Source organism: Rhipicephalus microplus, chromosome 10 (assembly GCF_043290135.1).
Source record: "Rhipicephalus microplus isolate Deutch F79 chromosome 10, USDA_Rmic, whole genome shotgun sequence".
NCBI classification, from domain to species: Eukaryota; Metazoa; Arthropoda; class Arachnida; order Ixodida; family Ixodidae; genus Rhipicephalus; species Rhipicephalus microplus.
The window spans coordinates 2,684,513-2,828,691 of NC_134709.1; the positions used below are offsets into that span (position 1 = coordinate 2,684,513).

The 144,179-nt window shown below is 45.6% G+C and overlaps 3 protein-coding genes across 11 annotated transcripts in view; 1 reads left to right on the forward strand and 2 right to left on the reverse strand.

Moving 5' to 3' along the window:
- The first annotated feature begins 1,263 nt into the window (after nt 1-1,263).
- LOC119180859 (small integral membrane protein 15) lies at nt 1,264-18,232 on the forward strand. The gene is made up of 2 exons (XM_037431997.2): nt 1,264-1,419; nt 17,762-18,232. Exons 1-2 carry the CDS (start codon nt 1,368-1,370, stop codon nt 17,989-17,991), a joined length of 282 nt encoding a protein of 93 aa, XP_037287894.1. The 5' UTR covers nt 1,264-1,367; the 3' UTR covers nt 17,992-18,232.
- A 5,169-nt stretch (nt 18,233-23,401) lies between these two features.
- On the reverse strand, nt 23,402-87,665 carry LOC119181354 (NADH dehydrogenase [ubiquinone] 1 alpha subcomplex assembly factor 2). 5 transcript variants are annotated; one of them, XM_037432575.2, is made up of 7 exons: nt 87,357-87,665; nt 87,198-87,287; nt 86,925-86,965; nt 83,974-84,048; nt 83,215-83,254; nt 49,178-49,281; nt 23,402-25,739 (listed from the first exon to the last, which is right to left on the reverse strand). In XM_037432575.2, the coding sequence occupies exons 1-6, from the start codon at nt 87,487-87,489 to the stop codon at nt 49,205-49,207; spliced, it is 456 nt and encodes a 151-aa protein (XP_037288472.2). In that variant the 5' UTR covers nt 87,490-87,665; the 3' UTR covers nt 23,402-25,739; nt 49,178-49,204. The 5 variants fall into 5 exon arrangements, with proteins under 5 accessions (XP_037288472.2, XP_075730981.1, XP_037288471.2 ...); XM_075874866.1 differs by lacking the exon at nt 23,402-25,739 and adding an exon at nt 26,004-27,350; XM_037432574.2 differs by lacking the exon at nt 23,402-25,739 and adding an exon at nt 27,566-33,789.
- Nucleotides 87,666-100,349: 12,684 nt separating this feature from the next.
- Art4 (arginine methyltransferase 4) overlaps nt 100,350-144,179 on the reverse strand; it is a 151,920-nt gene continuing 108,090 nt past the window's right edge. The window contains exons 8-14 of one of the 5 annotated variants that reach the window (XM_075874869.1): nt 136,702-136,783; nt 133,364-133,539; nt 132,454-132,764; nt 124,723-124,782; nt 116,382-116,534; nt 113,232-113,344; nt 100,350-100,788 (exon numbers count right to left, since the gene is read on the reverse strand). In XM_075874869.1, the coding sequence (XP_075730984.1) occupies nt 100,669-100,788; nt 113,232-113,344; nt 116,382-116,534; nt 124,723-124,782; nt 132,454-132,764; nt 133,364-133,539; nt 136,702-136,783 (1,015 nt within the window). In that variant the 3' untranslated portion in view covers nt 100,350-100,668. Of the gene's footprint in view, nt 100,795-113,231; nt 113,345-116,381; nt 116,535-124,718; nt 124,783-132,453; nt 132,765-133,363; nt 133,540-136,701; nt 136,784-144,179 lie in introns of all 5 variants that reach the window. The other 4 variants (XM_075874868.1, XM_075874871.1, XM_075874870.1 and 1 more) reach the window with 4 other exon arrangements.

The following is a 144,179-nucleotide window of genomic DNA, read 5'->3' on the forward strand; positions in this document are numbered from 1 at the left end:
TAAAATTTGAGAAGGAGATTGAGAGAAATGGGGGAGGAGCGTTGGGCTAGGAAGGTTTTCAGCTACTTGTACATGAAGAATGTCGACACAAAATGGAGAAAGGGAACCAGGAATTGACTGGTAAATATTTAGAAAACAGCAGGTGGCCAAGCCAAAAAGAAATATCGGTTAAGCAGAAAGTGAAGGAAACGGAGACTGACATGTGGAGAATTGGCATGATTAAGAAGTCCGCACTAGAGATCTATCGAACTTTTAAGCAGGAAATTGCCAAAGAAAGGATCTATGATAATACTCGGGGTAGTTCTCTACCGTTTGAGGCCAGGACGGGAGTATTGCGAACCAAGACATATCGGGCCAAATACGAAGGGGTAGAGACAGTATGCAGTGCGTGTGGAGAGGAAGAAGAAACTGCCGAATACTTAATAATGTTCTGTAAAGGGCTTCACCCTATAGTTCAGGATGATGGCGCAGAGTTTTTCAAAGCACTGGGGTTTAGGGACCGGGAGGGCAAAATAGACTATAAGCGGGTAGACTTAACTAGAAGGAGGTTATCTGATTGGTGGCTAAAGTCAAGGCACGATTGAAAATTAAACTCTTTCCTGCAAATTACACGTCCAATTTTATTATTTATAGGGAAAAAAGATAAATTTAGTTGTTAGTTCACTAAGTATTACGGCTAGGTGGCGTTAGCCGCAACCCGATCTGAAGGGTACTACCACATACATTCATCTATCTATCTATCATCACGGCGGCGGGCGGTATTAGCCAACGCCTCCTCTAGGAAGATGCCTGCCGCATGAGGAAAAAAAAAAAAAAAACAGCTGCCACACCCTCTCTTTCTTTCATTTTGAAAATGTTCTCGGTCGCTAGCGTCACCTTTGGCGGACGGTGCAACAATGCAACACTTAGCATAGCCTCCGAAACAGTGACGTACAGTTGCAGGTCTCGAACAACTCTCGACTGACGTGTCCCTAGGGGCCGCAGATGAAAACGCTTAGCTGGTACCGCCCGTCGCAGAAATAGTGTCAGTCGCGAGCGCCACCGCGCGGAGCTTGTTTAAAACTGGAGGCAGGCCAACTTTGCTGGGAGTGCGAGCCATTCCTCAGGCATCTTTCTAGAGGAGGCGTTGTACCAGCTAAGCGTTTTTCATCTGCGGCCCGTAGGCCCGCGTCAGTCGAGAGTTGTTCAAGACCTGCAGCTGTGCACCACTGTTTCGGAGGGGATGCAAATTGTTGCGTTGTTGCACCGTCCGCCGCAAGTGACGCTAGCGACCGAGAACATTCTAAAATGAAGCAGAGAAAGGGTGTGGCAGCTGTTTTTCTTCTCATGCGGCAGGCATCTTTCTAGAGGAGGCGTTCGTCAGAACCATGTTAGCAACACTGGCCAAACACGGCAGGTTGTCGTCAAATGGTATTGTAGGTAGGTGTTCCGTGGTGTAGGTGTTTTCGTCGCCGACGCTTCTTTTTGAGGTACGATTATGCTGCTTTTCCTTTACGAACGTCATATTTTAAGCGTTCTAAATAAAGTTATTCTGCGCGTCTCGTTCACAGAAGCCACGGGCGTCACTGTAATGTGGCAAGCGCGACCTAGGGTACGGTTCCGCCTCTCGGTTTCTTCTGTCACAGGACGTTTGGCGAAATCGTGTCAATTTATGAACCCGAGGTTTATCGCAAATTGAAATTTTCCGGAGTGTGTTATCAGAACTTAGGTGCGTGTGGATGATCGCGTGCACCGTAAGGTGTGTCTGTTTGAGGGGGGGGGGGGTGAATGTGTCTAAAAATAGAGCGCAAACACGCGCCACATTCACACACCCCGGAACCAGGCTGCAAAAATAAGGCGCCTTCTTTTAACCACCACCACCACACGTACGCTTAAGTGTGCCGTGTGTTTGCACTTTAATAATAATTACTTTTTTTCCCCAACAGATCTACCAACATGCCCATCAAATAAGTTCTTTTGCGGGAGGTGAATAGGTCAAAAGTATTTTCAGAAGCCAGGGCTCTCTGCCTAGCACGCTCTGTGAACGGTTTTACGTGCGACAAAAGCAGTGTTCACTAAAGGACAGCGTATTTAGCATTAGCGAAAGGGCCTGCGTATAATGAAAAAATCGCATGAACACTGATGTGGCTTGTGCGAAGTCAACTGCCTCTTTAGTCGAGGCTATTGACAAGAAAGCTAACCGATCACTTCGTAGACATGCATTCAAACGAACCATGTCAAAAAGACCCTCCTAATATCTGCAGCCTGAACAACATTGTGAGGTTGTGCACGAGAAATTAGTTGCAGCGCAAACTTGACAGAAGGAAAAAGAAAGACAACACACGTCGTGCTACTAGAGTTCGCGTTGCAGCCATTTCCTCACGACTTACTGACAATTCCACTAGGCAACTCTTGTTATGCTCCAAAAAAAACTTGATTGATCAGCCACTACAAAAAAGTTTCCAAAGCTGAAGTGACCATTTCATAGTTTTTGTTTTTCTACACTTACAGCAAAATTTAAAAATGCTTATGCAACCAGCTTTTTCCGGCACTGGTTATTGGGAAATTGCATTGAAATCCTGCTGTGTGTCTTTTAATGTAACTGGTTGTACAGAGATGTTTTTTTAAATTAAATTAGTATTGCATGCACATGTCTACCAGGAAATGTCGATGGTTAAACTAAGTGTAAACATAGGGGCTAGGTTTTTTTTTTTTTGGGGGGGGGGGGGAGGCACAATACTGATGGGAACAAACAAAGCATGATGCCAAGAAAAGTATATGGGATGTTATAAATAGTAACTGTAATGATTGCTACTAATGACATCTCCTACACTTTCCTTGGCATCATTGTGGGTTGTCATTAAAGCCAGCAAGGCTTGCACCAAAGCCACTTCTCAATTGAGTAGATACATATCCAATTACAACTTGCCTTTGTAACACATCGTAGTGAGGTGTAATTGATTAATTTTTTGCACTTAGAGTCTACAGACACAATCACACTTGTCAGGAGCGCCCAACCGGCCGCTTCAGCTGCCGTTTTCTGCAGAAATATGCCGACCGACACCTAAATGATGCCTAACATAGTCATAATTTCTAATAACAATGATACCGAGGAAAGTACAGGGAATGTCATTAGTGGTAACTGTAATGTAGATGTGAAGAACGTAAAGTGGACGAAAAGATGACTTGCTGCTAGCAGGTACCGAATCTCCGACCTTCAAATAATGCGTCTAATGCTCTACCAACTGACCTTTAGCGGCAACCTGCCCCTGTCCACCTTATGTGCATTTGAACCTGGTAGTGCAAGACAGCACTACCAGTATTCATTATGACAAGGTCACAGCTTCGATACCTGCCACTAGTGAGTTTTTTTGTCCACTTTCTTCACATTTACATTGGCACTAATGACATCTGCTATACTTTTCTTATCATCTTTGTCTGTTAATATTGTGTTGAACAAAAAGAAAGGTCCTTGCAGTCTTTCTTTCTAACATTCGAAGTCTTTGTGCTATATGAAGGGATATTTGTAGCTAACGTGTGGTAGCAGCTGCGGACAACAAAAGTGTCCAAAGCTAGACGCTCCACTTTTCTAGACAAGTGCGATTCCATCTGTACAACCAATGCGTGATTGTGCACAAGTGTTTTTGCATCCTACTCCATTAGAATGCTGGCAGAAATGAACATCTCGCAATGCAGCACTACTGAGCAAGTGCTGCTCTCTCATCACATAAGCCTGTCCTCGGCCGTGGCTAGGGCTCCATGTTTTCGGAGTTTATTTTTCATGAAATTCGGAGGGTGGTTTTGGGAGAAAGAAACATGCAAACACTGCATTTTAGATGTCTGGAAGGTTTGAACACGGACACACAAATACTTGAATGCAACACACATATGTTTGTTCATATTTCAACTTCAAAGCTTGTAAAAGAGACAAGCATACTTTACAAGGCTGCTGCCACTGACAGAGGCATGCTTCTTTCGACATATGATTCTCAGCTTTGAAAATACCCTTTTAAAATCAGAGTTTATCGGATAAATTTTAGTTGCCAAAACTTTTACCAGCGGGTGTTTATTGGATTTATCCAAAAACATGGATCCATAGCCATGGCATATTGTGCTACATAGAATAATGATAAGTTAGTAGCTTTCCATGATACAGCGCAATTTATACCAGGGGTCGGCAAGTTTTTGGGGCAGCAGGCCGAGTTGCACGAAGCCAAAGGATAGGGGTCACGTGAAAAATCTCGGATCGGGGTGGGGTCTTCGTAGGCAAAGACAAATTCAGCGAACTCAATAGAGTTATGTTCGAAACTAGAAAAAAAATCTCGTTTTTTGCAGCCTTGTAACGTGCATGTCACTAGGCTGCAATTTTTAAACACAGTTCAAAGGTTATAAAGGGTAAAAAATTTCATTGTGAAGTGTTGGTAAAGCACGACTCTAGGTTATTTAGTGATGCAAGAAAGATATACACACAACAAAGAGATATGTGTCAGTCAGTTGCACTACACAGTGCTTCCAGTGCAATTTTCGGTACGTTCTAAGCCAACTAAAAAAATATCAAGGTTTGTCAGCTTAAGACACAGAAAGTCACGGTGTTGCTTATTGGATCATTGTGTGTTAAGCATTATTTCGAGTTTTTTAAATGATAGAAACATATTAACTCACTCAGTCTGCCTGTGATTGATTAGTTCTACATGATGAATAGTACCTTGTGCTACAAGCACCATGTCCTCTAAATTCCGTGTAAGGAAGCACACCACGCTCTTTCACTGACTTTCAAAATACAGTTTCACATTTCACTCACTTGCTCTAGAACTTCATTTTAGAAGCATTTCACAATTATTGCATACCTGTCGAAACGTCCTGCGAGCTAAGGTGTGTTTGATCCTGGGCCGCAGTTTTTGATCGCTCCACCTGGTGGATTATCCACTTCGGCTGTCGCTTGGTGAGCAGCACGCTCCATTTTTGTTCTTTCTTCCACAACGTCATTTGGACGTAGAAGAGCTTTCACAACTCTGGACACATGAGAGGGACAGAATGTGTTTCCCCACAACAAATCCTGCCCTCATAGATCTGCTTTTGGATTCGCATCTCAAAGGCCATGCATAAGCTCTAATCACATTAGCCTTTTAATTATAGATTCAACACAGCTGCCTACCTGCCGGACGCACCTAAAAGGTCGATACACATTCCCTGCATTGTTATGAAACATCTAAACACGTTCACACATTAGTTCAGACTTGTCAAGTTCAACTCCCGCATTCAGAAACGCTCCTCAACACGAATTCCATCCTTCACTTGACTGAGTTGAGCACTGCACTGCTGCTCGACTGAAATTGACGCTGTGTTTCTTGAGAATTGCTGCAGAATATTGCCCATATGCAGTGACTTGTTCTGCCAAGAGACGGCGCTCCCATCGACTTTTTCAAGTCGAGGAGAGTCCTTGAGTGAAGGAGCATTTGTGAATACGGGGGTAAGTGTCCTGTTACTTTACATTTTGTCCACTTTATTTCCCTTCACGCTGGGAATGTGCTGGTGGGCTCGTATATCTTATGTGGTCAAGGAAGCCACAATGTCACGTCTCTCTATTTTTGTGAGTAATTCAACCTGCTCTGCCGAAGTCCACGAAGGAGATCCATCGAGAATCGCGTCCCCGATTTCTCTGATGGCTGCAAAATACGAGCACATATTTTTCATACAGGCACATGCTAAAATACCCAAAGTGGCATTAATCTGTGGTCACCTACTGTGCTCTGTCTTAATTAACCATGTCATGATTGCAACATAATCCTCTGCATTACCTCTAAATATTTATTAACTATAATCTACTTGATCTTAAATAAAACAATAACAAAAAATGTCAATATCTTAAGCACAAATGACACCTCAAGTGAAACGGCCTGCCAAATTATAATTCGAGAATTGACGCGACCTATGCTAAAAGCTAACGCAGGCATGCTGTTGGAGTAAACCTTGTTGTTCGGTTAGTTGGGGCATGTTACAAGAAAATTAAGCGACGCAAACCACTGGGGAAGAGCAGATGAAAGGAAAAAGTGCCAACTAACTTTATTCTTGCAAACCCCCCGCAATATATCCACCATGCCACACATGCGCAATAGCACATTACACTCATAATGAAATAATTGGAAGCGCAAACCAATGGGACACAAGAGAAGAGACAAACAAGCGTAGCAAGTGTCCGTTGGTTTGCGCTTCCAATTATTCCATTATGAATTTGTATCAACTAGCCCGCCTGTCAACCCTACAGCACATCACACTGCACAATCGGACACACTCAATGCACGTTTGCCCTTACAGAATGCTTGGACAACCAGGTCAGCCGGCTGGGTATCCTCGCTCAGTCGTGGCAGTGGCTGAATCCCTGCTAGGGAAAAAGAAGGACCAGTGGTTGTCCGGTATGCGCATAAGGCGGCACACAACGTTAAAAAGGTGGCAAATAGGTACACAGTACCCGTGGTGGTTTCTGCATCAGGGAAACAGTCAGACCTGTGTTTACAGATTTTAAGAGGACTCGTGCTAGCTCCCTGTAATAAGAGGCATGTGAGGCCCTACGTCACCTGTGCGATGACAGTGGTCTACCAAATCCCACTCTCCTGCGGAAGGGTTTATATAAGCCAGATCGGCCGATGTGTAAACAATAGAGCGAGGGAGCATGGTCTTTCAATCAAGAGTAATCATTTGGCACATTTGCTTGTGCAGTGCCTGTGGATGTGAGGCAAGATTTGTTGACATCACCATTCTTGGTAGATGCATTGAGGTGATTGAGCAAGAGATGTTAAAGCATACCTCATCAAGAAAAAAAAAAAAGATTTATGTATTAGGGATTCATCGGCGGCGCTGCGTTCTACTGAATTTAATTTTTTTGACAGGTTTCTGAACTAGCACGTGCATTGAGCGGCTTTGATTGTGTGATGTGACATATGGTGTGTTATTGCACATGTGTGGCGTGGTGGATATACTGCAGCGGTCTTGCAAGAATAAAGTTAGTTGCAAGTTGGCGCTCATTCCTTTCATGTGTTATCTTCTGGCAATTCGCGTCGTCTGATTTGGTTCATCCTGTTGGAGCAACACATCAAATTTCGTAATGAAAAAATTCAAATTCGTAAACAAGAATAGTGTGCTCAATCTAAGCACACAATTTACCCCAAGCTTCCGCCTTCACCTTTCACCTCTGTCTTTCTCCCCGACTGAGCGCTAGGTTCTGTGGAAAAAATAAAATATGTGCATAGGAATTCATCTTACTGTACAATATTGCACAAGACAGAAAAGCATTTCAGGATTATACAGGCGTAAAGCTTTCATTTACTGTCCACAAAGCTTGGACTTGGCCCTGATCACAACACTCATCATGAGTTTTGATCTAACTCATGAGAAGTGGACAAGATAGTTCTGCTTTCAAACACTGCTACACTAATTAAAGGTAGTAGTAATGCTGATTTCACTCTGACAATGATGGATTTCACACACTATGCAAAACAAGCTGAATTTTCAAAGTGCACACAAAATCACAGATAATTAAACCCTCTAATGAAATCTGATGTGAAATAACTAATCAACTTATATTTATAAATTATTCATAGAAAACTCCATAGTCATTATTATCACCACCGTAGGTCCTTCGATAGCAAAAAGAAAATGAAGGGTGAGGGTTCATCAACAAACTTCACATCAAATTTCTGCACAGGATTGTCCGCATGGAGTCCTAGATTTGCAAGTGCATTTTTTAGAGCTTTAGCCACATTGGCTACCAAACAAGATTTGATAAAACTTGGCTGGCCCTGCTCGGAGGACAATATTTTCGCCAATTAAGAACTACGTAGGCCTGGCCATCAATCTGCGACTCTTTGGTGTCTTTTAGAGTATGTGATGCAGAACATGCTGACAGGGTGTACATTGTATACTTCGTGGCAACTTTTCGTGACAGCACTGTGGAAGCTACAGAATGCATCCCCGCTACCACGCTATTTAGTAATACTTAAGCTTAATGACAATTTTCTCATTGGCCTTGCTAGTCTCAAACAGTTACAGGAAGTTGCAGGTTAAATAAAGTTATGGTTCATAGTCAAGCGCTTGACGAACAATCGTCTGTTGAGGAATTGTACTTGTGCAATAAACATACACTCTCCAAGGTAAAAATACAAACAAGCATTGACGTTTCAGGCCCTGTACGGGTCTCTTGATCACAACGAAGATTTTAACACCGGCATACAGCTTATTCATGGGTCAGGTGGCTTAGAGTGCGGGTTCCTTTGTCCTGCTCATCGTGCAGCTAGTCAACTGAATGTACTAAAAGGAGCCGCGCAGGTCTTTTCGTTGGGGTGATAGCTGCTGCATCCCAGTCAATACTAGTTTATTTGTGGTGTTCTGCCAAGGTGTTCAAAGTTCTGTGGCCCTTGGCAACGTAGTTTTTGTGTTGCTTCAAACATTGTTTGAAATTCCCGCTCTCGCCGACATACGAAATATCTCAATTCCAGCACGATATCATAGAGATAACTCCCGGTAAAGCCGTGCTCTCGAGATAATCTTTTGTGTGAACAAGCTGTTCTAATTTTCCAGTAGGCATGTCGACCATTTGAATACCACAGCCTTTGAAAATTCGTTTTAAAGGGCCAATCACTAGGTTTGACAATTTTGAGCTGACAAGCAAAATGCATAGATGAGGCATTCACGTTCACGTCTGCCAAAATTTGCAACGCTACACGCCGTGGAAATGGGTCAAATTTCAAGACAACCGCTGCTCCCCCTCTCTTTTGCGGGCGCACGCCCAGAGAATGAGGGCATGACGTGCGCGTATGAATGGCCCTACGTACACGGCAATGCAGTGACGTTGGTCCTCTACGTAGACAACTATGCTTTGATGTTGCCAACAGTGGCACGTGACATGGCGAAAATTATTTAACACAACACGCATAGTTTCTGTATTTGTTGCTTGAAGAGATTAATAAATCTCTAGATAAATAATGAGACGCAATAAGGAAATGTGAGCATAATTTTTTTTTCTCGTGAACTGCAACGAGATGCGGGGATAATGTGCCGGCGTTTCGCATGTGTTTGTGTCCCCGTGGTCAGCACATCAAGCAGACGACAGCCATGGAAACAGAAATAACACTCCTACTCGTTCGCGCACTCATTGTGCTAATCTATTCTACTGGATATAAGGCAGCGTTTCCAAACCATCCCACAAAAACAGGCAGTAGACCTCGAAACAACACTGTTCAACAAATTTTTTTTTGCACGGGGGTTGGGCACGGGGGTTGGGCTTGTTCGGGCAGGTCATGCGCGCGTGGCCTCTTGGTCAGGTGCCGGAGAGTGTAGGGCAGAGATTTGGCCTGCAAAGGTTACTCGGGGGAACGGCAAGGGTTCCGAGCTCGTCTCATCTCACCCTCGTTTCGCGCCGCTTCTAAAAAACAGTTTTCTCAGCTCGTAATGAACCGGCTTAAAAAATTTTTGTGGAAAAATGTTCTTTATAGGACACCCAACAACTTCCACAGTATAACTGAAATTTGGTATGGGTCCTTGTGAGTGGCTCTTTAAAGCCTGGCTGGTTCCTGCTGTGTACAGAATCGCACCGCACCTAGCCCTTTCTTTTTCATTCGCTGTTATTTATCTGCTTGTTTGCTTTTAAAATCATTTTACATTTACTCGACTAGCTGCAGAATAAACAGGACAAAAGTCAACCTACCCGAAATATACACCCGCACTGTGGGCCACCTGACGCATAAATAGCCGCATGCCCATGCTTACATCTTCACTTTGATCAAGGAACCCATACAGGGCCCGAAACGTAAATGCTATATTTTTATTTTGGCGAGTGTATGTTTATTGAAAAATTTATTGTTCACCTTTCCAAACTGCCTTCTTTTTTTTTTCCATTTCTTGGACAGCTCCACATCTTTCAGAATGCACATTTTCCTAGGTGTTCATGACGTAGTGAAACTTTTTTCGGCATGCCCGTTTTCCGTAGTAAACAGAGCATTCATGACATGGTGGGTCAATGTGCGGTCCCAAACACACTGTTAAATCTCCAAGAAAAATAAACTCTAATGTGACATCAAAATGTACACTGAATCATCCAAATTTTTTTCACAATCACATCTTTTGAGTACAAAATTTTCTAAAAGCATTAGAAATGCCATGGAGCAGAACTGAAATCAACCACAAGCAGCCCTGCTACTTGTGGAGCAACATGAATGTGCGGGAGCGCTGCCTCCACAGCCTTCGCACCTATTTCAAGATAAGTTGTCAAGTATAGCAGACAATGAATTTGCCCCCGTTTGTGTTCTGTTCACAAGCATGGATTACAGCATCAGTGTGCCATGTCAATAAGACACGAAACAATTTGTTTCAATGTGTGTGTTTGCGTGTGTGTGAATGCTACTACCGATATGCCAGTGTACTGCTGCCAGGTCAGCTGGGAATGGGAAGCCACATGGCAGAGATTGATAGTGACTTCAGGGTTGCGCGAATTTCTCCATCAAAGGGGGTAGAGGCTTATCTCACCCCCACCCGCCTATGTATGAGGCAAATTTCACCCCCCCCCCTCATTAGGTGACTAGAAGGGGGGGTGGGGGAACCCCCTTATAGGCCCGGGGCACGTTTGGACTAATGGTGCTTCCTTCAGTGGCAACGCGGAACTAATGGCATGGGTGCAGGTGCTTACTGCGGTGGCGCGAGGCTGGATGTTGATTTTGTTTCATGGTGCTGTCGATTCTTGTGTCGTGCAGTGCCGAATTCTACGTGAGTGTACAAGGACCGATTATTACATCATTTGCTAAAATATTAGAGATGACGAGGCATTGAAAAGAAAAGATTGGCCCCGTATCTGCATGTTTCTGCAAATGTCATCGAAGGACGATAGTCTTGCGTGTGGAGAGAGTGAACAAGACACTTATTTGATGTTCTGCGCAAGAAAATCACTGAGTGGTATTCTGGAGGCGCTGCGTTAAAGTGCCTCGAACGCGCAGCGGAGGCGAACGAATCCATCAAGTCACGTCACACGTGAGACATGAGCGCCATCTGGCAGTTTTCTTAGGAAACAAAGTGTATGGCTCCGAGACGGGTGTGCGCCCCCATCTCAGAGGTGATAAGGTGTAGAACACGAGGCGACGGGCAGGTGCCACCACCGTCTCGTCTTAGCAAAGCGTTGGAAACACTCCCCGTTCCATGCAAGCGTTGTATGGTCAGCGGAGCGTGATAAACGCTACGGTCATTAAAATTACTTATGTATGGCTTTTCTCGTAAAAGACACACATGCAGAACATATACACGTGTTGTTATGGTACCCCAGGCATGTGCAATAATTGCTTTTTAATTGACAATTGCACAAGCATGAACGCTCCACCTTGAGCAACATTGGTGGGCGCTGCGGATGGGGTCGGCCGTTTTAATTACCCGATGCCATTAAGAGTGGACAAACAGACAAATGTACAGACAGACGGACCAAAATTTTTGCATGCATCGAAGGTCCCCAAGAAAGACTATTGCCTTTAAAAATCACAGCATAGCCACGGAGTGAATGATGATGAGTGAGGCTAAGCGTCCGTCAGCCCATCCGTGCTTTCGTCCGTCTGTTCGTGCGTCCATCTAGTGAACACTCCAAGTACCGCCATCTAACATCCCCTGTGACACATACCCGCTCCGCGCATCCATCCATCTGTCCGTCCGTCTGCTAGTATGTCTGCCCGTCCGTCCGTGCGCCCATCTAGTGAACACTTCAAGTACCGCCATCTCGCATCCGCTGTAGCTTATACCCGCTCTAGAACGGGTATGTGCCACCTTGGCTACATAGGACAACGGAGGATGGACGGACCTATGCCTTAAGGAGCTTCGCCCCTAAAACAAAACAAAACGGGAGCGGGCAAGAAGTACAGCGAAGGTAAAAGTGCTATCGGCGAAGCATCGAGTGAAGAAAGATGAAGAGGGAATGGGAGATACGTGTACGTTCTCTTTTTTCAACATTAGGGGACTATGCTAACGTGTAGACACAATAACAAAGTATTCGGAACGATTAGGCTAATCTCATGCGTTGTGAATCAGTTTTATGCAAAGAAGTCAGCCAGTTTATGCTGCATATTTTTAGCTTTGAGGCAAGCATAACGAACTGGATCGACGTGTTTTTGTTGGTGCAGTAGTAGTGTGGACATAGTGTGCTTGCCAGCCATGCTGACTACATTCAGGTTTCAAAGGTGACTTATTGTCCAACATAATGTCAGGAAAATATGTCAGTTTTAGTGGAAGCGATCGTACGGTGCGATGCAATTCTCATTTCGCATGCGATGCTGCGAATAAGATACATAGCAGTGTTGCTCCGGGGTCGCTCAACGGCTGATAATAGCTTGCCGAGTTTGTTTATTGGACTTACAAAAGCAGAGCCAACACTTACTGCGACCAAAATTGGCATTAAGCCGACATGATGTCTGTATAACAGGATTAAGTGTACATAAGTAATGTTTACTACCTAGTCATCAAATCAGAAAGCCAGCACTGCATTCACTACTGACATTGGTTACACCGACATTTTCTTTCACATAAGGGTCTTGTCAAGCAGTTTCAAGACCTGGCTTGGCTCTGTTGTGGAGTACTTGATTGCTAGTAAGTATGTCTGGGTTCGGTTCCTTCTGTTATCTGTTTACTTACTGGTTTCTTCTGGTATCCGTGTAACCGTTTTAAAGCCACCACTGTCTGTTCTTGCCGCTTCTGGGCAGATATAGACTGTGAATATCTGTGGCTCATACACGCATCCCATGGCCCATGTAAGTGTCACACATGGCAGAAGGAAAAGGTTTCATGGCGGACACGCCAAGATTTCTTCGCCACTCATATCACAATCAGACAGTCATGTTCGTCATACACTCGTAACCACCAATGCCAAGAAGCCAATATTGGCACCAATTAGCCAAGAGGACCTATATTGACTTTGACGTATAGATCGATAGTTAGACATGTAGATAGAAATGCTCAGTGTCTTTGGTTCCCTAAGAAAAGCTTCGCATTAGAATAGAAATAAAAAGCTAATACATTATACGTAGTCGTTATGAGCGTCATTTTCGGGGTCCACTTGCAACACAATGTGCACTCGTCGCCTTTACGTTCCGTTATTTGACGCACGTGGCCGCTTAATGCAAGCGGCAACCCTTCTACAGGGCAGACACACAAAAACACGTATGCCATCTGGTTGAAAACCGCATCGCAATACAACTGGCATTGCCTGGGTGTCAGGACTCGCCTTTACTCCAAGAGCCCTGTGTGTGGAACAGCAAGTTCAGCAGTTAAAATGCAACAATGTTTATTTTAAAGTATTTCACGAGTCGGGCCTGTCTCATTTGCAGTCTCAAAAGGGAAGAAGTATTGAGCCCCTTCTGGTTGCTTCTGATCTGCTTTCTAACATAAACCAAAGCACAGCACCAAGCAAAGATGCTGAGTCGTTTGATGTTCTGACAGCACTCCTCTGTGTGAAGACGGGAAAGGCACACGTGTCACCCTTTCTGGATGACTTTTCGACCATTAAGCACTGCACAATCGCAAACGACTGCGTGGAAGTCTCCAAAAAGCCCGACAATGGGCCCCGTTATCTGAACACAAGTTCGGCAGTCGAATACGTCGTGCATTGTTCAAAAACGCTGTTGCTGCCCCTCCTCTTTGCCTTGGGCAACAAATGCAACGGCGTACAGCTTTCGATTGTTCAAAACAAAACAGCGCTGCTATTTGACAAATGCGATGCCAAAAGTAGCGCAGCCTTATTCACGCGTCGTCTGCTTCACGTGCCAGTGCCGTTTCTGCAGAGTGGCGCTTTTCAGGAGGAGTTTAGCAGGCGCCGTACAACAACCACCCGGTGCCTATGAAGTCAATGTAGGAGTGTAGGGGCACCCCCCTCGGCAAAGTCAATGTTGAGCTAGCACTGCACCATCCACTTGCTTGGGTGGAACAGGATACAGGAGTTTGGGAGCCGGCAAAATTGCTTTTTGTAGCAGGCTTGGAAGAGCCAGAACGGCCTCTTTGAGCAATTTCGGAGTAGTCAAAGCAGATGTAGCCCCAATTCGTAGCACTTGTGAAGCAACATGCTACAGACACTAAGTTAAATTGTGAGACAGCATTATTACTGCGTGACAGCAATTATATAGACACTCTTAACAAGTTTATGTCGTTGCTGGCATCGTCATAATCTATATAAAGTACAAGTTAAGAACATGCACCACTGCAGGGTATGTTCTACACGCAGATAAGGGTGCGCAAGCAGGCGCAGCTAAAGCTAGAGATCAAACGAACTGGCCCATCTACGTTGCTCGGTTGGCGCATGCAATAATATCACCCTTCAGCTTAGGGAGGCCTGCCATGGCAACGCAGAGAAGAGAATTGCCCATCTTGAATGAGCATGAAAAGATGTGAAGGGAGTGTCGCAAGTGCAGCAACTATAACCTTGCTTTGTGCGGTCGCGATGGTTGGCGTGAGTGCTAGCTTGGTAGCCATCAGTGGGTGGTTCGTATACACTTTTAAATACTGCACTTTCATCGCAAAATGAGCAGAAGATGTTGCTTTTCTTGAAGCAGCCATATTGTTTACACCTGCGTTTTGCAGTGTTATGCAAGATCAGATCCATAAGAGTTATTGGCCTTTTACTATCGCATTCATGGCTTCGTTGTGGTGAAACTGACCTTTTTTAGCCAAGTGCAGCTGCCCATTCTTTTCTAACCTAAACAAGCAAATGTCTTCTGCTCAGTAAATAAGCACGGCATAATGGAGCAAAGTGACGCATTCACAAGAATACACACATGCGCTCGATAAGCAATCCTATGCACCTGTCTTTAATTACTAGGCTGTGCCGCGTACTACCACCTTTTTTTTTTTTTTTTGAGCCCTGGTACTTTCACTTTTTTTTTTTCTGAACGCTACCTTTAAGTAATAAAATTAAGGTTTCACCGCAAGGGCAAAGCAATGAATGTGGCCGCAGTAAATTTAATGGTTATGGGAAGTAAGGCTGGCAGCTAACTCATTTAGATCCGATATCGGGTAAAAACGCTTGTGTAAGAGAATATGGTGGCGCCAGAAAGAGATGCTCTTTTCGCATAGTCTCTTCGTGTTCAGAGTGCAGCAAGTAGAAGGCTTTTCAAGTGATTGATGCTTATGCCTGTCGAGATAGCGCTCACACCAGCGAGTGCTTATGCCTGTTGGAATAGCACTCACACCAGCGAGCACACCCGTAGAGTCAAAGTTTACAGCTGCTCCTCGAGCGATTATTGCTTTCGTGAAACAAAAACTATCATCGTCTTGTTTCGATAAAACCGACGACACGGAGTTTCAGCCACATATTCAGGCACAGGGCTTGACATCTGTTGTATTTACGGCTAAATTCGGTTGCTGTGGCGCAGTACGTCACTGATGAACTAGTCTAACGCGACAGGGGTGGTTCGGCACAGGATGTGCAAGCAAACAAATTTGGCACACAATGGCGCTAGTGGAGCAGCTGTTCCACCTCTGTGTACAGATCTCTGTAGGGACAGTGGGGGGTTAAAGTGTGCCAAAATTGGAGTTGTGAGGAGTGCAATTAGAGTCGAGAATACAGAAGCTTGTCAGTCTGCTGCAGTATTAAATTGGAAACAATTATCGACTTTACAGCGCTATCTAAACAAGTGTTGGATTGGCGATTAGCATGGGGGTCCGAAGGAGCACACATCGTGAAAACATCTACTGCATTGTCTTCTAAGGTTAAAATCGGTGCCAAAAAGATGTCTTGTGGCAGCACTTTAAGTTCTCTGCAACAGAGAGAACGTTCTGCGATAATGTCATGCTGTGACTGATGAAAACATCAGTGACAGGTGTCAGTACATAGTCACCGTCAGGAACTGATGGTGTTGAAACAAGCTTGACATAGGTCAGCGTATAGGGAGCAAGGCGAGCATATCCGGCAATGCAGAGGTGACTCGGCCGCAGTGCAGGAAAGCATGTTATGGGCAAGTAGAGATAGAGCATGCGGGCCGATCATTCAATGAGGGACACGAAGCCGTCCCTCTTCACGGTTTAGGATTCCGTGAAGAGGGACGGTAAACAGAATAACTCTGTGACGATCCGCAATGCTTACATGAGCGGAGCACAGCCCAACAACAGATACTGTTCCAACGTCGGCAACGTGGATGAACTGAGTAGTCTCAGGTGTAAAAAATTTTTTTTTTTTGCGGTTGTGGCAAAAATCGCTTGCCATGACAAAGTTAAGCCCCAAGGTCAACAAGAGCAGTCATATGCACACCGTCTACTTGAACGACGATAAGGCTATGTTTCGTGTGTATGGCCAACAGAGGATTTTCAGTTAGTCCGAGTGATGCGGCGTCACCTCTGAGGGGCTACAACACTTAGTTTTTTGTCTGGTAATGTCGGGAAGGTAGTTGGCGGGACTGTGGAAAACGAGACTGGTCACATTGGGGTGATAAAAAGCGGGAGTAGCAGGGTTCAGTCACAAGTTTCTGGGTAAAATAGTCGTGGCTGGCCTTACGACTATAAGCGAGATAAGCATTGAAGGTACAAGAAAAGGTTTGTGCCGGAGGAGCCCAGCAACTTTCGCAATGGCGAGAAATGTACCCAGCACGGTGACAAGAGAAGTATATCGGTTTGTCATCGTGTTTTCGCCATGCAGACAGATTGTGGAACATTGATGAAGAGTTGAACAAAAATGGACGTGCAGTCGTGAATTGTGGCTGGAAGTCTGTACGGGGAGGCATTAAAATAAAGCCAATTTCCATGCTGGCAATTTTCTGCCATACGAGTGTTTAAATAGGAGCAAGGGGATTGAAGGAGGAGGGTCAGGGGAAGTTCGTGCCACTGTAGCTGGAGCGGCCACATTAAGTTCACGCCTAAGTTGCGTTAAGTTGTCACAGGTGTTTGGTGGACAACATAGGTTGAGGCATGAGGGCGTCACTGCAATATTTGTAAGGCACTGGAACTGATGGGAGATGCGCCAGCTTGTTCGCGCAGGTGGCATTCTTGAAGCATGAGGATGTCGCTGCGATATTTGGAAGGCACTCCAACTGATGGGAGATGCACTAGCCTGTTTAATTATTGAATATTAACAAGTGAAACGCATCGTCGGTGATACTCTTGAGAAGATGCACAACTTTTTCAGGCTCGGACATCTTTTTGTCAGCTTCACGACCAAATGGGTTCCGAAAAAGCTCAAGGATCTGTTCCTTCAAATTTTTCCAGCTTGTAATGTTATGCTCATGGGTGTCAAACCAGACACAAGGGGTTCAATTGAGGTAAAAGTGATGTTCACGAGCATGAGTGTGGAGTCCCACCTGTAACTGGTGCGACACATTCACAGAGGAGTAGTCATTGATCGACGTCTGAACCCTCACGACCCGAGAACACAACAGGGTGGGGTATATAGGCAGGGCAGGAGGCGTGACGACTGGAGAGTACGTTGTTGAGTCTCGAGTGAGAGCCCACTGTGAGCAAGCACCTGCTGCGGTGTTCCGTGGCGAGGACAGGGATCGCACCACTCCACCAATATGTTATGGGAAGGATACAGACTCGAAGGAGTAGACGCAGATATGTTTACAACTGGTTAAGCGAGCAGCGCCATTCTATCCTCTTTGTAGACCTTCTCTTCGTTCTCTTCATCTCGGTGCCACCGATACATAGCAATATTTTGCACAGCCACCCCCTCTAAGCAATAAATTTTTCACCCCCTTTATTAGGTGATGGTGCCCCCCCTTCTACTACTTCCCAGTCACCTAAGTCAATGCACCTTCTCCTCTGATTAAAATACTTGTTGCAGACACAACGATGGATGTCAAGGCCTGGGCCATCTCCATCGTTGAATGGGCTGCCAAGAGTCCCGGCGAGTTCATCTACTATGTGCTGCTCTGCTTGTCCCCGTTCTTCCTCATCAGCGCATTTTTGTCCTGGAAACTGGCCAAGCACATTGAGGCCGAGGAGAGGCGCAAGAAGCAGAAGTCCAAGAAGAAAGCCAACGTGGCTGAGACAAGGCGGACCAAGGTTGACTGACAGCCAACACAAGCGCTTGCAGTGATTAGAGCATACTGTGCTGAGCACAGAAAATTTTCAACTCACTGACTGCACAGGGATTTATGTGCTTTTACAACTTGTTTGTGAGGGGAGCATTCCATATGTGCACTGCTTTTTTTTTCATTGGAAGCTTTTTTTTTTCCAACTGTGGTTCTCATGGTTATGTAATATAACATGGTCGCAAAAGACAAAAATAAAACCAAGTACCATTTGCATCGAAGCTCACCTATATATAATTTTGCTAGTGTAGTAGTATGATTTTGCTATACCCATAATATAATTTTGCAAAGGAATGTGCCATGCACATTCCTTTGAATATTGGCTTCTGCAGCTTTTCTCAAAGAGCTGAAGCTTTCAGCAATCCAAGAGGCTTGCTTCTGTGTTGTCACGGCCTTTTTTTTTCTTCTGGCCCCGCCACGGTGGTCTAGTGGCTAAGGTACTCGGCTGCTGAGCCGCAGGTCGTGGGATCAAATCCCGGCTGTGGCGGCTGCATTTCCGATGGAGGCGGAAATGTTGTAGGCCCGTGTGCTCAGATTTGGGTGCACGTTAAAGAACCCCAGGTGGTCAAAATTTCCGGAGCCCTCCACTACGGCGTCTCTCATAATCAAATAGTGGTTTTGGGACGTTAAACCCCACAAATCAATCAATAATTTCTTTCTTCTGTTTCTTCTCGCTTTGTAAGCTGGCCTTCCTTTTCCTCCATCAGGCACTTGAACACAGGCTGATGAGGGCTTTATAATGTCTGAGTCTGCCAGCTTTCGCTTGGGCGCATTATTAGTATCTCGTGAATGGCCTTTTAGATCTTCTCTGTAGTTGTAGTTCTAGCTTGTGTGCTGCCATTTTGTCTCTCTATTTGTCCTGTGGTACACTCATCCAAGTTCTGTGGGACAAAATGGCCGTTGAAGACGTAATTGTTAGATTGCAGCGACATTCTTGGAGAGAGTACTCTATTCTGGGCCTTCCATTTTCATACATTGTCGTATTGAGTCTAGGTGCGTCTGTTGAGCCTTTAATGTATCTGGGATCTTATATTCTGCTCTGAGCCTAGCTAGAACAATCTTGTGCTCTAAACGTCAGCTTTCTCCATCTCTGCTTCCAAGTGATCCATGTCAACTGCATTCTCTACTTCCTTGTCGATTCTTTTGAGTTCCTCATACTGCTCAATCAAATTTAAGTGAATACGTCGTAACTCACAGATTGGTGGGCGATCCAACTGCTGAAGACGTTCGACGTTTGCGAAGACCTGAGCGACGGCCTTGCGTGTTCTACTCCGCCTTTGGTAGAGGGCCTTCATTATCGGGACCAGTGTCGAAAATGTGAGAAGTCACTGGCCGGCCGTGTCACGTGGCAAAGTCGGAGTCAACAGGTTTGCACAGGGAATATCTGCACAACGAAATAAAAACAGGTTTGCACAATGAAACAAGGTCTGCAAAATGAACATCCGTCACTTGTGGGGCAGTCGTTCTTCATGATCTTGTGCATATTGGGCCATCGTCGTGAAGGGCGAGTCAGTACTGAGCCGGAGAAGACGTGAGGGCTCTTGTCTCGCAAGCCTCCAGACGGTGCCTGCACTCACGGTGCTGCGCTGTCAAGATGTACGTTGTTGACCTATGGACTGCCTTCACTTGTGAACATCGGGCAGTCGTCTTGAAGGGCGAATCATTACTGAGCAGAATAAGATGTGAGGGCTCCCGCCTCGTGAGCCTCCAGACGGTGCCTGAACTCACGGGGCTGCACTGTCAAGATGCACGTCATTGACCTATAGACTTTCTTGACTTGTGAATATCGGGCCGTCATCGTGAAGGACGAGTTAGGACAGAGCCGAAGTAGACGTGAGGGCTTCCACCTCGCAAACCTCCAGACGATGCCTGTACTCAGGTCAGCCCATGGGTGCTCCTAGTGGTCTCAGTTGCAACCGTAGTCGTGCTCCCAGGTCTCAGCGATGGTAAGGCCTTGCACATCGCATCATCTTTACCCACGGCGGCTTCACAAAAGTCCTCGAGGCTGTGTCAATGCTGCTTCAACTCTGTGGAGATCAAGATGGCTTGGAAAGTTATACAGTTTGGACAGCTTCATTAAAATCTTTTAGCCACGGCCCAGAGCTGCATACACAGGCACCTCACCAGGCCACATATCAATTTTCAGTTACGTGCTGTGCTATCTAAGAGGTGTTTTACTGAGAATTTTCCAGAGCAGTTAAGTACTGAAGGCTGTCATCACAAGGCGTCGCTGCTAACACTCAGCCACTTCGTGTTGCATAGCATCCGTAACTAGTCCCATGTACTTCACAACACAGAAGCAGTGCATTTAAAGGGGCCATGAAAAGGTCATCCACCAAATCCCAGTTTTAAAGACCATAGTATTTCTTAGTATACTAGAACACAAAAATTTTGGTCTGACCCGACCAAAGTTTAGGCACGTGCAGCACCCAGCCATCTTGAACTGGGAGCTGCGTTCTAACTTATAAACACTGTCAATAAAAAAAAAGATACTATGCACATCTGAGGTGTGCTATCAACACGCAAGTATTAGGTGGTGTGTACCTTTACTAGAAAATACAGCGATAGGTAATTCTAAAGACACTAGTGTGCTGCGCTAAAAATGTGATGCTATGTAAGTTCTCTGCCAACAATATGGGGCTGTCACCTGGCAGTGCCCTAGTTTTTGCACAAACTCATGTTTCCCGACCATACTGTCACACGACGCCCATATCTCACGCAGCGTAAGGTCCCTGGGTGAAACAAGTTTCCAAGGTAGCTTCATTCATTATTATCGATGCCGTCCACCTCACTCTCTCGCTTACCCCTCCTTTTTTCTGCCATCCACGTCTGTAATTGATGCATTCCTTGCACGTGGTCTTGCAAATGGCTGGTTGTTTTATTTATTATTATGCAAAAGGCTCAAAACAAGTACACATTTGCATATGGGTCCAGCTGGATTCTCGCCATGACTAAAGACGAAATCGTAGCCAGCACATAAACTGAAGAGGAGGAGCGTTTCAGTTGGTGCCAGTTGGGCAAATGTTTCGCAGTGCTCTTCAATGCAACATCCCAGTTTTTTAGCAATGCTGGATTGCATTAAAACAACAGAAAATGGTTTCTCTCTCTTCAACTTACCTCATTTTATCCGAAATGAAGCACCCGTGAAGTGTAGCTATGAAACATTTCACGCGAACGCTTTCATGCAACTTCATCAACGCGAATCTGCAAAGCGAGTTTATTTGTCAGTTGTTGAGATGCCAGAAGCGCATCTAATGCGTGTCTAGTGCATGCCAGTTGTTGCAAATACTCGCACGTATGCACGTATACAGAGCAGCTGGAGGGTGTAATCAAGGCACCTTCAGGAACATTTCACGCTTGACCAGTTTGAGCCATTTTCTCTGGAATGTGGCATAAAGGAGTTGAAACGTGCTGCTTTGGGACACCTCACCATTAGAACTCTCATTTTTGAGAAAGTTTGGCGCACTGCGCCAGAATTATCTGGCATCACGATTGTCCAAATTGGCACATTTAAAAAAAGAAAAACCGTCATCGCAGTGCTGCTAGTCAAGGGTTTGTACCAGTCTGGCCGTAGTTTTTCCTTGCGTGTGCACAAGCCGGCTGTAATCACTAGTTACAATGTCGCACCCTGTGGTCACTGACAGGGTCCAACAAGAAGCGTATTCACTGTGCCACAGCTCAAACAAAACACACTCGGAGAAGTGGGCTAGTTATCACTGGACAAATTACGATGTACGACACGAGATGCCATGGCTAGTGGTGTAAAATATAGAACTGCACAATGTTGCCAATTGAGTAACGCACGCCCCGCTTGCTCTTGTGTTGTACCGGTTATGTTCATATAGGTGATTGTTTACTCTACAACTCATTTCCTTCCATTTTGTTTCATTAACATCTATTTACCATAGCAACTGAACCCAAGTATTCGCCTTTTTGGTAAAGTTTTGAACTTTCTAGGGGCACTCCATGAACATAAGCTAGGAGGAAAGGGGAGAATGTCGCTACCTTGGAAACTTGTTTCATCTAGAGACCTCAACGCAGCACCTCCTGCGTTTTATCAATGCAGATGCAGCCTGTTAAACATAAAGGAGTCGCTGTCTGAGGCAAGCAAAACATAAATGTCCACTTGGCCAATAAGACTATCAGTGAAGCAAGCAGATATGTGGCCACTTTTTTCTTCAGCTATATTTATAGAGTTGGAGGATTCGTTGTGCCTGTACATGTGTGAAAAATGGACTGTAGAAGTATTTCATTGCAAAATGAACCCTGGAAGTCACCGGCTATAAATCCCGACGACTGTCAATGACATCATGTAGAGCCGTTGTATGCCACCCAAGTTTCAGCTGCTGCAAAACAATCAATTTTCAATGCTGAACTGAAGAAAAAGCTCCACTGCAAGTGCAGCTGACCACAAAACAATATCTTTGGCTGCAATAGACATGCTTCTAGTGGCTAAGGTACTCGGCTGCTGACCCGCAGGTCGCGGGTTCAAATCCCGGCTGCGGCGGCTGCATTTCCGATGGAGGCGGAAATGTTGTAGGCCCGTGTGCTCAGATTTGGGTGCACGTTAAAGAACCCCAGGTGGTCAAAATTTCCGGAGCCCTCCACTACGGCGTCTCTCATAATCAGATGGTGGTTTTGGGACGTTAAACCCCACATATCAATCAATCAATGCAATAGACATGCTTCCAGAGAAAGAGACTTCTTACGTCACGGCTTGCCAATCTGCCACTAGCGTGTTTATAGAAATGCTTGTGATAGATTAACACGTTTACTGCAGCGAGGGTCACTGATGTGTCACAGCCTGTGCTCCTCCTATGAGCCCACGATGTTACGAGCATGCACCTGCTTGCTGATGCGATAAATTTATTAAACATGAACACAGAGGTATGATTCTTGTTGCAAGAGATTATAAATGATCAGAAAAAATTGTTCCTTGTTAGATGCCATGACCCACCGGTGGGTCACCAGAGGGTCACCGCGAGCCTGGAAGATATGCCGAGTGGCCCACCGGTAGGTCACTCCACACGTAAAACGAGACCTCAAGCATGCTTCTTACAGCGAACATGTTAAGTGCTCAATCAGTTCACTGAAATTCTACCAGCTTGTTCGTGAACTCCCAAGGATTAACCCACTTAACACAGATTATGGGTGAAATTTGGGCATCATGGCTTGTTTAATGGGAGCATTTGTGCTTACCACCTGCACTCTTGAGACGAAGCCTTCCATTTGATTGTCACAATAATCGTGCTGTGTTTACTAAGCAGATACAGTCAACAGCATACAATGTAACTAACGTGGTTGCTTGGGCGAGTTGGTACGACATAATTCACATAAAAAACAGCACCAATAACGAGGGACAAGAGAAAGAAGGAGACTGACAGCGGCACTGACTTACAACAAGATTTATTTGCTAGAACTGCACAATATCTACTTGGGCAGTATCTGACAAAAAAAAGAGAAAAAATACGAAACAAAGAAAACAGAATCCACCTAACAACCACGTAATCATTGCCACAACGCACCATGAACAACACGTGTGCTAACGTTCCAAAGAAAATCTATTTCTTTTTGCGATAGCGCAATCGAAGGCCTGCTGACACATGCACTGCCCAGCCTATCTCTGCAGCCTCATAAATTTCACGTATCATCTGGTCCCGATAACGCCTAATGACGGTACAAAGCTGAAAATCGGGGACACAACTGCAGTCTCGGCAATGAATGCCGAGGTGGCCCGAAACTGTAGAGGAGACGTTGTGAGCGTGCTATTTCAGCCGCTCATTTAAACACCTGCCTGTTTGGCCGATGTACCACTTGCCGCAGGACAGGGGTAGAGAGTACACCACCCCTTCAATGCATGGAACGTACTTCTTCCGATGCTTGATTTTGCAGCCTCGCTCAACCCTGGAATCAGGATTCACGGCCCTGCACAACCTAGCCAGTTTTTCTGGAGCAGAAAAAACCAGGTCTACATCGCACCTGCTGGCCACTTTTTTGAGGTTGTGGGTGACGCCGTGGATATAGGGAATAACGGCGAAGTTTCGTTTCTCCCGTACCTTATCCTTTGTACGGGTTTGAGCACTATTCTCTGGGCTTGTCCTGATTTCTCAGAGTAGACACTCGGAAACGGTGGTCAAAACGTACGTCGGGAAACCAGCTTCAGTAAGGCGTTTAGTTTGCTGATTAAAGCTGGACTGAATTGTGTGATGGCAGGACCCTCGCAGAGCGTTCGTGTAGCAAGTCTTAGCAATAGCGCGCTTCACCACTTTTGAATGTGCTGAACCAAAAGGGAGGACTGGCTTGTTAGAGCGTGGCTCATAGGCCCAACACACGTGGGAAGGACTCAATGTTAACATCAAATCTAGGAACCTGATGGCTCCTCTGTCCGGAACTTCATGTGTTATAACAAGCGGAGAAAGGCACTTACTGAAAATTTCTAAAATAGTAGTCAAAGGCGAACCGTCCGACGAGGTTCCAGCTTGAAACAACACGAGGAAGTCGTCAACATAGCGGAATACTCTCTTAACAGTTGTGGATTCCAAGCAATTATGAATGGCACAATCACGGCTGCCTAAAAATAAATCACTCAAAATGGGTGCAAGGCATGATCCTATGCACACCCCTTGACGTTGCAAGTAAATGTGATCATCCCACTCTGCAAATGTCGACCTCAGGTAATACTCTAGCAGTTCCATAAAACCTTCAACAGGTATACCTACTGCATTCTGATAATTCACTACGCCAAAACTGTCAATCCACCCGCGAATGGAAGCTAGAAGCTCACTGTGTGGCAATGAGTAGTACAGATCTTTAATATCTATTGAGCATGCCTGGTAGCCATAAACTTTGTTATCTTTCAGCACGGAAATCACATCATAGGAACTTTTAGCTAGGAATGGATCGTCTATGCTTAATAACATCAGTTTACCCTGAAGAAATTGTGCCAGTATGTTTTGCCACACGTTCACCTCTGACACTATAACACAAAGCACAGTTAACTTTGTACGTTTTCGCGTTAAAGAAAATTTCCATGCTAAGGTTTTTCTTGCCATCCATCTTTTTTACCAAACCATTAAGATTCAATCTTTTACAGAGACTTTTTGCATAGCTTTTAACCTTCGGAATTGACACATTAGCTTGGGGCTGAAAAACAAAGGCGTTTCACCAGCTTTTTTCTTATAAATTTCATTCGGAATAATAAAACATCCCTCCTTATCTGCTGCTACCAAGGACAATAACTTATCCTTCAGGAAGGATTTTACTTTCTTTACAGAAACCCTGGTCAAGCCTGCTCTATGGTTACGAAGAATGTCACAACCCTCAGAAACACAGCTCTCGGCACAGTCAGCAGGTACCTTCCTAGAAATGCTGCGGACCAGGCCCAGAAGTTCCGCCCTTGACCTTCTTGGTTCAAAAGCATACTTGGGGCCGCGGCTAAGCACACTGGGTATGTTCTCAGGCAAAGACACATTCGCCAGAGAATGCAGTCCCTCCTTGCTGGGGGAGGGCTTTTTTGGCAGCGAAGCTCGTAGTTCAGTCAGCATCTGCCGCCAACAAAATTCCACCGCCGCATTAGCTAGGTCACGGTGATCGAGCCACTTCTTGCCTCCATTGTAGTTCCTAGTCCCTTGGAGCGAGAGAAACAAACACTGCTTGTAGAAACGAGCTTGTCGGTGCCACTCAGAACTAAGGATCTTGAGGAGTCGAAGACCGTGTCCCTGCGAAGGCCTGAAACCGCCGAAGAGCAGCAGAATGTCGGGAGAGAGTTGTTTGTACCGGACAAGAAAAGAGAACTTTCGGGTATTGCACACAACATAGACGTACATGACGACGATGACACATGGCTGAACGATGAAACAATTAAAAGAGCCCGATGTACTAGAAATGAAAGTAGCTGACGTGGTTCCTTGGCCGAGTTGGTACGACATAATTCACATAAAGAACAGCGCCAATAACGAGGGACAAGAGAAAGAAGGAGACAGACAGCGGCACTGACTTACAACAAGATTTATTTGCTAGAACCGCACAATATATACTTGGGCAGTATCTGACAAAAAAAGAAAAAATACAAAACGAAGAAAACAGAATCCACCTAACAACCACGTAATCATCGCCACAACGCACCATGAACAACACGTGTGCTAACGTTCCGAAGAAAATCTCTTTCTTTTTGCGATAGTGCAATTGAAGTCCTGCTGACACATGCACTGCCCAGCCTTTCTATCTCTGCAGCCTCATAAATTTCACGTATCATCTGGTCCCGATGACGCCCAATGACGGTACAAAGCTGAAAATCGGGGACACAACCGCAGTCTCGGCAATGAATGCCGAGGTGGCCCGAAACTGTAGAGGAGACGTTGTGAGCGTGCTATTTCAGCCGCTCATTTAAACACCTGCCTGTTTGGCCGATGTACCACTTGCCGCAGGACAGGGGTAGAGAGTACACCACCCCTTCAATGCATGGAACGTACTTCTTCCGATGCTTGATTTTGCAGCCTCGCTCAACCCTGGAATCAGGATTCACGGCCCTGCACAACCTAGCCAGTTTTTCTGGAGCAGAAAAAACCAGGTCTACGTCGCACCTGCTGGCCACTTTTTTGAGGTTGTGGGTGACGCCGTGGATATAGGGAATAACGACGAAGTTTCGTTTCTCCCGTCCCTTATCCTTTGTACGGGTTGGAGCATTATTCTCTGGGCTCGTTCTGATTTCTCGGAGTAGACACTCAGAAACGGTGGTCAAAACATATATCGGGAAACCAGCTTCAGTAAGGCGTTTAGTTTGCTGATTAAAGCACTGCTTTTGTTAATCTAGCAGGCAATGGGCCTTTCAAGGGAAAAATTTACATATGTAGTACAGGACTGGGCAGTATGCATAGAACGTATACTTGCATATTGGATCGCAATGGTATTGAAGCACGAAAAAAATGTTCTGGCTAAGGCTTTTTTTTTCACAGACCAAGCTGTTCTTCTGTCTTAAAAAGAAAATTGTGATCAGGTTTCGTTAGGTTTGTCAAAAGAAAGCAGATGCTTGTTCAAATCTACAAAACCATTTCAGTATGTCCCGTTAAAAAAACATAAACAAAAGATATTGACAGTACGGAGATTATGAGAGGGACATCAGCCTGCTCATACCTAGTGTTCAGGCAAAGATAATGTCATGCTTCACAGTGAAAATAGCCCATTGAGATATTGTGGTTTGCCGTTCACTTAGTTTCTTAAAGGCCAACTTGCACAAGCATAAACATTTTCATGACTGTCAGTAACTTCCTTTATTAGTCACATTGGTGATAAAAACATTCAGGTCTCTTGCACGTCAGTTTCACAATCGCATTGGTGCCACTGTAAAGCGAGGTGAAAAAATTACGTCCTTCATACCAAGGGCATGAATTCTCCTTGTATTCATTTTCATCATTTTATTCATTTCATCTTGTATAAGTATTCACTATGCGTGATAGTTTTTTTGGTGATGCCCCCCCTTACCCATTGCCTCTAACAAGGCCTGTAAGGACTTTTTAAATACATGAATAAATAAATGAAGTCACAAGCCAAAGATGTGCTTCCTGAATATGTGAGGCACATAGTGTAGACTGTAACGCATTTGAAATTTAAAGGAACACTAATGAGGAACTGTGACTTGGTTTGTATTGATAATCTACACTCTAAGAACTCTAATTCTATATGTTTTACTATCATACGCTCATTATTGACAGACAAAATCAAGGTTTAAGTCTTATTTTAAATTTCACGCCAAAATCTCCGCGCGTGACTAAAAAAATTTCAAAATGCCTTTTTGCTATTTTCGTGGCATTTGCTTGAAGAAATCTTTTTAAACTTTGTATGTTAAGTGTAGGGCATCTACAGATTACAATGTACTTCATTTTTATCGATTAATGACACGGTGTTTGGTGCAGGAATCTCAAAGTGGCGTCGCCAACCAAATTTTTTTATCGCTCGTTTTCTCGCTTACTAAGTGTTGCGTCGCGGTAAGAGTCAGTGATGTTCCGTGCAGAGAATTCGCCCTTTTTAGGCGAATTCTCGCCTGTCATTTTGAGCTAAATGGAAAAAGAGAATCATGATATTGCAGGGACTTTCAGAATTGGTTAAATTCTTCTATGATGACCAATAATTAGCAGTCACAGTGCACCTTCAAATCAGTTCTGGCGCATGCACCCTTGAGATTTGTTTCTGATATTTACGTGGAGCGATGTCTTGTTCACTATTGGTGTTAGACTTGAAGCCCACAATGCGCAGTGTACTAACAGTATATGAATTAATAAAGACATGCTTTTGTTGTGCTGCTGCGGAGGGCCTAGTCATAATTTCAAAAGTCGCCAGTACATCAGAGACGTGTAATTATGGTATGTGTGTGCATATATGGGGGCGGAAATTAGTACTGTTGTGCAGGGAAATATGCTGGAAATTTTGTCTATGCTTGCCGGGAAAAATCCTCGAAATAGGGAATTTGCATATCTCTGAATGGGAATTCCTCGGCGTAGTATGGAACATCACTGGAAAGAGTGGCGTTTTTGGGATTGTGGAACTGTACCTTACTAATGTGCGAAAAATCATTTTGCCCTGCATTGTGCCTTTAAAGGGCCAGTAAACAACCCTGAGGTCCAAAAAATGTTATGAAGAAAACTATGTGCACTTTTGCTTTGTGAGCATGTTGCCGCAAAGATTTTGTGAATGCGTGCTATAATAAGGAAGTTACAGGGGTTAGAACATCCGTTCCAGCAGGTTTCGAATTCTCGCCCGGCCTCACTACCCTTCGCTGCCATGGGAAAGGTGAAAGGTGCAGCTTGTCGTTGTGACTGCACTTCGACAACGGATGATGGTGGGTAGTGAGGATGGCAGTTTGATGATTGCAGGTAGATCATTGCCGTATAAAGAGTCGAGGACTTCCCACTTAAAGTCGCTTAAAAACAGATGGTGAACAAAATGCTAGATCAAGGCAACTAAGCTTGCCTGAACTTGGTGAAAAGTACATTGGTGTGCCGGAGTTAAAAAAACAAATGTAATTCGATAAAATAAAATCTTCAATGAGATGCCCTCTTTGGCCCGTTTTGTCACTGCCCCATAAGGTGTATCATGGGTGTTATAATCTCCTACGACAACAAACGGTTCTGAAAGTGGGAGAGTCAGCTCCTCGAGTTCTTGTAGTGTCAATTGTTCGTTGAGCGAAATGTAAATGGTGCAAATGGTTATGGTTTCGTGCGCTATACAGTCGAACCCCGCTACAACGAACGCCGCTTCAACGAAACTCCTGCTACAACGAAAAATTCACGGTTCCCCTGGTTCATCTGGTTGCTAGGAGATGATATCGCATTGCGTTGGCCAGAGCGCAAAGACATCGTCAGCTGACCGAGCCGGAAAGCGATACATCTGATTGCATGGGCTAAAAAGCTGCGATGCCCTCGATAAAACGGGAAGGAACCAGGCATCAGCTTCCACAGGTGAGTGTATTGAATATCCTTTATGTTCGACGTACGGTATGATGGAAAGTATCCTTGCAGAACATAACGCGCGATACTGCATGCGCCAGCGTAGTGTTCCTGGGATTCATTTACGGCTCTTAGTAACTGTTCTTAAACGCAATAAAACACAGCGCAATTAACCATGACGCTGACGTCATGGCGCAGCTAGCGCTGGAGTTTCTTCGTTCGTTCGCTTTGTCCGCATCGTGATATCACTGTGGTTCAATTTATTCACAACTATTTGTCCATGTGTCAATAATGTCAGCGAATTCGCGTACATTTATAATTGCTGTCGTGCAGGTTGCCCAAAGATTCCCATCGAAGGAGGCTATGAATCGAGGCCATTGGACTCAGCCAACGCAACTGGGAACCAACGAAATGGTCTTTTATGTGCTCAAAACACTTCCCACCTGACCACTTCAATGGAACGGTGTCAGTGGCAGTTCCCTTTTGCGAGGATGCCGTTCCTACTGCCGTGAGAAACGGCAACGAGACGCGCGCTGCAGATTCAAATGCCCAACCTTTAATGGAGAGACATGCAAATCGACTGCATGGTTATATACACCGGTATATTGCCCAGGTGAATGTACAGGAAATGGAACAAAGTTTTATTGAGTGCAAGCATTGCTTTTGAGCATTTCAAATAAACTTCCAGTTACGTGCCTCAAGCCTATTGAGCTAAATGCAAGAAACTGTGCAACTCGAAAGAGTAATCGCCGTGGACTTTTTTTTTTTTTTTTTTTTTCAGGTGAACCGATAAGTTAAGGGTATGCGACATAATTTAAGAATGCCATCTGCATTGGCCTTCCTCCATAGAACCATGTTGCACCTTCAGATTATCCCTTGCATCTGTGCATCATAACAATCCCACCATAAAGTTTCTTGCAATCGCACCAAGGTGGCGGCACTTCAGTCAAGTTACAGTAGGGCGGGTGATCGTTCGGGTACGACCACTTTGAAGAGAACTTTGGCCCGTATAAACTACCTCGCACAAAACGCAATGGAATCTGAACATGTCAAGCAGCTTCGCAAATCGCCTTCTTGTGTCAAACATAATTGGGTTAGGCACGTCTTTTCTACTCTTGACGATACAGCCTTCAGTGAGAGCACCGGGCCAATGCATTCCAATTGTCACCGTCGCGCACGGAAACGGGTCACCACTGTCTCCTACATTAAGAGCTGCCGAAGGTGTCTTCAGTTCTCGGAAATGTATCCTTTCATCGTAGAGGAGCGCAGCAGCACTACAAGCGAAGGCAAACAGCAATGTTGCGGCGTGAAGCTTTCTCGGAGAAGCTGTCGCAGGCTTCGAAAACCCCTCGCGATGGCACGCTGAATACTGCGCACGCAACCGTGGCGACATACACTCACTGTAGGATTAACCTCTCAAACCTTATGTCATCCGCGAACACAGTGATCTCCTAATATTTCAGATTCACGGACAACAAGCCGGTCAAAGGTGTAATTTGCCGGCGACGGGGCCATGACGGGGCATCAGCGGCGTGCCCACATTGCCATAGCAACCATTGCGAAAAAGCACCTGACTTCCGCCACACTTTTTTTTTTCTGCCGCTTGGATAACGAGGGCCTCTCCTCAGTTTTTCTTCCTCCATGGCTGATGAAGATGATGAGTAGTGGCTTTGCCCTTTATAACGGGTGAACACATATATGTTGTGTTCAAGCCTAGGTATATAAAGAAAAGAACAAACAAAAAAAGATCGAAAGCACAAAGAAGAGTTCACTTTTGGCACCAATTTCACCACTGTTGGAGCCTTGTCTTTGTAGTGGAAACTGCTTTTGCATTCCTGTCCGTCAAGGCCAGCTAGTGTAGTGGCCTCTGGTGGGCACGGCGAGAGTTTTTGGCATTGTAGCACCAAGTGGTCAACTGTCTACTGTTCCGCTCCGCACTCTCTGCACAGGGTGGAGTGGATGTTTGGGTCGAAGTGGCTATGGTATGTGAGCGTGCAAAGTGCTTCCGCACGTGTTTCGAACAGTAGCCCACTTCCACCACTGTTGTCATACACAGATATCGAGGCAATGGCCTCTTTGTATGTACGATACAGCTGAAGTGTACTCTTCTGCTGCATCGAGATTTCCCATTGCGCAGTCTCCACTTTGCGTATACGTTTCCGTACTGCTGCGGAAAACTTGTGCTCCGTGGTCTCGATTGTTGAGAGGTCCAACATGTCGTATTTGCGTCGAAGAGAGTAGACTGTGTTCGACCACTGTGTCTCGAGTCCCACGAAGTACAGATCGCGGAACATACGACGGGCCCACTGCTAATCGTTCATGAAGTGTAGGCGTCCTTCATAAATGATCTTGCTCGTGGCTTCCTGCGCCTCGTACGCAGACCAACCCTTGTTCCCCTGGATGGCCTCCACGGCAACCCTTCCATGGCAGCCCAATGCCAAACAGCCCACCTCCCTTTGGCCTCGCTCCAGCCACTCACGAATTTTGCTAGACAGGCATATGATGGCGTTTGCAAAGGTCAGACATGGTACATGAATAAATATCCACAGACCTCGCACCAATACATATCTGTTGCAGCCCCAGAGGCTTCTCCGGCGCAGAATGCAGCTCGCACGCTGGGAAGTCAGCCGCAATCGATCCTCGTGCCCCGAGAATGGGTCTTCTCCCGTGCCTATGGTCACCCCCAGATACCGGTATTTTGTTGAAAAAAGCAACTTGTCTCCATTAGGAAGTTCTAATGGGAGGTTTGTGTCTACTTCTCCAGCAAATTGGACAACAGCCGACTACTGAGGGTTAAACCAAAGGCCTAGCTAGGTCTGCCAAATGAAGAGCTGATATTGTCACCAGCTGTTGTAGGTGATGTAGGTCTTCTGCAAGAAGAACAATATCATCTGCAAAAACCAGCCCCCGCAGTGTCCATACTTCGGGCGGCCCTTCCGACAGGAATTTCATCTGAAAACCGATATTTGACTGGATGAGGGCACTTTCTAAACCCGATGCATACAGCATGTAGTGCAGTGGCGAGAGTGGGCACCCCTGCTTGAGTCCTCTGCAGACCGTTACTGGCTCAGATGCCGTATCTACCAAGCGTGCCACCACCGAGCAAGCCGAATAAAGGCGACGCAGAAGGTCTATTCATTTTTGTGGCATGTCCAGCTGGGTCATGCGCTGCAGCATTAGGTGATGTGGAACAGTCGTATGCCTTCGAAACATTCAGGAAGCATGTGAGTAGATTGCGGGATTGTTTACGCGCAATCTCAATGCATTGGGTAAACACGAAAAAATTATCCTCCAGGCGTCTGTTTGGGCGGAAAAGCCATTTTGGAGTTCTGTGAAGTGTCCGCTATATTCAGCCCATCTACTGATCCGTGCCTTAACTACTTGTGCAAATAGCCTGTATAGCACAATGGTCACAGTTATGGGCCTGTAGCTGCTGAGGAAACTGCTGTCAGTGCCTTTTTTGGAAACTAGACATACGCGGCTTTGCAACCAGTCGTTGGTGATGGGGTTTCCTTCTATAATACCCGTGAGGATAGCAGCAAGATGTTCCCTCGCTATTTGTCCCAGGCACTTTACCAGACCTGCGGGTATATCATCCAGCCCATGTGTCGTCGGTGATGCTATTTTCGCTAGGGCATGCTCTAGCGCTACTCGCGCGACTTTCCATTCAGGGTCTGTCTCCTATGCATCCTCTGGGGTCGGTGGTATATGTACTTCGGTCTCTGCGGCTACCACCGGAGCCGGGGCTCCGGAAACAATCTGGATGTACTCAGTTGTCCGCTTTTTGACATTGGAGAAGTGTTCCCTAGTCACCTTGTCTCCGAGCGTTGGACGTGAGGGGCTTTTTCTGTCGAATTTCGCTACATACAGTGAAATCTCAGTATAACGAACTTCAGAGGGCCGCGGCAATTCGTTCGTTATTTTGAAAGGTTGTTATAGTGAAAACCCAAAAATTGACCATAAATACCTATTTTCCACTGACCAAAAGAACTTACCTTAAATAGTGGGTCCTTGAACTCATTTTTAACGAGAAAAAAACTAATGCACAGTGAACACCAGAAAATGCACGTTTACTTTGAAGAAGTCAGTTTTTTTTTTTTGATGAGTGCAGCACAAACTTTGTTTCGCGAAGAGCCCCAGCTCATCTACATTCCTGTGGTGCGACTCAGTTCTTTAGTCACAACAGCCTGCTTTTTGCCTTCCAGTTGCCGAAGAATATCCAATTTCTCGCTTAGCGAAAACTGATTCCGCTTCTTTGTCGCAAGCAGAGATGAACCCATTCGTAGTAGCACCACAGCTTAAACGCCGACTTGCTTTGCGGACGCGATAAGTAATCACTGAAAAGAGATGAACAAGATTGACAAACAAAACCTCCTAGTCCTAGACCACATAAAGAAGTGACAAAAAAAGAAAAACCCGAAGCGTTGCGGCTGTCAGTGCCTCTTCCGAAATAAAAAAGTGATAAAAAAAATTCCTCGCAGTTCGTTTTCTGCTCCCTCGCTGTCTCAGGTTTTCCGCGCCTATGCTTCCAGCTCCGCGACTCCCACTCTACCTCGCTGACATTGCCCTCCCGTGTTGCCCTCGCCTCTGCGCTTGTAAACCCGCAGTTCCCGCTTTCAATAAAAAAACAAGGTCGCCCTTTCGTTTGTTTTTTTTTTTTTTTACCCTCTGCACTGTCGTGCGTCTTTTCAGAAGCCGATAGTTATAGCGCGAGCACAGAACGATGACAAAAAGAAGAGAGGCACATGAGCACTCTTTGTCGTCATTCTGTTGTCGCGCTATAACTATCGTCATGTCATACCAACTAGCCCAAACTGCCACACTTCTGAAAAGCAAGGTGTCTGTTCGCTTTGTCGTCTGTTTGCGTACCTCTCCGGTGGTGGAGACGGATTTCAAAACATGAGTTTGTAGTACTGAGGCATTGTTAATATAACGCGGAACTAAATTCATGGTAGTTATTCCGAAAAGTTCGGTATTCTGAAGAATGTAGTAGCGAAATAGTTTTACATTGAAACTATTAGCAGTCGGTGCGGGTTTTTTTTTTAAAGTTCATTCATCTGAAAAGTTCGATAATGTAGGGTTCGTTATACAGATATTTCACTGCACCTCTAAATGTTCTGCATTCTACTACGACCTGGTGTTGTGAGCTCCTTGATTTTCTTGTAGTCGCTTTCCGCAATCTTGCGTTGCACTAGTTGTTGCATATGCCACTTCAACTTCAACCCCAGGTACTTGTGCCACGCCTGCTCACAATCTTCAGCTGGGAGGTTCCGAATGGCGCTCCGATGCTCTCGATTTGCTGCACGTCGGGCTTTCAACGCCTCTTTCACCTCGGTGTCTCACTACGGTTTACGCTGAACACCTTTGCGAGAGTTTACACGAGTATCATGTCTGCCCATCAAGTCTTTCAGTTCTTTGATGAACGCTTCATACGTGACTGGGCCATCTGAATTATTGAATACATCGCCCGCTTCAAATGCCTTAGCTATTGTGTCGTAGGCTTCTACTGGTAAGAACCACCTTGCTGAGCTGCGGTGTCGGCGCTGGGTTCTATGGTAGGGTGAAGCTGCGAAATTCAGCTTTATTCTCTTGTGGTTGCTCCCCACACTGTATTGGCCTGCCTCATCAACATGTACTCGGGTGATGTGCATCACTAGTCTACGTGACACAAGGGCATAGTCGATACATGACTGACTGACTGTTGCGCGCACACCACGTGTCCATATTCTCGCTGTTCAGCAAGCATGGGCGCCGCTATTGCTCGATAGCGATGGCAATGAGACTGCCCTAATTTTGTCACTGGCAAAAGCAGGACAGTTTCATTGCCATCGCTATGGAGCAATGGCGGCACCCATGCTTGCAGAACAGCGGTGGCATAGAGTTTCATGCAATAATATCTAGAAAGGAATATGGCATGGCGATCGTGTGCCCCCATGGGAATTATGGGAAGTACAGGCTTCAGATTGGATAGGGTTAGCTAGTGAAATGTCCACAGACCTTTTGCTACAGTTTCAGTTTCGTTTTTCGCGGAGCGCGGGTAGTGGGGTGCAATAAAACAGGCTAAGCAGTGCCTTTCTTGCTCGAAGAGGCTGACGACTACTAGATCTTCTGATTTGCTGCGACGTTGGAGCTTTGCGAGTCGCATTTGACAGTTGAAACGAAGCCTCGTCCACTCACCGCTGCGCCTAGATGTAGCGTCTCATGACAGTGCAGGGTATTGCCTGGCGTTCATGTTTTTCGCGAGCACGTCTTGCCTAAACTCGTTTTAAACCGACTGTAAAACGATGACGAAGCTAAGTAGACGCACTGTCATGCTTCGCTGACTCGACTTCACAACAAAACTAGAGGTGCATTGGGGGCAGACCACAAGGACAGGCGCACCTAGCGTCGCAGAAGACGAAACAATAAATGGTTCTCACTTAATACTGTACTGCTATTTGCATAAATAGATAATGCATACTTATGAGAGAAAAACAAGCACGTTTCTGTAGTGACGTGCCCGGGTAGCGCGGACGCCGCTAGCCGAGCCAAAAGTGGGCGTGAAGCCCGCGAAGAATGACCCGACAACGCGTAGTTCACAAACAGCAAAAAGCCCTGCTTAATGCCCACCGATGCCTTTTATACAGAGTGGGGGTGCCACCTCCCAGTTACTAGAAGCAACAGGTGGCGTCCTCTACATCGCTCCTTCCGGAGCTCTCAAACACAAGTGTTCCAAAGGTGCACCACCAAGAAACAGTCCCTGCAGCAGTCTCACAAATTAAGTCTCCGAGGTGGCACCACGCGTCGGCCGTATCGTGTGTAACGGTGACCTGGCGATCCTGCAGCCGGTGCAGGAGCTGGAGTGTCCGATGTGTTACCGGTTGCTGCCCGCTGTGGTCCGGGAGACGGCGCCGATGTCGGGGCCGCAGAGTTGGGGATTCCCGTCTCATCTGAGGGGGCCGACTGAGGATTGCTGCAGGGGACAGGCTGTCTGCGGTTTCTCACTAGTATGCCACTGGGCGTCTGGACGATGTACGAGCAGGGTCTCTGAGCCGGGCTTAGGACCGTCGCCCTTGCCCGCGTGTCATGCACCCAGACTTCCTCCCCATCGTCGAGAGCACGAAGGTCATGCGCTGCGTGTCGGTTATTGTAGTCTCTCTGTTGTCTTCGTCTCTGGGAGGCATCTCTGTCATTGAATTCTTTCACCTGGGACCAATCTGGAACAAGGCTTTGAGCCGTGGCTGGCACACGAGTTCGCAGAGAGCGTCCCTTGAGCAGTTGGGCCGGGCTGTAGCCAGACACACCGGGAGTGTTACGGTATGCTAGCAGAGCCAGAAACGGGTCTGTGGCCTTTAGAAACAACTCCTTGATCCTGCGAACCATGCGCTCTGCTTCGACGTTCGACTGCGGGTAGCGTGGACTGCTCGTGACATGCGTGAAACCGTATGTCTTCCCAAAGTCCTCAAAAGCTTTGCAGGAAAACTGTGGCCCATTGTCGCTGACAACAGTCACCGGGATGCCGTGTCGGGCAAATGTGCTCTTGATCGCAGAAATAACGGCTCCCGCAGAAGTGGACCGGAGTGTGAGGACCTCAGGGTACCGAGAACGGTAGTCGACAACCACCAGGAACTCTTGATTAGCAAAATGAAACAAGTCAATGGCCACCCTTTGCCACGGAGCTGATGGTGTCTCGGTCGCAATCATGGGCTCACAGCGTTGAACGCGTAGAGAAGCACATGCTGGGCAGTTCTCTACGGCTGCTTTAACCTGGCTGTTGAGACTGGGCCACCACACAAAGCCTCGGGCCACCGCCAAGCACCGATTGACGCCTTGGTGACCATCGTGCAGCAGGTTCACGATGTCTCTGCGTAGTGTTGCAGGCACAACTAGGCGTCCGCCCATGAACAGCATGTTCTCGCATACAGTGAAGTCTCCCCGGTGGTCCCAGTAATGCGTCATGTTGAGCAGCAGATGGTCTCGTCGAGGCCACCCTTTCATGCAGTATGCTTTCAGCATTGAGCACTCACCGTCTGAAGTTTGGTGAGACCTGAAGTCTTCAAGACGTACGGCCAGGGTTGCAGGAAGGGCTGCCACAACCAGAGACACAAAAATTTCTGTGCTGTCCTCTTCGGACGTGGAAGAGCCTTCGGGATCTCTAGAGAGGGTGTCTGCCGTGGCCAGGTACTTTCCTGGAACATACTTGACTGTGAACTGATATTGCATGAGCCTTATGCGAAATCTTTGGATGCGAGGGGGCATGAGGTCCAGATCGGCGGAACCAAGCAACCTGACGAGCGGCTGATGATAAGTTTCAACGACAAAGCTGAGTCCACGCAGGAATTCCTCAAACCTCTCGATAGCCCAAGAGACACCAAGCGCTTCTTTCTCAATCTGACTGTACCGCTGCTGAGCGGTAGTCGGTGCTCTTGACGCAAACGCGACAGCCCGTCGCTCTCCGGTCTGTTGCTCCTGCAAGAGAACCGCGCCTGGCCCGAACGAACTGGCATCTGCCGACACAAGGGTGGGTAGCTCTGGATTGTAGCTGGCCATACAAGCATTAGATGCCACCATTCCCTTCAATGTCTCGAAAGAGGTTGCTTGCGCATGGTCCGAGGTCCAGACCACGTTCTTCTTCAACAGGAGCCGTATCGGTGTAGTGACGGCAGACAGGTTCGGTAAAAATCTTCCAATGTGATTCAGCATGCCCAGGAAACGACGGACGCCATGCGTATCTGTCGGCGGCTTCATGTTCACAATAGGAGATACCTTGTCAGGGTCAGCCGAGATGCCACTGGCGCTCACCACTACACCAAGGAACTTGACGGAAGATACCCCGAAGGAGCATTTCGAGGCATTCAACATAATGCCCGCTTGTTCTAACTTGCAAAGGACTGCTTGGAATCTGCTGTCGTGCTCGAAACGGCTCCTGCCGAATACTAGAATGTCATCTACCATGTTCACACACCCTTCCAGGCCCTCTAGAATCCGAGACATTTGGCGCTGAAATACTTCGGGAGCGGACGTGATGCCGACGGGCAGGCGGCGGTAGCAGTAGCGTCCAAATGATGTTATGAAGGTAGTCAGCTCCTGACAGCTTTCCGATAGCCTTACTTGATGAAACCCCGATTTTGCATCAAGTTTCGAGAAGACCGCGGCATTGCCAAGACGGCCAAGTACCTGGTCCACTGTAGGCATAAGGTGTCTCTCCCGAAGAACTACTTGGTTCAACTTCGTGAGGTCAACACAAATTCGGTATTCGCCATCGGCTTTGGGTACCAGCACAATACCAGCACACCACGGGATTGGCACTGTGACTTGCCGGATGACCCTGTCCCTTTCCATGGCATCTAAGTCCTTCTTGACTACGCCTTCGAGGGGAATAGGGATGCGCCTAGGAACGCTGAGAGAAAATGGAATCGCTCCCGGCTTGATACGAATGTGGTATTCTTCAGGCATCTCGCCAAGGCCTGAGAACAGCGAAGCTGCGGCCTTGTCTGACGTTGGGGGCCTATTCGGAGCTTCCGCATCTTCCACGGTGTCAACAAACTGGACGACTCCCAGGTCCACTACCGCCGAGTACCCCAGCAGAGGAGAGTCAATGTCTGCTGCAACGTACAACGTTTTGCATACCGACCGGCCTCACCATGACAGGGTAGCAGGAAACGTCCCAAGCAACCTCAGGCGGCAGCGGCCCGGCCCCATCAACTGTTCATTACCGGGTTTGTCAAGGTCTACTGGGCACCCGGCGAAGCTCGGAGGTACGACCGAAACGTCCGCCCCCAGTATCCACTTTCAATTGAAGGGGGCGTTCGTGAAGAACAACGTGCCGGCGTTCTGTTTGCGAGGCATCCACGGCGCTGAGCTGGATTTGGCTTAAACGCCTAGTATTATTCGAGCGGCAAACCGCCGCGAAGTGTCCCTTCTTGCGACATTGGTTGCATGGGGCCCACCGTGCTAGGCACTCAGATCGCGGATGAGGGGCGTGGCCGCAAAAATCGCATGCCGACTTCGGGCCGGCGCGGTACTCGGGAGGTCGACAGACGTTACCTTTACTTCGGGCAGCTTCGCATGCTGGGGCGTCAGCCATTCGGTACTAGTTGTTCGCAACGGCGTCGACGTTCAGTGCGTCTGGTGCAAGGCCTGTCCCCTGACGCCGCAATTTCTCATTTTCAGCGTCTTCGTACTGACGCGCTTGGATGAGCGCCTCGTCCAGGGTAAGCTTTGGATTGTGGCAGAGCTGGTCGGTCAAGCGAGAGTCAAGCAAACCAACGATAAATCTGTCCCGAACCAGCCGGTCGTCGATTTCCCGAGAGGCGTAGTTGCACTTCTTCACGAGATTTCGGAGCGCCATGAAAAACGCGTCGACTGACTCGCCTACCGCTTGCGTGCGCTTGTGGAACCTGCTCGACTCGTATACCCCGTTGACGGGGTGTACAAAATATCCCGAAAGACTTGTTGTCACGCCGGAATACGAGCGATAGGCCTCGGCGTCTGACATGAGAGACGAATGCACATCGCGACCTTGGGGACTCATACAGTAGAGGAGCGTGCGTACCTTGGTTTCTTCGGGGGCGGAGGACAGTCCTGAGACGAAGGAGTAATCCTCGAATTGTTGAAGCAACGCCGTCCATTGGGCTGGGTTGTCAAAAGTGAACTGCGGCGGAGTTCGCAATGTGAAGCTGGCGGTCACGGCGGAGGCGGCGGCTGGGTTATCCTGCATGTTGCACGGTTGTTGCAGGATCCCACTTCTGACACCATGTAGTGACGTGCCCAGGTAGCGCGGACGCCGCTAGCCGAGCCAAAAGTGGGCGTGAAGCCCGCGAAGAATGACCCGACAACGCGTAGTTCACAAACAGCAAAAAGCCCTGCTTAATGCCCACCGATGCCTTTTATACAGAGTGGGGGCACCACCTCCCAGTTACTAGAAGCAACAGGTGGCGTCCTCTACAGTTTCTTTTTAAGTGTTGTAAAAAAATAATTAAAATAATTCATTAAATCTTCATGGCAAATCTGGAATGCAATGGCAGGGCGATGCACACCCTGATGATTAAATTTGTCTACGTTTCACTTCTACGAAAGGTTTGCGTACAAAAAGATGAAGCAAGTTTTAATTTAATATACCTTCATATCATTTTGTTTTACACTCGGAAAAAAAGCGTTGCGAGTCTCAAGAACGATATCCATCCGAAGCAGATCCAAAGACCGTACTTCCCATCATTCCCATGCAGGTACAAGCAACGTTTCTAGAACTAGGTAAGTTGCAAAAAATGAGCAATGTTGTGCGGCGCCGCCACTGCCAGCGACATCTGTGGCGCTGCAGTCACATCCGGACTCAATTACTGCATGGTCGCTCGTGTCACTCCCGTAACCTCCGCCAGCTGTGCAATCACTAGCCGTGGGAGTTCTTTTTGCGTGAATAGTTTTGTGCTTCAGCGTACCCTGTTCTGCTTTGTATGTGTTGCATGTTTTCATCATGTCCACATGTTGCACTCCTGTCTGTACAAGTGGCTACAGGAAATGAGACACCACGACATTTCTTTTGTGCCCCGCATGTACCTCAGAAGCGAGAGGCATGGAACCACACTACTCCTCGTGCGGATAAGAAAATGATCAGCACATCACGTGTGCGTGATACGCACTTTCATTAGGAGGACATCCTGAAAACATTCACTCATGTCATCAATAGTAATTACAATTGGTGACGTGAGGAAAGTGGGACCTCATTGAAAGATGCGTTCCACAGATATTCCCGAATTTGCCCGCTTACCTTTCCAAACCCGCGACAAAGAAGCGAAAGCTGCCCGATAGGAGTGGGGTACTTTCCAGAGTATCATCAGCGAAAAAGAATAGGCTATCTCCGAGCACTGAGCTCGAAGACGGTGAAATAAGTTCTGACATGCTGTCAACGAGTGGCCTCATAGTTTCTCTTCAAGACATAGAAAGCGTTTAGAACATTTAGAAACGCTTCTATGTCTTCAAGACATAGAAGCGTTTGAGCGCTTGCGGAAAGCTGTTGAGAATAGCAAGACAAGACAACTTGTGGCGTTTATAGTGCTCAAAAAAGCAAAAAGAGCGCTATTTGTGGAGAAATGCGTAGTCATCGCAGAAGACATGACAGTCACCATTAGCAGCTGTCCCCATCGCTTAACTAAGTCGCCCGGGAACGCAGATACCATCACCCGAGTGACCGAACTTCTGGAGGACATAGAAAAGCTGAGTGTGTGTTCATGTTGTCCCGATGTGTCAACAGGCAGCCTTGTGAGTAATGACTACGAAGTGCTTACCGATGCCCCAAAGTGCAGCCCCAGCTCGAAGCTTTGGCTTCAGCTGTGTTAACAGGTTTCATTATAGGAACTCAAGAAGAAGCAGAGGGAAGACATGGCTAAGAAAAGCGCTGCACGCGCAGCTTTTCGACGGTCTAAGTTACTAAGGAATGTGACTGACATGAAAAAAAAAAAGCTGATTACACAACCAGACAAAAGCCACGATATCGCGCCACATAGTTGTAACAAGGAAGGGTACGAGACACTGTAATTGGGTTTTTCGTGCCTAAAAATTAATTTTGAACGTACACCAACTAACAACTAATGGACAGACTCGTATGTCATGCTATCAAGCATCGTTTATCGTGGGAAGTTCAGAAGGCCATAATTATGCTGTATTTGCCTTACACCGCCATATTGCGCAGTATTAGGTTCCTGCGGCAGCACAACAAGAAATTCCGATAATATATTGTTGCAAAGCTCTTTCAGAACGGCCACCCCGGTGTCTTGCCACGACGGTTGCACGTTTTCGTCTGCTAGCAAAAGCTTGTCGCGCCGCCAGCGCCACCAAACCGGAAGCTGTCTCAGTGCCTTGTGACAGGTCGTCTGACGCGGGGAGTTTTGCAACGTATCTAGTTCTGGAAATGTTGGGCACAAGCGCCACTGACGGAGCCTGCGTAGACGCTAGGTTTAGATTCCACTCTAGGTATGCGTAGACACTAGGTTTAGATTCCACTCTAGGTATTTTTGTATGAAACTCTATGAGCGGTGGTTTCTGGTGGTGCCAACGATTATTTTAGACTTCGTCGACATATTTTAGGGTTCTGAAATGCATGAAAATGTTAAAGATTATGTTTACTGTATAGACGCAGACGATTCGAACCTGAAGCTCAGTTGCTTAGTTCATGATTTCCTTCGCGCAGCTGCTGGGTGCATTTGCGGAACAATGTCTGCTCAGATTCCTGTGCTTATCATTTTGTTTGCGCTTGGTCAGTGTGGTAACTATTCAGAGCGGCTATTCGTCGCATTATCAACAAAATCAGCTAGCCACGAGTGATGGATCATAAGAATGGCATAAAATAAGGTAAAAGTCTCCGCACCACAATACCCTGCTGCCATCTCGGTGTTTTGACGGTGGACAGCTGCTGGTGTTAACGAGTTTACGGAACTGTTCGGTTCATTTACGAAAGCGGTTGTAGTCATTGTTTTAGCGTGCTTTTCACCAGGGCCTCGCTATGCATGGGTGAGAATCGCGTCATGACACTGCTGGGATAGAATAAAAAGAAGCAGACACTTTTTCATTTTTGAGAATAAATGTTCCCTTGTTTTGCTACTTCCGATCGGCTATATTTTTTTAATTTTACTACAACGAAATTTTCGCTTCAACAAAATTTTTTTCCGCACCCATTTAGTTTCGTTGTAGCGGGGTTCGACTGTAATAGTGACCGCTACAGCCTCGAGGGAGGTGTTTAATGTGATTGCTCAGGCGGGGAAGCCACCTTTGATTAGGAGCGTAGGTAAATCACTGTACCGTGTTGATTTATAAAATCCATCCCTAGAATGAAATCTCTTGAACAATGCTGCCGGACCACAAAGCTCACCACTTAAGTCTGGCAATTGCAACTCCTCCCAATAGACGGCCACAGTGCTCCCAGTTTTCACGACCGGTATAACCTTTTAATACATGAGTGTGCTTTGCACCTAGGTACTTGTATTTCTTTCGCTATACAAAACATGGGAATGGGTCTGGAACGGCCGGTGAGGCGGCTTGATGGGCTGCATAAGTCCGGCTGTCCTAGTTGGTGGTGTCTTCTATCGCTGACAATCTCCACCGATTTCCACGTAGTGGGCGACGTCGCCTATGAGGCGAAACTAGTTGTTGAGGTCGTTTTGGAGGTTGAATTGAAATGGAACTTCGGTGCGACCTCTTTTAAGAGGTCAGTCAAGGAGTTGAGGGAACCCTTCCGCCATTAGATAGTTTGAAAGTTCAGCAACAGCACTGACCACACACCACGGAGCCCTACAGGCGGACGCGGCAAAGCTTCATGAAAAGTGTGCAAGACGCCACTATAACCTAATATGCTATACCAAGGTTGGATGACCACACACGGTTAACCCTCGCCACCAGGAAAATTACAAGCTAGGAGAGAGGTGAAGACAGGAAAGATGAAAAAGTGAGAGGGAAATACGAAGGTGTATGTAAAGAAAGACAGGAAAAGGCGACTGCTGGTTTCTTCTGGGTTGGTCAGCTCAGGGGTGTCGTCTATGTGAAGCTAGGGCCAAAGGGGTGTGTTGCCTCTGCCGGGGGGCCTTAAAGGTCCAATTACCCGGCGTCATCTCAACCCCCAGGATCCCCTTTCCCGGGACACGGCTCAGCCAGTCACGGCTAGGCGTGGGAGAGGTCAAAACCCCCCGTTAGCTCGGGTCCGTGGTGTCGCTACACACCACACTCCTGCTTGCACAGACACCTTTGCAGGGGACTACTTTGAGGGGGATTAGGTTTCCCACGTTCCAATTATGCCAGTTTTTGTTTTCTTCCACCAAACGTCAGATACTTTTCTAATAGACCACACACATGGTTTCGCCATCGACGTGCCCATGTCCACAGCGAGGTACCCTAGCATAGTGAAAGACCCCGCAACATCGCCAACTATTTTGCAGGAGCGCAGAGGACACCCAGAAGGTCTTCCCGTTCATCATCACTCAACTAGTACGTGTCGCCACACTGCCAGCAGTATACTGGCCCAACTCAGGGCCGGTTCCCTACTTCACATCCAGAAAACTAAGGGCAGCAACCAAAGGAGGTGTGGTTGCTGTACGACGAAATGCCGAAGATTCTCCAACGACGACGAAACCTGCAGAACACGCCACAAGCCAAACAGAACCCTAATGTCGAAACTACATGGTACGAGGAAGATCTGAGGATGCAGAAAGGAAACAACGGAACAAACCGATGTAGCCATAATCCGACACTCTGATCCAACCGCGACTCAAGATGACGAACTACCGACGTTTACGTGCTTATCAGCGGTCACAGCGTCGCTGCTCTGGTTTACACTAGAGCAGATTACTCCGTCATCAGTGGCCAGTTCCCGGCCAAGTTGAAGAAGTTAAGACAGCTTCAGAAGTATCTGAAACCCGGACAGCTGGAGGCCACCTAATAACACCAACTGGAATCTGTTAAACAAGAATAACGATTAATGGCCAGACTTAAGTGGTGAGCTTTGTGGTCCGGCAGCATTGTTCAAGAGATTTCATTCTAGGGATGGATTTTATAAATCAACACGGTACAGTGATTTACCTACGCTCCTAAACAATAATGCTTTCCATGGACAATGCCATCTCACCAAATAGGACACTTGGCCACCTTACCTTGAATGTAATAGAAGAACAGGTCACCATTCCGCCTCTCTCCAGCGTCATCATTTCCATCGGCACCAATGAACCCACAGACTTGGAAGGTGTGAGTGAAGGCAACTAGCAACTGCTTCTCAGGCATGAGATCTTCGTCGCAAGAGGCTGAGCCCAGCTGAGGGATGGCAAAGAGAGGTGATGCTGACAAACTTCAGTCACAAATATAACCACCTCAACATTAGTACAACGGTTGCCTAGACAGATGAATCCATAGACGCTAGCAATGCTTTCATCCTCTTCAATGCTGCCAAAGCTGCTTTAACGAATCGAGGTCTCCAACCAGATTTCAAAGTCAGACCGGGCCTTCTGAAGGGCGAGCAGACCATGCCTCTGCGATTGAAGGACTGTTTCTCGTCATCATAGAGAATTTGACAAATCCCAGTCGTGAAACCGCATCATAACAGAAAAAGTGTCCAACCAGTTCGACAAAGCCCGTACTGAATTTCGACAGTCGAACGCGAGGCCATGAAGGAACAAGTAGACGAAATGCTACGTGACGACATCTTTCAGCCGTCCAAGAGTCTGTGGGTGTCACCCATGGTATTAGTGCAGATGAAGAACGGAACCCTAGATTTTTGCGTCAATTACCGTCGCCTGAACAAAATCACTAAGAAGAACGTGTACCCTCTCCCACATACAGCTGGTGCCCTGAACAGCGACTCTACAGCACAAAGCACTTTTCATCAATGAACCTCAAAACCGGCTACTAGCAAATCAAAATGGACGAGAGAGACTAAAAAAAGACTGCCTTCATAACACCAGACGATCTTCAAGTTCAAGGTCATGCCCTTTGGTCTTCGTTTGGTGCCTGCGACATTCCAGCATGTTATGGACACCGTGATGGCTGGATTGAAGTCATAGACTTGCCTTGTACACTTGCACGGCACTGTTGTATTGTCCTTGAGCTTTGAAGAGCATATTCAGTGCCTTGAAGCTGTTCTACAAGCTATCAAGACTTCCAAGTCACCCAAAACCAGAAAAGTGTCACTCTTGTTACTAGGACACGTGATTAGCAAGTCTGGGGTACGTCCCAACCAGCCAAAAACAGCCACCATCGTCGACTTCCTGCCGCCCACCAACAAGAAGGCAGTACATCGATTTCTCGGATTGTGCACCTATTAAATGTGTTTCAAAAAAAGATTCAGTGGAAAACAGCGCAGGACAATGCATTTCAGGAACTTAAAAAATGCCTGCAAACATCACGAATACTTGAGCATTTCAACTAATACATTGAAACAGAACTGCACACTGACGAAAGCCGCGTCAGACTCTGCACCGTCCTTGTGTAAAAAACTGATGGCTTAGAAAGGATTATCAATTACATTATCCAAGTCAGAAGATAACCTTTCCATTACATAAAGGCAGTGCCTTGCCATCATTTGGGTTACGTCAAAGTTTCCCCCCTATATCTATGGCAGGCCCTTCAAAGTTGTGAGCGACCACCACGTCCTGGCTAACTTGAATGACCCTTCAGGACGTCTCGCACGATGGAGCTTAAGACTGCAAGATTTCAACATTACTGCCATTTACAAGTCTGGAAAAAAACACTGACGCCCACTGCCTGTCTTGTGCTCCCATCGACCAGCCGCCACTAGACAAGCACGACGATCACTGGTTCCTGGGAATCATTAGTGCCGACTACTTCACTGATCAACAGCGAGCCAACTTGGAACTCAGGGGGGCCTCACTGAGTACCTTGAACGCAAGACCATTGTTCTGAAAGCATTCAAGACAGGACTGGCGTCGTTCTTCTTATGCAGCAGCATTCTTCAAAAACAAAACCTCGCACCCCTTTGAGCTAAGTACCTTCTGGGTGGTGCTGTCAGCATTGTGACCAGAAGTTCCACAAGGCCAGCACAATGGCCCAACTGCTGGCCACCTCATTTTTTTTCTCCACACGCTTGTGAGGATACAAGTTCTACTGGCCATGCCTTAGCGTTGACGTAGCTCATTACAAGGCCAGCGGGACTTCTTCAGCTTATTGAGCTAACTCACCGAGCGTTACAGCAAGTCAGTGTACACTTACCGGGGTCATTCCCAACGTCAGCTGTGGCAAACAAGTGGATCGTCGTTGCTACTGGATACCTCACCCGCTACACCAAAACAAGGGCCCTGGCTAAAGGGAGCGCTGCTGAGGTAGCAAAGCTCTTCGCTGAGGACATCGTTTGCAGCATCATTGCATTCCAGAGGTGTTCATTACCAACAGAGCCACCATCTTTACAGCAGAGTTCACTCAAGCGACCTTGAGGTAAAGCCATACCGAGCATATCTAAACAAGACCATCGGCAACATGCTGGCCCTGTACGTCGACGTTGAGCACAAGACGTGGGATGCAATTATTCCATACATGACCTCCGCTTACAATACGGCCGTCCCAGAAACGATGCACATGACACTGTAGAAGTTTGTCTAAGGAAGGATGCTGGCAACAACGCTGGACACAATGTTACCCAATGTCACCGACAAAGAAAACTTCGATGTGACTGTGTATCTTCAGTCCACCAAAGAAGCCCGACCACTTGCTGACCCACACATCGAAAACCAGCAGACGACCAACAAGCGCCGTTACAATCTTCGACGATGTTTCATGAAGTACCAGACCGGTGACCATGGCTGGTTTCTTAACCCTTTCATGTGGCGGAAGGGTTAAGAAACCCTTTCTTAACCCTTCCGCCACCTTGCGGGTTTTCGTAGAACTCATTTGCAGTACTTGTGTCCATGTGCTTCGAGTTGTCGATGAATTCGCCCTCGTGCTGTCAATTGCTAGCTTCCTGGTTAGCTCAATTGGCAGAGCGACCGCCCTGGATAGGCATTGGTCCTGGGTTCGAACCCTGGACCAAGACGAATTTTTCGGCAACAAAGAGGCTTTCTTTCTGAGACATCTGTATGAATTTCCATGTGGCTTCGTGCTACGAAACGAGTGGTTGTCTTCTTTTCCTTTCTTAACCCTTTGCCACCTTGCGGGTTCCCGCAGAACTCATTTGCTGTAGCTCATTAGGTAGAGCATCAGATGCATTATTCGACAGTCACAGGTTCGGTCCTAGCCAGCACTAAGTCATCTTTTCATTGACATTTACGCCATCCCCTATACTTTCCTTGGCATCATTATTACTTAGTTTTCAATGATGTTGTGTTTAACAAAGATAAACGAGCCCTTAAATTTCCATTTATTTTCTTCAGAAAAAGCTTTTATACTTGCTAGAAATAGGGTGACCTACTTTGCAAACTGAAAGTGAGCATTTTCAAACAATCTGAAGCAGTAAGGTATAGCACCCATCTTATAGACACAAGGTTTAAACCCAGCTGAATTCTCCTTAATTGACGTTGTTGGGGTTTCATGTCACAGAGCTAGCAAAATTCCAAGCGCATGAACAGAGTTGCCAGATGCTACAGACTAACAAGAAATAATCGTCACAAAAGAAGCCCAAATAAAGCAGTGCAAAGAAGCCCAAAAGAAGCAGAAATTTAATAATTTTTTTCTATTTTTGAAAATAGTTTTAACTTTAATGAAGAAATGTCACTCAAACAGGAAAGGGAGCAGAAAAAGTAACTTGTAATTATTTTGTGCAGCAGAAATATGCACAGCTACAGACTAAAGCACATATTTACTATTTACCATTGTTTCCAGGGTATCTCCACTTGGTTAAATGCATGTTTTCCAGCGCAAAGCTAAACACTGCTTGTTGATTCTCCCAATGTAAGTTTGACTTTGACACTCAAATACTCAATGTCATTGACATACACGCTATTGGTGAGCATGATGGTCACCAAGATAACCATACTTGGTGGGAAAATGCAAACAAGTGACTGAGAAATTCTACAAGTGACTCGGCGAAATAAGAAGCCCAAGTCCACTTATTATAAGCAGATCTAGTAACTGCCGATGACTACATAGCACAGTGACAAAGAGGGCAAACTTTGTGGCCCCCTTTTCTCAACAGCCGGAGTTTACATGTTTAATACATCTGGTGCTTCTAAACGAAGCTGTAGTGGAGGTGGCCTATATGTGTGATACATGCATTAAAGGATATCGTCCAGATGAACCACAAACAACCATGGCCTAAGGTACCTGCATGCACCACAAGCTGAGGTGGGGCTACTTGGATGATTCCGTGGAGCCACGATTCATTTCTTCATTCCCCTCCTTGTAGTCGTCATACATGGGGAATCCAGCTGCAAGCACGAAAACCAGTGCAATGGCTAATGGCAGCAAGATCCAATTTGCCTAGACTGTACTGTTCATACCCAAAAATTTACATTAAAAGGGTACTGACACAATAATGTTCAATTGTATTTTTTTTCGTCAACTAAAAACTGGAAGGTTGCCACGGCTAAAAGCCACAGCTTGACAAAGACCCTGGTGACTTGTAAAAACACATGGCAGCAGTGAGGAAATTATTCAAGGTACATTACAAACAAGTGCAAAAGCAAACATAAACAATACATGCTAATCATAAATAATCCAACAACTGGCCGCTTAAACGTACCCGCTAATGTGCAGGACTGGTCACAATGCAGTCTTCTTTGACCCCTGTTTACTTTACCGATGAACACCATGTATACACATACTGCTTATTGCAGTCCCCCAAGATGAAAGATCAGTTATAATGCGCTTACCAGAAAGTCTTTGTGACAAACAACGTAGCGAATGCGCGTATGGAAGAAGGCACGCTGGCTGCGCAGCTGGGGAGCGAGTGAAGAGGCCATTACAGAGGAAGGGATGCGGAGAGAATGAACGAGGGGCAGAGAAAGGAAAATTAAAAAAGACCGTGGCACGCTCACCGAGGAGGAGGAGGGTGATGGATAAAACCTTTGCACCGGCGCCGGCCTACCACTACCAGGCTGACACGGCTACGGTGTACTAGCATGTACTAGCGTTTCTAACGTGGCCACGGCCACTTGCTGAGACGTCATGGCACATGTGATCCCGCCATTATCAGCTGTGCTTAACAGTTTCCTGCTGAGAAAAGTGTAATTATCGAGCTATCTACACTGTAAATACAGCAAAACCTTGTTACAGCCAACCTCAGATTGACAGACAGACACAGACAGACAAAGAACTTTATTGGGTCCTGAGAAACGCTGCTCCTTTAGAGCAATGTCGCAGGCCACTCCCAGGTAGGAACGGGGAGGCCTAGCCTCACCACCGCATTGTGGGCTCTCTGGACAGCCCATAGTTGTGGTAGAAACTCTGAACTTCTTAAGGCAGAGTTCCAATTTTCTTCTGTGAGCCGACTTGAGTGCCGTAACGAGGGGCACTGCCAGAGCATATGTGCTAAGTCACTAACCTCACCACAATCAGGACAAGTAGAATAAAAAGCCTCTGAGGAGACTATGCTGAAGAAAAATAGGCTTAGATAGGACCTGATCTGGAGCATTCTAAACGTGATGGCCTGAGGTCTAGACAACTTGTTGTGTGGAGGAACAAATGACCGCCTACTCGACTGGTAGTGTTTAGCCACTTCACTGAATGTAAGTAAAGCGTCCCTGAACATCTCACTGCCAACCTGCGGACCTACGTCCTCCCCAGCGCGGAGGGTTAGTGCGCGCCTGGGAGTGAGCAGTGTCATTCAGGCTTACTTGAGAGTCCAGTAGGGGTTCGAGATGTGCAGGAAACTAGGTACTGGTATCTGGAGAAAGTGTCTTATTTACCAGTAATTTAAATACTTCAGTACTGACGGAACCAGAGGCGAAAGCCTTGACCGCTGACCTTGAGTCGGTGAAGACTTTCGATCTACTGTCATCCAAAAGGGCAAGGGCTTCAGCTAACTGAGGGAGTGGAGTCCCTAACTGACGCAGAATTGATAATAGAACCCATATGATTCACGGAAATAACAGCAAACCTAGCTGATTGACCGTACTGAGCGGCATCGACCAAACACACTGAATGAGGATCGTCCCTGATGTTCTTCAGAAGTGTGATAGCCCTAGCCCGGCGCCTTCCTACGTTGAGCTGAGGATGGACGTTTCACAGAAACGGAGAAACCTGAATGACAGTACCCTGTTCATCCGGTAGTTGAAGACTGTGATTCTCTACGAGTGCCGGACTGAGGCCTAGGACGGGCAGAATCTTCCTACCAGCCGGCGTAGACGACAGGTGCATAAGCTCTGCACTCTCTTGGGCTTCAATGATCTCATCTAGGGTATTATGAACTCCTAGCTGCATAAGCCGTTCAGTGCTTGTTCGCAAGGGCATGCCCAACACCCTCTTTACGCTTTTTCTGATCAGAGTTTCCAGCTTCTTTTCGAATCCATACCAAGAGTGCATGGCAGCAACGTACGTTATGTGACTCATGAGGAATTCATAAAAGAGCCTCATTAGATTGTCCTCTCTGAATCCCTCCCTTCTGTTCGAAACCCTATTAATCAACCTGATCATGTTCTCAGTCTTGGTTGAAAGCTTAGCGATGGTTTGTCCGTTGTACACATGCGACACTATAATCATGCCCAGCACTCTAATAGCGTCCACTCTCGAAATGGGGGCGCCACTCCCGGTGTGAAGTACAATGCCTACCTCTGATAACGGCTTCCAGTTTTTTGGCCTGAGTCCTTTTCTATTTGGCCTGTACAAAAGCAGCTCTGATTTACTTGAGGTGCACCTCAGCCCTGTGCCAGCAAGGAAGAGCTCTGTATGATCGATGGCTTCCTGGAGTGCAGTCTCGACTTCCCCTTCGCTACCTCCGGGACACCATATGGTGATATCATCAGCGGAAAGCGTATGGCTGATGCCCTTCACGTTAGATAGCAGTGTGGACAACTTGCATTTAGCGATGTTAAAGAGAAGCGAAGTTATCACCGCTCCTTGCGGCGTGCCTTTAGGGCCTAGTGCTATGGAAGAAAACTTGAGGTCTCCGATATTGAGCGTGGCCTTCCTGGATTTGAGAAAGGAGCTGACCTATCCGTGGAAGGCTTCGCCAAGCCCAAGCTGCGAAATGGAGTTGAAGATGTGCGCGTGAGAGATTTTGTCAAACGCTTTTTCCAAGTCAAGACCCAGGATGCCTCTTACGTCCCTTGTGTTCAAGTCTATGATTTGATGTTTGAGAAGCTTCATTGTGTCCTGTGCGGACAAAGACGGACGAAATGCAACCATGTTGTAAGGAAGAACACCTTTCTTCTCGATGTACTTGGAGACACGGTTCTAAATGATGTGCCCCGCCACCTTGCCGACACAGGATGTAAGCGATATGGGCCTTAGATTGCCTAAACCTGGAGGTCGCCCCAGCTTGGGAATGAAGACAACCGATGCCATTTTCCAAGAGTCTGGGACAGAATCTTCTCTCCATATGCGATTGATCTCATCGGTAAAGAAATTGATGGATTCGTCTTCCAGGTTCCTGAGGGCCTTGTTCGAGATGCCACCCGCCCCGAAGCCGATCGTCCATTAAGGTTTTGAAGAACTTCCCAAACGTCGCTGGCGGTAAAGGGCTCTCTGAGCTCAGTGCAAGGGGGTCCAGTATAAGACGGATAGTCTGAACAGCTCGAGGGGCTAATGGGTAAATATCTGTGAGCCAAACCATCCAGTATAGCGTCTTCAGAATCAGACCGCTTGGCGGCATGTATGAGTTTAGCAATGGCTTGCCTTTGATTACTTTTGGAATTCGACTCGTGCAAAAGGTGCTTTAGCAAATTCCATTTCCCTCCTATTCTCATTTAGCCATCAACAGAATTGCACACCTCATCCCACTGCTGCCTAAAGAGGGTCTGGCAGTGGTCCTCGATGGTTCGGTTAAGTTCTGCAATTTTCTTGCGGAGCCGACGATTTAGCCTCTGCCCCTTCCACCTATTGAGTAATGATTTCTTGGCCTCTAGGAGGTGCGCAAGGCCGCTGTCCATCCTATCCGTTTACAAATCCGTATGTATCTTTTTTGTCGCCTCACCGTTTTCCTTGAGCTGTTTGGCCCATTTATCCAGACTGGGGGTTGAGTCTACAGCTTGTGTGCATTCTTTTCTGATATTCTGGAAGTAATCCCAATCTGTGAAACTGAACTCTCTTATGGGTTTGCCCTTTACACTGATATGGGTAGCTAAGACATTATGGTCACTACCCAGATCCACGTGCAAGTTGTGCCAAGTAGCAGATTCAATATATTTAACAAAGGTAAGATCCGGCGTGGTGTCCCTCGTGCAGAAGTTACTCATCCTGATCAGAAATGCTGGGTCTGTGGCTAGGGTGAGGTTCAAGTTCGCCGCTGCTTGCCACAAATCCTCGCCTTTACAGGATGACCGCAGATAACCCCAAGCCTGATGAGAAGCGTTGAAATCACCCGCCACCACAAGCGGGGAGATACCGGCCCTGGCGGCAGCCCTACACAAGAGCACCGCAAACCTTTGTCTCGAGTCACTTGGCGAACTATAAATATGCAGGATGAAAACGCTACTCTTTAAATGACCCCCCGGAATAATTTTGACCAATGAGTGTTCCACTTTACTACTGCTCATAGAAAGATCATGCGAGATATAGGTGTATCTCTTAGATATGAGCGTGCAAATGCCCCTTCTTCCGTCTCCATATAGAGCGTGAGATGTTTAACCCGGCAGAATGACAGAATCCGAAAGCGTCTTCTGAATCAAAATGACGTGCGGCTTTTCAGAGTGAGAACGAATGAACTGCTGAAGAACTGTCTTCTTGCGGGTAAACCCCCAGCAGTTCCACTGCCAAATCCTGAACGCTTTAGGTGGACGCGCCATGGTTAGGCTCGAAAGATATGTGCCTGCGTTCGAGCGCGTTGACTTTAGCGTCCAACGCACAGAAGCTAGCGTCCAACGTATTGACCTTGGCATCCAGTGCGCTGAACTTGTCCGCCAAGGTATCGGCCTTAACATGAACCAATGCGACTGTTTGGCTAAGCGACTTTAACATGTCTCTGATCTCTGTTTTAAAACTACGCAGTTCCTCATCAAACGCGGGCCTCGTCAAAGCCCTCTTTTTGGCCGGAAGAACAGTACACTGCACTTTTATAGGTGTTTCGACGGGCGCCTCCGCGGGTTTTTCTACGGGCGTTTCTATGGCTGCTTCCATAGATATTGTCAGGGGCTAAGAGGATGACGACGACGAAGTACTGAGGGGAATGTGCTCAGACTGCAGCAGCGTTGTACGCATTTACTAGCCAGTATATTCATCGTGTATACTTTATTCCCCGTAACATCATTGGTGGAGGTGCTGGGTACAACTCACTATACAGCCCGACGAGCTGGATCTTCGCAGCGGACCGCGCATTGCATCTACCACGATGACTGAAGAGCCTACTCAATGTCAACAAGATCCGTCAGCCCCGCAACCGATCGTTGTGGTGCAACCTCGTGACCCAGGCCCATTCAACGGCACAAGTGGCATGGACGTCGATGACTGGCTGGTTCTATATGAGCGCGTCAGCAGCAGCAACCATTGGGATCCGACGCTTATGTTGGTGAAAATCATCTACTTGCATGCCACGGCAAAACTCTGGTACGAGACACATCAAGAAGAGCTGACCAGCTGGGACGTCTGTAAGCAGAAATTGCGCTATCGATTTGGGAAACCCATCGGACGTCAAGCGGCCGCAAATAAAGAGCTTGCGACTCGTGCCCAGACATCCACAGAGCCGTACGTCGCATACATCCAGGACGTGTTGGCTTTGTGCCGCAAGGTCGACAAGGACATGCTCGACGAGGACAAAGTCGGACACATCCTGAAAGAAATTGCCGATGCCGCCTTCAATTTTCTGCTGTGAAAGGACTGCTCGACGGTGGAGTCGGTCATTAAAGCATGTCGACGCTTCGAACAGGCAAAAAGTAGGCGCATAGTTCACCGATTTGACCGCCTTCCCAACACAGCGGCTAAGTCCTCTTGCGGAGATTTGCCCACACTATGTCATCCACCAGCGCCGGAAAACGTCAGCAGAATAGTCCGTCGGGAACTCGAGGCTATGGCACTCGCTATGTCTAGCGTCAGCGCGCCAGAACACAACCTCGATGCTGTTTCAATGATACAGGCCGTGGTTCGCCAAGAGATCGCGAATATGGACATTTCGTCACCTCATCAAAATGCCCCTGCTACTTCCAGCTCGGCTCCAGTCATTGCGGCTGCCACTACGAACCGCACGTTCTCGCCACGACGAAACCCAGCTGAATGGCGCACTCATGATGATCGGCCCATTTGTTTCACGTGCCATCGGATAGGACACATCGCTCGTCGTTGCCGCAGCCGTTGGACCTTATCACCTCGACCGAGCTTCTATGATTAGGGACCTCGCTCCGAACGTGCACCTTATGCCCCGTCCTACCGTGCTGAGACAGGTGAAGAGCAAAATTCAGAACGTCGGACCAGCCGCTCGCCATCACCCGTGCGTCGTCAGTCCCGCTCGCCCCAACCCTGCCGTTCTAAGTATCCCTACGACCGTCGCTCGAAAAACTAGCCGGTGTAGCACCCGGAGATGACGCTGCATACACGACTCGCACTGCAAATCCTCTGATTACTCCCAGCAATGCAACCTTCTTACAATTCTCGTTGATGCTTTACTTGAAACTACTCTTACTGATACCGGTGTACAAATATCTGTGATGAGCTCGGACCTCCGCTGCCGCCTCCAAAAAGTTCTGATGCCTGCAATTGCACCTACCGTTCGTACAGCGGATGGGAGTACTCCTGCTGTCCTTAGAATGTGCACTGCTCGATTAACGATTTCTGAGCATCAAACTTCAGTTCCGTTTGCTGTACTGGAAAATTGCCCTCATGACATCATCCTTGGGCTCGACTTTCTGACTTCACACACTGCGCTCATTGACTGTTCCAAAGGTCTTCTTCGGCTCGAACTACCATCCTTCTCAGAGAACGTCTCTACCAGCCCATTTCGTCTACGCTCTGTCGATTCCCTCAGACTTCCGCCGCAAGCCGCAGTCCAAGTCCAACTCTTGCCATATCCTCCAGTACCCGATGGTGATTATGTTTCTGCCCCAATTTCTGACGTGGCCATGACACGTGATGTTGCACTCCCCAACACGGTGGTTACCGATAAGGACAACCGAACTTCATTTCCCATCCTAAATTTTGGCTTCTCAGCGCAAGTTATTCCTCGCGGCATGTCACTTACGCATCTTACACCACTGGTCGACCACACAGTTTCCGCCTTAACCACCGATTTGCCAGCCAATTTTTCATCAACGTCGCTCTCGTCACGTTCCTGTTCCAACCTTTTCAAGCCAATGCTATCTGACAAGCTCACCTTTGAACAAGTCTCTGCTCACTGCCGTGTGCTTGCTTCTTATCAGGACATCTTCGACTTCAGCGACCGTAATTTGGGCCAGACATCCGCAGTAACCCATCGCATCGACACCGGTGACGCTCGACCCATTTGCCGACAGCACTACCGTGTGTCCGCCCCGGAGCGTGCTATTATACAGCGAGAAGTCGATAAAATGCTTCATAAGGGCATAATCGAACCCTCATCTAGTCCCTGGTCCTCGCCCGTTGTACTTGTTAATAAAAAAAAGGACAATAGCTGGAGATTCTGTGTTGATTACCGCCATCTCAACCATATTACCAAGAAAGATGTCTATCCCCTACCGCGCATAGATGATGCACTCGATTGCTTACACGGCGCCAAATATTTCTCTTCAATAAACCTTCGCTCAGGCTACTGGCAGATCGCTGTGGACGACAAAGACAGAGAGAAGACGGCCTTCGTGACTCCTGATGAACTTTATCAGTTCAAGGTGATGCCTTTTGGATTATGCAATGCCCCCGCGACTTTTGAGCGCATGATGGACTCTCTCCTTCGAGGCATGAAGTGGACCATCTGCCTATGCTATCTTGAGGACGTTATTGTTTTTTCGACTGCTTTCGACGACCATCTTATCCGTCTGTCCACAGTGCTTGATGTTTTCCGACGTGCCAACTTGCAACTTAACTCGTCTAAATGTCGCTTTGGGCAACACCAAATCTGCGTACTCGGCCATCTTGTTGACGCTGCGGGCGTTCAACCAGACCCTGCAAAAGTCCGAGCAGTTCGCGACTTCCCCACACCCCGCTCAGCCAAGGACGTCCGAAGTTTTCTGGGACTGTGCTCCTATTTCCGTCGTTTGTCGAGAAGTTTTCTGAAGTAGCCCGTCCTGTAACCTGCCTCCTCAGAACGGATGTCGCATTCACCTGGGGCCAACAGCAAGCAAACGCCTTCTTGTCGCTCCTTGACATTCTCACCAATCCACCAGTCCTAGCACACTTCGACCCATCTGCCGCCACGGAGCTTCGTACTGACGCCAGTGGCCACTGCATAGGCGCAGCGGCAACAAGGAATGCACCGCATCGTCGCGTACGCAAGCCGACTGTTGTCGCGCTCGGAAAAAAATTATTCGATCACAGAACGCGAGTGCTTAGCTCTCGTCTGGGCCATTGTGAAATTCCGACCGTACCTGTATGGCCGACCATTCTCAGTTATTACGGACTACCATGCGCTTTGCTGGCTCTCCTCACTAAAGGACCCTACGGGACGCCTTGGTCGCTGGGCGGTGCGCTTACAAGGGTACATTTTTTCCGTATCCTATAAATCCGGAAAACTTCACAAGGATGCCGACTACTTGTCCCGTTACCCAGTCGATCCCCCTGACATGATGGAAGATGGACAAGAGGCCCTCCTTCTTTTAATTACCGACTTCACCGACACAGCTGCTGAACAACGCCGTGACCCCTCTTTGCATGCTATTATCAATGGTCTGCACTCTCCCCACCCTGACCACTCCTTACAACTGTTCGTTCTTCACAACTACATCTTGCACCACTGCAATGCCCGCCCAAATGGTGCTGAGCTTTTACTCGTTCCTGCGCATCTTCGCTCAGACATTTTGGCCGAGCTCCATGATGCCCCCTCCGCTGGACACCTAGGGGTGTCACGCACGGATGACCGTGTTTGCCGCCAATTCTTTTGGCCTGGCCTCTACCGTTCTGTGCGACAGTACGTAGCTGCATGCGACCTCTGCCAGCGCCGCAAGACACCTACTCTGGGACCTGCTGGTACCCTCCAGCCCATTGCAGTACCAGATGAGCCATTTTTCCGAGTCGGCCTCGATCTTCTAGGACCTTTTCCCGTGTCGGCCACCGGTAATAAGTGGATTGCTATTGCTACCGACTACACAACGCAGTATGCCGTTACACGCGCCCTCCCCACCAGCTGAGCTACTGATGTACCCGATTTCCTTCTTCATGACATCATTCTGCGTCATGGCGCTCCTCGTCAGTTGATCACCGACCGCGGCCACTGTTTTGTATCTAACATAGTCGACGAGCTCCTGCGATTCTGCTCTACCCACCACAAGTTCACTACAGCGTACCACCCACAAACCAACGGCCTCACGGAACGCCTCAACCGTACCCTGACGAATATGTTAGCGATGTACGTCTTTAAGGATCACAAAGATTGGGACATCCACTTACCTTTTGTTACCTTCGCATACAGCAGTTCACGTCATCATACAGCTGGATTTTCACCTTCTTACTTACTGTTTGGTTATGACCCACTTTTGCACATGGACACTATGCTCCTATCTGACGCCCCCTCATCGACTGCTTATGCTCGTGATGCCCTGGCCCGAGCTGACATCGCCCGCCAAGTCGCCACAGGTATAGCAGACATCCGTCTGCCGTCGGTAGAGGGTGCACTTGACTATGCAGGGACCCCACATGAGGTAATTTGGGACTTGAAGTCCTTCGAAGAGGATAACGACTGTGGTATAATTCTTGATTCTCCGCGCTTCGAGAACAGTGGGATTCCTCGGCTGAATAAGAAGTCTTCTGAGCTCTTCGTCATCAATTTCCATATCGATGTTTCTGATGATGCCCATGCATGTGTTGTCGGGTGCAGCAATGTTGTAACAGCTAACCTCGTATCTTGCGTTATTAACGGCGCTGGCCTCCAGACTTGCATAGGCCTTGGCGTTTGCTTGCGATGGCGTACTAATCACTACAATGTTCTGCATAGCGTTAGGACAAATGATGTCTTCTGTCCTCTGATCTCGGGCCTGGCGTTTACCGCAGCGAGCCTCAGCCAGCATTCGTGAGCAGCGTGGCAGAAGCCATACGCATTCAAAGTCAACGACCCCAGCGGTAAGCTGCGTTGCTGATCACGGTTGGCAGCTGAACTACCGCGTTAGCCAAGCATCCTGGGTCCCCACTTAGTGTCTTTGAGCCGTTCAGCCCTTTTCCGAGACTTAACCGATGCGGTGCCCCCGGTGAATTCACTCTTTGTTTCGCTCGTTTTTTTTTTACTTTTCTTTAGCACTCTTAGCACACGTTATATTTTCCTAACTACCATTAGAGTTCCCTAATCTCATGTAAATACATTATTTTTGTTCATGCATAAACGTCCTTGTGATTGTTTCAATGATGGTTAAGCCTAGGCGATTCTTTTCACACAGATACAAGTGTTTAGTTTAGGCTTAGTATTGCTATATACAGCTCGTTATAACCAGAAAACCAGAAACAACAAAGAACGAAAATCTTGCACGGTGTAAGCTTCCTAATAAAAATTTGAACAGTCTCGAACATAATATTTATATCCATCTTTTTATATTTTCTTTATACAATGCAGCATATAAAAGTTAGCGTGCGTGATCTACATGCAGAAGCATAGTAAAAAATTGGCCCCTTATCTGCATGTCTCACTGCAAATGTTGTCGAAAGACAATAGTCTTGCGCCTGGAGAGAGTGAACAAAATGTTTATTTGATGTTCTGCGTGAGAAAATCAATGAATTGTATTCTGGAGGCGCTGCGTTAGAGAGCCTCTATCTGTGCAGCGAATGCGAATGAGCACACCGAGGCATGTGAGAGACGAGCACTATCTGGCAGTTATTTTCGATAACAAAGGAAGACGTGCGCGCCCTTCACAAAAGCAATAAGGTGTAGAATGCAAAGCGATGGGTACGCGCCACCACCGTGCCGTCTTAGCAAAGTGTTGGAAACACTTGCGTTTTTGTGCATAGCGTTGCATTGTCAGCGCAGCGTGATAAATGCTACCATCATCAGAATTACTTATGTATATCTTCTCTAGTATAAAGACCCACATACAGAATATTGACCTGTCGTTATAGTGCCTCAGATATGCACAATAATTGCTTTTTATTTGACAATCGAACAAGTATAAACGCTAAAACTTGAGCAATATTAGCTGCAGATGGGGTTGAATTTTGGCCAATTAGGTATCGTTTCGGTGGACAAACAGACAAATGTACAGACAGAAAAAAATTTTTGCGTCGAAGTACCCCAAGAAGGACTATCGTCCTTAAAAAAAGCATGCTTGGGCTTCGTAGCCTTGGCTGTGCTGCCACAAAAAGTTGTCGCCAAGTGTGGTCAGCATAAGATGGAAACATGTTCATTGTCGTATTTAATCGATTAGTTGCAATGACCATCCTTCCTTCACCTGAACATCACAATTAACATGCCTGTTGTTCTACAGCTTTAAGGCTTCCTAGAAATGGGAACCTAACCGGATAATTTTGCTCCTACAGTTACCTGACTTTGGAAAAAGAAAGATCTGATAACAATAATTGATAAACCATTGAACGATGGCTATTTGGAATAGGTACAATCTGGGTCGAAAACACAAAACAAGTAATCTGATATGAACCGAAAAAGCAAAGCTTAGTGCATTCATAATTGGCAATGTTCTCATAGAGTCTCCGAAAAGATTTTCATGTCCTGAGTGTGTGGAAGGCCTTTGTATTTTGCCTCTAGCAGCTGAACACAATGATGCAAAGCAGTTAGATAATGGGGGCTTAATCTACCTCTATAAAGCTGTTTAGAAGCTTAATTGTTTCAAAAGTGAAGGAGACATTTAATTGTGTGCTTCAGAAAGAGTAAGCTGAAATCTTGCCCTGCTATTTTGATTTTAGACAGGGGGATGAATGTAAAAGAAGTGGAGTGCAATGAGCATAGGCGGAAATTCACAACAAACATAAGTTCTACGGACTGACACAGCTCCACTTCTTTGCTTAAGCAAAACACAAAGGCACATACTCCTAAAAATTAGGTTATGCCAGTAGATTAAAATTTCGTCGAGCGCATTATATGGACACTCCATTATGAAATAATTAACCAAATATCCCTCCTAAGAAGTTTCTAACAATGTTCATTATACATTGTTAGTCTGCAGCATTATGAGCACTTTTGTAAGCATCAATAAAGTGTATGCATGAGATGAACACATTGCATTCAATTCATTTCTTCTTACGTTTGAGGTCCTTTCGGTAAAACTTTTCTAGTCGAAAAAAAACATTCATTATGTATGGCTGTTTGCTTAGCATTTAATTTATCACTCGGCCAAACAGCAGCGCAACAGGTACAAAGTCTGATATGTGCATCCCAAGTGAATGGTCTGTGTATTGTCAATCTTCTCCTTTGGACTGCTGTTTTTACTATGGTCCAGCTCGCCCAAACAACAGTTTTATTCCATAAATCATCGTTTTAACATGCTCGCTAATGCTCGAAGACTATGGGGAGCTCACACACTATTGTATGATTACTTTTCGAACCTGCGTTCATTAAGAAAAGAATGCCAGGCCTGCGCGGGAGGCACAGCACAGTCACAGCCCCACCGCGGTGGTCTAGTGGCTAAGGTACTCGGCTGCTAACCCGCAGGTCGCGGGTTCGAATCCCGACTGCGGCGGCTGCATTTCCGATGGAGGCAGAAATGTTGTGGGCCCGTGTGCTCAGATTTGGGTGCACGTTAAAGAACCCCAGGTGGTCGAAATTTCCGGAGCCCTCCGCTACGGCGTCTCTCATAATCATATGGTGGTTTTGGGACGTTAGACCCCACATATCAATCAATCAACAGCACAGTCACAGCAAAATCTGGAAGAGCCGCCTTTCAGAGCCTTTTTTCAAGCACATTTGGGTAACTGCTACAAGGCACTTGCTGGGTACCCACTATGCCATAAATAATTAACCTTTTGTGTAGTAGGCCAGCATTTACTATGCTATCCTTCATCGTTCCTCGGAGAAGCGTGGTAGCCGCTACAGGTTTGCTAGGAATTTTATGCAATTTTTTTATGCAGTGGATGACGACGATGGAGAATTATGCCTTAGGTGGGTATGCACCACAGTTAATAGATGATCAAGAAGAAGTTTTCTAATAGGTTGGAGCATTGGACGACCCACTCGTTGCACAATTCGCATTGTGTAGCACCTGGTTGTTCCTTTGATGTTCTAAAATAAATGCTTTATTACTCATATTAACGCGATTTAGTTCCCGACATCAAACCTTCCGAGGCCAGTTTAAAAATGTGTTCGAAGCACCGGCCTGGCTTATTGGTAGAATACTAGGCTGACACGCAGTGGACCAGTGTTCGAATCTCGTTGTGTCCCGAGTTTTTTTTTTCTTACAATACTGGTTAAGGACAACAATGGCGGCGGACAACTACGGCACCTCACTTGACTCGTGTTCTGATCTCATAACAGCTTTCGCTCTAAAAGTATCCCAAAGCAGCAGCCGACGAAAAACACTCCTCACTTGCGAGCGATGGTGACATCTACTAGTTTTTGTGCAAATATTTAATAGTTTCACTTCGAAGACTTTTCAAAACGAGGGATGATTTTCAGCAGTCCTTCAAGACTTGTATCGAGATTTTATTAAAATATGTCCGTTGGAAGAGTCATATTCAAACACCTCTGCCACTGATTTCGTTAGCGCTTTTCCCGCAATCGTTAGAGGCAATATTACCTCGATACTTACTTCGTCATAAAGCACACGTACAATGTTTGCGACGACGACGAAGTTTTATCGTTCGGTTGTCAGTTTTCTTGGCTGGTGAAATTTTTTCTATTTCTTTTGTGTCATCGTGCGTCTTTCACACCCAACACGTCCTGTACTGTTCCTCAAGACCTCTGCTCTGCTGGGGAGACCCTCCCTGCAAGTTTCACTATGGAGGAGATGGTGGTGGACCTGTCTAGCAACATGAGTAAACCTGCCACTGCAAGGAAGCGGCTCAGCTCTTCAGTGACATCAGAAGCTGCCGATTCCGAGTCTGATGCTACGTCGGATGACTCGGATGCATTTCTACCTGCTAAGCATCGATGGCTAAGACGGAAGTCCGCGGCATCATCCTCAAGTGAAGAGACCATTATATGCAACAGCATCGTGACTACAACATTGCTTATGTGCCCGTCGACGTCAATCTCCAAACAGAAGCTTCATGACTTTTTCTTCAAACTTGCCCCAGGTCTAATTCAAGAAGTTCGAGTGAATCCCAGAAAAAATATTATTGCCGTAGACACATCAGATGAGAAGATGGTGCAAACCTTGCTAGGTCTACCTCAGCTATGCAACGTCACCGTGCGGGCTTTTGTTTCACAAGGCGCTAATGTAACAGCTGGGGTTATATCGGATGTAGACCTAGAACTTTCAGATGACGTTTTGAAAAGTATGATAGTCTGCACGCCACCATGCAGAGTCATCAGCGCTCGAAGGCTTGGCTTTTCGAAGTGTGTGAAGATTCTTTTCGTGTGCGAAAAGCTACCTAACCACATAAAGGCAGGACTAGTGCGGTACTTGGTCCGACCTTTCATACCAAAGCCTCTACAGTGGCGCAAATGTCTCAAGCTTGGACATGTACAGGGTTTCTGGACAAGTGTTGTGGTCTGTGCTAAATGTGGTGCAAATCACAACGTAATACTTCGCAAGAGTGTGACATCTCGCTGCCTTAACTGTAATGGCGAACTCTTGGCAACGGACAAAGAATGTCCCAAGCTAAAGAAAAAATGGATGATCCTGAAAGAGAAAGCTAAAAAGATAGCATCATGAAAAAAGACGCCTAGCCATAGCACCCGTCAAGTAGCTGGCAACGGCACAACTGAAGATGCACCTGTATGTCTGAAGAATAGTACAGTCAGAAAGAGTTGAAGCGACGAAGGGAGGCGCAATTTCAGCATTTCCACAACATCGTGACCGGCGCTACCATCAAAGACGTCGGACACAACCTCCTCAAAGGTCACGCCTCGTAAAGTTTTGGAACCAACTTCCGCCAAGGCCATGTCTGCAGTAGAAAATACTGTAAACAGGGCACCAGAAACGGCTTCAGCCAACGATGGTGCCCAACTTGTAACCATGCTTAAGATGCTTGTTAACATCGTCAGATCTCTCATAGCGGGTCGTCAAACGCCAGCAGCAATAGCCGCAAAACAGCTCTTGGAGGCTCTCCTTCCAGTTCTCGACAGTCTTCACTAAAAACAACATGAACACCTGTCGCAAGCCCCGTCCCTATGTGCTACAATAGAACGTAGGGTCTCTACGACCGCGCCATTCTGATCTTGTTCTTAGGCTCCTTGCAATGAAGAATCCGCCGGATGTTATAGCTCTCCAAAAAACCAATGTGAGATATGATGAGCTCAGACTTCCAGGTTACGTGGGCGTTCACAGCAATACCCAATGCACGGTGATGGGGTGTGCATCCTTCCAGTGTACAGACACCACGCATCCACGAAATGCTTAAAAAGCGTCATTGTACATACCATCTGATGTTCCTTTCGCAGTGATCAACGCAAATGACCTCTGCGACGCCGACTTTAAATGTGTAGCAGTTGCTATTAATCTAAGGAACTACGACAGTGGCAAGCATATATTTTCGGCCAAAGCGATCTTCGGATATCACATTGCTGGGGTGCCTTCTATCTCAGTGTGGCTCGTCATTTCTGCTATGTGGAGATTTCAATGCCCATCATTCTCGTTGTTGTTGTCACCCACAAGACAATCGTGGAGTGGAAATCAATAAGCTTATTGTTAAACATGATCTGCAGACCCTTAATGATGGCTCATCCACATTTGTCGGCAGTGGAAAGGAACAATCCACCACTGATCTTGCCATATCAACGAGAGATGTGCGTTTAGCTTGGTCAAGCGAGACTGACCCATGGGGTTCGGGTTATCTGCCCATTTGGCTGGTTTCAGAGAGTTCTCCTAGCAGCAAGAGTGCTGCCCACACAGTGGCAAATTGGGACAAGTTTCGTCAGCTGATTGCGGGGGCGCCATCACACGATAACCTGTTCAAACTAGTGGGTGAACGTCTGCAGCAAGCTACAGTACGACGGCTGCGAAGCATAGACAAGCCAAACCATGACCTAAAGCTCTTGAGACTATGTGCTTGTTGACGACGTGCATACAGGAGGACACAGCGTTCCAAAAGAAGCTCTGATTGGACACATTATAACCGCTTATATGCAGCCATTAGGCAGCACACAAAACAACTTTGTCGAAGAAGCTGGGCCGCATTGTGTACCTCGTTGCGTATGACGAGTGGTTTTGGGAGTGTATGGCGCATATTGAAGGCTCTCCGAACACCTGAGGTCTGCAAGAACAGCATTGTGTATCACGACTGGACGGTCTCTGAAAATTCTTGCGGAAGATTTTGCCAATATTTACACCTGTCCTATGTCAAAAGACAATGCCAGTCATCGTTCTGTACCAATTTTATATGGACCTCCATGTGAGATGGATGAGGTAGAATTTACCCTGGCCAAGCTACGTCATGCACTTAGCCTCTGTTACCGTCGCACCACCCCAGGCGAAGATGGTGTTACGTACCAAGCCTTGCGAAACATTCATGAGGTCTTTCATCAAAGTATCCTGGACGAATACAACAAAGTGTGGCAAACGAGTCTGATTCCTGCTGAATGGAAATCGTCTGTGGTGAAGCCAGTTATAAAGCCTGGTCGCCCTGCACAACTCCTGAAGTCATACCGGCCAATATCACTAACTTCTAATGTTATGAAGCTGATAGAACGTATAGTGCTGTTTTGTCTGGACGCCAGATTACAGGAGCTCACTTTCTTTCCTGATGTCATGAGCCGATTTCGTCGCCACCGTTCAGCCCTCGACAGCATAGCAGATCTTGTATCATCGCTTGAATCTGCTCGAGGAAACAGACATTCATCGTATGTTCTATTTCTTGACATACAGCAAGCGTTTGACTCGGTGCCACATAAAGCGATTGGAGGAACTGATGAATGGAGGAATTTCAGGTCGTCTGTTAAACTTTCTCCGTGATTTTCTATCTGAGCGCAGAATGAAAGTGCGCATTAGAGAAGTACAGAGTCAACCTCGCGCTGTTAAATGTGGCGTCCTTCAAGGCAGCGTCTTGTCACCGCTTCTCTTTAACAGCGTACTTGCTGAACTTCCAGGCCGATTACCGCAAGAATGTCACTTTCCTATAGCATAGCAATTTATGCTGATGACATCGCACTCTGGGTCAGTGGTCCGTCACACCATGGTCCACCTCTTCGTGGTATATTGCAGCGAGCTCTGAATGCAACTTCAGAATACTTGGTGGAAGGTGGCCTGCAGGTTTCACCTGCGAAGTCAGCTGCCATCGCGTATAATCCAAGGCAACGCGCTCGTCGAAGCCTCAGCAGGCTTTACCTCGGAGACACGCCGATACAGTGGGTACACCAACATCGCTACCTGGGTGCAATCATCGATGATCGCCTTTCTTGGCGCCCTGCTGTTAAAACTGTGAGGCGAAAAGCGCTGTCCCTGTTCAAGTATGTAGCAGCCTTGACTGCTGAGGGCATTGGTCAGAAGACGGTACTACAGGATTACCAATCAACTGTACTCTCTTGCGTGATATATGCTTTGCCAGTCTTGAATCTGCCGCCTGCTTTAATGTCCCACCTGGAATGGGATCATCGTGTTGCCCTCCGAGTACTGTTTGGCTTACCTCGTGAAGCACAATTCATACAACCACTGACTGAAGCACACCAGTTGCCGCTAAAGCTGCAAGCTGACCAGAGAGCGCTACATCATATTGAGCGTCTGAACCGAGCCCCACATGGCAAGACACTCCTTAACAGGCTGTTACAGCGCCCACTTTTTCGAATGGGTAAAATGGCGGCTTTGTTCAATGACATTTACTGGCAATTCCGGCGAAACTATTCAGTTGCCAACATCGACAGAGCACCTTCCTTATTCATCTGTCAATTCAAGGAATACGCAAAAAGTGTAACCAACCTGTTTCGGAACTATACCAATTAGCCCATTCACACTTATTTGACAACTTTGAAGACTATGTAAAAGTATTTATGGACGCTTCTGTACGCAGCGATGGCCTGAGCGCATCTGCAGCTTTCTGCTGCCCTTCAACCGATATCGGGCGGTTGTTTAAAATACCGCACCCCTCATCTTCGGTGACAGCCGAGCTAGCAGTGATTGATGTCGCCCTTAAGTACGTACAAGAAGGATTACCAGCATCGAAGGTTGTCATCCTCACCGACCCTCATGGTGCCTTTAGCAGACTCACCAGTAAGGAGACCGACAGCCTTATTCTGGGCAGCATCATGGAATCCCTTAACAATGTTCTGTCACATGGGGTATGCCTAGCTGCACAGTGGGTACCTTCGCACGTGGGTATCACAGGCAAAGAAGGAGCGGATCGCCTTGCTTCGTCATGCAACCATGATGACTGTGACTGTCCGGGGATTTCTATATACGATGGACAACACTCGTCTGCTTATACGCCGAGACCTCCTAAAGCAGCACCCAGACCAGTATGTGGCGAATCGATCGTTCCCTCCCCATGTCCGTGGCTTGCCTCGTAGTTCCCGTGCGCTGTTGTACAAACTAAGAGTGGGCTCTGTGCTGGTGCATGAACGATTACACCGTAAAGAGCGTGTCGACAGCCCGTTGTGTGCAGCTTGTGGCTCCTGTGAAACACTTGAGCATTTAGTAGTGCACTGTCCCACATTTTCTACGCAGTGGTCCTTGCTGATTAAGGAATATAAATTCCTAGGACTCAAGTGCGCGACTTTAGACGACTGCCTTTTTCCCAGTGGTAGTGCTTCCCGACGCGACCAGGCCCACCCAGTTTTCCTTACATTTATGAACCAAATGGACCTGGCCACCCGTTTATAGACTGTCCTTTTTTCTTATTATTCCTTTTTTCTTTTTCTCTTTTTATTATTTCTTATTTTTATTTATTTTTTATCATACTTGTCGAACTGACTTGACTTGTGGGGTTTAATGTCCCAAAACCACTATTTGATTATGAGAGACGCCGTAGTGGAGGGCTGCGGAAATTTTGACCATACTGTCGAAGTCTACGTCATTTTTTTCTCTTTCTTCCTCATCTTCTTTCCCCTCTCTCCCATCTAATCTTTGTTTCCTCTGTTTCTTCCCTCTCCCCGAAAGAGTGAGCAGGTGTTGTGCCTCTCCAGGTGGCAGTTGCCAGCTTGCTCTCTCCCTCTTTCCTCTGTGTCCTTGTGTATTTGTGTAGGCAAATCAAATAAATAATAAATAAATGTTTGCACCAAGCATGAAAACTATCAAGATTTTGAGCTTGTCGGCTACACTCTGCTATTTCTGCTTTCACAACCGAAAACTCACAAAATAGAGCGAAATCAGCCCATCGTGCCCGATAATCATGTGAGGTGAGGAAGAGCAAGTGGGCAAATGCATGGGAAAACAGAGTAGACAACAATTCGAAACTGATGTTTCCTGTATACGGACCGCTAGGAGTATGTGCGCTCATCATGTCCCGGCGCCACAAAGAGTGCAAAAAAATGGGGGGAGAAGAAAATGAAACACCCCAAGAGAACATAACGCATTCGATTTCGTATTTTCAGAGGCTGTTTTGGGGTGCTAAAAAGACTGGGTGTGGAAACACTGACACAAGAAAGTAGTCAAGACACCGCAAACACCACAATCTTAAAAACCATACAGCGGTGAAAAAAAGGTAAAAAAAAATGAAGGCAACTTCCCACTAGGAGTGCCAAAGCTGATAGAAGTATGGAGTTTGGAAGCTCTCATTGTTTCTCTTCGCTTATCTTCTCCTTTCGTATCGTTGTGGTGAAATAAATCTCAACTTTCAACTTTCAACTTTCAACTTTCCTCCTCCCTTCAATTTGTCACATCTTTTTTCTATCGATTCATTCCTCTCCATTTCTTGCTTGATTCCCGGTTATTTTTTTCTTTTTGCCTGTACTACGCCAAGCGACGACAGTATATGACAACAGATGGCAATTTTGTTTGTGTTTTACAAAGATGTGTCAGCATATAACAGCAGCATACGACACCCTTAGTCCCCGAAGCACTCTGCACTTAAAATACTGATTTGTGCATTCCTAATATCAGATGCGCAAGATGGTCTACGTGAGATACAATTATATTCTCTCTTGACTTCTCTGTTGTGTCCAGTGTTTGCACGCCCCGCCGCGGTGGTCTAGTGGCAAAGGTACTCGGCTGCTGACCCGCAGGTCGCGGGTTCGAATCCCGGCTGCGGCGGCTGCATTTCCGATGGAGGCGGAAATGTTGTAGGCCCGTGTGCTCAGATTTGGGTGCACGTTAAAGAACCCCAGGTGGTCGAAATTTCCGGAGCCCTCCACTACGGCGTCTCTCAAAATCAAATGATGGTTTTGGGATGTTAAACCCCACATATCAATTAATCAATCAGTGTTTGCACGTCCTGTCTTTTTAACATGAACACATGCCAACTAGCCAAGCTGTCTATTATTCTAAGTTTTTCATCGTTTTTACTTCTCTATTTCTTCATTGACTTGTTTGAGTAAGAATGAAAGCAAGAAGAGAGAGAGAAGTAAACGTTTATTTTGAAACAGTGCCCCGAGCAATGCCCGGTGTCATCCTGAGGTGGGAGGGCTCCTTAGTCCAGGAACCCTCTGGCTTCTACTGCCCTCTTGGCCCTGGCGACGAGTTGTTGTTGCTCTTCCAGGTCCTCGAGGGCGAGCTTCGCCTCCCACGTTTCGGTTAGGTCTTCGTTCGTCTATCCTGCTTCATTATCAGTCGTGTGTTGTTGCATATCACGTCTGGCAATACACTGGCATGCAAGAAGCAAGTGCGCCAGGGTGTCCGGTACGTTGCGAAGCGGGCACATAGAGCTATATCTCGTTGGGTAGAGACGGTGCATTAGGACCCCATGTGTGTATGTGCTGCTTTACAGGCCTCTCAATATTACGCTTTCCTCTTTTGTCAGTTTTGGGTGTGGTGGAGGGTATACTCGTCGCTCCAGCCTGAAATGCTGGAGTAACGACGAGTAGGTGTTTTGAACAACTTCCGTCTCTTCAACGACGGGTCGAATGTCCTGTGGGCAGGGGGCAGTCCGGCTGACGTGCTCGCGGACAGCGGCGTGGGCCGCTTCATTTCCCTGCAGACCCTCGTGTCCTGGCGCCCATAATACACAAGTGTATGGGAGTGGAGTGCTTCGCCGTTTCAAAATATTGATGGCATTGGCTGAGATACGGCCCTTAGCAAAATTCCTGCAGGTGGCTTGTGAGTCGGTGAAAATCACCGCGGCGTCTGTACATGTTGTGGTTGCTAGAGCAATTGCCGATTCTTCTGCGGCGTCTGAATTGAGTGCGTTGACCGTGGCCGACGCTAATTCTCGGCCTTGAGAATCGACGATGCTGACAGCATACGCGTTTCTATGCGGATACTTGGCCGCGTCAGTGTAGCGGGCGTCCGGGTCTTGCTTGAACTTTCGTCGAATAGCGTTAGCTCTAGCCTTGCGTCTACTTTTGTGGAAAGTAGGATGCATGTTGCGTGGAATAGGTGCGATGGACAGCGACTCTCTAATGTACAGCGGGATGCGCTTTTTCCGGTCTGCATCGGCGATGAACGTGTCGCTGTAGTTGAGGTACCGGAGCACCGACCTCCTCGTGGGCGTCAGCTTGAGCCTCTCCAGCTGACTGTTCTTATGCGCTTCGATGAGCTCTTGCCACGTGTTGTGGACGCCCATCTTTAGGAGACGTGTGGTAGAGACCATTGGCGGAAGTCCCAGAGCTACTTTAGTGGCCTTTCTTATCATGATATTAAGTTTTTCAATTTCAGCGGTTTTCAAGTTCAGGTACGGCGTGCCGTACAAAATGCGGCTGGTGAACAGAGCTTGCATTATGCGTAGCGTGTCGTGCTCTTTGAGTCCGTTTCGTTGATTCGCGATCCTCTTGACGAGGTGCGTGAGTTGTGATAGTGTCCGTTGGAGTCTCGGTATGGTGGCAGCTCCTGATCCATCCTTGTAAATGTGAACTCCAAGCACTCGCAGGGTCTCGACTTTTGGAATTAAGGTCGCTTTCAGCGTTACGCTAGGGTCGGGCTCGTCGTGTAGAGGGGGTTTGCCTCTTGTTCTCGCTTTGAGGACGAGGTGCTCGAATTTCTCGGGGGCACAGCAGAGACCGCAGTTTCTGAGATACCGTTCAATGGCATCTACGGCAGTTTGTAGGCAGGTCTCTTGTCTCCCAGTGTTCGAAGCCCTGGTCCAGAGCGTGATGTCATCAGCGTAGATCGCGTGCCGTAAATCAGGTATTTTGTCGAGAATTTTCGGCAGATTGATTATAGCCACATTGAAAAGTAACGGCGAGATGACCGAACCCTGCGGCGTTCCTTTTTTCGGTAGTTGGAAGCTTTTGCTGTGGATGCTGCATATGCCCACAGTTGCTGTACGGTCTGTCAGAAAGTTTTTGACACGTGTAGGTTCTAATGCCGCAGCCAACGCCTTCGAGGTTGCTGAGGATTGCGTCGTGGCTGACGTTATCGAAGGCCGCCTTGACGTCAACTCCGAGTATGGAGTACTTTCTTCGATGGATGAGGTGATCAAGGAGGTCTTCTTTGAGTAGTAAGAGCACGTCGTGCGTCGAAAGATGCTGCCTGAAGCCAAACATGGTGTCTGGTAGGTGTCCACTGTCTGCCAGGTACTGGGTTAAGCGGTCGTGCACCGTGTGTTCGCACAGCTTTCCCACGCACGATTATGAACAAACTTTCTTTAATTAGCAAAAAGGTCCTCTTCCCCTTTCAGGTGCGAGAGGAGAAGGGAGGACCAAACCTAGACGACGGCCATGATCCCATGGGCCCTGGCGGCGTCTTCGGCCTGCCGTATTAAGCGGGCTTGTATTTGAGAGTCAGAGCTGAGGAGCGCGGCATCCCATCCACTCCCGTCTGGAAATTTGCCTCTCATGGGGGCCTGCGGGCATGCCCATAAAATGTGGTTCAAGTCCGCCCTGTTGTGGCAAAATTTACACTTGTCCGAATGAAGTTCCGGCACGCAGCGGTTCATTGTTACCGGACTGGGTCTGGCGTAGGCGCCACGCCACCGCCTGCCCTTTGTTCAATGACGAGTGTGCGGGAGGATAAATTTTCCTGCTTAGCCTGTAATACTGCGTAATATCTCTGTAAGTGGTCATCCGCTCAAATCTCTCATCGTCCTCCCCGTTCGACCAGGGCAATCCAGAGGCTCGGTCTGTAAGTCCTCGAGCTGTCTGGTGTGCAGCCTCATTGCCGGGCAAGGAGGAGTGAGCGGGTGCCCAGTCTATTTCTATTGTTCGTTGGTCTTTGCATCCAACCAATATTCTTGAAGCTATTTGGGATATTCGCCCTCGTGCAAAGTTTCTCACAGCCGTCTGCGAGTCGCTAACAATGAGTGAAATCGAGGTGGATGCTATGGCTATTGCAATAGCTGCTTCCTCCGCCTCTTCTGCAAAGCTCGTTCTCACCGAGCCGCTGACCTTATGATTTCCTTTGTAGTCCACTACTGCTATAGTCATGTTGTCATTTCCTTTGTATTTGGCCGCGTCTACGTATGTTGTGTCCGGTAAATCTTTTACGTTGTTATGTATATTTTTCGCTCTTTCAGCTCTCATTGCTTTGTGATGTTCGGGGTGCATGTTTTTTGGAATCGGTAAGATTACTAAACATTTCCTGATTTCATACGGGATATCCTTTTTGGCGCCAAATTGATTTGCGTAGTTTATACCCAGTTCCTCTAGTATAGCTCTACCTGTTTTACTCTGCGTTAGTCTTTGATATTGTGCGATTCTTTGAGCTTCTATAAGCTCTTCTGATGTGTTGTGAAGCCCTAATTGAAGTAATTTATCATTAGAGGTAGTAATTGGAAGTCCGATCGCCTGTTTGAAAACTCGTCTAATGATTCTGTCAATCTTTTCTCTCTCGGCCACTTGCAGTCTGAGGTACGGAATCACATATACAATACGACTGATGACAAAAGCCTGTACCAGTCTTATCATATTATTTTCCTTCATACCATAGTGCCGGTTTGCAATTCGTTTAAGTAGACGCATAGTTTGCTGCGCACTGGTTTCAAGTATTCTAACCGCATCTCCGTTGTGCCCGTTTGAGCTGATTCGGAGTCCCAGAATTCTTATGCTTTCGACCGTAGGTATTTGCGTTTTTCCAACAAAGACTTTAATGTTAGGTTTTTTCTGGATGCTTTTCCGACCCCTACATGTCGGGTTATAGAAGAGAAGTTCCGATTTTTCCGGTGAACATTGTAATCCTGTATGGATGGCATATTCTTCTACAACATTCACCGCTGTCTGTAAAGTTTCCTCTATGTATCCGTCACTACCTTCTGTTATCCATAAGGTAATGTCATCTGCATAGAGGCTATGATGGAGTCCTGGAATTTCCTTCAGTCTGGCAGGGAGACCTATCATGGCCACGTTAAAAAGAAAGGGGGATAGGACTGAGCCTTGCGGCGTACCTCTGCTGCCCAGACTAAACTCTTGGGATTCTGCTTCGCCTAGTATTATTCTTGTAGTCCAGTCAGTTAAAAAGTCTTTTATATAATCGTATACTCTTTTTCCTACCCCTAACGCTTGAAGATTGGCAAGTATAGCTTTATGGGATGTATTATCGAATGCCCTTTTAAGATCTAGGCCAACTATTACCTTTGTGTCGTGTGTATTGAGACCCGAATCAATTATTTGGTGTTTAATCTTAAGCATAATGTCCTGTGTAGACAGTTTCGCTCTGAAGCCTACCATCGTATGAGGAAAGAGCTCATTGTCTTCCATATAATTTGACAGGCGAGTTAGGATGACATGCTCTAATAACTTTCCTATGCAGGACGTCAGGGAAATAGGCCTAAGATTATCAACATCTAGTTTCTTGCCTGGCTTGGGAATCATTATGATTGTTGCCGTTTTCCATTGCTTGGGTATCTTACCTTTTTCCCAACACTTGTTCATATATTCGGTGAGGGCTGTGATAGATTTGTCGTCTAAGTTTCTGAGCGTTTTATTCGTGATCCCATCGGGGCCCGGGGCTGATGTTGTGCTCAGTTTCATTAGTTCCGATCGTACCTCAGCCTCTAATATGGGTCGGTCTAGGGAATCATTTTCTTTACCTTTGTACGAGCTTAATTGCTCTTTGGTTGTATCCCCAATGTATCTCTGTCTGATTTCTTCAATCAGTTCTTCCTCCGTGCCTTTGTATTTACGGACAAGTCTAATAAAGTTTTGTTGTAGTGCTGTCTTGCTCGCTTCCGAGTCTATCAGACATCTTAACAGGTTCCATGTTTTAGAGAGACTTATTTGTTTTTCCATCGCATCACACTTTTCCTCCCATTGTTGTCTGCATAGTTGCTCCGCGTACTTATCAATATCTTTACTGAGGGTGGCTATCCTTTTTCTAAGGCGTTTGTTGTGTTTTTGTGTTTTCCACCGTTTTTCTAGGCTCTTTTTTTTTTTTTTGCCTCCCACATATGTAGGAGCTTACTGTCTGTGCTTTCTAGTCCTTCTGTTTTTGGTATGGTCTTAGTTGCGATTTGAATATTTTGCTTAAGGTTCCCTAGCCATTCATCTAAGTCTTCGATGACATCGCATGCTTCCTTCTCTCTGATTTTTCTAAAGCTATCCCATTCAACCATCCTTAATTCTTTGCCTCCTCTTTTACGTGGACCTGCTTTAAATGTGGTCTCAATTATATAGTGGTCACTGCCCATATTTTCTTGTGTATTAAGCCAATAAGGTTCGATGATATTCTTAGTAAACGTGAGGTCAGGAGACGTGTCTTTGGATACACCGTTTCCAATCCTAGTTGGGAAAAGGGGGTCGGTTATTAACGTAAGGCCCTCCTGTTGGGCGTCGATCCAAAGATTTCTACCTTTGATGTTTTCTTTGTCATAACCCCATGCCGGATGCAACGCGTTGAAATCTCCTACTATAACCAATGCTTGATTTTTAGTAATGCTCATCGTTTTTCTCAAAAGTGACCTAAATTTGGTTTTTTGTCTAGGGCGGCTATAGACATTTAATATGAACAGACTTTCACCACTCTTCTGCGATGGAACTAACTCAACAAGAACATGATCGACATCGCAGATTTCTGTATCATGTTCTATCACCGCGAGATTTCTTCGCACGAGGGTTGTTACGGACGTTTTTTCATCAGGGGTACCATAGGATTTGTAATTCGACAATTTAGCCATTCCTCCAGTTTCCTGTAAGGCGATGACGTCTGGTGCCTCCTTTCCGTTTAGGAACTGTTGTAAGTTACCCCGTTTCCGGCGATACCCACGACAGTTCCACTGCCAAATTTTATACTGATTACGTCGTGCCATGTCTAGTCGTCCCCTGCGATTTAGATTACTTCGGTCGTAGTCGGCCGGTTGTAGGGTTTAGTAGTAGTTTTAACCGGGCCTGCTCCTATAGACCTCAAATCTGTTTGCGTGTTCTCCACCAGCGTTAGTCGATTTTCCATGCTATCTATTCTTTGTTTTATTTCTACGAGCTGCAGCTGCAATCCTGCGAATTGTTGTTGCATTACCTCAGTAAGTTCTCCGAGCATATTCTCGACTTTCTTTTCCAGGGGTTTTGAGAGGTCTTCATTTTCTACAGGAGATATTTCCTCTGCTCTTCGTTTCGCTGCGTGCACTCCTGACTCCTGTGCAGGCGCTGGAGTTAAAATTCGACTACACGATGCTATGGTGCTACTTGACTCACGCAGCTGATTTTGCCTGAGTTTAGCGTTCTCTTCCTTTAGTTGTTTTATTTCGTCCCTCTGTTTCGCGTTTTCACGGGTGAGTTGCTATAGCATTTTCTTAATATAGTTTAGCTCTTGACCTAGGGTGGACCCTTCTGCCACAACCTGAGGCAAACTCCCAGACCGGAGAGACTCCCCTGATACCTCGCCTACCCAGCTCACCATTTGTTGACTGCCCCGACCGCCGCCAGGACCCTCGTGGGACTGTCCTTGAGGTGATGTCGTTGCCCTTGTCTTGGATTTGGCCCGTGACTTGGATCTGTGTTGACGAGTGGACCTTGATCTGGATGTGGATCTGGGTTCGTGTTTAGTCCCTTCTCTTCCCCCTTCGGCGAGTCGCGGGAAGGAGCTGGAACGATCTCTGCGTCGTCCCCCTCTGTCCTTGGTGGCGTTGCCATTCTCCTCCGTTGGATTTTCTGGTGAATACCCTTCCCTCCATGCATGTGTTGCTCTAGTGTTCGACAAATTCTTCATTTCTCTTCGTTCATCACCTTGTTGTTGTTCCTTTTCCCACCATCTTTTCTTCAAAAGGTACGGGGTCCTAAACCATTTTTTGCATTTTTTGTCCCCTGTAAGATGACCTTTCCCGCAAAGGCTACACCTAGGGACGCACTGGTGGTTTTCAGTTGGATTGAGCACCCCACAACCACGGCATTTCTTGCTGTCAGGCTGTGGGCAGACATCCGCCCGATGTCCAATTCGACCACAAGTAGTGCATGTTTCATATTGCTTCTTGTATAGGAAGCACCTATTCTCGGCACCACGGTAGTATACAAAATACGGCACAAACATCCCTTCGAAAACAATGACCACTGAGTCCGTAAGTCCCATACGTCGTGCATGTAGAATCGTCGGGTTCCTCTGATTGACCAAGCTTTTTTCTATGTCTTCTTGATTATCATACTTCGGTATTCCGTGGATAACCCCTTTGGATGTGTTTTCTGGTGCTGTTACATAAGCGACTGTAGCATAGCTCTTGTCATTGATCATAATTTCCTTGATGTTGCTGTATTCTTTCGCATTGGCCAGACTAGGTGTGCTCATGATCATGGTATTTTGTCGCATGTTGATTCTGAGAGTATCTTCCCCAGCGATGTCAGGCTGTACTTTTGCCGCTCGTAGAACACAGTCTCTTATGAGCGCTAGACTCTGTCGCGTCAAGTCCAGACCTCCTCCTGGGCGTATTACAACCTTGTAATCGTCTTCTGGTAGTTGCGGTTCTTTTGGCACTGGCCAGCGATGCAAAAAATCCTTCACTCTCCGAGACGCCTCCATGAACGCACCTCCCGCGTTCGTGGCTGGTTCCGCGTTTCTCTTGTCGTTTGCCTTCTTGCGTCGTTCATGGGCCACAACCCATCCTTGAGCGTCGTTGTACTCTTCGGGAGACAGCGTCTCCCCCTCAACTTCCACAACATCCATTTCGCAGGCTTCGAACAAGCCGGGGGCCTGGCTTGTCGCCTAGTTGCCAGCGCGTCGATGGCACTGCGTCGGCACTGCGATGGCGTAGCTAGGGCGACGCCGTTGTGGGAACTCAAAAGAAGTGTCACGGCTCAAAAAAAAGTAGGCCCACCTGGTATATCCTGGCATCGGACGAATCGGGTGATCGTCTGGCGACAGCTGTGATGGTCTTGAATCCCGTGGTTGTCCTTATTCAGCCGAGAAAGTGAAAAACTGGCAGAGCCCATTCGAGAGGCGTCCGAGTGGCTCAGCCCCCTAGCAGCCAACCTCCCCCATGCACGAGGTGAGAGAAATCGGGCATAGGTTCTCGATGCCGACTGGTTTATTAGGCTTAGGGATCGTGTTGATTTCCGAGTGCTTCCATACCGCAGGTAGCTCTCCTTTATCCCAGCAATCGTTGTAATATCGGAGAAGAGCCGTGGTGGCCTGGTGCGGTAGGTTGCGTAAGTGCTTGTTGACAATCCTGTCTATTCCGGGGCTGGTATTTCTTGTAAACTTCGCTAGAGCTGTGTGCAGTTCAGCCAGGCTGAAGGGCCGGTCGAGTTCAGTGTTTGGTGCGCCAGCGTATTCTTTGGTGTGAATTGAAGCCCCAGTGGGTGCATCGCCACAGAGCTTCTTTTGTAATTCTTCTAGGAGGTGTTCTTCTGTACCGGCGTAGTTTCGAATAAGCCTCTGAAGGAGCTGCTTCTGTGCTGCTTTGGAGGGTTGCGTGGCTAGAAGTGTGCATAGCAGATGCCAGGTCTTCTTGGTGCTCAGAGTCCCCTGCAGCTTGTCACAGAAAGCATGCCAGTTCTGCCTGGCCAATTGGTTCGCATAATCTTGAGCTAGCTAGGTGAGGAGTGAGGAGAGAAATGCGTTTTTGTAACTTTCTGTTTAGTTTTTGACGCTTCCACCGTTTTAGAAGTCCTCTTCTAGCCTCCCAAAGGTAAAGGAGATGTGCATCGACGGCGGGTGTATCGACGTGAAGCTGTATGTCCTTATTGTAGCGTTCGGCTATTTTGAGCACATTCTTAAACCAGTCTTCAATGTCGATTATGGTGGTTTCAACGTCGAGGTCATTCCTAAAGGATTGCCATTCCGTTAATCGCGCTATTCCAGTCTTGGTCTGTTTACGAGTGTGCGCTACGGAGAGTTGGATGATGTGATGATCACTACCTAAAGTTTCCGGTAGCACACTCCACTCTGCCCTAGTGACGTTCGCCGTAAATGTAAGATCTGGATTTGAATCCCTGGAGACGCTGTTCCCGATTCTCGTCTTCTGAAGAGGGTCGTTCCACAGGGTTAGTCTGTGATGTTGAGCAGTATCGTGCACCCTAGAACCCTTCCTCGTGGTGATATGATAGCCCCATGCCGTGTGAGAGGCGTTAAAGTCTCCCATTATTATGATCTGGTGGCTATTCGTGCGCTTCCTGATTTCTCGTATGAAGTGATCGAAGTCTGGTAGTTGGTCTCGTGGGGGGCTGTATATATTGGTTATGAAAAGACTTTGCTGCGTCTTTCGTTCCGGCAGAATCTCTATTAGAGTGTGTTCTATCTGAGTGTCCTCGATTTCGTGTTTTTGCGTTGAAAGTGCTTTCTTGACAAGTATGGCAGTACGTTGGGTTTGTGCGCAGGTCGTGTACCCTTGCAGTCGTACGTTCTGCGTGTTGGTTTCCTGAAGTGCAATGATGTTTGGTTGGTTAAGCTTGATGAATTCTTGTAGGCTTGCGTGTCGAGGGCGGTATGACCGACAATTCCATTGCCATATGCGTAATGGAAAAAAAGTAAGAAAGATCAATATATATTACTTATCTATTTTAGTTATTTATGCATGATGTAGTAGGACCAAGACTCCACAAGTATGATATCAAACGTGTTTGGATGTCACCCTTTAAGAGCTGGATCGAGGACACCGCATCGTTGAGGTCAGGCAATACTTTAGAGACTTCTGGAGAGGAAAAAGCCGGGGAGCCATTCTCAGTGTGTCCATCTAAAGTAGATGTCAGCAGTACATTTCTACAGAAAGCATTCAATTATTAAAGAAAAAGCGGTCTCGAACCTGCCAACACACCCAAGTGTAAGTATAAAGTGAACGAAATTCACAGAAACAGCAACTTGTCTACTCTGAACTTGCAATGAATGTGCCCCAGATGTTCTGAGGAGAACACTACAGAACCCTGACTTTGACCCAGAAAGATAAAGAAGATTAACCCTCAGATTCAAGGGCGACAAGGCCGCAGGCATAAAATAGGAAATGCTTATAAGAAAGGAGGATGATTGAAAGAGTAAGGACAGGGAGGTATAAGAAAGGACTCAATGATATGAAAAGCATTAGGTCTCAATGTAGAAACTTAATACTTTTGTGTTGTTTTTTCATAATTTTTTAGATTACCTGTATTTCTGTACATTACTTAGAGTACCGTGCATTTTCCTTAATTAAATCTGTTGTGTTATTTACCAAATCTTTGTCTCATTCCATCACCAACCACATGACTCCATGACAGCTGGTAATGTATGTAGATACAGGTAGCTAAATTCCCAACAGCTAGAATTGGCTCATAGCAGCCCTGATTAAATATTGGCCATGTTTCCTTACTATGCCGAAAAAATGTGGCAGTTGGATGCAGTATGCACATTGGGCGCAGTATGCAAATTGACAGAAAAGCCTTTCTTGTCTGCCAAGGAACGTCATATGCAGAGATTAGACTTGTGCAAATACTATATTACAGGTTCAAAGAGAAGAGTGACTTGGTCAAGTATTTTCTCATTGAGTTCAAATTGTCTGTACCACTCTTAAAAAAAATGAGCAAATTTACCATGAGCCACCAACTTGCACAATATTTTTGAAACAAGGCATGTGCAAGCGTTATTCTTTTTGGTTCAAAGGGAAGTGGCAGCAAGTAGTAGCAGGATTTGACTTTAGATAGAATGCAAGTGCAATAACCTGCAAAATACATTATGTTCTAAGATAGAGCATAAAAGACCGTTTCAAAAGCTTTTAAATTTAAACAATGATAAAACGATGTGTGAGTAATGTGCATTACTCTATAAGGTAAAGTAGTGCACTTGTTTACATGGACAAGAAGGGCATGACAGACACAACCAAATTTATTTCAGAAAAACACTAGAAACATATGCACCCACGCTGAAACCGAGCAACACAGAAAGGAAACAACAAGCACCGAAAACTTTTCCAATATCAAATTTTGTGCACATAACGATATTATTGTTACGTGAAGATACACGTGAAACTAGGCGCTTGAAGATATATTTACACAGCGCCAACGCGCAAGCCAAGATGGAGAATGAGTGCTGTGCTCTACACCAAAATCACGTCTTTCTCCGCGCCTGTCTAACCGCTTTTTTGGGACATTGTCTCATAACAATATAATCATGGCACGTGTCAAAACAAGCTCAACAGTTCATGCTTTCTTATCCAAGAAACACAATTTGGGCATACTAAAGCGATCAAAACGGAGCTCATGCAGCCTATACACTTCAAAGTTATAAAAATGTAAACCAAGAAAATGTATTGTTCAGGGTAATTTGCAAGACGTTCATGTAGTACTTTCATGTGCTCAACACGAAAGTTGGGCCCCCAACACTAACCAGTGTTAAAAATGTAAGACTACACACTTTCAATTAAAGCCCCTCCAGGAAGGTGGCTCCTCGATGACTTGGTAATGAAACCAACAAACTCATCTGTCTTTTCGTTTGTTAATGTGAAATGATTCTACTATTTCTCTTATTAGTTAGTTTCAATGATGAAAAGCCACTGTGGTGTCATCAAATACGGAGTATTCGACAAAAGTTGTAGTAGTAAGCCCCACCAGCGACTGCAGGATATGGCGCAGGTAACGCGACAGTTTGTACAGCGGTGTGAGATGTATCATGATAGAGAGAGAAGATACCCGAAGGGTATCTGAGATACTTGTATATTTGCTACTGCCCAGGACTGCTTACACCCATTGTAAAAAATCAGGAAGTTAGCATGCGAAATGCTGACCAAACAGCAAGAAAACGCTTCACACCGCTGGCCTGATCTTGAGAGCAATTCAAGTATATGGTAGTAGAGGATGTTGGCAATGCTGTGAAGCTTTCATTCAAGCTATATTTGACCAGTTCTTGCTAGAGGCTCACATGAAATATTGAAAGATTCCATTGCAACTTAATCCCACTGCCTAATGTTCAGGAATATGGCAAACATAACTGTACAACCCTCAAAGTGGCAAGCAGCCATGCTGCTTGCCACTTTTTGTTTTTTGAGCAAATCGTTGATCTAGAAAGGAAAGTGGCACAAATTTTACAAGTGTTTAAAAAAAATCGTAAAGGTTTCGATTTCACAATTAAGTTACCAAGTAGTAATAAACTACGATTTTTAGATGCAGAGTTAGCAGCCACAGCGGGACATGTATGCTGGTCATGAAGTCGAAAAATGGAAAAACCAGGCACTTAGCTATGCAACTAGGCACTTAGATACAGTTCGAAATATTTTAAGGTCGTATAGAGCAATATAGCCTTCTCATGTCTGAGAGTAGCTCTGACCAAGCCGTACCCAGAAAAAATTAACGAAAGTTTTAGTCAACAAATCAAAAGACTAATGAATGCTTGGTATGAAAAACACATGCTCTGTAGATCAGCAAACAAGCTGATTAGGTACATATGAGATAACTGTAGGAACACAACGACAGCAAAAAATGACAGAAAAAAGGTAGTGTCTATTCGAACAGTATAGCATACAACTTGAAAAACGTAGGTTTGGCCTAGAAGTAGTGTTTTTTGGCAGCCAACAAGCTAGGTAAATTACGTGCAAAATTGGACCACAACATTTTGTCAACAGAAAAATTTAATGTCGACAGTTGCAACATAAACCATAAAACAATCTTTGTTAGATGCAGATTATCCGTTGTATATTGTTTACCACTATCTCTGGGGAAAGTATACATTGGCCAGACAGGTCTGAACAACAGGCTGTTGGAAGCTTCTTTTGCAAAAAATAATTATTCCCACCTTAAGGGACACTGTTCTATGTGTGGCTGCTTGCCACTATTTAATGACACCAAAGTGGTTTATCAGAGAAATGGTAGAATCATTTCACATAAACAAAAAAAAAAAAGACTGCTGCATTATACAATCATCGGGAAACCACCTTCCTGAAAGGGCTTTCATTGAAAGTGTGTAGTATTACATTTGTAACGCTGGTTCGTGTTGGGGTGCTGACATGAACGTCTTGCAAATTACTCTGAACAATAAATTTTTTTTAGGTTTAGATTTTTATTACTTTGAAGTGTATAAACTGCACGGGCTCCATTTTGATCGCTTGAGTAAGCCCAAATTGTGTTTCGTGGATAAGAAAGCATGAACTGTTAAGCTCGTTTTGACACGTGCCACGATTATATTATCGTTAAGTGCACATTGATGTTGGATAAATTTTCAGTGCCCGTTGTTTCCTCTCCGTGCCGCTCGGGGTTAGCATGGGTGCATATGTATCAAGTATTTTTCAAAAATAAATTTAGTTGTGCATGTTGTGTCCTTTTTGTTTCTGTGGTCGATGTAAACAAATGCGGTACTTAACTTTATGGTGTAATGATCACTCGCCAACTAGCCCAGCTCTGGACCTTATGTAAGTAATGAATTTATTTAACATTGAAGTGCAGCTTAGGCAATGTGGATTTTTCCGGAATAGATGTTTTCACAATATAGCACTATTCCACGACAGTGAAACCACCTTTACAGGGATTGCATGTGGACTAATAATAGTACATCACTTTTTCTTTTTCATTTTGGATAAATTAAACTCGAACCAAAGTGAATTCAAATACAGGAATACTTGCTGAAATATTTGAAGTGCTCAACTATTTGCACAAGCTTAGTAATAATGCCATCGGTTGGCATGCTGCCATCGACTGCTTGTTGCCAGCCACACATACTCACTAGGCAATTGTGCTTGGCTGCCTCCTTTCTGCTGGTGTACCTGCAGTGCACGGGTACACAAAGCTTGAATGAGTCCATCGGCACACATTCAGTCAAAAATATGGTACGAAAGGAATCATAACATCTCAGAGTTTTCCACAGTATCTAGGCGATGACTTATCTTGACAAAGCTATGAAGGTGGGGCTTCAACACATTCATGTTAGTCCGCAACAACAGCTTCAAGCTCGCTTGCTTGGATTGTTGATGCATTCACAACATGAAGATATGAATGGGAATAACAATTAAGTGGCTCTAAGTGCATAATCTTAAGTGCATTTCATGTATTTATGCCATATAAGCAGTTTATTTTTCTCGGAGAATGAAACAGCACATTCATTCTGCAACTGCTTTTAATGTAACTTTCCTTGACATCATTGTCTTCTCATTAATATTAGGTATAAAAAAGGTGTAACATGCATGTCAAAGTGATAAGATAGAAACCATTGCAGTCATTATCAGGAAGTTTGTTCTAATTATGTTTAAAAAAGAGTAGGCAAAACTAGAAATCCTGTATTCTTGTTTCTGATGTGTACATGCTATCGGGTATCAATTCCTCTCTGATTATAATACATGATATATTTATAACGATGGGGGGCATGGAGAACAAAGCATGCACTCTGCTGGCCTACTATTACTCATTAAGGTTCCCGTAAAAATTATAGATGCTTTATGCAAAATAAAAACATTGTCTAAACTTTTGCAAGTGAAAAAAGGATCACCTCCATTCGATTCCTTTCAGAAAGTGCAGCTCTTTGTTGCTTTAGTTTCTTAATCTCTTCATTGTGGGCAATTTCCTGCGAAAGAAAAAGAAAAATAAAGAAATATGGTTGTGGTCAATGCACACTAGTTAAGCTGTTGGTTTGACAAAGAAGGCAACAAGAATTATCATCGCCACACGGTGTTGTTGGAAATGACTCATCTTGATACCTTGACAAGGAGCACCCCTGATAATAATGATAAATCAAGCCCGCAAAAATAGACAATCTCCGCGGGCAGAAAATCCTGGTGGGTGCCAATCATGTTCATGCACATTCCAAAAAAGTCTTGTTGCTAAAATTTTGCATGCTTTCCTCAACCGCACTGTCAACTATGCTTGGGTAGGTATCACTCAAAACAATGAACAACAGCCGTGATTCCTACAATCCGAAGTGACATTGGATTGCATAGTGGATGTGCGTCTCGATTGACTTGGCTCACGAAGCCAAATTCAATATTCATATGGTTCGTACAATATTTAATAGAGGAACCTCTGGCGCTATGATTATCCAATCACTATGAATAATGGGTAGCACATGGATTTGCCTGATATTCGTGCTTGCAGCATTGAATGCACTTGTGGCTTCGTTTACAGTTTTGTTCTGGCATTTGTTTCGGACAAAAGAATGAATCTCTGTGAACTTCATCAGCCGATTTAAATTAGTGAGCATAAATGGTTAAGGTGGTGATCTCAAACAGCTGAACTACATCTTGGGACAAAGCGGTTGCACGCCACATAGAGTCGAACAGAGCTGAAAAAGCATAACTTAAACAAATCCGTGAACTACCCATCATTCCCATGCTGGTGGAAGCACCAAGCCTTTCAGCTCCCATGGACACTAGTGCCAAATTTCTCTCTAGTGTATTAGAAAAATCCACGGCCCCTACTAGGTAACATTATTGGTCACCGGAAGCAACTAATAACATCACTGGCAAAGTGAAATAAAAAAGATATGTCCCATTGTCTGCTCAGGTTGCAAGCTTCGATGATGAATAAGCCTTGATGCACCATTGCATACATCCCAGTATATATTACCATACATGTGCAAGTGCTGCAGAAGACAGTAAAGGAAAAAAAAAAAGGTGAAAGCTTGCACTTGGCTACACTAGACTCGAGATACAACGAAGCTGGCCAAGTGCAGTACAGTTAGAATGAAACTGTCCCAACAAATCACAATGGTGTTTGTATTCATGTATGTATCGCACAAATCTATACCTAAGCGCGAACACAAAGTATGAAGCTCATCTTTGATAAAGGCTGGTCCGCAGGTGAAAGCTCACAATATGATTTGCACTGTGATTTTTTTCTTCATATATACCAATTAATATATGACACCTTGAGAAAATCTGTAAGTTTATTTTCCAGCAAGGGTTTCGCTGCCAACTAAAAACTCATTCACAGAACGTTTTCATCGCTCTCGGAGCGTTCACCGGCCAATGACCATAGTTATAGTGCGAGAACAGAACGACGACAAAGAGACAAGAAGGACACGAGTGCTAACTTCTAACTGAGTTTATTGGGCAAAGTGCATAAACATATAGAGGAGACCAGTAAACCATGTGACAAAAACCATGTGGCACAAAGTGAAATAAATGAGTAAGGGAAAAACAAAATCACAGAAAAAGGCAAAGTAAAGTCTATGGGGAAACGAAACAGAAAAGTAAAAGTAATATAACTGCTTTCGCACACCGAAATCTCCTTCTCGGACAGAGACACAGAAGGCTTGCTAATGCATGACACCTGTTTGCGTGCCATCTGCGCGGCCTCGACAATGACTCGGTTGTGCTTATCCCTGTGCTTGTACAGCATCACTGTGTCCTTGAAAAGGGGCACACAGTTGCACTCAGTGCAGTGCTGAGCAAGAAAGCCATCTTTTACGTTTCTAACAATGTTGGCATGTTCTCTCAGTTGATTGTTCCGACACAACAAGCACTGCAGAAAAGGAGGGTTCTATAGACAACTTCCTGGGAGCATCCTGCGGTGCTTCTTATGTCGGAACGACCGGAAGGTGTCTGAACGATCGACTAAGCGAACACGCTAACAATGTTAGAAACGGAAAAGATGGTTTTCTTGCTCAGCACTGCACTGAGTGCAACTGTGTGCCCCTCTTCAAGGACACAGTGACTCTGTACAAGCACAGAGATGAGCGCACCCGAGTCATCGTTGAGGCCACACAGATGGCACGCGTACAGGTGTCATGCATTAGCAAGCCCTCGGTGTCTCTGTCCGAGAAGGAGGTTTCAGTGCGCGCGAGTAGTTATAATGTTACGAGTAACTTATTTATTAAATTATATATGATGGACCGTGCTCGGCGAACAAGATGGCGACAGTTCATCAACAACCAGTAACCGACGTCTTCTTTCTCTTTCATGCAGCAAGGCTGTGCCGGCTGTTGTGTATCAATATTACTTTTACTTTTCTGTTCCGTTGTTTCCTTATAGACTTTCCTTTGCCTTTTTCTGTGATTTTGTTTTTTTCCCTTACTCATTTATTGCTCTTTGTACCACATGGTTTTTGTCACATGGTTTACTGTCTCTTCTATATGTTTTCACGCTCTGCACAATAATCTCAGTTGGAAGTTAGCGCTCGTGTGCTTCTTGTCTCTTTGTTGTCGTTTTGTTTTCGCGCTATAACTATCGTCATGTCATACCAACTAGCCCAAGCTGCCACACACGTTCACCGGCGTTTCAGAGAAGGTGTGCGAGCACCACAGAATTTATTCAAACATTGCTGCACCAGTGTCATGCCTCATAGAGATGAAAGACAGGTAGGCTTGTTGCATAGTGAAAAATAGTTTGTCCTCGTGCGCATATAGTTGCTCGCGCATGCGCAGTAACCGTTGCTAATTCAAGAATTGGCGGGTAGAAATACAAAAACGAGACTTGCGAAAAATTGAAACTGGCGCCACAGTACCTCTTGACTTGGAGGGAAGGAACGGCGACCACGCAACCAAGCTAGAAAGAATCAATGACGTGAATGTAAAGGGCAGAAGCAACAATGAACACGCGCGGCTTGCCTTGGTAGCATACATCAAGAAATCTCATGCAATACGTGTGTGCACGTGCAAGGTTTGTGGTTGCGGTATTTATATGCGTTGTTGAAAGAAATGCGCCAGTGCTTTCCTTGTTGATCTCACCTTAAAAGAATATAAACGATAACGGCTACATGCTGAGCTGATGGGCTCACCTTCCCACTCTGGGGGCATGTCCGCGGCGAAGTTGTCTTTAGTGCGCGGCTCAAACCAGCGCCTTGGCTTTCGTTTTCCTCTGCTGGGATCTGAAAACGCAGTTCAGCTGAACCGTGGCTTGCACAACTTTGCACAGGAGTACGTGATGGACAACTTACCGGCCGCAATTTCAAAGTACTTGTTGCCAAAATGATCGCGACCAACCTCGCGCTGAGGAAGCTGTTTCGTCGTGATGGATGCTAGAAAATTTCTCCATATCCGCGCAATGACACCTCTGCCCGGGCTTGACATGCTGCACAACGCTAATAAATACACTGCACTGGAAAAATAAATCTTGTGTTCGCTAACGCAGAGAAGTCGGCGAACGCGATGTAACGCCAGGCAACACGCGTTAAGAGCGCCTACACACAGAACACCATGCAACACATCCCACCATGCATAGCCTCCTATATAAAGTATATAGGAGGCTATGCACCATGCATCCCACCACACCGAACACCATAGGTCCATTCCAGTTCACAAGGTGCTGCACCTTGCCATTCGTTTTGATGGTGCAGCACTGGTTCATGATTTTTTGCATCTTCTACGGTGACGGTGTCGGTTTGGTGCAGCCGCGCGTGCAGCTGAGCAGGCGATGCAGCATTTAGGCGCCCCTATGGGCTGCAGTACGCGCCGTACCCGCCTCTACAAACGCGGTGTGTTTTGTCATGATGTTTGCGCCTCATAAACTGAGCGCATGTGCGATTCGCCATTGGTCAGTGTTATCTCAACGGTGTAAATAAACGAACTGAAATAAGGCCTGCACCTTGTCAATGCATTGTCACTCGTTTCAGGTGTCGTGCTGTGCCTGCACTGCTCAACTCACACTGCACAATTTCTGAACTTCAGGAGCGCTGTCGTGAACCGGTTCCGACTGGTGCAAGTAAATCGAACGCACCTCATGTCATAGCCTATGTTATGACCAACGTTGGCTAGGACCACGGAAAAAGTGGCTAAGACCATAGTCAACGCCTCCTCTTAAAAAATGCCTGCCGTATGAAAAAAAAATGCTGCTACACTTTTTTCCTCCTTCATTTTAAAATGTTTTTGGTCGCTAGCGTCACTTGAGGCGGATGGTGCAACAACGCAACACTTTGCATATCCTCCGAAACAATAATGCAAAGTTGCAGGTCTCGAACAACTCTCGATTGACGCACCCCTATGGGCTGCAGATGAAGAACGCACTGATACCACGGTTACACTTCTAGTTCACTGTAGTTACACCGTGAGTCGTGACTGATACCGCTTGCCGCCGTGATAATAGATAGATGAATGGATGTGGCTGTACCCTTTAGGTTGGGCGGCGGCTAACGCTACCTAGCCGTAATACTTAGTTAACTAACCATTAGATTTATCTTTTTTTTTTCACTCTAAATAGTGAAATTGAGGATTGGTACTTTGAAGTGAAGGATGTAATTTTCACTCGTGCCTTGACTTTAGCCACCAATCAGATAACCTCCTTCTAGTTAAAAGTCTACCCGCTAAAGTCTATTTTGCCCTCCCTGTCCCTAAATCCCAGTGCTTTGAAAAACTCTGCGTCATCATCCTGAACTATAGGGTGAAGCCCTTTACAGAACATTATCAAGTGTTCGGCAGTTTCTTCTTCCTCTCCACGCGCACTGCTTACTGTGTCTACCCCTTCATATTTGGCCCGATATGTCTTGGTTCGCAATACTCTCGTCCTGGCCTCAAACAGTAGAGAACTACCCGGAGTATTATTATAGATATTTTTTTGGCAATTTCCTGCTTAAAAGTTCGATAGATCTCTAGTGCGGACTTCTTAATCATGCCAATTCTCCACATATCGGTCTCAGCTTCCTTCACCTTCTTCTTAACTGATAATTCTTTTTGGTTTGGCCCCCTGCTGTTTTCCAAGTATTTACAAGTAAATTTCCTGGTTCACTACCGTCATTTTGTATCGACATTCTCCATGTACAAGTAGCTGAAAACCTTCCTAGCCCAACGCTCCTCCCCCATTTCTTTCAATCGCTTCTCAAATTTTATCTTGCTGCTAGCTTCCCTGCCCTCAAATGATGTCCATCCCATATCACCTTATACTCCCTGATTTGGTGTATTCCCGTGAGCTCCTAAAGCAAGCCTACCTATTCCACGTTGCTTAATTTCTAATCTTGCTTGAACTTCTGACCTCATGCACAAGACCGCATTGCCGAACGTCAACCCAGGAACCATGACCCCTTTCCATATTCCTCTCACAACATCATACCTAATGTAATTCCACAGTGCCCTATTTTTCATCACTGCATTCCTGTTACCTTTAGTCGTCACGTATATTTCGTGTTCCCTTAGGTACTCGGTCCCATTGCTTATCCATACGCCCAGATATTTGTATTGATCTGTTGTCTCTAGCGTGACCTCCTGTATTTTAAGCTCACAACTTCGTTATCATTAAAAATAATGACTGCTAATTTTTTCTTGCTGAATCTAAAATCTAACCTATCTCCCTCATTACCGCAGATGTCCATCAATCTCTGCAAATCTTCCTTGTTGTCGGCCATTAGCACTATATCATCTGTGTACCTTAATGCTGGTAGTGCCTGATCAATGAGTTTTCCTTGTTTAACGAAAGAGAGGTTGAAGCCAAGTCCACTTCTCTCTAATTTGGCTTCTAATTCTTGTAGGTACGTCCTTAATAGCAAGGGTGACAGTGGACACCCCTGCCTAAGTCACCGTTTCACCTCTGTGGGCTTGGATACCTGTTTTTCCCACTGTATAACTGCCTTGTTACTTTTATAGATTTCCTTTAAAAGATTAGCGACTCCATCTTCCACACCCAGTGTATCTAGTATTCCCCACAAGTCCTCTTGAACCACGCTATCATACGTTCCCTTGATATCCAAAAATGCTAGCCACAGGGGCCTGAGTTCCTTTTCTGCTGTTTTGATGCACTGCGCGTCAGTGAGAAGATTGTCTTCCAACCTCCTGTGTTTCCGAAACCCATTCTGCAGTTCCCCCAGCACCCTCTCATCCTCTATCCATGCCTGCAGTCTTTCCTTTATAATCTGCATCGCCAGCCTGTAGACCACTGATGTCACTGTTATAGGACGGTAGTTGTTTATGTCATCTTTGTCCTCCTTTCCTTTATAGATCATGCTCATCCTGCTAAGTTTCCATTCATAAGAGACTTCACCATCGATTATTATTGTGCTCACTGCCTCTCTCAAAGTCTGTTTATACTTCGGACCCAATGTCTTTATCAGCATAATTGGAATGCCATCTGGGCCTGTTGATGTACTTGGAACCCTCTTCTCAGCCCTTTGCCACTCTCGTTGTGAAAATGGAGCCATTGTGCCACTTGATCCATCCCTGTCTATAGTGGTGCATAAGGCACTTCTTTGTTGAATTTTTTCTGTCACCCTTGTTCTTATATATTCAATAGATTCGTCCCCTTCTTGCCTAGCACCTTGAGCTGTCGTTATAAATAATAAACCTCTGCTTTAGGCTCATCTCCTTTCTTAGGGAGTTTAGATGGTTCCAACATTTCGCAGCTGCCTTTCTGTACTTTTTATGTAGTTCTGCCAGCCACTGAGCACCATTTCTTCTAGTCTTTTTATTGATCAGGAGGGATGCTTCCCTTCTAGAACTTAAAAAGATATCCCATTTTCTTTCAACATCATCTGTCGGTTCACCCCGTTGCTTAGCATGCCTGTGTTCCCTAGAGGCTTCCTGACGTTTAGCTATGGCTCTCTTAACTTCCTCATCCCACCAACTCTTGGGCTTGTGTCTTCTTTTCCGAGGTGACTTGTCACGTGCCTTAGCAAGCTCTAGCCCAAACAGTCTAATTAGATTTGTGTATGTCCACACATTTTTATTATCCTCAGTGATTACTTTCTCAATTTATTTAGTAGCAATTTCTATTTGCCTTTCTAAATGAAAATTTTCCTGTAGTTGATCATCTTGTCTCCTTCCCACTTTCGCTGCTCTTCCAAAACTTAGCTTGATACGTTTGTGATCACTACCCAGACCTGTGGAGCCACCTTCATCTATGTGCATTCCCCTGAACTTATCGTACATCTTTTGTGACATCAGTGTGTAATTTATCGTTGACTGCAGCCTTCCTACCTCCCATGTTATTTGCCCTTCACAGTTCTCGGTACTGTTGCAAATAATCAAATCATGCCTTTCACACATATCCATGATCATTTTGCCTGTTGAGTCAGTATACCCATCTGTATCTTCTATGTGTGCATTCATATCTCCTAGTACAATTATCTCGCACTCTCCTCCTAACTCCTGAATGTCATTTGGTATACACTCTACCATTGCCTGGTTTTCCTTTCTGGCCTTTGCTCCCGCCTGTCCACAAGTACACGAAACCAAGAAGTGTCATTTGCCCTGCCACTTTCTCTTTTAGCTATAAATGTTCCGTGCATCCCTGCTTGACTCTTTGCCAACCCACGCTCTTACGTATAAATGCACCAATTCCACCCCCCTTTTTGCTGCCTTCTGTTCTATTGCAATATTCCCATACTTAGTCCGGATTGCAGGGTGGTTGCTCCAAGTCCCGAAGATGTGTCTCCACACCCCCTATATACCATCAGCTCCGTCTGCCTCAACTGCTCTTCTCTCTCTTCCCACTTAAACCTATTCCTGCCACCCTGCATGTTAATATAGCCTACGTCGACTTACCTCGGCCCTTATGCTTACGTCGATTTCTTCTCTCACGGACTTCGTGTGGCTTGAATATTTGAATTGAATGATCGCAGCGCCAGAGTGCCCTCTAGGTAATTTCGAGAAACTCTATGGTCCGCTGGTGGGTTGCGCAATGTGAGGTACTACAATGTGTGCGGCGTGCTTAAATATCGTCATTGGGTTTATCCTGCTGTTGAAGCTGTAAAAGGTTGGTACTCTTCTCTTTTCAACTTCAGAATTTTCACTTGAAAAAACCGAATCCAGCATAAGGCTTGTAGTTTCGCGTTGTGGCTGTAATGTGTTTGTGATTCATCCCAGCGCATGTCTACAAAGGGCCCTCCTGCTCTTAGCGTTCCGGCCTTTATTTGATCATGATAAGCTCCTGGCCTCGCCCTTTGATCTGGGTGATCATAAGTGAAAAAAAAAACACGCTTGTGTCAAATAATCAAAAAAACAATTTGGTTGTATCACAGGCCGGTTTTCCCATTACACTATCCACTTGCGAAGGTTAGGCGTGACCTCCTCCATGAAAGTATGGAAAAATGTGGTTTTAATCAGAGAATAACCTCTATACACAGATATAGACTAATCATTAAAGCATTGCATCAGTGACTCGTAAAATGTTTTGACCACCATGTTTATTTGTAGATGTCATTTGCGGTCGTTGACTTCTTTGACGCGATGGAAGCTGATGTTGTACCCGCGTTGTGGTTTGACGACGGTATATGCTGCTGACCTTGCGCAGAAATGTCCAGCTGGCGAACGCTTTGACCAAGCCTTCGGCAGCGTGGTCAATATATCCGGCCAAAGTGAAAGCAAGGGGCGGGAGCGGGCTAGTTGGTATTCTTGTCTAAAACAGCTGAAGCGCTAAAACGTAACAATGACCTAAGGAAACAACGAGGATTGATTGATTGATTTGTGGGGTTTAACGTCCCAAAACCACCATATGATTATGAGAGACGCCGTAGTGGAGGGCTCCGGAAATTTCGACCACCTGGGGTTCTTTAACGTGCACCCAAATCTGAGCACACGGGCCTACAACATTTCCGCCTCCATCGGAAATGCAGCCGCCGCAGCCGGGATTCGAACCCGCGACCTGCGGGTCAGCAGCCGAGTACCTTAGCCACTAGACCACCACGGCGGGGCAAACAACGAGGACAAGTGCTAACTTCCAACTAAAAACTTTATTGCAAAGCAGCAAGAATATATACCTGTCACATGACATCACAATGAAATCAATGTACAAAAATGAAGAAAAAAACTAAGAAGCATTGAATATATAAAGAAAAATCTTGTGCCGGTGAGTTCAAGTAATCAAGTTCTTTTTTTGTTGGTGCGACAAATGGCTTGCTGATGCAGCTTCGATTTGCTATCAACGCCGCCTCAATGATGAGGCTTAATTACACTATCGTTAGAGTGATTAGCCAGCACAGTTGTTTTATCAAACACCGGCTTTGCACTTGCATTCTGTGCAATGAGTCGCCTGGAAACCACCAGATTCCTTTTTTTACTTGTTGGTTATGTTCAGGTAATCGCACATTGAGGCATCTGCCTGACTGTACAGTGTAAATTATACCGCAGGTGCAGGGTACTTCATATACTGCCTTCTTCAGACATTGAACAAACTTACTCTGGTGCTTAATTTTACACTCGTTTGGAGGGTCTTCTTACAGGATTAGTTCTTGCACATAACTGCGACAACTTATTTGGCGCAGAAAATACCACAGAGATCCCCGCCCTCTGACCAATATTCTTTAAATTGTGTGATATTTCATGCAAGCATGGAATCACAGTCACCACAGTGCACGTGGCACTGACTTTCGAGTCTTTTTGCAGTTTTTCTGATACTAATACCAGCAAGTGGCTAGGATACCCAGCTGCTCTCATATGGGCCATCTGCCCTCTGAAACTTTCCTGAATTGTATGGTGCATGGCATCATGAGTGCATTGTGCAAACAAGCACGGAATACGCCGTGCTTGTTGTCCGTGCTTGACCAGCTGATGATGATGATGATGTGTGGCGCTTTGTGGCGCAAGGGCCAATTGATGGCTAAAGAGCGCCATTTCGATGAGTAGAGATGCGGACAATGATATGTTGCGTGGCTGTATAGGGGCCTTAAAATTCCTCGCGATAATGCGGGTAAAAACATAAGTATTAAGATCATGACAGTGGCGTGATGTGCATATTAAAAGGGGTGACAAAGGTTTTGATAATAAAAACATGTAAAAATATTTGGCACTAGCACACGTGCCTCATCAGCGCCCTTGTGTCCAAGGGCTGCGAGGCAAGTGCTTTTAAATGTAATCACTGCAGCAGCAACCTCTCTTGAGAGGTCACGCTATGCAATGCCTGGGTATATTACATGGTAAAAATTGACATCTCTTAAAAAAGCTGACAATGATTTATAGGTGAAAAGTGGTTCCCTACCGACAAACATTGCGGGGTGTAATGGTATATGTGCTTAATACACTGCTCGTTAAGCATCAAGTTTGTTAGCTGTGTCAACAGTGGTGTTCATACGCATGCATATATTTGCAGGCTACCAGTGCCCTGACTGACTGACTACTGCCATCACTATGACAGATCCCCCGAGACCTTTGCTGAATTTGATGCAATAAATTTGACTAAAGGCAACAGTCTCATTATTTTGTACCATATGGTGCAATTGCATGCGCGTCTGTCCACCTCAGTGGAACAGTGGCTAAGATGCTCAAATGCTGACCCAAAGGTCACGGGTTCAATGCCGGCTAGGCGGTCACATTTTGATGGAGGCGTAATTGTAGAGGTACGTGTACTGTGCAGTGTGAGTGCATGTTGAAGAACACCCCATGGTTAAAATTTCCAGAGCCCTCCACTACATTGTTTCTCATTCGTATTGTGGTTTTGGTACGTAAAACCCCAGATAGTATGCATATGTGCGTCGCTGCACCTAAACATAAGTGTCATTTGATATATATCAATGTTATTGTAGAACTGCTGTGGACAATCTACGGATGTTGACTCTCGCCAAAATGGACATCCTCTAAATATTTCATTAATATTGCCAAATATTATATCAATATTGTGTGTGGAACTGATGTGGACATTATATGAAGGTCCACTCTGTTCAAAATGGACATCCTCTAGATATTATATAAATATTAAATTAACTTTTAGGAACATTCACTGAAGATAAGAATATCATATGGTTGATATTTATTTGATGTCTACTGGGCATTACATGGTTGGCTGGGTAGCTTAGCATGAAAATTTATTAGAGAAGCATAGTATACCGCACTTTTATTAATGAATTTCGCGACTTGCTATAAAGGGTAGAAAATACTTTTCGGTGAATGCGCAATTTACAAACAAGCAGCCTATTTCGTTTATACACATAATGCCTGAAAATTGCTAGCAGCCTCAAATACTGCGGCCACGCCACACGTTTTTATGGCCGCGCGTTTAGAGATCGCAAAAAAAAAAAAAGCTGCAACTTAGACGTGAAGCGTTTACAGCACCGACAAAGTGATCCACAGACACATATACATATTTGTAAAATATGTTTAAAAATTTTCGACGAGAAAAGAACACGTGTCGTGATACTCACATTGCATACACACGAGGACTTCGTAGGCTACCACTTGTCTCGCTTAAATCTTCACGATTTATTGCAGCCTTTTTTTTTTGTGTTCTGTCAGTAAATGGTAGAGATTTCAACCATTTCTGGAGTTGTTCGTGCACATGGGCACGCAACTGAAAAAGAAAGTGACTGAGCGGCCACAGTTAGAGGTGTGCGCAGAAAGGTTGGCGCGTCGCCGCCGCCAATTTTTGTTACGCCGCTGCCGCCAAATAAATGGCGCGCCGCCGCCGCGTTCTCTAAGCGCCATTTAAATAGGATTTTTTTTTCCAGCTTACCTACGTTTATGTTGCACTTTGTTACCAGTCTGGCCTTAATTCTGTCCACTTCGCAAACGCATCGAAATCGGTTCACCTGCCATTTCAAGCTAAAAGAGTGGCCTTAATTCTGTACACTTCTCAAATGCATGGAAATCGGTTCACCTGCCATTTAAAGTTAAGAGAGTGAACTATTAAAAAAAAAAATCTTGACTGCTTTTAATAATGTTAGATGAAATTTAAACGTGAATTTTAAGATACTTTTGAGTTCACTTTACTTCAGCGAATCCCAGTCAGTGACAGCACCAATGGTGTTTGGCCAGGACTGTCGACATATTCTAGCTGACGACAATTTGTAATAAGTGAGGCGGGCTTTGAAAAATGATGAAAGGTGTGGAAAGTCACTACTGGAAGACTCATATCTATGACTGTGCAGGCGATTCGAAGAACAAAGGCAGATCAAATGCAAAAGGTGGGGGCCAGAACTGGGAACGGGCAAGGTAGTAGCACGATGTGTATCCAAGATGATGTTATAACTGAGGAAGGGCTAGCTGTTTAGGGCATATTTACAAAGAAAGGTAAAATGACAATTATTATACGAAATGTTCGTCACTCTGCCAAATTCACCCTGGGCAATTGTAAACATGCATAACCCCCCTAAAATGGACAGTTGAGACAGCACCATCAACCTGCAATGAGATGGCCAGGCACCAGGTTGAGCAGCATTTTGTGCAGAATGGGAAGCTGTCAGTGGGCAAAGCCTCATGGTACAGCATGCAGACCGCCTACACAAACCACTTTAGGCTATAAGAATCAAGTAGACGAAGGCATTGAGAAATCAGCAACATCACGAGCCGAATGAGCAGATTTATTGCAAGATTTTTCTCGGTTTCAACAAGCTCTCGGCACTCCACAAGAGATCGCCACACACAGATTTTATACAAGATACTCCACAGTCTCAGGCAGAGACAAGAAGCATATCACAGGTTCAATCCTACCCATTCCAGTGACCAAAGCAAAGCCACCAAAAAACACAGCCCCACTGCTGGAAGGAATTCTCTTCCTTTGTCTACAAATACAATGAAAAAATTAGAGGACACAATAATTCATTTCTAGGGAAGTAGAAGGATGCTAATTTACAAATGTTTACAGAAAAAATGTGTCTGGGGTGCACACAGACTTCCTGAAATTTCTACATAAAATTTTCACACTGCGTAATGCAAAATCTGCTGCAAGACCACTGTTCATGAAGCAGGAGGAGGACTTCATTGCTTTTCTGACAATGGACCTTCTCGAGAGGACATTTGAAGCATGGTTCGAGCAAAACTCAAGACTTCAATAACAGTCACATCTGCCCCAAAAATAGTTCGTTGCCCACAAAAATTCATTATGAATGTATATTTGTCACACTGTATTGATGACAAAACTATTCTTTACTTTGTTATAACCAATAGTATAATGAATTATCTACAATAACTATTTCTGTTCTAGCCTTGAGGAACACAAGTATGCTTGTTGAAACGTTGGTTCGACACAACCCCCCGAATTTTGGATTTTTTATCTGTTATAACAAAGTGATGAATAGCTGTCACATATATACCGAAGTATTTTCATGATAGATGTGAATGTTAAAATGAAGTGTGAGCAAACATTCCTCTAATGGTACCCCCTTCGAAGGTTGGCAATAGACTTGTCACATGTGTCACTGCAAGCATTTTCTCTGGATCCTTGCAGTTCAAATGCACGCTGCGAAGCCCTGACTGGCAAGTACCACCGCTGTAATGCCACATGCCTTTGGCGTACTGAAATGCACGGCAGTATGAGCAATAAAACCAGCAGGCAATTAATCTCGGCTCAACAACTGGCACATCCAGCTGCCACGGATTAAAGCAAAGAACACCACAACCCATGCACACACACAAAATAAAAATAAAAAAACGAGAAAAACTTGAGCACTGTTTACACCATACCTGATAAACTGAAAAAAAAAAAAGCACTAAAAATAATAACAAAAATCACTTACACAAGGTAGTAAAAAAACAAAAACAAAAAAAAAACACAAGCACATACATATACACCTGATAGAGCTGGCAGCCTCCTTAAAACAAGAAGCTGAAGCACAGCACTAGCCAAATCTACAGCGCAGCAATTGTGAGGTGCACATTCACATACATACATGAACATGCATGGACACACATTAACTGTAAGTGTTGAACCCCTTGAGCACACAACAGGAGCCGAACAACCAGAGAGAGCATCTGAGACTGAGCCTTTTGCAAATACTAAAACCTCGATACAACAATTTTTTAGATATAACAAATTATCGGTTATAACGACTGGTAAAGGGAACTGGCCTCCCGCAAACACACTCGCACCTCGGTATAACGAATTATGCGTTATAACAAACCTTCAGATATAAAAAAATATTGGCTTTAGCGGAAAAATAAAAATCAGTCTTCTTATATAGTCTTACAGATATACATTTATAATGAATTTAAAGTTATTTTAGGGTCAGTGTGCCTTCATTATAATGAGGTTACAGTTTAAATGAAGAATGAAGAGCCACTGTGGTAAAGCAGGAAGAATTAAAGTGTGTGCCAGACTGAGAAGCACAACTGCACACCCCTTCATACCTCAGCAAATACCTTTCTATAACCAACACTAATAACAAGTACTTATACGAGAGCACTTAGTGGACCATACTGCTGTTAGATGCAAGGAAGGCCGGCATAGTCGATGCAGCACTGAAAGATGTTGCATAAAAATGACTGGAAGAGTGCCATTATAACTGAAAAAACAATTTGGGAAAAAAATACCAGCAAATTAAGCCAGGCATAGTAGACATGCGCAAAAGCGAGAAAAATCAAATGTCATACCACTGTCGCACGGGGCAACTTAAGTACACTTTGCCATTAGTGTCATTTGCATGCTGTGTCACTTAAAACGTTTAGTCACACTCCCTGAAAAGCCTTGGTAGCAGTGGCTCGAGAGTACATAAGGTATTTTCCGAGCTCGTGCCATTTTTAATATGTCATTCTCATTATTAGGAATAGTCTTATACCATGAGCAACTACTCTGCTGTTCTGCCTGTCAGGCAGCTTGCAGCCACAACTGCTGGAGACATGCTTAGCAGACACTGTGAAAAGGCCGCAGTCACCACACTTGTACATAAGGTTTGTTTTGTGGACTCCTAATAACATACACCTGCTGTTCTACTAAAGTATCCATTTATTTCCAAAGTACACTTCTGTTTCTCGTGTAGCAGCATGCCACTAAAGTGACATTTCGTTGGGGCACTTGCTCAAAATGACGATTAGCTGCCGCGATATCATCACTTACATCTTCCAAGCAGATACGCAGACTCTCCTGTGTGTTAACAAAATTGACGCATGATCAACGCGTGCGTGTCCCACTCTTTGAATGCGAAAAACTTCAATTACAGCACTTGTCCAGTGGTTCCTGGTTCAAGGCCTTTGACTTTGGGTGCTGCATCAAACATGCAAATATTCCAACAAGCCCACCTCTACTAAGCAGGGTCCGCCGTGACGAAGCCGACAAACCCATTATTCAAGTGGCGCGTCGCCACTTGAATAATGGGTTCAAGTGGGCTTAGCCAAAGCTACAGCCCGGCGTTTCCGTAGTGGTTATATCCACGAGATAGAAAGAATGGCAAGACTAAAAAACCACCCCTTTATTCAACATATGACTACCGGTGTATACCTGGAATGCCCATGTGACGTGCATAGCAAAGAAGCAGCACCGATAAGAGCACTGAGTTGGCTCACAAAGCCACATTCACTTTCGGTGAACAAACAAACGGCTCTTGTTGTGCACACACGGATCAACCTGCATCACCATGATGGCTGGACCTGCTATGGCACAACAACAGAGCCCAAAGGAAACACGCAGCGCAGCCCTGGGAATCCAAGCAATGAAACACCATTGCGAGAGGCCACACACAACACTCGATGAGTTGACAAAGAAAAGGCCACGACCTACCATCACATGAAGATGTGCTACTTGTGGAAACAATGGGTTTACCAAGACCAGCCGTGTTTTTAAGAGCCGTGTCTGAAGCTGTGGTAGCCAAAGGCAGGCTAGTTGCTACGTAACTCAGAAATTGGGAAAGAAAAAGAGAAGAAACAGCACAGCAACAGGGCGAAGAAAGTTGACACAAGGACGGGCTCCGACTGCCAGCTGAAAGTTTTTTAGTGAAGAAACCAAGAATGTATATATACGTAAAAGAATGAAAAATAGATTAGGTTAGAATTTTAATAGGATTATAGCGCGTATCTCCGATATCCATAGAGCTTAGTTGCACTATGATAGTTGCATATGATAGCGCATAGTCGGGTGACAATGCAGATCAATCGCTCAATTGTTTGGTGGAAGGCAGAGGCCTTGAATGTCTCTCGTGCAAACCTTCGTGTAAACATTCCATCACATAATTTCTTCAGAAAAGAAAATGGCTGTTTGACGTCACGCACGCCACTAAAATTCCAACCTCACCTTTTTTCATTCCTTCGTGTATCTATATATTCTACGTTTCCTCAACAGGTAGTCAGCGCATATTCTCATGTTACCTTCCTTTTTCGTTTCAACAACACAACGTTCCACTCACAGACAGTTAGATGGGCGTGCCCTCTTCTGTCGACCCGAATGTGTGAAAAGAATGCTGCTCCTAAGGTGGCCCTTGGTTCAATTATCACAGCTTCAAGGCTAACTTCGTGTGCCCCTGTGCTCTGTTGTGCCAAATGCACAGACCTGACAAGTAGACGCTGTGGTTGACGACAACCTAATGGAGACAGCATGGTGGCAGCAGACTCGGGACACTGATGAGGCAAAAATTTTGAGCCTTGTTGTTGCACAACAACCTCACGGCTGCCAGACAGAGAAGAGTACAACGCTCAGTTCTTGTAAGTGCCGGTGGGCATCAGGATGTTGCCGGGTGTGACATAGTCTCCAATCATGAGGCTGTTATTTACAGGGAACTGGGATGTGCTGCTGCTGCTGCTGCTGAGGAGCACCTGTTGCTGCACAAAGGGACGAAAAAGGAAAAAGAAAAAACAGTTCAGTCCTTGATCGTGCTACAACACAGCAAAGTCCCTATGCTCGAGAAAAAAATTAATCTTCTGTTAGGAATACAGTGCAAGATATATACTGTTTAAGTGAGAACACTAGATGTGATCGGCCAAATAAAGTACAAACGCCTAACGTTCGTCAGTTCACTGATGGCAGCCAATACCTATAGGTAGAATTACATAATGCAAAACAAAACTGTGTTCCCATGGCATCTAACGCTTTGCGGCTATGGCAGTTTTCTGGTTCAGCTAGCCCAGCTATGGCACACAAGCAACGAAAGCTAGAAAGGCATAGTCGAATACCAAAACAACAAAGTCCGCCACGACAAAATTTCTGCCACAACAAATAAGTTTCGATTCCCAATCAGCCGCCGCCCATAGAAAGCAACCCAAAAACTCTCTCGTCACAACGATGATGACGATGATGTTTGGTGCTTTGTGGCGCAAGGGCCATTTGATGACTAAAGAGCGTCAGTTCATGGGGCAAGAGATGTGAACAATGACTTTGAATAGCGGCTGTATAAGGTCCTTGAAATTCCTCGCCCTAAGGCGGGTAAAAACATAGAAGTAATAAAATCATGAGCATGCCATGAAATGTGTGTGGTGTTAATGGATGACAAACGTTTGTGATAATTAAAACGATGGTGGGCATGTATGGAATTAGCACAAGTGCCTCACTCGTTCACACCTTTGCGTCCAAGGGCTGTGAGGCAAGTGTTTTGTAGAGTGTAGCCACCGTAGCGGAAACCTCTCGTAGAGGTCGTGCTACGGAATGCCCGGATATATAATATGAAAAGTATGAACCTCTCTTAAAAAAGCTAACAATGATTTATGTGTAAAAAGTGGTTCCCTACCGACAAACATTGCAGGGTGTAGGGGTATCTGCTGTCAGTAGGGTAATAAAAAGTGTTGTCTTCTAAGCGTGTCTAATTCTTTGCACTGTATTAGAATGTGAAGTACGGTGAGTGCTTCTCCACATCTGTCACACAAAGGTGGATCGCCCCCAGGTAAAAGAAATGAATATGTTGTGTGTGTATGTCCTATTTATTATTTATTTAAGACATACTGCAGTCCGAAGACCAAGCAGGTGGGCAGAGATTAATTACATAGAAAGCATCAATCTGCATGGTAAATTGGTACATGATTCTGAAAACAGTCCAACAAGTGTGGAAAAAAAAAATAGCAGTACACAAAGAAACATAGCGGCACAGTGAATGTTTAAAATATTGCAGAAAGTACACGCTTTTCAAAATCCGACACATCACGCGCCGAAAACACATCAACAGGCAATCTATTCCACTGCTCGATTGTGTGGGGAAAGAAGGAGTGCTTAAAAAGATTAGTGCGTGCAAAAATTGGAGTTAGATTGTGCTCATCGGTGCTTCGAGTTGAACGAGATAAGCGGGGCTGAATATAAAGTCCTGGATTAATATTGAATTGTTGGGAATTAAGCAAAAACAGAAATCTTAGATGCGCAACCTGCCTCCCGTGTTCCAGGGTCATTATATTGTTGTTTTCCATGAGAAGCGATGGAGAAGCTCGGCTATGATAGCTGTTAAAGATGAACTGGACTGCCTTTCTTTGCACCATTTCTAATTTGTGAATGTCTTTTTTAAGGAATGGGTCCCATGCTGCGCTTGCGTACTCGAGTTGCGGCCTAACAACGGAATTATAAGCTAGCAATTTAACACGTGGAGGAGCGGCTTTTAGTTTGTGCCTGAGGAACCCGAGTTTTCTGGAGGCCGATGCGCAAATTTTCTTAATTTTCCTGTTCTTAACCTTGTAAGTATTACTTCTGTGTGACGTGATTTGATACTGGTGGCCAATGACCAAGTTGCGACTTGATGACGTGCAATTCATTACCTGTGTGTGTGTCCCATGTGCTCTGCAAATAACCCCTGAGCTTTCGTTTTAGAAAAGCTTTCAAGTCGAGTGCTGGAACTGGTATTGATGTATTGCTAGCCGTTCTGTTGGCGGATCCAGCTAGCTGATACGCCAGAACGTCGCCTTGTATTTCGCGGTGTCCTGGCACCCAGCAGACCACGACATGCTGCTTGGATGAGTAGACTGTGCATAAAAGCGAATAAAGCGAGACAAGGACAGGGTTTTTGTGCTTTTTAGGTGTTTTCAGAGCTTTTGCTATGCTTAGGGAATCTGTATATATTATTATATATTATTGCCTTCTGTAGTTTTATTTGTTTTTAATGTGTTTAACAGCCGCAAGTATCACACGAGCTTCGCCAGTGAAAATGCTTGTATCAGAGTGCAAAACGCCGGCTTCCGAAAAGGATGAACCGACAGCTGCGTACGAGACAGAAGTGTTAGCTTTGAAGCATCCGTAAAGAACTCAGGACATGTGTATTTATGTTGTAGTTCAAGAAAGTATGTCTGGATATGTGCAATTGGTGCATGCTTAGGACATGTGTATTTATGTTGTAGTTCAAGAAAGTATGTCTGGATATGTGCAATTGGTGCATGCTTCGTAACCTTTAAGAGAGACACATCGCAATCTATCGCCTGCCACTGCCACGGTGGCAGGCATACTACGGGAGCCATCAAACAGTGTTCAAGTGGCACCCGGTTTTCTTCGCCAGGCCCCTCACACGGAGTGAGTAGGGCTGTCTCATAGAGGGCCGTTTTTCAAATACAGCAAGGCTTGACATGTCATTAATTGTGGAATGTGATGGGTGATCCTTGTCTGCGTTCACATTATTATAATATTTAAAAGAAATGTAACATCTCTGTAGGTTGAGCGACCATTAGTTCGATTCCGCGTACAGGCTCTCTACGGGGCTAGTGCGAAAAGCACCCGTGGAGAGGCGGATGCCTAGATGATGAACAGGGTTAAGCATTTTAAGGGTAGTAGGTGTCGCAGACTGATATATTATTGCCCCATAGTCTAGGCGGCTACGTATGAGGCTTTTATACAAATTCATTTAGCACTTCTTGTCACTTCCCCCATGTAGTACATGACAATACCTTTAGGACAATTATGGCTTTTATACATTTGTTTTTTAAACCCTTGATGTGTGGTATGAAGCTTAGCTTTGTGTCCAATATTAGGCCTAAGAATTTATGTTCAGTATTAACAGCAAGACGCTGCCCATGCAGTTGAATATCAGGTTCGGAATGAAGGCCTCTCTTACTGGAAAACAAGACACACATGCTTTTCTGTGCATTCAGCCAGAAACCGTTTTTTTCTGTCCAATTGAAGACTTTGTTCAGACAGAGCTGAACCTGCTCTGCTCTGCTTGTAATCTGGCCGGCTCACACATGGCCAGATTACAAGACTTAAAACCGAATAGGACGTCATCGGCATATGTTGAGTAAAAGATATTTCGAGGGTAGGACAAGCGCAAAGAATTCATTTTGATAGTAAAAAGTGTGCAACTAAGTACACCACCTTGCGGCACACCTGTTTCTTGGACGGAAAATGTTTGGGAAAGCACACTGCCTACTCGAACGCAAAATGTCCGGTTTGACAAGTAACTTTCGATTATAATAAACATTCTGCCACGCACGCCAAGGTGGGACAGGTCTCTTAATATTCTAAAGCGCCATGTTGTATCATATGCTTTTTTGATATCGAGGAACACAGAGAGAAAATATTGTTTATGGACGAAAGCGTCTCTGATCTGTGCCTCGATACGAACAAGGTGGTCTGTGGTGGATCTACCCTCTCGAAACCCGCACTGAAATGGGTCGAGCAAATTGTTTGTTTCAAGAAAATGTACAAGTCGGCAGTTTATCATTTTTTCGAAGACTTTGCACAAGCAGCTTGTAAGTGCAATAGGCCTATAGCTTGAAGCTGAAGAAGGGTCCTTGCCCTCTTTCAAAATGGGAATAATTATAGCCTCTTTCCAGGAACTAGAGATAGCGCCAGAAAACCAGATAGCATTGTACAAACAGTTTTTTGTGTTTCAATTGGTAGGTTTTTTTAACATTTCGTACACCACACAGTCAGAACCTGGGGCAGAAGTACTGCAGGAGTTTAGAGATGTTTGGAGGTCTGCTAAACAAAGCTTGGTTATAAGCCTCGTATCTAGGGCATTTGTGTTCGAGTTTCTGCTTTTCTATTCTTGTTCTGTGTTTTTCGAAAGTGTCAGTATACTGTGACGAGCTGGACACCCGTTCGAAGTGTGCGCCGAGGAAGTCCGCCTGATCTTCCAAAGTCTCACCCTGTGTGTTTACAAGTGGAAGTGTGTGTACTTGTTTTCCTGCTACCCTACCAACCATGTTCCAGACTTTAGCCTCCTGTGTGTATGAATTGATCCTTGACAAAAACTTCTGCCAGCTTTCTCTTCTGGCCAGCCGACGCGTTCTTGTGCCTTGAGACTTCAATTTCTTGAAGGTGTCAAGATTTTCGGCTGTCGGTGAGTTCCGAAGCAACCTCCACGCTCTATTTTGCTGTTTGCGCGCATTTCGGCAATCAGAGTTCCGCCATGGCACACGCCATTTTCCAGGGTGTCCATTTGTTTGTAGAATGCATTTTGTTGCAGCATCAATCAAAAACGCTGTGAAGAAGTTAACAGCAACATCAATGCTCAAAGTACATATGTCACTCCAACCTATACGAGCGATGGTATAAAACTGTTCCCAGTCTGTTCTGTTTATGAGCCATTTGGGAACACGTGGTGGACACTCAGTTGCTGTGGTTGAGCTCAAAACTACGGGAAGTGGTCACTTCCGAACGGATTACTGATGACTTTGATTGATGATTTTTGGGGTTTAACGTCCCAAAACCACCATATGATTATGAGAGACGCCGTAGTGGAGGGCTCCGGAAATTTTGACCACCTGGGGTTCTTTAACGTGCACCCAAATCTGAGCACACGGGCCTACACCATTTCCCCCTCCATCGGAAATGCAGCCGCCGCAGCCGGGATTCGAACCCGCGACCTGCGGGTCAGCAGCCGAGCACCTTAGCCACTAGACCACCACGGCGGGGCTACTGATGACTTTCTACTGGAGTAGAGGCATAAGAGATGGAGATACTATGCTTAGGTCTATGGACGAGTAGGTATTATTAGCGCGATTATACAGTAAAAGCTCGTTATTTTGACACCCCTTAACTCAGAAATTCAGATAATTCTGACGGCTCTATTGGTCGTGGCCAAAGTGCATGTTAATCTATGGGACCAAACCTTCGTTATTTCGTCGGAATTCGGCTCCGCACCGCTTAAGGGGGGGAGGCGGCTTTGAAAAAAAAACTTTTTTATTTGTTGACCTACAGCAATGAAATTTGGCAGGCATACTCATAAGTGTCTAGAATAGGGAAATATGCAGTTTCATCATGATAGCTTCAGTATTTCTCAAGTTACATAATGCTACACGATCCAATTACATGGTCTGCTCGTGGAAAGCCTAGCGCTGCAACGAAACGTGCCAGGAAGCTGCGAATGGTGTTGATCTTTACTCAAAAGAAAGCTACAGGGTATGACACTCTCGGAATTTTTTAATAAGTTCTCTTTTTTTTCTTAGAGATCATCATGGCTATCGACACACATTGTCAGAAACAATGGCACGGACAAATCATCGTCTAGAAAAATAACAGGGCCACAAAACAGAAATTGAAGATTGCTGTACCCACAAGCAGTGTTCAGGGATTCAGGAAAAAAAAAACAGAATCAAAATCGGTCCAGTCATTCTCGTGCTACTCTTTTCACGAGCAATGCACAATGTCCAAAACACACTTGTGAGAAAAAGCCTGTCGAGGTTTTCGATAGGCTTTTTTCAATGAACTTTTTTGCTTCTCGTTGGATATTGATGAAAATTGGCACAGACACTAAAAATAACCTCACAGTGCTTGCATAAAAATTTTGAAGCGATGCCACGAATACTTTACGAGAAACAAATTATTTCTTCATTGAACCATGTGGAGGGGCTGAAGCATAATGTCAAAAAAAAAAAAAAAAGTATTGAGAAAGCTGCGTTTAAAGTTTCAACTTTTCTTTACGTCTCTAAGACACCTAAAAATTGTGATCTCAGGTTTGTCTTGTGATATCCGACTTCTTTTCATGATTTACTCCTTTTCATGAATTACAAAGAACAAGTATGGATTTGATTGATTGATTTGTGGGATTTAACGTCCCAAAACCACGATATGATTATGAGAGACGCCGTAGTGGAGGGCTCCGGAAATTTTGACCACCTGGGGTTCTTTAACGTGCACCCAAATCTGAGCACACGGGCCTACAACATTTCCGCCTCCATCGGAAATGCAGCCGCCGCAGCCGGGATTCGAACCCGCGCCCTGCGGGTCAGCAGCCGAGTACCTTAGCCACTAGACCACCGCGGCGGGGCCAAGTATGGATTTCAAACCAAGTTCTTTGTATGAAGGAGTGGTGTGATAGGTATGACAGAAAAGATTGTAATTGAATAAAACCATATACTGAAATTATTACACATACTTTTTTTTGTGCTGAAGTTGTAATTAGCATAATTAAGTACTTGATTACAAATATTCACTGAACTTTTTTTTTATTTGGAGAGAAGTTTATTGCATCAGAAAAATGGATCACACCATGACGGCCTATGCCTTACTTCTAAATAACAAAGTTATAGGCAGAAGACTAGTGGCACGGGAATTTCTAGCAGTATAATTAATGACACGAAACGGCCATATAAAAATTCGAGCCCCTGATTTACACATGCTCTTGTGCCGCTCTAGCCGTGAAACGCATCATCTTACAGCCGGTCGCGGAAACTCTAATCTACAGCAATTCATTAACCTCGGAACATTCATAGACGTTCGTGGCGATATCAAGCACGGCTCCAAGCACGTCTGAATCGCATCACAAAAGCTTACTGACAGCACTCCATATGACCGTGGGGTGCGCGGCCGCGTGGACAGTGCAGCCGGCGCGTAATGCACTTGCCGGCGGCGTTCGATGACGATGCGCGAAATGTGTAACTACGAAGACAAAAAATCGGCACGCACTGCACTTGGCATCGCATTTTCGAATGACGACGCGCGAAACTGCTAGCCGCTGTTCCGAGCGATCCTTGGCAGTGAGGGGGGTGGGGGGGGGGGGTGACGAGCTTGACTGTGTTGTCCGCTGCCGATGCGTAAAATGCCCGTACAATATTCAGAGGAGCTAGCGAGTGATGTGGTACATTTCTTGCGAAGAAGCACGTCACCAAGAGTGTGCTTGCGCGTCGTTTCTGCCTGCAGTCTCGCTGTCAGCGGAGTTAGGCCTAAAGCCGACTCCGATGACGCGCCGCACTCGTAGACCGCCGCGCGCCCGCTCGTAGTAATTTGATCGTGCATCCGGTGCAGCCACTCGTAGTAATCAGATCGTGCCGCCGCTTACAGCTTCGTTGCTTGCGAAGAAGCACGTCGCCACGAATGCGCTAGTGCGTCGTTCCTGCCCGCAGTCGGCGGAGTTAGGGCTAAGGACGACTCCAATGACGCGCGGCGCTGGTAGACTGCGCCGACGCTCGTAATAACCTGATCGCGCATCCGCTTACTACTCGTAACTAAAGCGTAGTTATACCTTAAGTGATTATCAAGCCGTGAACACGTCACAAGTGGCGATTTTCGAGAGCCATGTCCTCGCGACGCACAAGCAGCAGACGACGATCTCCCGGAGCGAGCATCGGGCCAATGGCGAGGCGAGCTGAGGCAACATGGCGGCCACGGCCAATCAAGGGCCTCAAAACGACCTTCAAACATTTGCTTTTTTGCTCGCTTGTTGTTAAAGGGAGGAGCCAGCTGAGGCGGGAAAGTTAAACACGGAGAAATGCTCTTTCCGATGAGCCCAAGAAGCCGGCTCCCGGCCCAAGCATCGCGAAGCTATAATTTTTTTAAAATCGCCGTTTTCTCGCCATTTCCAGAAAAATTTTTGCTACCTGGATAGGTGAAACGAATTTTCCGAAGCACTTCTGCGCGGTTTTCAGTGTAGATATTTTGGAACCAGATAGAAAAAGGGTTCCAGAAACTGAAAACTTGAGTTTCAAAAAATCGATTTTTTTGCCATTTTTCCCGATCCCAAAGCCGCGTCCCCCCTCAATTCGGACAAATGCTGACGGCTGCTGCTACACAAAGTGTGATAAAGCAGCGCTGGCACCACTGGAGTGAAACCGAAACCTGAGTGGCATCGCCATCATCATCAGCTAGTGGGGGCGATCGCAGCGTCACCGAATGTCGGCGTCTTCTTTCTTCTCCACTCAGCGCCTCCGACGCCATTTTCCCTTGTGTTGTCGTGTCAGAACCATCTCTTCTTGCGGAGTTCTCTTTTTCTTCCATTGTGACCGTATTTGCATGCCACCACCATCGTGCGCTACAGTGATGGCAACGCCGAAAAAGCGGCAGAACAACGACGCGAAGAGCTTGACGACTAAAGTAGAAATTTTGGAAGCACTGAAGAACGGCGAATCGCGCCAGCAGATTATGACCAAGTACAACGTGAAGCGGAGCACGTTGGGAACGTACGTGAAAAATGAACAACAGATTCGACAAGTTTTCGAAAGCGAGAAGTTTCATGCCTCTAGAAAACGGTTGCGAACCGCAGCTCATCCCCAGCTCGAAGAAGCTTTGCTCCGGTGGATTACTGACTGTCGCAACGCGCATCTGCCTTTGAGCGGACCTCTCATCATGGCGCAAAGTGAGAAGTACGCTGCAATGATGAACATTGAATCATTCAAAGCGTCAGAAGGGTTATTTGCGAGGTTTCGAGAGAGACACGAACTTGTCTTCAGGAGTGTGTGCGGCGAAAAGGCCAGTGTTGACGAAAGCGTGACCACCGAGTGGAGAAATGTGAAGCTGCTGGAGCACATCGCCGCATATGAACCACGTGACGTGTTCAATGCAGATGAAACTGCTCTATTTTTCAGAGCTCTGCCCGACAAGACGGTGACTTTCAAAGGGGACGCGTGCATTGGTGGCAAGAAGTGCAAGCAAAGGATAACTGTGCTTCTTGCCGCCAATAACTGGCACGAAGCGCTTGCCACTACTTGTCGTCGGGAAGGCGCTTAAGCCACGTTGTTTTAAGAACGTCAAAAGCCTTCCTGTCGAGTACACAGCGAACAGGAAGGCATGGATGACATCGGACATTTTTCCCGGCTGGCTGCAGCAGTCGGACCAGCACTTCACGTCGAAGGACCGCAAGATAATTATGGTTGTTGACAACTGCAGTGCCCATAACTGTACAGTCGAACTGAAGAGCATCAAAGTAGTTTTTTTGCCGCCCAACACTACGTCTGCTCTTCAGCCGATGGACCAGGGTATCATTCACTACGTGAAGTCGAAGTACCGCAAGCACCTGCTAGAGCAAATGATCCTATGCTCAGAAGCTGGAAAGTTGTATCAAGTGGACTTACTCGTGCAGTGCACATCATCGCCCACGTGTGGAAAAACACTCCGCCGCAAGTCATCGCCAACTGTTTTCGGAACAGCGGTTTGGTGAGGCCCGAGCATGCAGCAGTAGCTGACGATGGCATCGAGGAGGTGTCAGCCGAGTCCACTGACGATGACTGCCCGATTTTCGATGCTATCCTTCCCATAGATGTGACCTTTCAGGACTACATCGCGATTGATCATGGTGTCGCCACGAGTGGTCTCCTGACCGATCAAGAGATTATTAATGATGTCACGGGCGCCCATGAAGACCACGATTCCGACGAAGAATCATGCGACGAGATACAGCCGCGACCTCATCGCACCTCACGGGAAGTCTCGGAGGCGCTGTTAATATTAGAGGGCGCTTGCCTGAACACTCTCGACAGCTTGCGTGCTGTTGGCCATTTGGAACAGTTAAGAAAAATTGTGATGTCAGCCGGAATCCGCGCGAAAACGCAGACGACAATTACAAAATACTTCAACAAATAAAGGTATGCTTCTGCAGCTTGATTTTAAATGTTGTTTTCCCTATTCATTCGTTAATTCGGACAGTTTTCCGGTCCCGTGAAATCCGAATTAACGAGCTTTTACTGTATAATGTACGCAATACGACTAGTGGTTTTCTGGCTGACCATTGCAGGCTTTGTGGCTGCTCTCCTGACTTTCATAGTACTCTGTTTTTTAAAATAGGGAGGGATAAGATTGAGTGCGAGATTGTTGAGGCTTTCTTCATTCATGAAGCAGGTGACAAGTGCGTGAGCAGGCCTTCCATATCCTTGTCTGACACTGAAATTAGTTATCTTAGAGGCGTTGATTGATTTTTCACGTCATTTGCTTTTTCTTGACCAGATGCATTCCTCTCATCACGGTGACTGCCGATTTCCCCTGGGTGTGTCAGCCCAGGGGTGCCGTCTACGTGAAGCCGGGGCCAAAGAAGTGTGTTGCCTTAGCAGGGGGGGCCTCAAAGGTTCGATCACCCAGCGACAGCTCAACCCCCAGGATCCCCTTTTCCCTGGACACGGCAAAGCCACGCACGGTTGGGCATGGGAGAGAGTCGAAACCTTCCCATTAGCTCGGGTCTGTGGTGTCGCTACACACCAAACGCCTGCTTGCACAGACGCCCCTGCGGGGCTCTCGTCACAACGAATACTTTTCCTAGACTCATCTGCTTCAATGAAGTACTCAAGAGTGCCAACACTTAAAGAAAAGGAACTTGCCTAGGATTGCCACTGAAAACTATTTCTCATTGACTTGCGACTTCCAGAGCCGTGCGACCGCATCGCAACACCCTTGTTTTCACCGAAACGCACTTTCTGCCAACCACACGCACATTCAGGTAAATTTTTTCACCACTAAAATGCTCAGCAAGGGATCGCCCATACACCATGATCCTGCTGTTGGATTTGATGCAAGTGAGGGCCACGAGAGAATCATTGTTCAGGAACTCCTGGCATGTTTTTGACACGGCGCTCAAAACAAAACTGCCGCCCGTCGTCATTAGCCCTCGATCGTGATTGACAACCATGGTGTTACGAAGGCGTTACGGTATTCAACTGTGGAGTTATGATGTCATACTAACTAATGTTTGGTATGGTGACGAGAAATGCTATTAAAGAGCCAGTAAACAACCTTTAGGTCCAAAAATTGTAATGAAGAGAAATATGCGCACTCTTGCTTAGTGAACATGCTGCTACGGCAAGAATTTTAAGAATTCATGCTATAACAAGGAAGTTACAAGGGCTAGAACATCCATTACGACCGATTTCAAGTTTTCACGTGGTCTTGCCACCCTTATTTGCCCTGAGCAGGCGAAGGTGTAGGTAGGCCATCATCGAGACTCCATCCATTTCAGCAGCATGATACGTCAGCAATACGTCATCGGCACGCAACAAACGTCCGGGCAGGGCTTCTCCCAAACAAGCACGTGTCATAGCGGTGTAGGAAGATAGCATGGTAAAGTGGTGAGGTGCCGCTCTTCCTCTCGGACACTATCGTTCTGGCAATACCATTTCTCCCACTGGTCTCAGGCTCTGCAAACGGCAGCACAGGAAAACGAGAATGCAGACAGCGTGAACGAAATTGCATCACTGCAGGGCCAAGGCGCCGTTTCGTGGAGCAATGGACCAACTGACAAGCTCATTGGTACGTCAGGTTGCCCATGGGCCAGTTGCGTCACGTGCATATAAGGTGAATTGGTCAGGCGTGGGAACAGTTGTTCTTAAGATTTGATGCGGTTATCAGTGCTGCTCATAAATGGCAACTTCATAAAGCACAGAAAATGCAAGAAATGTAAGCTCAAAATGTTCATCAACACACAAATTGCACCCCTTTAATCAACGTCCTGTGTAAGGACAACTACACTACAACCTCATTACAACAAAGTTGCACCTTACATAAAAATAAGTTTGTTGTATCACAAAATTCGTTATATAGATTTATTCCTAACACTATTTATTAAAAGACAATTTTTCATTACCTTCGTTCAAAATGATATTTTGTTGTGTCGAGGTGCGAGTGTAAAAGTGAAGTCCTGAAATGCCTGCACTATTATCTGTTAAATCCCTAAAAAGACGGCGGTGAGCGTTCATTTCGTTCCAGAAAGCTGGTAAAATGAAACAGTCACAGCAACACAGGGGTAACCAGGCAGTGAAAAATCGAAGGGGCTCAGTCCGATACGATATGGTGGCCTGGCCTTAAAAGGACTTGATAGAGTCTGAAATTATTATGTGATAGTGTCCACGCGAGCCAACAGTGGCTGAATTCGGCGATAACAGGTTTGCCCCGTTACGTCGACACAAACGAATTATCTCTACTTCCACTCGCACTGACACATGTGCGTTTGGTATGCCTAGTGTCTTTTTGTCAAGACCCATGGGCACGATAGAGTCTGGGTAATGCCGCCGGTGTGCAATGCAGCACATTGCATCTCACTGCCAGGGCATGCGCCGATGACTTCGGAGTGCTCGCGTCTCGCCAGTGTAGCGTCGCTGTGTGGAGCATGCATGCGCGTCAACGTTACGCCGAATTATATCGAGCCCACTAGACCCACCTGATTGAATAAGGCTGGTGAAATGCCTCCACCAATTGAGCTTGTAGGCACGGCCTGAGCTCTGGAGTTGACCGTCTTGGTCGAGTTCACAGTGCCGGGGCTTGGCAGTGACCCTGGGGAACAAGCACCAGCACACAGTCACTCCTCACAGGTTTTAAACGAGAAATCTCAGAGATATTCAGGCCCTATATGAGGATTTTCATGACCCTTTTCAATAGGGTGATTTTTCATTTTTTTTTTTCATGTCAAAGATTTCGAAACAGTGCTTTAAAAAAAAGACACATCGAAATACAAATCTGCTTGTATTGGATGCAATAAAAAATAATGAAGATATTTTTATCATATAACGTATATTGCTTAAAAAGGACTAAAACCTTCAGCAAGCAGCTACTCACAGCTGCCCACTTTTACATATCACAATGAAATTCTGCTGTATTACACACAATAAATAAAATCACAGCATATCCACGAAGTGAATGATGATGACCGGGGCGAAGCGTCAGTCAGTCCATCTGTGCTTTCGTACGTCTATTCGTTTTTGCTTCCGTGCGTCTGTCCGTCCATGCGTCCACCATGCAGCAAACAGAAAGACGACGGACGGACGTGGCCAGCGGACAATTCACGGTTCGCCGATAAAACTCTCTGAAGCTTCGCCCCACTGATAGTCATTCACTCCGTGGATATGTTTGTGAGGTGGTTACTACATACATGCATACACACAGGTGACAGCTGACTCACGCCTTAAGGAGCTTCACGCCTAACAAATGAAGTTAGATTTACCAAATATATCAATGCAGATTGCATTAAATGCACAAAGCGCAAAAAATGCTGCCCTATTGAGGCGAGCTCCAGTAGCTTTTGCTGAACTAGGACGTTGAGTGGGTGAAGCTCACCAGTCTTTGCAGTCTTCCTGAACATATTTGACATAAGGGTGGTCGTGGCAATGAATGAGTGATGCTCTCACTGTCATAAATCATAACTGACATAAATAACAAAACAGAACATAACTAACATAACATAACTGACATATGTCATAACTTGACATAAATTTTCCTAGATTTTTGTATAATGATGTTTACAAGGGCCCATTCTGTGCCACAATGCTATCGGTTTATTTTTTACTATACAAATAGGCACGAAAAAAGTTTTTTTTTTTTGAAAAGTGCTGTAAATATTGTCTTGCTAACAAGTTTTACAAAAGTCAATCATAAAATCTCTATAGTGTGTACTCAAATATGGTCAGCTTTACCACACTCACTCATGTCTTAGCAAAGAAAACAGAACGGCTACATCTCAATTTGTTGTATAATGGCACAGAGATGAGTGACAGCAACTGCTAAAAAAATGAAAGCTGAGAACATGGAGCTAGATGCCGAGGTATTCAAAAGGAAGCTAAAAGCATAAAGCATAAGCGTAAAGTGGAAGGAAGCTAAAAGCATAAAGAAGAGAAAATGATTGAAAAGATAGCGTGACGTAAAGATTGACTGAGGTGAACATAGCAGAGAGCAACAAAAGGGCGCCCCATCAAAGAGAGCGACTGCCCCCGCTGCTGCACAGCAGCCAACGGCGAGAGTGCTTTTTCCCGTGAGATATGAATGCGCTCCTCTAGGCAGGCAGCGCTCCACACTGCTTCGCAGGAAAAGGTTAATAGCGTCTCAACCGTGCCACCAGTGCCATTTTGCAAGACAGGAAACGAGAGAGAAAGAATTCACGCTCAAAACAACACCCCCAGATGGCATAGAACGTCCTGCGGACCGTGGGTCGTCCCGCAGCCTTGAAAGGAGCATTTTTTTTCCTCCCCACGTTGAGGTTGAATTACGCATTGATAATTGAAGAATAAGTAGTTTATAAGACATACAACCGAAGAGTACGGTTTTTCAAAAGTTGACTTCTTCGACATTTTTCGGTTTTAAAAAGTCACGTTCCCCTTTAAGGCGGATTCACCCATGGCAGTCACATCAAAAGTCTTGCTCTAAAGCTCCCACTTAGCCCGATGCGGATTTGTTGTGTCGGATGCAGTCCAGTGCTTGCATTCGTCGTGGTGGAAACACGTAGTATAAAATTTGCTTTTCCTGGCCATTGTTCCCCATATCAATACATCAGTTGCACTAACACGTAGAAGGCACGCTCATTCCAAACACACAAAGAAACGACAACCAGGATGCCGCATCAGACAATGCCAAGCGATAGCGATGAAACTTTAGGGTTTGCAGCCGATACTACATCCGCTAGCACCGGCAGTGACTCTTTCAGTCATTAGCACAACGTGTATGGTGAACACTGCCTCCAAGACTCGCACCATGTCAAATGTTGTCAGCTGTCAAATGAGTCCGCTAAATAGGTATAAAAATTCGTATGGTTTTTTTACTCCAATTTAAAGCTCCCACGAAAAACAATAACTCAGCTACGAGAACTGTATTCATTATGACAAATACTATTTGAAAATGTTCATTAAATAAACTCACAGTTATTCAAGGGCTGGTCCAAAACTCAAGGTATTTAAAGGTGCCCTGAAACACTTTTTGAGCATGGTCAGAAAGCACTGCCAATTTGTAGTAGAGGCTCCCAAGAACATGCGAGCCAAATATTATAACACAGTACGTGGCCTGGAATTCAAAATAAATTCTCAAAGCCAGCTATAAAACTTGCTTTCTCTTCTCTCAACAAATGACAGAAGCTCAAAACCCACAAGTGTTGGCTGATTTGAACATAGTGTGCTTGGTCGTTACAGGGATCACAGCAGCAGGCAGAGACTTGTCCACGCGTACACAGGCAATCACAGTAACGATGCCGCACATCCGAAGAAAAAAAAAAAAAAAAAAATGGGTCACGAGGTAAGCATTACAAATTTGCTTTGCCTGTGCCATACCTCCCTGCTTAGCTTCCAGGGCTTCTTTCAGGATGAGAGACGAGAGGATGCGATTGCAGCGTGCGACATATCTTTGCAACTTCGCTCGTACTGAACGGATTTTAACCATTTTTGCAGTGGTGGATTAATGAAGCAATAAGCTCTCTCAGCAAATCCGTTCCGTGGCTACATAAAAAAGTGTTGCAGGGCCCTTTTTAGGGCTTTGAAAACAGACTTTCGATTTTTAAGGGTTTCAGGGACGTGTGCCTGCAGGGGTGGGGGGTTAAACTTGGTCTCCTCACCTAGGGACACCACATTTGACAGGTGCACCCCCAGTGGCTGCTGCTGCTGGGCCACCATGGCTGGCTGCACATGCATGTCCACCACTCCCGTGCCATTCATGAGCGGCATACCATTCATGACAAGCTGGCTGGCCGCTGCGCTGTCCGCTCCAGCTGCACAGCACATCGTCAAATCTATTAAACAGTTCCCTTGAGTTACACTTTTGCAAAACTGCTGCAGTATGACCCATTCTCACTACTGTGTAAGGTATTTTAGCAGAACTGCTACACTTGGTGACAACTTTTCTTGACAGCACTGTAAACAAAGTGCATACCAGCTGCCGTGCCAGAAAATACTTCCAAAGTTTACTGATAATTTTTTTTATTTCATTTGCTAAAATAAATGCCACTTTATTTATTGTGAGACACGAACCATTGCGAAAAGTCATAGATAAAATACATTTATTGTTCACTTTGCCTTGCTTTTCTTTCCATTTCAAGGACAGCACAACCTTTTCGACAGACCCAATTTCTGAAGTAACCATGGTGTCGATATAGTAGTGGGTGCGGCCACAATCACTGTTCTGTTTGAAAGTACTAAAATGTGCACTGAGCCCATTCACACTTTTAGTGTATGTGCTTTTCTAAACGATGCGAGCGAGTAAAACCGAAATCAGCCTCAAGCAGCCGTACTCCAAGGTTTCGCTCTAATGTCAAGATAAGTTGTCACAAAGTGCAGCCAGCCAAATCAGAACAAATTCATCTTTGAGCGTGATAACATGGACAAAAAAAAAAGCATCCTCTGACGAATACAACTGAATAACTTATTCACTAAATAGAAAAAAGATTTGGTCACAATACCCAACAAGATCTCCACAATCTCGCCAAAGAACACATCACTTGCACATATAACAATCACTTGTGATCCCAATGCCTCGGACCAGTGCATCCACAGCAACAGAATATATCAAAGGCACGTCTAACAGCTCAGAAGAAAACGTCATTGATGATATAATGACAGGAGTGACACCTTTTTATCTAACAAGGCCATGGAAGGATGGATGACGCAGTTCTCAAAGTTTCTCAATCAAAAGGACTTTCACCATTTCCTCTACTATGCGAAATTTCAACCCATTCCTATCGCGTAGCTTTCTCTCTACTGCCAAGATGAGCTGTCCCCCGACCCCGAGTACAGTCTGCACATCACCTTGAACTGACAAGCTTCATCAGAGGTCTTCATGCACACATTTTTTTGCTCTCTACTAGCAGAATTTCACGACAAAGGCACATCCGCAACTTCATAGTGCCACCCAAACAAGAGTTGTTTTACCACCTCAAAAAATCCTAGCTTTATGGCTTGGCCAGTTCGTCCTCTTCTCCCAAAAAAGATGTCACCTAGGGGCAACCTTACAAAGTACTGACTCTGTGCCTTGGCCCATTCGGCATGTCGGCATGCATACCGAGTACAGCGGAACCCAAATTATACAACTTTTAGGGGACCACGCGGAACCGTCGCATAATCCGGGCATCGTATAATCTAAAACCTAAGATTATAGACAGCAACACTCAGCCTTGCCCGAAAAACAGGTACAGACTGCTTGAATAAGCCTACGACATGTTCTTCTGCCTCTGCAATGAGGGTAGATTAAATTATTCTAGCCAGTGGTAGCTAATGACTGCAATAATTATTTGAAAGAGGTTTGAGCGAATATTTATTCTCAGCCTTAAAAACAATCAAATCTAACGCGCACCTTTTTAACAATAAATAGATTGATTGATATGTGGGGTTTAATGTCCCAAAACCACCATATGATTATGAGAGACGCTACCAATAAATAGAGTACGAAAATTGCCAGTGCGTGAAAACGAAACCGAAACCGTGTTGCCGTGAGCGTCACATCAGAATAGTCAGACACAGTGCCATCGCTATCACATAATGGCAACAGACAAAGAGTTTATGTACGATGTGTTTGTGCGCGACTGAGCCGTACGCGTTGTAATTTCTTGCCCCGTGAATGCAACTATTGGTGTCCGCTGTTGTTATGGACGTCGACGTCGATGGAATTGATTTTGCATGGCGAAAGCAGCTTCGACGTGCCCTTATGCGTGCGCAAACCAGTGACTGCGAGTGTGACAGAAGCAGATCAGCTGTATGTCGAACAGGAAAATTTTCCACGGACATAAAATGCGAAAATATCAGCTTTTTGGTCAGCTGAACCTATTCTATGTGAATAGAGCTTGACTAGGTAACGACCCCCGATACGTATGCACGCGATTAAGGCGTACGTAGAAGTGCATGAACTTTCAAAGAATAAATATTCCATTTGATGAAGATGGAATACTTTTCCTGTAGTGTGCCTTGGGTACGCAACTTCATATTTTGCACTTGTGAATATTTGGTCGACATGTGATTAGAGTAAAAGTGTTTTTTTCTTTTCCGACGGAATGTGAAAGTCGTCAAAGATGCGGGGTCGGCGTAAAACTGCGTACTATAACGAAGGTTTTTATTACATTGTTTCTATGGGTATTTTGCCAGAACCAAACCGATTCGTCGTAAAATGCAGGTCGTCGCGAAACCGGGGGACGTATAACCAAAGTTACACTGTATGTGTTTACCATGCAATTCATAACATTAAGTTGTACGTCCAATGAAGGCATAGTCACAATGACTGGCCACACCTCTTTCGTCAAAGGGGCGGTGACACCCAATTTTCGCTCATAATCTGCGTTACAAGGGTTAGTTTTTAGATGGATTTCAGCCTATTTCATAGAGAACTTGATCTATAGTGAGCATTTTTAAAAGCATGCGAGCGGTCCAAGAGTATAAAAACACTGGTGTGAGCAGAGCCATGAAGCAGCTTGCTTTGCAAGTGTTCCAGCTAACGGATACCTGCCAAGTTCAAGGATTCTGAATCCGGGAGATTTCCGCAACTGGGGGGGTGTCTGAAATGTTTGCCCCTAGTGTTTTTCTGCACAAAAAAAAACCAAAAACAAACGAACATCGTGAAAAACAAGGGGGAGAGGTCTCAATCGCAAGCGCCACCATCAGCGTTGTAGTCTTATGGTGGCTTCGAGTGGCCGAACACACGAGGGTAGGGTTTCCCACCAAAGTGAAAGTCTCAAAGGATCAACACAACTAACAGAATCTCTTTCCGTAAAAACAACTCGCTTAAGTCTTCCCAGGAGTCATGTGAACAGACGAGACGGCGCATCTGGTTGTTGCAAAAGCGCGGGTCAAAGCTTTGCTCACTACTAGATTTTCACTTTTGACAGGAACCCCAAAATGCGTCTGGCCTTTATTTATTACAATAGCAATTATATGAACCGTCTAGGCTGGTTTTCTTGCCGTCACTCAATGCATGGTTATATAGCTTTGCTCATGACTAGATTCTTACTTTTGACAGGAACGCCAATGTCTGACCCTTTTTATTTATTACGATAGCAATTATATGAACCGTCTAGGCTGGTTTTCTTGCCGTCATTCAATGCATGTTTACATGTGTGTGTACACACACACACACACACACACACACACACACACACACACACACACACACACACACACACACACACATATATATATATATATATATATATATATATATATATATATATATATAGATGAAATAGATGATAGAGTTTCTTCCGGCTACCGTAATAAAAGTTATAAACTTCGAGAATAGTGCAGTATAGGAAACAAAACAATAATATATTTATTTAATCCTAACAGTTTCGGCTGGTGGACCAGCCTTCTGCGGAGGATGTAAGTGAAATGGCACAAGTCCCCGTAGCAGAGGGTCACCCTCACAGTTTGAAGACCCTCACACCCTCAGACTGCGAGGGTCACCCTCACAGTCTTCAAACTGTGAGGGTCGTTTTCTCGAATGGTGTGATAGTGCGGGCCAACGAGAAAGGTTGGATGACGACGGACCTGGTCGCCGATTGGAACCATCACGTCTGGCGGAAACGGCCCGGCACCGGTTTGGGCCTGCGAGCGATGCTCGTGCTTGATGCGTTCAGGTGCCATCTCGACCAGCGGATCAAGGACAAGCTCGCTGGGTGCAATACGGACCTTGTAGTCATACCTGGCGGCATGACGTCACAATTTCAACAGCTAGATGTGTGCCTGAACAAGCCGGTGAAGGACAAGATTCGGGCGCTTTACACCGACTGGCTGATCAATGGACAACATGATTTCACGCCAGGCTACAGAATGAAGCGCGCCTCTTGGCAAGACTTCGCTGCGTGGGTGAAGGACGCATGGTGTGCAATACCATCAGCCATGGTCATCAAGGCATTCAAGAAAGAAATGTGGCATCTCGAATGCCATGGACGGTACCGAGGATGAGATGCTTTGGGCCATTGACAGCGATAAGGAGTTGTCCGACAGCGATGAGGACTGACTTATTACGTGACTCGTAACGCCGCCGTAGTGATCATAGTTTTAGCTGCAGGGCCGGCTGTTTGACTTTGTTCTATTTTTCGAAACTTCAGTGCATCGAAACCCAACTGTTCTCAATGTGCGAAGGTTGACTCCTACGGACTTTTTTTTTATTTTCACTTCCATCGGAGAAAATAAGTACGCGTTACAATCGAGGGTGCGGTAGAAAAGAGTAAATATGGTAGAACTTGCGCTGCAATTTTGTTAAAGGGTCCCCGAAACGGTTTTCTCACATTCCGTTTTTGACTAAACCACTACTGGATCAAATCATTGGCATCACAATTCAGTCGAAACACCCATTATTAACGGAGTTACGAGTAGTAAATATGTACCCTCTTCCTCCGCTCTAACCTTCATCCTCAACTGCCCTCACCTTTTCCTTCGAGCGCTTGGGGTTAAGCTCCGCCTTCACGGGGCCTGCGTCACGATGAGATGTGAGAGAACACTTGCGTGACGTTCTCTCATCTACATACGGTAAGTCAAAGCCAGAGCACAAGCCAGTAAGGCAGCCCACAATGAAGCAAAAGCGATTCATGGTGTCACAACCACTGCGTGATACCCACTAGTCGCCCAGCTAACGTCAACATGGAGCATGTAAACTTAAGCAGACAACATTCGTCGTGTGCCGGAAGTCCCAAAGCTTAGTTGTGAACTGCAATAGTGTTCTCTTTCTTTATGACAAATTTTTAAGTAAAATAAATAAGGTGTTTTACAGATAACAAACTACACTTGATCCCTGTTTATTAGAAAAGAAATACCTGTGCTGCGCGTTCCAAAGCCAATCAGATCAGCTGGAAAAGATGACGTCAATGTGGCAGAGCGTGTCGCTTGGTGTATGGGCGGTTAAAAATGCATTTGGCGCAGCAATCTGCAGCGTTCTGGAGCGATTCACAGCTTTAAAGCATTATAATAAATTACACAGTTTACGCGGAGAGGTCAAATTGGTCTCTAAATTACGCTTGGGACTTGGTCTACTAGCCCAATGTGCTTGTGAAAAATCGTCAAGACCGTTTCAGGGTCCCTTTAATAACCGCTACTGGTGATTGAAGTGCTTTGTAACAGTCCTGTCGAATACATTCAGCATGTATCAGCAGAACTAGCCTGACTCATACCACTAGGTGAAATTGAAATGATCGTCACACTGTGATGCAACCACTTGCCACCCACCCGTTCGCCACTCCGGATTAAACAGACTCGTTTTGCCAGCTTATCCCAGTCTGTTGGGATAAACTTGGACCGTAAAGCACTTATTTAAAAAGTTCTCACGGCAGTATCAACTAGTATGTTAATATAATCATCAAGGCACTCTTAAAACAAGAGGAACACTCTTTGACACGAGCACGTGCTACACGCTGAGCAACAATGACAGCATAAAACAAGCTTCACAATGCATGCACAATAAAAAATGACCATCTCTTGCTAAAGGGAACTATGTGCAGATGCGAAGCAGCGGGTGCTAACCCTCAAACTGGTGGCGGCATTGACCCTGGGCCTCGTCACGGCATTGCGCAGGAGAGAAATCTGGGGAGGCACAAAGCACGCAGTGTTACTGTGTTTTTTATGAGAACATGCCAATCGCTGCTAATGGGCAATGAGAGCCTAACAACTCCCATGGGACACAGAGACCCGCAGTCCGCCTTTAGTTAATGCAAACGCTACAAATTTTTATTGTTCAACAATGCACAGGAGATACTTCCCACAGGCACTGCCATGGAGGTCAGGATCCAGTGCCAATATACAGTCAAACCTTGTTAGTACGTACCCATTTAAGCATACTAACAGTCAAAACGTAGTTGCGACGAATCCCTGACCAAGTCTCATAAAGAGTAATGCATTTGCGGACCGTTTGAGCCGTAGTGTTTGGCTTATACCTACCTGTTAGTGTGTACTAACTGCGTACTGTAATAACATTTTGCGCCACAAACTTTTACTGCGCCGCTGAACTTTCAGATGCTACAATATGCTGTGAACGGTGTTCCGTCATGTTGGTAAGCACGAAGATCAGCCGATAAGTTATTCCGACTTCGACACGATTGCGGCGATGACATTCAGAGGAATGATAAGGGAAAAACGAAGGCAAGGTGGCGACCACCGACAAAAGCGCCGGTACGACTTATTGTTGGCGCAAAGCCTTATCACAGTAAGCACCCCCTCCCCCCCCTCCGCCTTCTGCTAGACGCGTGTGGCATAGGGTCACTTTAGGCTTACTGCATGCATTTAGTAGGCGACTACCTGAATGCACTGGGCCACTGTTCGCTGCCGCTTCGTTTTGCAGGACCGCGTTCAAGCGCGCACTGCTTTACAGAAACCCAAGCAGCTCGCTGCCGCGAAGTTTGGCGTTGCGGGCACGGAGAAACTGTGCGGTGTTATCCACACGCACACCGTACAACGAGCACAGCGCTGTTGTTACCATGCTGGACACTTCAATTAGGCGACAGCCCAATCGCGCCTCTGTCCGCTGCCAGGACCACTAGAGCATCACGGAGAGCGCATCGCTTGCGGAAAGTCTTTCGTCACCCAGCAGGCTACTCGCTGAATCTGTGCATGGCCTGAAGTGGAAGGGGGTGTATTTTAAATCAAGCAGATCAGCTGTCACGGTAGCTACGCAGTAAACGATTGGACTCTTCGCGACTTCACCACGTAAACACACACACAAACACACACACACACACGCACGCGCACCCACGCACACGCACACACCAGTTTTCATTATGAAGCAGACCGCGGAAAAACTTTATCACGGACAGCCGATTGTATCCGCTCCGTGACTTTAGCACACTGTGTATGCCGGATCCCGCTGTAGTTTCGAAATGCTCATTGGCGTAGCCACCGCGTGCTATTGGGCAGTAGTACGAGAGTCAGAAACTTTCCAGTACTTTGGCAAGAAGAAATGGCTTTGCGGTGGGCACTTCAGGCAATATTTCCCGTGGCACTGAGTTTCTTTCTTTGGTGGTTGGTGGTTTGGCGGTTGGTGGTTAATGCATAGTACGTTTAGTGCATAGCTATGCCACCATACTCGGCAGGTACATATTAACGGGATTTCACTGTATACAAGTTGGTCGGTGAACGGTTATGCAGCACGAGCAGTCCGTCTTCTTTAAATCAAGAAACTCGCCAGCAGACGGAACGTTGCCTGCGTCGGCATCGCGCGGTGAGAGGGGGGAGCGATTGACCAGAGAGAGAGAGGAGAGGTGACGTGCATGCGCAATGGGGGTGTAAATGCCTCTGGTACAGGCGCGCATGCTCTGTAAGGGAGGTCACGCCGCACACCAGATTGAGCTCGTCCATAACACGCTTTGCATCTAATAACAGGCCTCTCAAAACTGCCTGCTTTTGGTCCCCTGCTTTCGGGGGGGGGTTAACCCTGTAATGCCCACTAACAGTTATACCTTCAGAAAAATTCCGAGAAACTACTGACTGTTCTCACTCTTCTTGTACAGGTCATTTGAAGAACAAATATAAACTAAATTCTGTTTGAGACATGACTCAAGTAATAATTGGAAATAATTACTACGTATACTATGTAAGTCACCGTACCTTCTTCATAGAATGTGGAATCTTCGCTAGCTACTTATTATGCCACCTATAAAAGCTATTGCTTTATTCATGTATTCAATGTATCACATATGATACGGTGGGCATTACAGTCGAGATCTAAATACTTTATAAAATGTAACATCAGAAATCCCCAGCTACTACGAGGCAGAATTTGCACCCTTGGCTTCCCTCCTGTGCCCACGCTTATGTTTGAAAGCTTAAAACAAAGGAAATACAAGCAACTATACAAACTACAACTATAGCATACGGCACCTACTGCCGTACATTAGCAGTGGCATGGCACTTCTGGAAGGATCATCAAAAGTTCAAATCCTTACGTTCTCAGTGGTGCCTATAGCAATTAGGTTAAGTCTAAGTACCTACTGCATAAAGCATAGGCACCATAGTCGGCGGGTTCACCATTAGGCTTGTACGAGTAGTAACCTGCAAAACAGTCAAGCCAAACCGTGTCACTCGATGCCGCAACTTTCGATGAGCATGGAAAAAACGCAAAGTGGGGACGGGGAGGCATCTTTTGAACAGCAATTATAATCTTTGCTTGTAAGGGAGCGGTCGCGATCACTCCCTTACAAAGGGATCGCCAAACAATGGGAAGGTTGAAGAATCTAGTGCCACAGTTGTGTCACTGTTTTCCTAGTGAAAATATTACATAACAACATTACTTTATTTCCTACGGGATGCTGCTCATAAAGAGATCCACCGAGATATTTATATTTGTTTTACTTCATGCAGTGTCATTTTGCGTTCTTGCACATGGAAGAACGCACGTCTTACGTGCACCTCTCACCGCCACAATAGCGCAGTCTTCTTTCTTTATTTATTTTTAAAATTTTACCCTCAGGGCTAAATGTCATTACAGAGGGGGTGGGTTATTTACAGTAAATGATTTAAATGAACAAAAAGCAGTGAATATGGTTATATAGTACAAATATGTCTCTTAAAAGTACAATGTCTGTTAATATACTATATAATAATACATGTTAGGTAATACAACACCAAACCTAATTATACAATGTTAGCTATTGCAACAAAAAGAACTTATTACACAATGTTAGCTAATGAAACGTGAAACAAGTTGTTATCGCTAATAGCAACATTAACACCGGGAAGTCTCTTCGACTCCTTTGATGTGCGAGGCAAAAATGAATTGAAGAAAGTTTTTGTGTTACATGAAGTGATGCCTACTTTGTGATGGTGGTCAATGCGGCAGGATATGTGCTTCGGAAGTAGTAGTAGTGGTCATGCAAGATAGAATGTGAGCGCTCATCACGCATTAGCTATTTTAATGGCTCATCAAAAAAGCTTGTGACTAACTTGACTCACAAATGGCTGTCTAAGCAGGCATGCAAATTGTATGTTGTGTTATTATTTGAGCACAGCCGTCATTCGAAATGAGAGCCTAACCAGACACTACTTCACAAAGAAGTACATAAGCAATAGCTTGCCCCCGTAGCTTTCCCTTCATTGCCAAGAAAAGTTGTCCGCAAATATAGGTCAGCAGCCATCGGCGGGTGCCTTGTTTACTCTTCTATGTGCTGCACTCTCATTACGAGGAGACTGGGCCAAAAGTGTCCCTTAAGGGGGCAGACTGGTCTTTGAAGCCAAAAAGTTACAAAAAAATGCACATTTAAAAATGTACACATTTGGTTTTTGCAAATATTTTTCTATCTCTCAGCAAATTTTCACACACCAGAAAGTGGTAATTTTTTGTAATGTCATTCTAACTGTCCAGATTCTTGGTGCTGTTAACATGCAGAACCTGCAAAAAATGGGGAACAGACTTCGAGGCTTCTTTATAATTGGCGAGCACCTGTGTTAGAAGCTCTGCTACGAATTTATGAGCACCTTTATCACTTTTATCACTTTTAATTCAGCACTTTTTTTCTATGGTGACCTTAAACAACAGGGGGTGAACTTAAGTTATTTCAGGAACAAGATGAGTTACAGGATAACTAATTAACTATTCGAAACCAGCAGAAAAAACTGCATAACCTTGCGCAGCTTGATCAAGATCACTGAAGAAATAAACAAAAAATGTCCAAGACCAGTCTGCCCCCTTGACTTGAAGCTGCTGCATTCGTTTACATTAGCTATGGATATAGCCTGTGAGAAGTGAGGCTAGCCCGCCGCCTTGAGCAGTATCGTGTTCTCGCCACGGCAACGGTTATTGCGTGCCCTACGGCTCGCTAAGACCGGACCCACGCTAGTGGCCATACTTCTTCAGGATACGTGTACACTACAAGCCCCACTTCAATAAAATTACGATTTGTTGCTATTGCATTCATTGTTTCGCACTTGTGAAGAAACTAGCTCTTTTTTTCTATGGACATTGTTTTTAACCTCAACGCGCGAGCATCAACTGCGGAGTAGATAAGCACCATAAGCGCCACTCAAACCTCATAATAGCAAAGTAAAATCTTACATTAAAAAGAGATCGGTATATCCAGAAATTTGTCATAGGAGGAATATATTCCTAACACAGTACTTCTTGTAGGACTGTTATTGATTTACTTTATACTCAGGTTCATTATATCCAGGCTTGAGTGTATAATGCACAGAAAGGACAGAAACACAGAGGGACGACGCAGTGCTAACTTCAAACAAATGATTTATTTACGGAGCAATACAAGTAAAAACATCGGCAACGGGAAGCAACGCATGTAGGTGCATAAGTACGAGATAAGATCAATGACACATGCGAATGATGTGCATGCAAAGGTAACATGAAAGGACAACAAAGAAGTATCTACAAGATTATCACACCATGTTGAGGAACCCGCTTTCTTCAAGTCACCCTTCCTATTTCATTTATAAATCCAATCTTATAATTATGTGCCTGCGTTCCTTTCTTTTGCAGTTAACCCCTTAACTGCTTTGGACGAGCCGAGCTCATCCTGCCCAAACTGTCAACAAACTGCTTCGGAAGAGTAGAACTCATTCTAGCGAAATAGGTACCGTATTTACTCGCATAATCCTCGCACTTTTTTTGCCAGAAAACCGATGCAAAGTTGGGGGGTGCGAGAATTAGACGGGGAAAACTTTCGACGAAAACGCAGAGAGCGAAAAAGAAAACGAAGTGGCCGCAAATCCGAATTCTCACAAAAGCACCTTACAGCAAGCTTTAAGAAGTACCAATTAGAACTTACCTCAACAATAAAAGCGGAGGTTCAACACAAGGCAAGATTTATTTGGGACACAAAAAGTGGAAGCAAATAGTCGAGAATTAGAATACCATACGCGAAGCTTGTTGGCGTTGCGGACGTAGCGGTAGCGGTCGGCGCTCAAAAGGAGCCTTCAAAAAGTAAGCGTAGGACGTCAGTATTGGGCTGATGGCTATTTAACAGAATCGTCCGCAGTTCCCTTCTGAAGAAATAAAGTTTACCATCAATACCAGTTTTAGGCACTAGCAGGCCCAACACGTCTTGGTGGCTTTCAGCTGCCGTCACCAGTAGCGAACACAAAACTCGTAGGCTCCGAAAGGCCTACCGGCGACCCTGTTGCCGTTGTTTAGAGCATGATCTATCACTTGCAACTTGAAGCAGCCGTGTGGCTGCAGTATCGCCCATAACGTGCCAAGATTACAGACACAACACACAAACACGCCGCAACGAGCACTGGCTACTTCGGCTTGGCTTGGCTTGGATCTCCGTGCAATAGTACGCTTGATGTTTAAGACATGGCACCAATTGGTGCGCGCTATCATCATCATCAATGGTTGGAACGAGCAGACGACTTTATTGCGGCAGTTTTCGGGGGTGCGATAATTGTTCGAGGAAAAAAGAATCGTATTTTTTGGGGGGCGATGTGGGGGGTGCGAGAATTATACTTCCCTCTAATGTTCAGGTGAAGAGGCGCACATTTAGGGTGTTACATTGTGTGTCATCCACTAGATGGCAGCATTTGCTTGAGGATTAAGTTTTTTCCTGCGACAGGAGCAGAGTTTTTGTATGGAAAGACTGCGCGCGGTGGTGGCGACCCATGCATAGCTGGCCCTTAAACACGAAAAAGAAGCTATTCGTTTTCGACATTTTTTTTAAGTCATGATGACTAGAGTACAGATATTTATCTTGTGTCCTGAAGTGAAGACAGCGATGGCGCGAACATTGCACTGCCCGCCAGTGAAGCCGCTTTGCATTATGCCGCGTCTTGAAATTTTTCACACAGGCCCAGAGCTTCCCGAGTGAAATACCCCAAGAGGACTTAGCCTACACAAATGAAGAAAGATGTGGTGTCTGCAACAGTTTTGTTAATAAGGTTTTTAATTTTTGTTAGCAGCAAGTAGCTGGTTTGCTATGTACTGCTCAGAAATAAACTCCATTCCGTTACGATAGTTATAGCGCGAGAACAAAACGACGAAACAGAGACAAGAAGGACACGAAAGACTCTTTTGTCTCTGTTTCGTCGTTTTGTTCTCGCGCTATAACTATCGTAATGCCATACCAACTAGCCCAAGCTGCCCCACTTCCATTCCGTTGATTTGACTAACTATGTGGTGAAAATATTTTTTCAACATCGACTAGCTACTAACTTTAGTGCAATCAGAATCGGAATCAGCAATAAAAAAAATACACTTTCTGACCAGAAATTAAAAAAAGAAGAGCCGTTAAGGAGTTAAAATCCAATCTCGTACTTATGCGCCTGCGTGCGCTGTTTCCAAAAACCTGTATTTTTATTGGGCATATTTCTTGTGAGCAATTAGGTCACGATAAACTGGCATATTTACCATGACCTAACTGACCTGCACAATATATATTTTTTTAATTGATGTAAGTCCTCCATGCAAATGCCTTTTTTTTACGTTCAAAGGAACAACTCTGTGTGGTAGCAGGATTTGACTTTCGGTAGGATGTAAGCAGTAACCTGTAAAATAAAGTGGACTCTTATTAAACGGAACCTGAAGAGACCGTGAAAATGTGTTTTGTTTCACAGGAGTTCCATTTACTGAGAAGTGAACTGGGGTGCAGTATGCAGGGAATAAACAAATCATATAAGAGGCAGTTGTTCGATCTAAGCAGCAGTTCCATTTATCAGATTTACGTTTACTGAGAGTCCACTGTATGTAATATTTTCAAATTTGTTATATTTGGAGCATATAAGCTGTCATAACAAGCTTTCAAGGTTTAAAAAAATGATGAATCAATTTGAGGGTAACACAGTAGACTCTCAATAAACGGAAATCTTTTTAACGTAACTACTGCTTAAGCGGAACTATTACCTCAGCAATTCTTGGTTTCGGGCTTGTATTCTGCACCCATGTTCCCCTCTCAGTAAACGAAACTCCTGTTAAATGGAACATATTTTCCCGATCCCTTCAGATTCCGTTTACTGAGAGGGTACTGTATGTTCATCAAAGGAGCCCTTCAATGCTTTTCAATTAGACATGGAATGGATTCATCAAAGAAGCTTATTGCTCATGAATTCACCGCCGCAACAGATTTTAGAATTTACTTTGTATAAGTGAAGTTGCAAAGATTCGTCAGGTAAGCAAGAAGGGATGGCATAAGGAAAAAAAAACATCACATGCACCTTGGGACCTCAAGCAGTTTTTTTCTTTTTTCAGTGCAATGGAGCAGGCACACATGGACAAGTGGCGGCCTCCCACAGCAGCCCCAATAACGACCGAGCACTCCATACTCAAATCAGATAATGGCTGATAAAATGGCAGTGATGAGTGATTTTTGAGCTTGTGGCGCCATATACGAGAGCAATTTTCAGCCGACTGAGAATTTATTGTGAATTGCAGGCTGTGTGCTGCGCTATAACATTTGGCTCGCTTGTTCTCCGTAGCCTTGACCATCGATCAACAGCGTTTTCTGACCATGCTCAAAAAGCAGGGCCCCTTTAAATTTGAAGTGGAGCTTCGCGGCTGAGCGAATTTCTCCGAGATTGTGCTTTCTCGGCTTAGCACTCCTACACTACAGTGAAACCACCTTTACAAGTGGTTATGTGTGTACTAATATACACGAACAGTAGACTTGCGATAATTCAAACTCTGGTAATTCATACTTTCGGTTTAGTCAAGCAAAATTCAATTTTTTTGGTTGGTCCTCTATTCTTTCAATGTACTTAAAAGCCTTTTATTTCAAACTTCATAATTGGGTAAAATTCATACTTTTTGCAGTTCCATATCAGATAATATCTGCTGCTTTACCACTACTATTGAAAAATTTGCGTGCTTATATAATCGTAACAGTCTAAAAATAGGCCTTCAAGGAGAAAGGCTTTGCTAATAAACAAATGTTTGAAACAAAGCACACGCATGGTATACGGCGATGCTTCTCAACTGGTTTAGAGAGCTTTGTGCTGAAGGCACATACCTATAGCAAGGAAGCTGTTGGCAATTTGAGATTTATTTAAAGGTGTTTTCAACAGTAAATGGCCAATAAACTTGTGGACCTTGCACCTCTGCTTTCTGTTCAATGCGTGCGGTTTGGGTTTAAAAATACTTTTAAAAATTTCAATGTGTTAAAATCAATGCCTAATCATAATGAGCGGTGGCACCTCACCCAGAGCCATCTATCTGAGAACTTCTGATAATTTAAACTCCTTGATAATTCAAACAAAATTCAGAGGTCCCTTCGAGTTTGAATTAACAAGGGACGACTGTATTTGTTTATAGCGAATATTTTGAAATTTTCAATATTTTAAATTCAAATACTCTACTATCCGTTCGAATATTCGAAGCATCTGAATATTTGCACAAGCCTAATTTTTACTTCTATTGCTTCATAAATAAATAATTTAGTGGAAGTCAATGCTGCATCCACTTTGCACCTCTGCCTCTCTAACCTTTCCGTGCTCTATAGGAGTTAAGAACGAGCATACATGCATGGGCTTCGTAAGCAGTCCCGTGCACATGTCATTGCTATGCTGTGCCGAGAACTGGTGTGTCCCCCCCCCCCCCCCCCTTTTTTCAGCACTGTTATGACCATCCTTTTTCTTTTCAAACAATGAATGCAATAGCAACAAAATGTAATGTTTTATGGCTAGCTCTTTCGGATGCAACATTGCACAGCTCTACAAAATGCTGGTATAAGAATACGGCTGTGCCAGGAAGAGTCTATTCGCATTGAGTGCAGCTGTAGAAGGGTTTCCAAGCCAATAGCGCTGATGCCTGCTAACACCACCAGTGATCATGACCGTGCCCTTACAATCAGTTCACAGTTGCTGCTTGAGCGATGGCAGCCGTGATGAAACCGACACTATAATTATTTTGATGAACAAGATGTTACAGCCACATTTCCAGGCATTGAATAAGGCTGTGGCACCTTCAGGCCATATTCGGGTGTTGCGGCCAGGTACTGCGCTTTTAAACGGGTTTGGCGCAAAAGGGGCGATGTGATACAGGTAAGCAAACTCGGGACACAATGGCACAGCTGTTTCACTCCTGTATGCCGTGTCCCAATCATAAAACGCATTTCGTCATTCCTATGCCAGTAGAAAAGTGTGTGTTTGTTGCGTTCTGGCGTGCACTGTCACTCTCGACAATATAAGGAAAGATTAGAAGGTGAGCCTCCAGTTACCACAGTTCCAATAGTTAATGCAGCAGCCTGTCTCTCCTACTTAGATGCGGCTGCCGTTTAAAAAGAACACCTAATACACCCCACCTGTAAGCTCTCAGTGAATTTTCTATCAGTGAATAGCTCAATCAGTGATTGAGGAATGACATATAGAGTTCTCACGCTTTTCATTTGTTAAGGTGCGTTCACCTGGCGCACGCATGCAGGAAAGAAGATTTTTAAAGTGGAGATGCAGTCAGCATGTACGGCTGTTTAGACCAAGCACATTGCCTTCTGCCCTCACTGCCGCCCACAGTAGTAGAACAATCCTTCAATCCAGGGTGACTGTGCAGCCATGTTGTGGCACTACGTGATGCTGTACGCACTCATACTGGGCCCTGATTGGCTGACCAAAAAGGCCAACTTTACGCACAAAGAAAATCGGTTCGGGTCACTTTTACAGACAATTCACCTTCTGAATGTGGCTTCAGTAAAAGTTTGTGGTGTCTTGACTTCTTTGTGTTCGTTTGCACACAGTTCTAGATTGACGTCATTATCAGTCTCACGACAACCAAGCACGACCAAGTGGGCTTACCATTGGCATCCAAGGTGGCCCAATAGGCCTCGCTGGGCGATGTCTCGTGGCAGCCTGGGGGTGGCTGAGGAGGTTGACCCGTGTACCGGAAAAAGGGGTTCTTCAAGTCCAGGCTGTTGCACGCCCGCAAACCTCCCTCGAGCTCAAGCTCGATGTCAACATCATAACTCTGGCGGCGATTGGAGCGCAGCACCACCCGACCACCCAAGCGCTGACCCCGCTGCACGAACAACGGTGTCTCCAACAGGCAGCGCACCTGGTACCAGTGCGTGAGAGGCTGTGTGGGGCCCGTCGAGAGCCACACTGTCTGGCTGTAGGGAGAAAGGCAGATCTCGCTCAAAACACCTTGCTTGCTTTGAAATGAAAATTTAAGGGTTCGTTCTTATTCGTTAAGACAATATTAATAAGAAGTACCAGAGAGCAATACCGAGGAAAGGAAAGGGGATAAATTAATTGAAATGTGAAGAGATGACTCGCCGCAAGCGGGTACCGAACCTTCAAATGATGCGTCCCTCATTCACATTACAGAGTACATATGTGCATTCAAATCTGGGAGTGTTCCTTTTCTGGGCATAGTTGTTGGTTAGTTCTCAATAACATTGTAGCATTAACTCGGCATGGCCCCCACACCCCAAACACAGTCCAAAAAAAGTTCACCAGGCTTAAGCACCTTAGCAAATTAAAAATATATATTTAGGTCACTCTCTCTGCTAGTCTTGGTGTTATGCATGCATGTGTTACCTGGTGTATAAATTCCAGTGTTCATGTAAGCAATAAACAATTTAGAAGTGAGTGCTGTACGTATTTTAGGCTCACTGAACTAATAAACAACTATAACATTAAGTGCTCATGGTTTAGTGTACAATATGCAATTCAAGCTCAAGGCCAAGGTGCCATCAAAATTACTTACACAGATCCGGCAAACGCCACGTCAAACCAGAAGGCCAGCCCATGCAGCTCTCCAGACTGCAGCAGGCTGAATTGCAGGGGTATCTCGATACAATGCAGATCGTTTTCAGTGGCACGCTCAAAGTCCACAGTGTGCCGAAGGGACTTGGCCAGACAAATGCGCACATCAAATGTGTCCTGCACACACATACATTGGTGGCACCACCACCTCTCTTGGCACCGCTTTCTCTCCGCATAGTCTATGGTGAAGAAAATACCTCTAAAAACTAGATGAAATTACTTTGTTTTAATATTCCGTGATGGTTATATATACAGACGCATGCGTCAACCGTTGTGGCCTACATGACCGATTCAGGGCCCCACTTCATGCCGCCAACGCACAGCTGCCCGCCAAAACACAATGTTGCCAGACAACAATGCCGTGCAATCGTGCCATCTTAGTGCCATCTAATGCTTAACAATATAGTGCCAAATGTTGCGGTGCGTGTTAAACCCTCCATGCTGCGTACTGCTGTGCACTAACTATAACAAAAAAGGCGTGTGAACATTTCACTTCCCAGCGAGCCAGGGCTTACGAACACTCTGGCTGGCCCAAGTAAAGCGAAACGGCTGGGAGCCCACCAGTGCATCTCGCATTTGCTCAGAGTGTACAGCGTATTTCGTTCACCGTTTTCTGCTGCTGGGCACGTTTTATGTGTTTTACATGTGTTTCACGGTGTTTTCAGATGCATAGATAATTGTAGTTGCAACACGTTGCTGCCTTCCCACATTGCAAGCAGGAAGCATATAAACAGCATGCATCCTTGTGTCAGGATTAAGACGTGCTCATCAATCGTGATCTGTTGCCTTCCTTGCATTCGAAAACTAACCGCACTCACTTCGCATTAGAACGAAATTTATTACTACTCCACGCTTGCACTAATTACAGCATAAAGTCAATGTCACTCAGAGCCATTTGGTTTTTGAACTCGATTCCACCAAATATAAAGTCTTTAACTTGTCAATATGGTTGATTGGGCGAGTTGGTGATACATGATTCTTTGAAATGAGAGACTAAAGTCAAATAACGATTTGTGTCAGAGTGAAAGCTCAATGTATGACAACATCTAAAACAACAATTTTATCAACAACAGTGCCCTACTTACCGAGAAATTAAGGTAAATGCACCCAAAGTGCCCTACTCACCGAGAAATTAAGATAAATGCACAAGAACACAAGTGCCGCAGTAGGACATCTTCAAAATGATCCTGAAGACATCAGACGGACTGCCTACAATTAATCACTAGTAATCGATCCCACTCCACTAAATAAACAATCTTCAGTGCATCAAGAGATTCAATAAAATGCTGCTCGTTCATTTCTGTTTGATTCATGCAAAAAAGAACCGCCCGACGTTACTATGAGGAATGGCGTGAGAATTCAATTTTCGCATGGTTACATGGGACAGGTGGTGCCATCTAGCGAGGCGCAGTTGAAACAAAAGCGTCGGCAATCTCGAAGCCAATGGTGGGAAATTGATCAATGGCCGGTGTTGCTGCTGTGGCTCTCGCTGCTTTCTGTCTTCTGCTACTAGCGCAGTAAAGCTGGGCATTCTTGTGCACGGCAACAGTGACGTGAGACGGTCTGGTTGATCTGCTTCTTTAGGTGGGTAATTTGAAGTGCGCTAACCCGTTGGAAGCAATAAAACGTGATTTTATTTCAAAATAGGCCCTTCCATGGCACGAAAAAAGCACGAGGTTTCTGGACCGCCATTTCAACAATCAATGTCGACTTCATAGTTGGCTTGAGTGTCCCTTTAACGCCTATGGCATCTACAACTGTCCAAAAACGCTAGCTTCTTTTCAGACAGATATATTGAAGGTTTGTTGATGCAAGTCAAGTGTTCACGCGCTATGTTTGCTGCTTCATTTATAATCCTTGTGCGCTCATCTTTGTGTTCATTGAAGTTCAGCTTGACAACACAGTTGTACATTGCCTGCTGCCCAAGCACACGAATAATGTTACTCTGCAACCTTCAAACACACCCTTTTTTATTTATATTTCCTTTCATTTATCTTTCATTTATTTACGGCACGTGCCTCACTTTCACCCTTCTCTCTCTTGCAGCGAGTGAGACGAGGAGAACTGTTTGGCAACACCAGCAACTCTCCCTTTCCTTTCTTCAAGCAGCACGTCCATAACGTCGCACTTGTACATACTCTTCCCAAGTACATTAGGCCCATTGAAAAAGCTTCTTTAGTTATATAACATTTGCATACTATACAAATTTGACTTGAAATCATTTGACCAAATTACAATTCGCTTTAAATGTGACAGCTACTATTCCCACAAGCCTGCTAAAAATCGGACCAGCAGCTCTGACATGCAAGGTGCCGTGGAACCCTCCTCATCAGTGAATGCACTGTGGCGTCTTGACATCATGGAGCTCTCTCGGAACAGATAAAATAGAAGAAGGGACCAGGAAAATGTGTTCCATTCAACAGGAGTTCCGTTTACAGAGATATTACCATGGGTGTAGAATACAAGCTTGAAACCAAGCATTGCAAAGGCGATAGTTCTACTTAAGCAGTATTTCCGTTTAACAGATTTACATTTACTGAGAGTCTGCCGTTCCTGCTTTTACATTAACGATATTGCCATGCTACTTTCTTCAAGTCCTGTTGTCACCCCATTGCACTATGTTCAGCGCAAACCGCGCCAATGACGTTCGAGAAGCTTTGAGGCTTTAGTAGAGGCTTTAGTAGATCGTTTTGTTAAGATTACGCCGACTTCGGGAACATCACAGATTATTCAAGAACCTACGTCGCCGCTAGCGATAATGCTAGAATATTCGATGGCAAGGGTACAAATGCCGACACGCTCTACCACTTGTCAGTTGATCGACGGCCGACGCTCTGTTCGCCGCTATCAGTGTCACATGTCTTTCTTTCCTTTTGTGTGGCCACAAGTTCAGCCCGAATAGTTTCTTCTTTGTTGTGAAGTCTGCCCCCATCGTTCAGGTCACGACCCCGTGACAATATCGCCAGCCAAATCAAACAAGTCTCTAGTGGCACGTTCCTTCGTGGGCGACACCCACGAATGCGGTGTCGCCGTTGCGATTCCTCGGGAAAGATCCCACTGGAATCAACCCATGGTGTTGCCCCATGGACACACCACAAGAGGTGACCAGCAATGTCAGCCACCAATGCCCAAAACAGGCTCACTAATGTATTCTGTGCAGCCACCTAGCCCTGCGACTGGGCGGCCATGCTAGCACTGTTGATCTGGTCAAAGTGCGAGACTTATGCGCGCCACAAGAAGCAAACAACTTTACAGCGGTGATAGCAATGTACAACTCACCACGACAGGTTGCCTGAAGTACTCCTTGACGGCTGCCTCCCGCAAGCTGGAAAGGTCCACGCCATGGAAACTCTGCTGGTACCTGTGAAAAAATACCGAAACCCCAAATTGGAATTCTTAGTTGCCCCTATTGCAAAACATCTAGAGGGAAAGCGAAACAGCCAAAGCAATCAAATGCTATCTACGTGCCTTCCTAACTACACTGCGGGGCAAGGGTTGCTGTGTTCAAAAGAACTGTCTACCACTTGGAACAAATCCAGCCATTTTGGTTAGAAATGGGAAAATTCTTTGTCATGTTGGCAGCAACGAGCATGCTTTTGTTTAAGAAAAAAAGAAATTCTATTTTTACTTTGGCTCTGAAAGTTGTGAAAGTATGACCATCAGTGTCACCTGACAACTTGCAACCACACTTTTAAAAAATTGCATTTTCATTTCATTTTACTAGAGAAAGGGCTCCCATGTGGGAGCCAAAACATCATTTTTTGTGTGTTTTATTTTTGATTTGGTGTCACACAGGTCCCGTTAATTCGGGAGGCGATCGCCGGGCTAATTCCAAAGGCCGAAGTATCGGCCCCCCGAACCGCACCACGAAAGCGTGGACAATTTAGAAGTGGTCCTTTTTGGCGCGTCAGCGGACGCCGGCTGTGGCCCAAAGAACAAGTCAGAGCCGAGAGTTGATAAACAAAACAGAATTATATTCTCAATAATGGCAGATCAAAAACAATACACAAGTATGCACACTCCACAATAGTTGCATACAATATGTCACCAATCAAACAACGTACTACACAGTACAATCAGCCACACTCGAAACAAAGGACACAGACAACAATACGCACTACAATGCAGTCGCATGCATTGAACAACCAAGACACTTAAAGACTAAAGAGATAGGAAACCTATTCAGTCCAAAGTTCTTGGAACAAAAGTCTGAATGATACTCTTCCGAGAATCACTCACTCAAAGTCCAGCATTGTTGTCGTTCCGCGGCCCCCGAAGTTTCTCTTCCAGGAAACCTCGCGTCTTCAATAGGCCACTCTCCAAGCTTCAAACTTCTTCGCCGGAAACACGTCGGCTGCACACACGAAGCTGTTGCCACGCGTCTTCGCTCGATAGCGGTAAACACACACTCTTGCCTGTAGCTCGAGTCGTCACCCCTCAGGTGGAAATCCTCTTCTTCTCCTGCTTTGTCTCTACGGACAAAACCTTCGCCGACTACACGGCGGAACCCCTACGCGCTCTGGCGCTAACTTCCGTCTTCTCCTGATCTTTCGTCTCAGCTGCTCGATTAAATACCTTCTGCGCGAGATTCCAGAAAGTTCTCGTCATTTCGTCGGCGCGATACGCAGAGAAGGCTGGGGAGAGGACGAGACGGCTCGAAGGCCGTCCGCGATGGATGACTCAACCCGGCACCACCACGCCTCTTTCCTTCTAGGAATTTCGAGTGCTTGCTCGGCCACCGATGTGGGATGAGGAGGTTCGTCGGCGAAGCCACGCTTTCGAGGGAAGAGGCGCGCGCCCGGGGAGTCGTTGGATGTTTGTTTTCTTTTTTTTATGATTGACCTCGCGGCGTCACTCTGGCGCTTCGTCGCGAGAATTTGGCGGCGCGCCCTTTTTGAGCGCTCGTTTTGTGACATTTGGTCAACACAGTACACTCTCGACAATTCAAACTTTGGGTTCATTCAAACAGTTTCTGGTTCACCCAGTCTGTTTCCAATATATTTTAAAGCCGTTTAATTCAGAGTGACCCATGCGCATATTCACTTAATTGAAACTTTTGCGTGTCCGCACCTGGAATTAGCTGCTTCCTTTGTTGCTTCGAGCTGAACATTCGCAATTTTATGTAACTAAACCTTGCTAATAAAGCCGATTGCCTGCCTACAAAATGGCAAAACTGGCTAAACTGTGATGCATATGGGCTAAAGAAGAAAAAAAAAAAGGTCACAGTTTCAACACAAGGGCGGTGAAGCAATGAATAAAATAGCAACCAATCGAAATGGCGCATGAAAAAAAAAAAGCAAGCAGATCAAAATGTGAAGCGCACGCCTTAAGTAGAAAGGACGCACTAAACAGGACGAGCACAAACTAATAAGTATTACAGTTGTTACTTTATTGTATTTGAACTACACGCTCCTTTTGCAAACGGTGCCTCTGGAGAAGCGAAGTGACCTTTGTGTGCTCTGTAACTCGAACGCAACCTTTCCGGTGAGAGCACAAGACATACAAACGGCCCATTATGACATAACACCAGTAACCACGCCCTGTAGGGAAAAGTGCACAGTGAACGCATCACGAGCCGTCTTGCTGACGATGCAGAGAACAGCATGAATGGTGCACATAGCAGATCCCCGCTAGTGTGCTTAAGGATGTGCGCTGAGCCGTGCAACGCCACATGCAATGAAGCGAGAGACCACCTGTTCAATTCTGCACTTTAAAAAATATTATTCTGCATTATTTATTTTTATTTGTGGCTGTTACATATATACGCAGTTATATATGCCTATAACAAACTGCCCATAACGAACCTCTATACAATGAATTCCTTGATATTACTAAGATATTTATTCCCTGCTGTTACTACATAGAAACACACGTATTTGCGGCCTCTATGCGATGAAGCTACAGCAAGAGAGACCCTTCACAAAACTAATTTCTGCTGCCAATAACTGAACAATTTTGCCCTATTGTCATTTTAGAGTGATCATGCATTTTCTGTGGTTGCCCCGACGACGACAAAGTGCGAAGCAGCAATGTCGCACACAGCGTGCTTGGTACCCTGGCGACTGTGGAGAATGAGCAAGCACTCAATAGTGCACGAGACAGGGCAGGCGGGCCAGCACCCATCCAACCAGCGTCACCGTTGTTCTTGCTGTCATGCAAACAAGTGCCCTTCCCCTCCCTTCAAACCAAAGGAAAAAGAAAAGCCACTTATGCGTTTCTATTGCTGCACTGAACTGTCCCTGAACTGCACTTTGTTGAAAGAAATCTTAAATAGAAAAATTCAAGTTTTCTATAATTACATGTTTTTCGTTTTTATTTGCTTTCCCAAGTTTGGTTTTTCTACTTTCCCAACAACAACGAAAATGAAGGTTGTAATTAAACTTTAAGTAGGTTAAAATCCGGGGGAGACTATCACCAGATACCACATTTTTTTGTTTATTGAGATATCTCAACAAAATTTTCAGGATAGACTAATAGCAAAAGCATTAGAACTACTACAAAATTTCATGAAGTTATGTTCAATGGTTCTTCAGTTACCGCAGTATGTCAGAATAGTGCACTTGGTTCTCTTATTCCAGGCCTGGAGAACTTTCAGAAGATGCTGGAACACTGAAATTAATTATTCTCAGAGTGATACCTCACGGGGTAAAAGAGCTCTTTTTTTTAATTTCCTTACTGAAAAGTTTTAGCAGACCATCAAATTTAGTGTTGCTGATTGGGTTATTATTAATCAAGTTTTGATTAGGTACCATAAGTAACAGACAACATATTGAAAAAATGAGCTTGTCTCCTCCTCAGAAATTTATTCACTTACATACTAAAAAAAAAAGACAAAAATAGGATGAGTGGTTCCCAGATATTGCTGGAACAAGCAGCCTCACTAGCCAAAAAAGTCATTTTTACAAAACGACATTTGAAAGTTTTGGGCACATATGCAAATCTAAAACAACCCTGCAGCATAACTGGAGGTGTCCTTTGGCACTCTCTTTCTTCGCTGCTTTTCCGTCGTCTCCAAAGATCTCTTAGCATTTTTCAAGCACAGTAAGTCTTTCTTGGCCCCGCTTTGATTGGCCAGGTCGCGCTGCATTGATCGCACTCCATTGCCTAAAATTTCTGCTATGTCCCTGGCAAAGTGCAGAGTTCTCTTTTAACAGCCGCCCGTTGTTGATCCACAACCTCTTTCTCTTGGAGAGCCCCGCCAAGCGGACAACCTTCATAAATCGCTTCCTTGCACCGAATACTTGTTGCGTCTTCCTTTTCGTTGGACGCATCGTGAGCGAATGCAACAACGGTCTCATAAAGACAGTTGAATATCGTCACGTGAAGACGTTTGAAAATCGTTTAGTAAAAACTGTTGAAACGCGGAGAGTATGCGAACGGCTGCAACGATAGACGATAGTGAGCAGAACACTAAGAAAACGCCGAGGATGGAGGAGCAGCAGACGACGAAGAGCCGCATTATGTGTGCAAGAGTACTACGTCATCGCGCGCAGCAGCCAGTCGCAGGGTCCCTCTCATCTTTAGGCACAGCGGGCTGGGAGAGGACGGAAGATCGTAGAGCACACTCCACCACTTGTGATGTAAAGGTGAAGGCAACCTTTATTAGGCCCAGAAGACATGATGAAGCGACCACACCTAAAGTACAGAACTCAGGCAAGCCAGGTTTCCACAGCAGATGACGATGACGACCACTCATGATGATGAACATGTGTAAAGATAGTAGATGTGCTCAATGAATGCCTACAATATTTAAAAAAAAAAGTAGTTTATGACACATACTGCCCGAATATGTGGTTCCCAAAAATCGACCTTTTCGAGATTTTTCCGTTTTCAAAGACCGCGTCCCCCTTTAAAGACTAAAAACCAAAAAGGGCTACTAAAACCAAAAATGAGCGCAATATGTGAGGTCTCCAAGAAATTGTCACCTGGCTGCCTGCTCAAAAGCCACATGCTCAAAATAATGATTGCCAAGCTGATTGAAAAAATCATTTCAAAAGACATATCTGCACCGCCTAGATGAGCTTTTATTTATGCCATAAATGCATTTTTCTCTAGATCCATTTTAGGACTTCTCAATATTAGACAAAAATAAAGTTTTTGGGACTAGCCAGATCAGGATGAAACTTTGTCCAGATATTTCTTAACATGTGAAGGGTCCAGGTATCTCTTTTAAACTTGATATCACCTGTATAATTTTTAGACAGCTAAAGCAAGCAATTAGTTTGGGCTATGAATTCTTAGAATTCTCATATTAGAATTTTTCTTGTCAATCATTAAGATGTCTTATACAAAGTTGATGTTAATTGCATTCTACAGTTAATGTAGAGCAATATGGGCCATGGATGGCTCAAAAACAAAAATTTAATGGCATAAAATGTTCATCCAAAACAAACTGACTGAGTGATTGATCGATATGTAGCATTTAACGTACGAAAACCACCATATGATTATGAGAGATGCCGTAGTGGAGGGCTCCAGAAATTTCAACCACCTGGGGTGCTTTAACTCTTTCATTACCCTGCCTAATTGATACGTGGGGTTTAATGCCCCAAAACCACCATATGATTATGAGAGACGCCATAATGGAAGGCTACAAAAATTTCGACCACCCGGGGTTCTTTAACGTGCACCAAAATCTGAGCACATAGGCCTACAACATTTCCGCCTCCATCGGCAATGCAGCCGCCGCTGCCGGGATTCGATTCCGCGACCTGCGAGTCAGCAGCCGCGTACCTTAGCCACTAGACCACCGCGACGGGGCTTTCATTATCCCGCCTATTCAAATCGATCATCGGTGATTGACGCTTTCGATCATCGATTTTTGCATGCTGAATTTCTTTCTCGGGCACCGCACACTTTTCAGAGGTTAGTCCAGCCACCTAACTTTCAGAATCAATTTGAATTGGCCCATTTCAGCAATACGGTGATTTTTGAGAGATAGTTGCGTGAACCAATGCATGTGTGACATTGAGAAAGACCACTTGGCTAGCGAACTTGACAGAAGTGCGGGCCCCTCGTTGTTATGCCACAGAAACATCACAGTTAAGTAATCAAAAAAACTTTTGAACGGCCAAGTCTTCCAGTAGGGTCCTTCAGTGTTGACAGCCAGCACAGCACGTGATAATCTGTGATGACTGCGAACGGACGTCCATACAGGTACGGACGAAATTGAGCGACAGCCCAGACAAGAGCTAGACATTCCCACTCGGTAATGCAATTATTCTTTTCAGACTGTAACAGAAGGCGACTGGCATATGCTATAACACGGTTTGTGCCACTCTGTACGGGAGCGAGTATAGCCCCAATGCCATGGATGCTTGCGTCAGTGCAAAGCTCTGTTTGTGCAGCTGGATAGAAGTGAGCTAGCACTGGTGGTGAAGTGAGAGCGTAAATCATTGATGCGAAGGAATGTGCTTGGTCTGCACCCCAGAAAAATATAAGCCTTTTTTGAAGAGATCAGAGAGGTGTCGAGCAATATTCGCGATGTTGGCGACAAAGCAGCGAAAGTGTGAGCAGAGCCCCAGGATACTTTGGACCTCTTTTGTAGAGCGCGGAACTCACGAACAGCACTGACTTTGTCGGGGTCTGGTTGGACTTAAGTAGCATCGACAAAATGGCCAAGCAGCTTAATTTGACGGCATCCAAAATTGCACTTGGACAAATTCCGCTGGAGACCTGCACGGCGAAATAACGTCAAAAATGGTCAACAGACGCGAGAGGTGGCTCTCAAATGTGGGTGAGATCACGATGACATCGCCCAGATAGCAAAAGCAGGTTGACCATTTAAAACCGCGTAGGACAGAGTCTATCATGCATTTGAAAGTTGCAGGAGCATTACACAACACAACGGCATGCATGACCTTAAATTGGTAAAGGCCGTCGGGTGTGATGAATGCTGTCTTCTCGCGGTTGTGGTCATCTACCGAAACTTGCCAATGTCCTGATTGAAGATCGAGGGACGAAAAATACTTGGCACAAGGAGGCAGTCAAGTGCGTCGTCGAGTCGAGGCAGGGAATAGACGTCCTTTTTAGTGATTCAATTTAGATGGCGATAGCCGACGTGAAAGCGGCAGCTATTGCATTTTTTCTTAACTGGCACGACAGGCGATGCCCAAGAGCTGGATAAAGGCTCTATAACGTTTTTTTTAGAGAATTTTCTCTACCTCGTTCTGTATAACTTGGCCCTCACGTGCAACACACGGTAGGGGTGTTTATGAAGGGGACTGGCGTCACCGGTGTGGATACAGTGGGCTAAGACCCTTGTGCAGCCCTAGAGGAGGGTTGTCAATATCAAAAATATCCCTGGATATCATATTGTCCAGGAACGTCTTATTGTGCGCTGCTATGACGTCTTTGGTCACAGCACTGTTGGAAACACAGCAGGTGTAAGGACTTCTTGAGGCCGCATCAAAGCTTAGAACTCATCACAGATAAATGGGCGCCAGTGTCGATTAGGGCTAGAACGGGCGGGCCATCGACGAGGACAGCAAGTAAATTGAAAGTAATGGGATCGGTAGAAAGTTTCGGGTGCTCGTCGTCAGTGCAGCGCCCTCTTCGGGAGCTGCACTTGTTAGTTTTCTGGGAGGTGACTAGAATGAGCCGGCGACGAGCAGCGATTGCCCCGTGGAGAGCGTGATTGGCAACCCTGAGGTGACAGCGACGGGCTGGAGAAATTCCTCTGAGCGACAACATCAGCGTAGGTGGGTTGAGATCGAGTATATGAGCGGTGTGGTGGAAGGTCCAAAAGGTGGTCATCG

What these genes read in the sequence shown, in the direction of transcription:
- LOC119180859 (XM_037431997.2), top strand. Translation starts at nt 1,368, where the DNA reads ATGTTAGCAACACTGGCCAAACACGGCAGGTTGTCGTCAAATGGTATT. An exon ending in GTCGTCAAATGGTATTGTAG is followed by an intron (nt 1,420 to 17,761) that starts GTAGGTGTTCCG and finishes TACTTGTTGCAG; the next exon opens with ACACAACGATGGATGTCAAG.
- LOC119181354 (XM_037432575.2), bottom strand. Translation starts at nt 87,489, where the DNA reads ATGTCAAGCCCGGGCAGAGGTGTCATTGCGCGGATATGGAGAAATTTT. An exon ending in CATGCCCCCAGAGTGGGAAG is followed by an intron (nt 86,966 to 87,197) that starts GTGAGCCCATCA and finishes GATTCTTTCTAG; the next exon opens with CTTGGTTGCGTGGTCGCCGT. An exon ending in CAGCCAAGCACAATTGCCTA is followed by an intron (nt 49,282 to 83,214) that starts GTGAGTATGTGT and finishes TCGTGCTTGCAG; the next exon opens with CTGGATTCCCCATGTATGAC.